Source organism: Cololabis saira, chromosome 3 (genome assembly GCF_033807715.1).
Source record: "Cololabis saira isolate AMF1-May2022 chromosome 3, fColSai1.1, whole genome shotgun sequence".
Lineage (NCBI taxonomy): Eukaryota > Metazoa > Chordata > Actinopteri > Beloniformes > Belonidae > Cololabis > Cololabis saira.
Genome location: NC_084589.1, coordinates 49,685,586 through 49,829,764, shown reverse-complemented (window position 1 = coordinate 49,829,764; position 144,179 = coordinate 49,685,586). Strand labels below are relative to the sequence as shown.

Below are 144,179 nucleotides of genomic sequence, written 5' to 3'. Positions count from 1 at the left end.
TCCATATGTAGAAAGAGCAGAGGTGCCCCCTGGTGGTAAGTTATAAAAGCTCAACAGAATCAGAAAAAGGTTTATTGCCAAGTTTGTTAAACATATACAAGGAATTTGTTGTGGTGATTGGTGCGATACAATACAAATATAAAATATAAAAGCAAATATATAAGAGAGAAAATGTAAAAGCAAAACTGTACAATATGAGGTTTTTAAAGTGCCGGATATGAGTCTGTACAAAAGTGATTTAGGATGTGCGTTAATGTAACGCATATGTCAGGATTGGAATCTTTACGTTAATGTAACGTAGAGTGGGATTGGGGGGCAGTCCATGGTAGACGGGGGGAAGGGGGGACCGGGGCCTTGTTGATGAGGACAGCTGCAGTCGGGAAAAAACTCTTTTTGTGGCGTGAGGTTTTGGTCCTGATGGAGCGCAGCCTCCTGCCAGAGGGAAGAGTCTGGAACAGTTTGTGTCCGGGGTGGGAGGGTCTGCTGCAATCTTTCCTGCACGCTTCAGGGTCCTGGAGGCTGCAGGTTCTGGAGAGATGGAAGATTGCAGCCAATCACCTTCTCTGCAGAGTGAATGATACGCTGCAGCTGCTCCTGTCCTTCACAGTGGCAGCAGCTACCAGACGGTGATGGAGGAGGTGAGGATGGACTCAATGATGGCTGTGTAGAACTGCACCATCATTTTCTTTGGCAGGTTGAACTTCTTCAGCTGCTGCAAGAACTACATCCTCTGCTGTGCTTTTTTGGTGAGGGAGGTGATGTTCAGCTCCCACTTGAGGTCCTGGGTTATGATGGTCCCCAGGAAGCGGTAAGACTCCACCGTGTCTGCTGGGGAGTCACACAGGGTGAGGGGGGCAGGTGGGGCTGCGTTCCTCCTGTAGTCCACTATCATCTCCACTGTCTTTAGAGCGTTGAGCTCTAGGTTGTTCCGACCGCACCAGGGGCCTCATGTACTAAGAGTGCGTGGATTTCAACGTGAAACCGTGTGTGGAATTTACACCAATGCAAAAATTCAGATGTACAAAACTGTGCGTACGCCCAAATCCACGCAGGTTGCTCTGTACAAACCAATCGGCATGGATTTGAGCGCACATGCGGGAGCACAACACTCGCCCTGTCTCCTCCATCAAATACATATGTTTGAATATGATAATGAAGATAATTGTCCATTAAAAACCGCTCATCCTATCAAGAAATGTGCAAAATCAGGTAAAACAAATTAAAAAAAAAACAGCTGTGAGCTGGAATAAATAATTTATTTGGGGGCACGTCTTCCGATTTCAGCTGCATTGCATTATGGGTAATGCTGTTCTTTGCTTTGCGTTCCGTGGAGAGTTGTAGTTTTATTATGATCGTAAGGGTTTGTGAATGTTTATGAGCAGCGTTAGTGCGTTACACTCTGCTTTTCTTGTTTGTATTTTAAGAACCGACACCAGAACTTAAGTTGGTGGATGAAAAACGGCTCTTCGTTCAGCTTTATTGTCACGCGTATTATATACTGACGGATTAAGACCAATGTACACGTTTATTGAGTCTTACACATTGTGGATGTCCGCGATGACCTCTCTCATAAGTATAACAATGTGAACAATATACATTTATATTTAAAACATGAAGCATCACGATCTGATTCCTCTGCTGCAGAAATAAAGACAACTTGTGCCGACGGGATATTTGAGGTGCAAACGTGAGAAATAAAGAGCAAAGTTGCTGTAACTCGGAGTGTTGCATCTTCAGGAGGAGAGACCGGTCTGGGTCCCGGTCCATCACCGGAGAAACACTTTCTGGATCCTGCAGGACCTGCAGCCAACTCTATATCAGACTCTGAAAGTTGCCTAAACATTCAATAAAAACTGTATTCATTATTAATGAATCACATCAGTTCGTACCAACCAACCTTTCCGTGACATCTTAGTTTTATTTTAAAAGACAACTTTACAGAACCGGTTTTTCGCTGCAAAATGTATTTGAATGTTTTTCTGTCCAGACACAGTTATGGGATGTTTTAGGATCTGGCTTTAATCTCCAGTAGTCGTCCCATACAGTCGTCATGGTGACAGAGATGTCGGACCTGTCAGCAGCTCCAGCTGAAAGATCATGTTGGTCTGAACCGGAGCAGCTGGTCCAGTTCAGGACAGAGATCCAGAAGATCCTCTTGGTACCTGAACCAGCTGATGGTCCAGTCTTAGTCCTGGACCAGCAGATCCAGACTAAACCAGCTGATGGTCCAGTCTTAGTCCTGGACCAGCAGGTCCAGACTAAACCAGCTGATGGTCCAGTCTTAGTCCTGGACCAGCAGGTCGGTGTGATCTGATCATCAGCAGGTTCCTCTAACGGAGCCAAAGCTCCATCAGGATTTGCAGGTTCCATCGTTGAGCTCCTTTAGTTGTGTCATGAACTGACTTCATCATGACAAAAATGGGAGACCACACACAGGGATAAATGCTCAAAACCATGTATTTATTTATAATTAAATCAATCAAAATATATGCAACAGGTAAAGTAGGGTGTGAGTCATCAGTTTGATCAGTGGTGTATGGCAGGTGTGGATGTGTGTAAGTGTAGTGTATGTGCAAGTGCAGAAAACTAAAGACAAACAAACTCAAAACAACCAAAAGAAAGCCATGCTTACTGAGCAGGGTAGAGAGACCAAATGGCCCTGACCAGCCTGCTTAAATACTGGGCCTGATTGGAGTCAGGTGTGCCTCCTCATCTAGGCACACCCATGCAGGCTGGTCCCCTCCTCCTGCACATGAACAGAACACCCTGTTAAGACAGGGTGGGTCGTCACACCTCCCCCCTTAAGAGAGGAGACCAACAGGTACTCCGGAACTTTAGCTCACACATCCTTTGAGACTCTACGGCCCAATCCCAAACTCCACCCTAAACCCTCAAGCCCTGAGCCCTCACAGACTTTCAGTGACGTCAGCGTCACGTGATCAAGTGTGCGAGGGTGTGAGGGCTCCAAATGGTATAAATAGGAATGGGACACACTTAGCAGAAACCGGAAACAAGTCAGATAAAAACGTCTGTTTTTTTGGGGGTTTTTTTTCAATAAACTTTATTTAAAATTTCAATTTACAAAATTCCTAGTCAGATCAAAATGTTCCGTACCGGTATTATAAGTTTGGGAATGATCATCCGGATGTTTGAAAACAAAGTGGTAGCCTATATAAAGGAGCATAAAATTCAACAAAGAACACAATTTAAACATGCAATACAATATGTATTTCCTTGTTAACATTGTCTTTCTTTCAATCTACCCAGACCAGCAAATCCAGTATGCCAGGCTCAATCGCCGAGTAATTTCTTTTTTGTAAGCGCGTGTAAACTGAGTTAAATATTCCAGCTGTGTTATGACCATCTAATATTACTTTCCATTTTTCAGCATGATGTCATTTCATTTTTGTAAGAGAGCGTATAAATTGATGGTAACATGAGCTAAATATTACGGTTATCTTATTACTATTTACTGCAACGTTTTTGTTCAACTTGCTGAAATTGTTTATATTTTGTGGTCATAAATAAATGAATAACCAAATTACTGCCTGACTTGTTTGTGTTGGATCTAAAACTATCTTGCTAGTATTTACATGTATGCATTTCTGTTAACATAGGGAATCTTAATTCAAACACTGTACTCAGATCAAAGAAAAGCAAGTCTTGTTTATTCAACACCAGCAGGTCAACTGAGGATTTGTCTAATACAGTGCTTCTCAATCCTGGTCCTCGTGTTCCCTGTCCTGCATGTTTTAGATGTTTCCCTGCACCAACACAGCTGATTCTAATTAAAGGTCCTCATTAGCTTGTCACCAAGGTCTGCACAGCTCTGTTGATGACACAGGTACTTTTATCACGGTGTGCTGAAGCAGGGAAACATCTAAAACATGCAGGACAGGGGCCCACGAGGAACAGGATTGAAAAACACTGGTCTAATATAAAATGAAAACAAATGAAATTGAACCTCAAATTATGAATGAAAAAATGATGAAGAAAACAACATTTTGTCCTACATCTTCCCACAAATGTCAATTAACTGGTCATCCCTCTTCCTTTCCCTCTCCTCCTCCTTTTCATCCAGCTCCCTCAGCCTCTTTTCCTGTCTTTAGTGTTGAAGAAAGTCCAAAACGTCATTTGTCCTTTTTTTGGATTTCTTTCCTCCGTTTGAATGAATGAATGAGTGAATGAAAAACTTTATTTCGAACATGCTCAAAAAAAAGAAAAGAAAAAAAAATATATATATATATTTTTTTTTTAATTATTTTTTATATATATATATATATATATATATATATATATATATATATATATATATATATATATATATATATATATATATATATATATATATATATATATATATTTAAACCAAAGAACAATAGTTAAATAATATGTTTGTTGGTCGCTCCCTGTTTGTAAAGGAAATAATAGGGCCGTTGAAAAATCATCACGGGACAACAGTTTCTGAATTTAAATCACCAGTGGGCTATGTATTTATACTTACAGGTGAACTTTCTTCTCGCAGTTGCACATGGTTCCTTTTCCTCCGCCCCCTGTTTTGTTTACATTCTCCCTGGTAACCTCCTTTCATGTCACAACGCAATGAACTGTGGGTAATTCCCTTTCCCAGAGTGTGCTGGGATGCTGACTTGCGGGAAGGGGGCAGTAAGGGCTGAAAATGGCTGTCGGGAGCCCTCGCTCACTTAACCACTTGAGGAATGGGACAGCCCTAAGCCCTTACGCAAGGTGCGGGAGCGCGCACGTAAGTCTACGAGTCTGCGAGGGTGGAGATTGGGATTGGGCCCCAGGCTTCCTTTAGCAGAAAGTCTTTCTCTCTCTCGTGCCGCTCCTCCGACTCCTTCAGCAGCTCCTGTGCCTGATGCAGCTTTGCATCCACCAGCTGTTGCTGCAGGTTTTTATGCTTCACCACTTTGTCGATGTGCTCCTCGCGCAGTTTGTACTGTTCGTAGAGTTTCTTAAGTTTTTCTGCCAGGTCTGCGTTCTCTTGTCGAAGGCTGGCGTTTCTCTCGTTGTGCTGCTCCATCTGAGTCTGGATGTCGTTCAGCGTCACCTGGAAACGAGAAGTCACCTCCTTCCTCTTTTCCTCCTCCAGCCGCGTTCTTTGGATTCCTTCCTCCTTGAGTGTCCGGTTGTGTCTTTGCAGCTCCCTGCAGAGGCTTTCCAGCTTGCTGCGGGCCAGGATGGCCTTGCTGTGCTCGTTCCTCAGGTTGTCTTTCTCCTGGACCAGCTGGTTCTGCTTCTTCTGCAGCACCTTCATCTGCTTCTGAGTGTTACGGTTCTCTTCCAACAATTCGGCGTATGTCGTGCAAAGGCCTCCAAGCTTTTCCTCGGGGGTGCTCAGTGTGTTGAGGGTCTGCATGAGGAGGGTGATTTCTTTACCCAGACCTTTCACTTTTTTCTTCTTAGCATGGGTTACTGCGCATGCCGGAAAGACCTCTGTTTTTCCCTCTTGTTTACTTGGGTAAGACGAGACAGGGACCTGGGTAACCACATTTGGAGCTATAGCCTCAGCCCACACTTTATCCCCCGCCAAATCATTTCCAAGTATTACATCGACCCCTTCCACTGGTAACTCAGGCCGCACTCCCACCACCACCTCTCCACTAACCAACCCACAGACAATGCTCATTCTATGTAGGGGCACCGGAATTAACTGCATACCCATACCTCGCATCAAAATGAAATCGCCCGTGTCTGACGTGGAGGAAAATGGAACTATGTTGCGACAGACATAAGTATGTAACGCACCCGTATCCCTCAAGATGTTAACCTTAATTGCCTTTCCACCAGACAGTGATACAAAACCCTCTGAAAGGAATGCTGAATACTCAGCCTTAGGGTCACCCCCAGCAGAAAACATGTCAGGAACACCTTCCATTTTAACAATTAGCTGAGGTGAGGGGACTACAGGTGCAGCCAACGCGGACGGTTTGATTTGTGCACCACTCAATGTCGTCTCTTTAGCTTTATGAGCAAAACAAGAATTTTTCCAGTGTCCAGTTTTATGGCAAAAATGACAAACATTAGGGTCACTCCGTTTCCCGGAACCCTGCTCCGAATGTAGTACCCCTGAATCCCCCTGCTTTCCTGTACGAATGGACCCACCAGTTTGAAGCGTGTAGTCACCAAATACACTTTTGTGTGTTAGACAGTACTCATCAGCCAAGATAGCCGCTTCTTGGGGGGTCTTCACTTTCCTCTCAGTTATGTAAGTGGCAATATCAACGGGCACACAGTTTTTGAATTGTTCCAGAGTCATTAAATCACGAAGCCCATTAAAGGTTTTAACCTCTGATGCTACACACCATCGGTTAAACTGGACCAACATATCCCTCCCAAAATCCACATAAGTTTGATGTTCCTCTTTCCTCCAACTCCTAAAACGTTGTCTGTAGGCTTCTGGTACCAACTCATACGCAAGTAGCACTGCCTCCTTAACAACCCCATATTTCTGACTATCAATCACTGATAAGGAAGCATAGGCCTCCTGGGCCTTACCTGTAAGGACACATTGGAGCAGTAGGGTGCGCTCACCATCTGACCAACCTCTGGCGCCTGCCACTCGCTCAAACAGGGCAAAGAACAAATCTGGATCTTTTTCTGTAAACTTGGGAAGTAATTGCAGATTAGAACCAACATTAAACTGTTTTGCTTCATGAACACTCAACTGGAACTTATCATGCTCCAATTCCAATTTTTTTAACTCAGTCATTTGTCTTATCTGTTCCATTTCTTTCTCATGTTCAAGTTTAATTTTAAGCAATTCCTTTTGTTGTTCAAAGGTTAATTGGCTCGAAGAAAATGAAAAAGTTCCACCAGCACTTGGGTTCTCATCATCCTCTGGGACCACCTCCTCTGACAACACACCCTTTGTCACCAAACTGTCGATCAGAAAAATCTTCACCCTAACCTTTGACAGTTTTGAATGGACAGCAATTTTGTAGTGCTCTGCTATTTGTACCAGCTGGTCCTTTGTGCATCTGTCCAGTCTATCCACAGATGGATCCTGCAGAAAGTCCTCCACAGAACTCATTTTTTATTTATTTATTTCTTTTTAAATTAAAAAAAAAAAAAAACCACTGCAACGGTTTAAACTAACAAGTAGCAAAAGACCCCAGGGCCCAACTCCCCTATGTAACCTGCCTAACCAAAACCTGACTGACTGGCTCAACCCTAGTCTTCAGTGGCCCTCCCGAGTCCCCCCCTCCGACAAGGGCCTCTCAGTGGTACCACCACACTCCAGCTTTCGTGGAATGCAATCTAAACCAGACAAAAAAAAAAAGACAGTGGGTCCCATATGGAGACCCACTGTTAAAAGCTACCAGGAGTTGGAGCCCCAAGGACTAAAGCACTTTATAAACTTTATAAACCTGCAGTGAAAGAATTAGTTCCTAATGCTCTCCCCCCTCCCATACATACAAAACCTATGTGTGTCTCCCAAACCAGTTTGTTCCACAGAACACAAACAAAGCTTAAGTTTACCAAACAATTGATAGAAAAACAAGCAAGTAACAACCAAATCTACCAGTAAACTTAACTAAAGTGACGAGCCCCCATCTTGTCATGAACTGACTTCATCGTGACAAAAATGGGAGACCACACACAGGGATAAATGCTCAAAACCATGTATTTATTTATAATTAAATCAATTAAAATATATGCAACAGGTAAAGTAGGGTGTGAGTCATCAGTTTGATCAGTGGTGTATGGCAGGTGTGGATGTGTGTAAGTGTAGTGTATGTGCAAGTGCAGAAAACTAAAGACAAACAAACTCAAAACAACCAAAAGAAAGCCATGCTTGCTGAGCAGGGGAGAGAGGCCAAATGGCCCTGACCAGCCTGCTTAAATACTGGGCCTGATTGGAGTCAGGTGTGCCTCCTCATCTAGGCACACCCATGCAGGCTGGTCCCCTCCTCCTGCACATGAACAGAACACCCTGTTAAGACAGGGTGGGTCGTCACAGTTGTTTGTTCAGATCATGTGGTTGATTGTGAGATTGTTGCAGCTCCACTCGTGTGTAACTTATCTGGTGATGTGGGGACTGTCGTGTCCTTCACGTGGTCGTGAACTTATTGTTGACGTCATGTTTCCTCATATTTCTGCCCTTCACTGCATCACCAGTGAGAGTCACCAACGGACAAAACCTCAGAAAAGTGCGTACGCCAGCCTTGGTGTTTGCGTGAAAGACTGCAACTTTCTACGTTCAAATCAATTTTTGTATATCCGACCGTGAGCGTAGAAAGTGGCGTACGCACGTTTTTTGTGCGCCGCACGTTTTGTACATGAGGCCCCCGGCCCTCACACAGGCTCAGAGGCCTGGGTGGAGAGTACTGTATAAACCACCATTAACCAGGAGGGTTGGGGATTTACAGTGGAGGCTCCTGCACGGGGTGCTCGCTGTGAATGCCTTTGTTTCTGTTATTAATCCAAATGTTCAGCCTGTTTGTTCCTTCTGTGCACAGAGAGAGACGGTGTTTCGTTGTTTCTAAGAGTGTGCTCGTCTTTCTGCTCTGTTTCACCTGCTGAGTCGAATGTTCTCGATGTTTGGTGAGACTTTTTCACACCTGGGGCCTTATGTACTAAGAGTGCGGCGCACAAAAAACGTGCGTACGCCACTTTGAACGCTCACGGTCGGATGTACAAAGAATGACGTGAACGTAAAAAGCTGCGGTCCTTCACTCACACATTAAGGCAGGGGTCCTCAACCCTGGTCCTCGAGGGCCGGTGTCCCTGCAGGTTTTAGATGTTTCCCTGCTTCATTGCACCATGATACAAGTGACTGTGTCATTAACAGAATTGTGCAGCTCTGGATGAAAAGCTGATGACGATGATTAATTAGAATCAGGTGTGTTAAAGCAGGGAAACATCTAAAACATGCAGGACACCGGCCCTCGAGGACCAGGGTTGAGGACCCCTGCATTAAGGCTTTTGTACGCACTTTTCTGAGGTTTTGTCCGTTGGCGACACTGACTGGTGATGCAGTGAAGTGCAGAATATGAGGAAACATGACGTCAACAATAAGTTCAGGACCACGTGAAGGACATGACAGTCCCCACATCACCAGATAAGTTACACAAGAGTGGAGCTGCAACAATCTCACAATCAACCACATGATCTGAACAAACAACTAAAGGCAGGAGCTCAACGATGGAACCTGCAAATCCTGATGGAGCTTTGGCTCCGTTAGAGGAACCTGCTGATGGCAGGATCAGGAGCGAGTCCTCAGGCACCACACTGATCTGCTGGTCCAGGACTAAGACTGGACCATCAGCTGGTTTAGTCCTGGACCTGCTGGTCCAGGACTAAGACTGGACCATCAGCTGGTTCAGGTACCAAGAGGATCTTCTGGAACTGAACTGGACCAGCTGCTCCGGTTCAGACCAACATGATGCTTCAGCTGGAGCTGCTGACAGGTCGAACATCTGTCTGTCGGCATGACGACCGTATGGGAGGACTACTGGAGATTAAAGCCAGACCCTAAACATCCCATAACTGTGTCTGGACAGAAATACATTAAAATATATTTTGAAGCAAAAACCGGTGTTGTGCCAAAAAGTGATTGCCTGCCAGAATCTGATTTCTTCTGATTTGTGGCCGCGGGAGCGCGCACAGCAGCCCGTTGAGCGAGAGCGCTAAACCGTCAGATTTCAGATTATGAAGCTCAAGAATGAGATCAAGTCATATTTAGGCAGAAACAACCTTTCATTAACTGTATTTGGCCTTCAATCAATATTTGGCAGGTAAAAAGACCCATTTTCAGGAGAGAAATCAGATTCTGGCAGGCAATCACTTTTTGGCACGACACTGGGATCTAGACCGGTCTCTCCTCCTGCGGATGAAACACTCCGAGTTACAGCAACTTTGCTCTTTATTTCTCACGTTTGCACCTCGATAATCCCGTCGGCACAAATTGTCTTTATTTCTGCAGCAGAGGAATCAGATCGTGATGCTTCATGTTTTAAATATAAATGTATTTTGTTCACATTGTTATACTTATGAGAGAGTTGATCGCGGACATCCATAATGTGTAAGACTCAATAAACGTGTACATTGGTCTTAATGCGTTAGTATATAATATGCATGACCAGGGGTCCTCAACCCTGGTCCTCGAGGGCCGGTGTCCTGCATGTTTTAGATGTTTCCCTGCTTTAACACACCTGATTCTAATTAATCATCGTCATCAGCTTTTCATCCAGAGCTGCACAATTCTGTTAATGACACAGTCACTTGTATCATGGTGCAATGAAGCAGGGAAACATCTAAAACCTGCAGGGACACCGGCCCTCGAGGACCAGGGTTGAGGACCCCTGTGCATGACAATAAAGCTGAACGAGGAGCCGTTTTTCATGCACCAAAAATTCTGGTGTCGGTTCTTAAAATACAAACAAGAAAAGCAGAGTGTAATGATGCACTAACGCTGCCCATAAACATTAACAAACCCTTACAATCATAATAAAACCACAACTCTTCACTGAACGCAACGCAAAGCAAAGAACACCATAATGTAGGTGTCAAAGTGAATCCCAGAAGGGCCGGTGTCCTGCATGTTTTAGATGTTTCCCTGCTTTAACACACACCTGATTCTAATTAATCATCGTCACCAACTTGTCATCAAAGTCTGGATAGTTGTGTTGATGACACAGTCACTTGTATCATGGTGCAATGAAGCAGGGAAACATCTAAAACCTGCAGGGAACCCGGCCCTCGAGGACCGGAGTCCGACACCCCTAAATGCCCCAAAATGAATTATTTATTCCAGCTCAGAGCTGATGTTTTTTTTTATTGGTTTTACCTGTTTTTGCACATTTCTTGTTAGGATGAGCTGTTTTTAATGGATAATTATCTTCATTATCATATTCAAACATATATTTGAGGGAGGAGACAAGACGGAGTGTTGTGCTCTCGCATGTGCGCTCAAATCCACGCTGATTGGGATGTACAGAGAAACCTGCGTGGATTTGGGCGAACGCACAGTTTTGTACATATGAATTTTTGCGGTCTTGTTAATTCCACGCACGGATTCACGTTGAAATCCACGCTCTCTTAGTACATGAGGCCCCAGGTCTTCATTTTATGTGTCAGGCACAGTAAAACGAAAAAATCTAAATGTCAATTGTTAAATTTTGTCATTGGTCAAGCCAAATTGGTAATTTATGTCAGCAGGAGAAGCAGACTGGAGGGTTCTGTGGATACTGATGTTGGATTAATTTTTTTGTCGGATGTTAAAAGTCAGACTCAGGACTGTTTTTAGTTTCTACTGTCTGACTAACAACATAAAGGAGTTTAATGACATGTGGTGTGTTGACAAGGTGCTGTGTTCAGTGGAGGGCAGTATGCTGCTCTTTGGAAATATTCTGAGTTTAAATTTATTGGTTTTGTATTGTTTTTGTTTGTACTGAAAGTTTTTGTCTGTGTGTTTGGTTGGACACGTTTTTGAGTAAATAAAAGTGGTTTGAAAAACCGAGAAAGAATTTCCCCATTGTGGGAGTACTAAGGGAATCTTTCATTTCATTTGACACACACACACACACACACACACACACACACACACACACACACACACACACACACACACACACACACACACACACACACACACACACACACACACACACACACAACCACCACACACACACACACACACACACACACACACACACACACACATACACACACACACACACACACACACACACACACACACACACACACACACACACACACACACACACACACACACACACACAGTCATTAATATTCATTCATTAAACCACAGTATTTTTTCTTCATCTTATTAATGTAATGTATGGAAGCCCATAGGGGACTTTATTCAAATGCAAATGTAATTCCACAATAGCATTATAATTTTCCACATATGCATGAGTTATTTGGGACACAAATGAAATTAAAATGCAATAATTCAATTTGAATTTTCATTTTCACATACTTGTATAGGCATTCTATGACAATATTAAAATGAAAATGGAAAAGCTGTTTCACATTTCATTTTGAAAGATTTAACTTGATTTACAGAGGACAATATTCAAATGCAATAAGAGAAACAGCGCCCCCAGGCTAATGCACCACTTTTGCTTATATCCACTCGTGTAATTGCAGACAGTTGAATGTGTTAATTGTTCATCAGTGTGTCTCTGATGTGCACATCACTCTGAGGGCTAATTGTTTTCACATTATTAACAGTTTCCCAGCATCACCACTAAGTGTCGCCAACGGACCAATAGCTGTGGAAACGTGCGTACGCCAGCCATGAAGTTGGCGTCGGGAACCGCACATTTCCACGGTCATTTCACTCTTGATTCATCTGAACGTTTGCGTGGAAAAGGGCGTACGCCATGTTTTTGTGCGTACGCACCCTTTGTACATGAGGCCCCTGGTGTCCTCTCCTCCGGTAGGAGTCGGCCTCTCATGTGGATGCTGCAGCAGTGGAGACTGAACTGGTTAAACATGAGACGTCAGATGGACCACTACTGTCCATCTGACGTCTCATGTCCATCACCATCAGCTGCAGCCTCCGGTTCTCTTGTATTTGCTGCAGCACATACATCATTGCAGGTGGGCCCTGATACGGCTGTGGCCTACACACATACACAGGTGCTCTAATGTGACTGGGAGATGTCTCTACGAGCTCAGCACGGTGATTCTGACCTGGGCGCCGGGTGAGGGGTGTCATCTCTGCAAATCCCTCTCTATACCTCCATTCAGTCTCCTCTATCACAGCGGGGGTTCCTGCAGGGTAACTGACAGCCTGTGGGAGGGTGTACCCTTCATAATCTTCCATCAGTCTTGGTTGTTGCATTCGTCGGTGTGGACATACATTTTCACTTGGGGAACATAAGCCATTATCACTTCGTAATGACCTTATCCGGCTCCAAGGACTATATGTTTTGGAGGCTTAATGATTAACAGTTGTACACTGGCTTTCTCTGTATTTTAATCATGAAGTGCGTGTCAAGACTTAAATGAAGAGGCAGGAAGCGGCCAATTTCCTTTACAGTGCTTTAATCCAGTCTAGAGAGTGCACTTAAAGATGTGGTGTGTGTGTATGTGGTTCTGGAATAAACCATAGAATAATAGAAATCAATAAACAGCAATAAACATATGTTTAACCATAGCACACAATCCAAATAATTTTATAAGCATGAACATCAACATGAGATAATATCACATTTAACTTGCAACAAAGAAACAATCAGTTACATTCAAATAACATAACTAATGACTTTTGAACGATTAGTGAAGTAAATAACACTCCTGAAAATACTCACCAGCAGAATTATAAAATATAACCCATATGGAAGTTCTTAAATCAACCACTCTGTCAGGCAAACCGTAAGACCAGAGCTACATATTTGATTATTAGTACAAATGGATTTTGAATATCCGATTATTTTTATACCTGATCATTTCTACAGATGTGGGACTTCATGATTAGCTAGAAGTGTTATGCTGCTTAATTTCATATAAATGGGACTTAATTTGAAGAGGTTCATGATTTTCTACTAAAATGTTACAGAAGTGATCATTTGAAAATTGGAACATTTTAAATTGATTAAGAATAAAAAATGTTTTATTCTGAAATATGTTTCCTAGCATGATAAATCAATTGGATAATTATTTTGAGGAAATGTTGAGGTAGCGCTTCTAATGAGTGGATATCAAATATTGTCATCAAAGAAGAATTCTGTTAAAAAAGTAGCCCTTCTTAGTACAGTGTAAAATCAACAAGGCCGACCCCCGGGACCCTGAACATGAAGAGGCAGTTCTAGATAATGGATGGATGGATCATCTTATGCATCTTGGTGAGAGCTCACACATAAACAAACCCTTTACCATGACAGAAACCTGACAGTCCAGTAGTGACGTCCTGGTTGGAACAGGAAGTGTGTGAGAATAAAGACCAGGATGAATCCTGGCTGCACAGCAACCTTGTGCTCAGATCTGTCAGCAGGTTGTAACTTCATCTAGGCTGATTGCAGCTCAGTGATTCCTCTCTGACATCACAGTTGGTCACATGTGCAGCAAACTAACTGCAGCTGACATGAAGTGAATGATCTCAGCTGTGAGCTGCAGAGAAACAACATGCTGCTGTTCACCGTGAAGCTCTGACTGGAAACAGACAGAAGAACAACATGTGGATCCTGGAATAACAGCAGCTTCCACCTTTAAAGGACTGGAAGAGGAAGAAGTTTCCAAGGAATCATTCAGAACAGTTTCACCAACATGTGATTCCGGTGTTCTGATGGAAACAGAGACAGACATGTACAGACTCAACTATCTGTCCAACAGAGATGGTTTCTCTGACAGGAGGAGACTCTTGAGACTGAACTCAACACAGAGTCACTGAAGAGCCAGACTTGGACCAGATCATGAACCCAGGAGAGAGAGGTTCAGTGAATGTGGTGTTGACGGTGTGGAGGTGGATCAGTCTGTCAGAGGAGACGCTGTAGAAGGACAGAGTTCCAGCAGGAACGGCCACATACACTGCTACTCTGTCAGAGACTGAGGAAGAGGAGGAGGAAGATGTTACTCTGTTATTGTGCCAGACAGAGTACCGACCACCATCAAAACATTCCAGACTCCAGGAATGATCGTTTCTTCCAAACACACAGTCTTTAGAGTCTCCTTTCCTTCTGATTCTTCTGTAACTCACTGATATATAAACTCTTCCTCTCCACTGGACCTCCCAGTAACAGCGACCCGTCAGAACTTCTCTACACAGCAGCTGACAACAGTAATTAAACCTGTCTGGATGATCAGGATATGACTGATATTCATCCACATACATCATCTTCCTGTTGTTGTCAGACAGTTTGATGCGTTTGTGGACTGTGTTTGTGTCGATGATGAGTTGACAGGAATCTGAAGGAGAGAACAAACAACCCAGCTGCAGTTATTATTGATCTGTCATTGATCATTGATGGACTCATGAATGAGTGATGTGTCAGTGTGAAGATGGTTGAATGTGTGAGTGAAATAAAAACACACTTACACTTCCTCAGACCTGGTGTCATCCATCGTTGTCCAGCAGGCTCCACCCTGAAAGGAGGAGGGGGGTCAGACCAGCTCAGTCTCTTTCAGCAAACATGAACATTACATGGCTCTCACACACTGATGAAAGAACAGTCCAACACTTGGACAGATGCACTTGAATGCAGCATCTCTGAAGTCCTGTCCTATGGTCGTCACGTTCCAGCACAGTTTGAACACATTTTTTTCATCTGATTTCATCTTTGCTGAATCAGGAGCAGGAGGAGACCGTGTCATGGATGAGTGAAGGTGCAGCTGTTATTGTGCTGTGATGGGCCTGAAAACCACACTGCTGTGGTTCTGGGATGTTTACTGGGTCAAGACCGGCTCAGAGTTGTGAAATGCATCTATCAGCTCTGCTGCAGTACCAGATGAGCTGCAGCAGCTCCGTCTGCTCAAAGATCTCTGCTCAAAGTGTCATGGAAAAATGCAGGATAAAAATAGGTGATATACAACATGTAAATGCAGATGAAAGGTTCACATCTCTTTTGTAATATATACATCCCTCTAAGAGGACTAGCATCCACATGTCAGGTGCAGGTATCTGTATTTTACTAAAAATTTCCACAACAAAATCCAGAGAGCCACAAAGATGATGTCCACAACAACACGATGAAGAGTCCAGCACACTGATGTCCTTCTGTCTTCCTACCTGAGAGTGTCCAGTCTCCAGCGGAGATCCTTCAGTCCAGCAGACAAAAGCTTCACTGCTGACTCTCCTGGATGGTTGTAGCTCAGGTCCAGCTCTCTCAGATGGGAGGGGTTGGAGCTCAGAGCTGAGACCAGAGAAGCACAGCCTTCCTCTGAGATCATACAGCCTGACAGCCTGCAGACACACAACACACATGCAGAGACTCTGAGAGAACTGCTCTGAGACTAAAGCTGACTCTGTCCTCATGTTCACCTGATGATGGCGCTGAAGGAAAAGTCAGAGGATCAGCAGAAACACATCAACAATCTTTCAATATCAACCACAGTTCTAACGGTCAACAATTGAACACTTGGGGCCTGATTTACTAAAGGTTTGCATGCGTAAAAACGTGTGCAAACTTGACATCACCCGCAAACCAATGTGCAAGCTGATCTACTAACAGCGTGCAAAGAGGACTGCGCCTCTCAAATGAGCAAAATAGCACACGCTGTTCATTTAGTACTTTTGCCCTGATGAATAATCAATATGGGGCGTACCCGCCAGAAAGCGCTAAATACTGGGAGGGGAAAATGCAAATAGGTCCATTTACCATGCGCAATGAGATTTACCAAGCCTGAAAGTTTTTGCGGGGATTGTGATTGCGTCTGTATTTAATACGTTCGAAAGGAAGGTGCTAATCTGCCCAGCATTACGCAGGGATGCTTGTTGGTGCTTGATTTGAGGACTGGGGTGGGGATGGCTCAACTTGTGGTGAGGATTCTCCACATGCAAAAGGAGAAATATTTTATTTGAATGTTAAATCAAGTATTATTCAGCAAAAGGTTGCCACAGGAGGCACATTCATTTTTTTATTTGTGATAATAAGTAAATCACGTGTTTTCATGGAGAAAAAAGTGTTTCTTATTGTGCGCCTACCTTGTTCTGCAATTTGCTCTAGCGTGTCATACCCCGGTATCCCAGTTATCTGCTCCTCGCAGAAGGTGAGCTGCACCTGCTGCTCAATGCTGGTTAGAGGCATCTCTTCCGCAGGCCCTCCACCTGTCTTGTTTGCCGAAGTTTTATTAAAGGCCACTTTTTCTTTAGTTCTTCGCCTTACATCTTGCCACCTTCTTTTAACCTCATCTGCCGTTCTTTTTGTCTTACCAACTGCATTTATTCTATCGCAGATTTTCTCCCATATTGCGTTTCTTTTGGTAATGTTTACATTTCTTTGCTGTAGTTCATGAATGTGTTTATTTGCCTCTTCCACTAATATCTCTAACTCCAACTCGTCAAATTTCATTTGGCGCTTGCGACCAGCCTGCTTTCCATCCAGACTCTCCATGGCGCAAACCGCAAGACACGCAACACCTCATTTAAATACTGCGGTTTGCGCCTGTTATCAATTGCGCAAGCATTCTTAGTTGATCACCCGCAAAACACACAACAACAGCACGTGCAAACTTTTTCAGTGCACACGCAATTTAGTACTCTTTATTTAGGATCTTAGTAAATCAGGCCCTTGGTGTATTCAGACCTGAGAGACTCCAGGTGACAGTGTGGACTCTCCAGTCCAGGACAAAGCTTCTTCAGTCCTGAATCCTGCAGGTGGTTGTTACTCAGGTCCAGTTCTGTCAGACTGGAGGACTGAGAGCTGAGAACTGAGGACAGATCTGCACAGATGTCCTCTGAGAGGTGACAACCACTCAACCTGCAGAGGAGATTAAAGAGAAATGATGAGGTAATTTAAAATCTAACAAAGAAATAAATGAAATAGTATCAATGAATACTGATTATTTCAACTAATTATCAATAAGTATTGATGAATAGTGATCGCTGCATTTCTCTTCTCTACATGTAAAGTTTCCTGAATGATGAATCATTGATGAGAACTGGAACTTAGTTGAACAGTGAATTTAACTGGTTTCCTCCATGAACACAACATGTGATTGTAATTAAAACTGATGTGTCCATGTTCGTCCTTACACAACTTTCTTGGAGGCTTTGACCACCGGCAGCAGCCTCCGGAGAACCTCCTCTGAAGCTGAGTATTTCTTCAGGTCAAACACCTCCAGATCTTCTTCTGATGACAGTAAGATGAAGACCAGAGCCGACCACTGAGCAGGAGACAGTTTATCTGTGGAGAGAAGTCCTGACCTCAGGGACCGTTGGACCTCCTCCACCAGAGAACCAACGTTCAGTTCATTCAGACAGTGGAACAGGTTGATGCTTTTCTCTGCAGACAGATCCTCACTGATCTTCTTCTTGATGTATTCAACTGTTTCCTTATTGTTCTGTGATCTTCTTTGTTCTGGTTCCAACAGACCTCGTAGGAGAGTCTGATTGGTCTCCAGTGAAAGACCCAGGAGGAAGCGGAGGAACAAGTCCAGGTGTCCGTTTGGACTCTGTAAGGCCTTGTCCACAGCACTCCGATAGAGCTGAGTCACTGCTCTTGTTTTAAACCACCAGGAGGTGTTTCTTTGTTCCTCCAGCAGGTTGACTCCAGACTTGATGAAGGTCCGATGGACATGAAGAGCAGCCAGAAATTCCTGAACACTCAGATGGATGAAGCAGAAGACCTGGTCCTGGTACAGGCTGCTCTCCTCTCTAAAGATCTGGGTGAACACTCCTGAGTACACTGAAGCCTCTCTGACATTGATGCCACACTCTCTCATGTCTGGTTCATAGAAGATCAGGTTTCCTTTCTGCAGCTGCTCAAAAGCCAGTTTTCCCAGAGACTCCACCATCTTCCTGCTCTCTGGACTCCAGTGTGGATCTGTCTCAGCTCCTCCATCATACTCGACCTTCTTCAGTTTGGCCTGGACCACCAGGAAGTGGATGTACATCTCAGTCAGGGTCTTGGGCAGCTCCCCTCCCTCTCTGGTTTCCAGGACTTTCTCCAGGACCGTAGCAGTGATGTGGACGCTTCGTGATATCTTGATGTGGGAGATGATCCTGCTGGTCTTCTCCTCTTCTCTGAACCTCTTCTTGAAGTATTCCTCCTTTTGTGGGTTAGTGAACCCTCTGACCTCTGTCACCATGGAAACACACTCAGGAGGGATCTGATTGGCTGCTGCGGGTCGTGTGGTGATCCAGAGACGAGCAGAAGGAAGCAGGTTCCCCCTGATAAGGTTTGTCAGCAGCACATCCACTGAGGTGGACTCTGTAACATCAGTCAGGACCTCATTGTTGTGGAAGTCCAGAGGAAGCCGACTCTCATCCAGACCATCAAAGATGAACACGACCTGGAACTCTTCAAAGCTGCAGATTTCTCTGGTTTCAGTGAAGAAGTGATGAACAAGTTCCACCAAGCTGAACTTTCTCTCTTTCAGCACATTCAGCTCTCTGAAGGTGAATGGAAGCAGGAACTGGATGTCCTGGTTGGCTTTGCCTTCAGCCCAGTCCAGAGTGAACTTCTGTGTTAGGACTGTTTTCCCGATGCCGGCCACTCCCTTCGTCATCACTGTTCTGATTGGTTCATCTCTTCCAGGTGGGGGTTTAAAGATGTCTTCCTGTCTAATGGTTGTTTCTGCTCTGTCTGGTTTCCTGGAAGCTGCTTCAATCTGTCTGACTTCATGTTCATCGTTGACCTCTCCAGTCCCTCCCTTTGTGATGTAGAGCTCGGTGTAGATCTGGTTCAGAAGGGTTGGGTTTCCTGCTTTAACAATCCCTTGAAACACACACTGGCACTTCTTCTTCAGCTTAGACTTCAGCCGCTTTTTACAAACTGCAGCAAAAGAAACTTAATAAAAGTGGAAAACAGAAAGCAATTAGTTTTTATACAGTTCAACTTATTTCTCATAAAGAATCAGAGCCTACACTGAACCTACTCTAACGTTACGATGAGCGGTCCAATATTGAGTAGAATCACTTTTACCACCAAAACACTTCTGAACATTCAGGATGTGGAAGTGACAAGAAAATCTGTGGGTCCTGGAGTTTCTACTACCAGGATGTTAGCAGTACAGCCCTGATGGGTTGTGGGTTTGTGGGTTGTTGTGTTCTTGTTATTGTTGTGGTGTCTGTGAAGTGGATTTTCCAGGTTTAGGACTTGAAAACACCAGAAGATGATCTGATCAAATAATCTGTAGAACCATCAAGACAATCTGGAGTTTAGCAGGGTTCCTGGAAGAAGAAAACCAGGATTACAATCTTCCAGTTATCTTGTGTTGTTGGTTGGTTTAACATATTTATGCTGTCCTGCACAGTGAGGGTGCTACTCTAGGGGGGTTGGTAACATGTGGGGGCGAATGTTGTGGCTTATCTGTGAATGTTGTTCATCTCCTGAGGCATTCTGGGGGATTTATCCAGCAGCTTAAATGTTCATAGAAATCCTCTTACTTCTCTGCAGACGCTCAGCCAGCTCCTCCTGCTTCATTCTCCTCAGGACGTTCACTGTGATCTTCACAAACGCCTCTCTGCTGCTCCTCTGCTCTTCATCCTCACCCTCCAACAGATGATCTAGGGATTCTGGGTAATTTGGACGCAGACCACTTTGGATCTTCTTCAGCTCGTTCTTCACAAACAGGACAATGTTGTCCTCCAGCAGCTGGAACAGAAGACCACATGAAGAACACAATCAGACTGAAACCCCTGAGACAAACATCAGGTCCATGTTGGACAGACTGACAGTCCACTGGTCTCCAGAGACCAGCATGGAGACAAACATCAGACCCATGTTGGACAGACTGACAGTCCACTGGTCTCCAGAGACCAGCATGGAGACAAACATCAGACCCATGTTGGACAGACTGACAGTCCACTGGTCTCCAGAGACCAGCATGGAGACAAACATCAGACCCATGTTGGACAGACTGACAGTCCTCTGGTCTCCAGAGACCAGCATGGAGACAAACATCAGACCCATGTTGGACAGACTGACAGTCCACTGGTCTCCAGAGACCAGCATGGAGACAAACATCAGACCCATGTTGGACAGACTGACAGTCCACTGGTCTCCAGAGACCAGCATGGAGACAAACATCAGACCCATGTTGGACAGACTGACAGTCCACTGGTCTCCAGAGACCAGCATGGAGACAAACATCAACAGAACAGATGGAGAAGCAGTTGTTGTTCATGTACAGACCAGAAATATGGAGTCCAGCTGTGTCTGATGCTGCTGGACAGACGAACCGCTGGGAGGCTCTGAGTTCTGCTGGTCCACTCTGTGGAGGAACCAAGAAGAATTAGCTCACATCATGTCTGTCCTCACAGAGACAAACACCAGCTGGAGGTCCATGAAGTCCTGTTTGGATGAGGACAGTCCATCAGAGGACTGGTGGTGGTGAATGTTTACTAGTCCTGCTGATCCACGAGAACGTACACATGACCTCAGTGAGAGCTCTGCTCATTCACATATTCACAAGATCCAGTTCTGCTCCAAGAAAAGTTACGAGATCAAGAAGACGGACAACTGATGGAGACATAAAGCAGTGATTAACTCTGGATCATCATCAGGATCAGTCCTCTGGAAAGTAAGACATCCAGATGTGTCAACCAGAGGAAAAAGCTCCTGACAGGAGATGAAGATCTATGAGGAGGAAGCTCAGATCACCATCAGGTGATGGAGGACCACAGGGGTCCAGGACTACATGGATCTACTCAGGAAGAAACAAGGACATTTCCTAACATGAGGACTGATTTAAATACATTTAATGTGTTTAAATACATCTCACCTCTCTGAAGGAGAACGTTGGTCCCCTTTAAAGTTAATTACCCAGTCCCTTGACCGGTCGCTCTTCAAGGACAAACAGCTGGGTTCATGTTCAAGAGAGTCTCTTTTCTGATGGACCCTGATTGAAGACAAAAGTTCAAAATGTAAATATTATATTTATATGAAAAAGAAGTTACACAGATAAGAATATTTAGTCTGTTTAAAAAGTATTAAACATAAATCAATTGCAGCGTTTGGATACACTCACCTATTTAAAGCAGAACGTTGGTCTTTTTTAAAGTGAATTAACTTGTCCATTGATCGGTCGCTCTTCAAGGACACCCAGCTGGGTTCAGGTTCAGGTTCATGTCCAGGTCCAGGTTTAGGTTCAGCTCCAGATCGATTCCTGTAATAATGAGGTTTGGTGATGTGAGTCTTGAGCTCTGACATGCAGAAGAGTCAGGGACAGTTAGAAATGCTCAACTCACCTCTGAGCTTTGCTCCGACTCTCATGTTCCCCACACAGAGAGGTTTTGGAGGGAGGGACTCCGTCCTCTCCGTCCTCACACTGATCCATTCTGCTGAATTCACGTCCACATCAGCTCACACACACACCTTCATCTGCAGAGGAAACACACATCACTGATATTGCACACAGATCAGCTGATCCTGCTCTGGTTTGTTCCTGTCTTGTTTTTTTTTTTGCTTCTACTGAGTAGTAGAGGTCACTTGGTCCTATTTTTTTTTCTTTTTTTGTATCCTTGAAATGTTGTAAAGGGTCCCAAAGTAATCAGTCTGTCCTCCACCAAGTCAGTCCACAAGGACTAACCAGCTCTAACTAACTGGAACAAGTGTGAAATAACAATGAGGTGATTCTGTGAACAGTTTTCACTTTAGAAACTCGAAAATCGTGTTACTATAAAGTCGAGGAAGCTCAGAGGTTGATCTGCAGAGACAAAGGTTCAATGTGCAAATATAAGGAGATACAAACATGCTGTATCCAGTGCAAACTAGTAATAAATGTGATATGAGGTGTGATGATTGACAGAGTCAGAGTCCAGAGTACTGGGTTTGTCTTGATTAAGAAGTCTTATGACCTGGGAGAAGAAACTTATTTTATGTCTCTCAGTAAAAATGTTTCAGTTAATCAGCCTGTTTTTTCTGACCCCCGTCTGCATGAACCTCTGGGGAACTTCGGTGTCAACAGTGAGGCTATTGGAAGTTCAGTCAGGAAGTCTTCTGGACGAAGATACGCTATGCTAAGTGTACTGCTGACAACAAAAATAAGTTTCCCCACTGAGGGAGAAAATAAAGGATATATTATCTTATCTTAAAGAACAACTTCTTCCAGGAACCAAACTGACTTTAAAGCAGCACAACGTAACTTTCAGCTTTTGTTGAGTTTGGCGTCTCCTTTGGACAAAAGCGGTAGTGCTTTACCAGTAGTGCTGAAGGGTTCCTACCATGCTCCTCAAAGTTACATAGTGCCAGTGAAGGCGATACAGACCCCCTCAGGCCATGACAGAGGTGTCATTAAACCTGTTGGAAGTTGATGTACCATCACAATGATGATGATGAAATATTAGATTAAGGTGGAAAAGTTACGTAGTGTCGCTTTAATGCTGCAGACGACAGCTTAATTCTAAGAAATAAAAAAACCTCACAGTTTGATTGATGAATAAAACTAAATCAAGGCAAGGCAAGGCAAATTTATTTATATAGCACAATTCAACACAAGGTAATTCAAAGTGCTTTACATTGACATTAAAAGCGGCAAGACATAATAACAAATTCAATAACAATAACAATCAGCTGATCACCACTGTGTTTCTGATCTGTGGTTGCAGCAGCAGCTGCCTCACCAGCTTTGGACCATAAAGTGTTTTGCACCCACCACTCCAATGACGTAAAGGAAAGGTCTTAACACAAAGTTCTTCCTTTGTATCTTTACTCCAAAAACTGAAAAATCATACAAAATAAAGAACCAAATCCTTAACTTTTGTAAATAAAAAAAAGTATGCTGGTCAAAAGCCTGTGTTGCTCAAAGGTCTAGTGACTTGTAAACTTACCGTATATTTATTCTACATACAGCAGCCAATAGAAATGCAATATTCTGTTTTGTGAGTAGTCACTGGTTAGAATAAATATAAAACCAAAGTCTTACAAAAGGTATTATCTTAAACATATATCACATTTATGCAAAACGGCTCCAACAGATCCAATAAAAATATTGTCATCTAACCATCATGTAGATTTGTTTTCATACACAAGAATGATCAAAGTCTGCAGTGAATACTTTCTCCAACCATGGAAAAGCGGAAACAAACAGGAATGATCCTGAAGACAAATTTCAAACTTACAGTTTCTTCAAACAGTCCAAATAGTTGAAGATGAAGATTCTGCAGTCTGAACAAAACCCACTGAGACGCAAATGAACTGATCCTGGAATGAGTCAGAGCTGCACCTGTGGAGGAGGAGGAGGAGGAGGAGGAGGAGGAGGAGGAGGAGGAGGAGGAGGAGGAGGAGGAGAATGGATAGATAGGAGGAGGGACAGGTGGAAGGATGAAGAGTCTAATAAATAATCTTTCTTAACTGAAAAATTAAGTTGACAATTTATATTGAAGGTTGTTAATGAATTTCAACTGAATTATTAAGTAAATGAACTGAGATTTTTTTTAGGTGTATTAATGTATTTTGGGTCACCATTGTTTGGTTCACCACAGAATAAATCCCATGATTTACTGGGCTCCTGTGTGTTTCTACCAACAATGTCCATCCAGCGGTCAGCTGTTGGGACATAGTTTGTGTGATTTCATCAGAAATGCCACTTGTGGAGTGATTCATCGAGGGCGTGACACCTGCTTCCATCATGAAGACATCCCTTACTTGTCATTCTTGAATATCTCTGAGTTGTTGACTCCAATAAAGAATCAGGGGTTAGGGTGAGATGTATATATATATGTATATATATATGTATATATATATGTATATATATATGTATATATATATATATATATATATATATATATATATATATATATATATATATATATATATATATATATATATATATATATATATATATATATATATATATATATATATATATATATGTATATATGTGTATATATATATATATATATATATATATATATATATATATATATATATATATATATATATATATATATATATATATATATATATATATATATATATATATATATATATATCAAGCAGCCCTGTCTCATGGAGATGGGGTACCTTGAGACGGAGTCAGGTCTGGTTCTTCTAAACTTTTTATCAATTTTAAGACTCTTAACACTATGCTACCCCACTGGTGGTAGGCACTGCAGATATCTTTCAAATACTCCTTTGTTTGGTTGGATTTTGATAAGATGTGTATCTTGAGGGCCGTTCTTCCCAAGGTGTGACCTCACTTAAAAATGTCATGTGTCTTTCACTCTCCTTGGTTTAGGCGAGTCTCACTGAATTCCAATCTCCCCCCTCACAGATTCACAGACTTACGTGCGCGCTCCCGCAACTTGCGTAAGGGTTCAGGGCTGTCCCATTCCTAAAGTCGTTAAGGGTTCAGGGCTGTCCCATTCCTAAAGTCGTTAAGGGTTCAGGGCTGTCCCGTTCCTAAAGTTGTTAAGGGTTCAGGGCTGTCCCATTCCTAAAGTCGTTAAGGGTTCAGGGCTGTCCCATTCCTAAAGTCGTTAAGGGTTCAGGACTGTCCCATTCCTAAAGTCGTTAAGGGTTCAGGACTGTCCCATTCCTAAAGTCGTTAAAGGTTCAGGGCTGTCCCATTCCTAATGTCGTTAAGGGTTCAGGGCTGTCCCATTCCTAAATTTGTTAAGGGTTTAGGGCTGTCCCATTCCTAAAGTCGTTAAGGGTTCAGGGCTGTCCCATTCCTGAAGTCATTAAGTGCACGAGGGCTCCCAGCAGATATTTTGAGCCCTTACTGCTCACTTACCGTAAGTCCGCATCTCCGCAGACTTTTGGAAAGGGAATTATCCACAGTTCATTGCGTTGTGACATAAAAGGAGGTTACCAGGGAGAATGTAAACAAAACAGGGGGCGGAGGAAAATAATTTATGTGCGACTGCGACACAAAAGAAGTTCACCTGTAAGTATAAATACATAGCCCACTGGTGATTTAAATTCAGAAACTGTTGTCCCGTGATGATTTTTCAACGGCCCTATTATTTCCTTTACAAACAGGGAGCGACCAACAAACGGAGGGAAGAAAACCAAAAGAAGGACAAATGAAATTTTGGACTTTCTTCAAGACTAAAGACAAGAAAAGAGGCTGAGCGAGCTGGATGAAAAGGAGGAGGAGAGGGAAAAGAAGAGGGATGACCAGTTATCTAAGTTAATTGACATTTTTGGGAAGATGGTGGAAAAAATGTAGTTTTCCTCATCATTTTTTGATTCATAATTTGAGGTTCAATTTCTTTTGTTTTCATTTTATATTAGACAAATCCTCAGTTGACCTGGGGCCTGTACTACGAAGCAAGTTCAACATATCCAGGATATCTTTTCCTTATCCAGATTCACTAAGCGGGACAATTGCAATCACGCTAAGCGGTCACACGACGGCGGTTATCAACTCGGTATATCGACCCAGGTTTTTCCAATCTGGATATGAGCGCGTGCACATAAAAGGGGCAGTGTTTTCAGCGCATGACCAATCGCAAGCATGGAGAAGTCCGCTGTCAGAGCCGCTTATTTCAGTAGCGAAGAGCAAACAATAATTTTACGGAAATATGATGAGTATAGGCATAGAATACAGGCAAAAAGCAACACAGTTGCAGCTGCAAAATGCAGGAAAGACAGCTGGCAAAAGATCGCTGACTGTATAAATGCGTAAATTCATAGGGATATAAACATATATTTGAATATTCTGGGAATCTTAATCTTAAACTGTAAACCATGATCAGCAATATTAAAATAATAAAAGGCTTGCAATATTTCAGTTGATTTGTAATGAATCCAGAATGTATGACATTTTTTTAGGGCCCGAGCACCTTCAGTGCGAAGGCCCTATTGTATCTGTAGGAATTCTTCGCGTTATTATTAGGGCCCGAGCACCTTCAGAGCGAAGGCCCTATTGTATTTGCAGGAATTTTTATTATTATTATTTTCCTGACAAAGTGAAGGCCTTTTTGCCCCCCTTAACATGCCCAAAAAGTCACCAAATTTTGCACCCTAGTCAGGCCTGGCGAAAAATTTGATATTTAAAGGTTTGCATTAATGGGCGTGGCAAAATGGCTCAACGGCGCCCCCTTGAAAACTTTGTGCTTCAAGCCCCACGATACGGTTTGACGTACATGCACGAAAATCGGTACACACCTGTATCATGGGACAACTTAAACAAAAGTCTCTTGGGGTCATGCCCGAAACCGAACAGGATGTCGGCCATTTTGAATTAGTCGTGTCATTTTGGCGAAATTTATGCCATTCCTTCGAAAGTTAATTCAGCCCGAACCGTAACGTGCCCCCAAGTGTGTTATACATCAAAATGTGCGTCTCCATCCTGCGACAACACGCATTACTTTTCTCTTTCAAAAGCGTTACCGTGGCGGCGCTAGACGCCAAAAAGCGCGCCCACCCTTCATCTGATTGGTTCGACAGAAAAAACTTTGTGCCTCAAGCCCCATAATACGGTTTGACGTACATGAACGAAAATCGGTACACACCTGTATCATGTCGCAACTAAAAGAAAAGTCTCTTGGCGCCATGGCCGAAACCGAACAGAAAGTCGGCCATTTTGAACATTCTGAATTAATCGCGTAATTTTGGAGCAATATATGCCATTCCATCGAGAGTTAATTCAGCCCGAACCGTATCGTGAACCCAGATGTGTTATACATCAAAATGTGCGTCTCCATCCTGCGACTACACGCATTACTTTTGTCTTTCAAAAGTGTTACCGTGGCGACGCTAGACGCCAACAAGCGCACCCCCCCTTCATCTGATTGGTCCATATTTGATAGTTCCCCAAAAGGCACCAAATTTGGCATGCAAGCCAGGCCTGGCGATAAATTTGATATTTCATGGTTTGCATTAATGGGCGTGGCAAAATGGCTCAACAGCGCCCCCTAGAAAACTTTGTGCCTCAAGCCCCACAATACGGTTTGACGTACATGCACGAAAATCGCTACACACCTGTATCATGGCACAACTTAAAGAAAAGTCTCTTGGAGCCATGGCCGAAACCGAACAGGATGTCGGCCATTTTGAATACATTGTGTCATTTTGGCGAAATTTATGCCATTCCTTCGGCAGTTAATTCAGCCCGAACCGTAACGTGCCCCCAGGTGTGTTATACATCAAAATGTGCGTCTACATCCTGCGACACCACGCATTACTTTTCTCTTTCAAAAGTGTTACCGTGGCGACGCTAGACGCCAAAAGGCGCGCCCCCCCCCCTTCATGTGATTGGTCCATTTTTGATAGTTCTCCAAAAGTCACCAAATTTTGCATGCAAGCCAGACTTGGCGATACATTTGATATTTCATGGTTTGCATTAATGGGCGTGGCCTAACGGCTCAACAGCGCCCCCTAGAATACTTTTCTCTGCCATAACTTTTGAATGGTTTGACATAGAGAGTTGTGGGTGGTGTCATGGGACTCTGTAATGAGTCCTTAAGCTTCGTTGGCCTTAATTAGCCCCGCCCCTTCTTCTGATTGGTTGTCCCTTTTTTCTGCTATAACTTTTGAATGGTTTGACATAGGAAGTCATGGGTGGTATCATGGGACTCTGTAATGAGTTCTTAAGCTTCGTTGGGCTTAATTAGCCCCGCTCCTTCTTCTGATTGGTTGTCCCGATTTTCTGCTATAACTTTGGAATGGTTTGACATAGAGAGTCCTGGGTGGTGTCATAAGATTCTGTATGGAGTCCTTGACCTTCATTGGCCTGAATTAGCCCCGCCCCTTCTTGTCATTGGTTGTCCCTTTTTTCTGCTATAACATTTTAATTGTTTAACATAGAGAGTCGTGGGTGGTGTCATCAGATTCTTTATGGAGCCCTTGACCTTCATTGGCTTAAATTAGCCCCGCCCCTTCTTCTGATTGGTTGTCCCTTTTTTCTGCTATAACTTTTGAATGGTTTGACATAGGAAGTCGTGGGTGGTGTCATGGGACTCTGTAATGAGTCCTTAAGCTTCGTTGGCCTTAATTAGCCCCGCCCCTTCTTCTGATTGGTTGTCCCGATTTTCTGGTATAACTTTTCAATGGTTTGACATAGGAAGTCGTGGGTGGTGTCATTTCTGATACTTATGGGGGGCGGTGGCCGTGAGTGCGAGGGCCCGTTCATCGCTGCTTGCAGCTTTAATTATTATTATTATTTTTCTGACGAAAGGAGGGCCTTTTTGCCCCCCTAAACGTGCCCAAAAAGTCACCAAATTTTGCACGCAAACCAGGCCTGGCGAAAAATTTGATATTTTATGGTTTGCATTAATGGGCGTGGCAAAATGGCTCAACAGCGCCCCCCGGAAAACTTTGTGCCTCAAGCCCCACGATACGGTTTGACCTACATGCACGAAAATCAGTACACACCTGTATCATTGCACAACTTAAAGAAAAGTCTCTTGGAGTCATGCCCGAAACCGAACAGGATGCCGGCCATTTTGAATTAATCGTGTCATTTTGGCGAAATTTATGCCATTCCTTCGGCAGTTAATACGGCCCGAACCGTAACGAGCCCCCATGTGTGTTATACATCAAAATGTGCGTCTCCATCCTCCGACACCACGCATTACTTTTCTCTTTCAAAAGCGTTACCGTGGCGACGCTAGACGCCAAAAAGCGCGCCCACCCATCATCTGATTGGTTCAGACAGAAAAAACTTTGCGCCTCAAGCCCCAGAATACGGTTTGACGTACATGAACGAAAATCGGTACACATCTTTACCATGTCGCTACTTAAAGAAAAGTCTCTTGGCGCCATGGCCTAAACCGAACAGGAAGTCGGCCATTTTGAACATTCTTAATTAATCACGTAATTTTGGCGCAATATATGCCATTCCTTCGAGAATTAATACGGCCCGAACCGTATCGTGAACCCAGATGTGTTATACATCAAAATGTGCGTCTCCATCCTGCGACTATGCGCATTACTTTTCTCTTTCAAAAGTGTTACCGTGGCGACGCTAGACGCCAAAAAGCGCACCCCCCCTTCATCTGATTGGTCCATATTTGATAGTTTCCCAAAAGTCACCAAATTTTGCATGCAAGCCAGACTTGGCGATACATTTGATATTTCATCGTTTGCATTAATGGGCGTGGCCTAACGGCTCAACAGCGCCCCCTAGAAAACTTTTCTCTGCCATAACTTTTGAATGGTTTGACATAGGAAGTCGTGGGTGGTGTCATCAGATTCTTTATGGAGTCCTTGACCTTCATTGGCCTGAATTAGCCCCGCCCCTTCTTCTGATTGGTTGTCCCTTTTTTCTGCTATAACTTTTTAATGGTTTGACATAGGAAGTCGTGGGTGGTGTCATGGGACTCTGTAATGAGTTCTTAAGCTTCGTTGGCCTGAATTAGCCCCGCCCCTTCTTCTGATTGGTTGTCCATATTTTCTGACTATAACTTTTGAATGGTTTGACATATTTGAAATATGCTGGTAATGTGTCAGCCAACCACAAAAATCTCTGGAATTTTGGTCGAATCATTTATTTTTTGTCCTTGCCCGGTGCAAATGACATAAATAAAGTGCGTGGTTTGGTTGTGAAAAAATAAAAGTAATGTTACGTGAACAATAAATCAAACGCTCCCTTCCATGCAGTGTGTGTGTCTAGGAAGTAAAGACTGGAACATGCTATTCACAAAAGAACAAATAGTGGGGTTTTACTAATATTTATATCTTACAAATATTTAAAAAAAATACGAAAAAACAATTCGAAACTCAGATTACATCGCTATGTTGGTATCTCCTAATTCAGTCAGTCAGAAAATGGCCAAGCTGATTCGTGGCTCAGCGGTAATGTCACCGTCTTTCGTATGGGAGATCGTGGGATCGATCCCAGCTCAATGCAAAGATTATTGTCAGCAATTCGTGTGTTTTTTTTTTACATCAACATGTGCGTCTCCTTCCTGCGACGACGCGCATTACTTTTCTCATTCAAAAGCGTTAACGTGGCAACACTCAACGCCAAAAAGTGCGCCCCCTTCATCTGATTGGTCCATATTTGATAGTTCTCCAAAAGTCACCAAATTTTGCACCAAGCCAGGCCTGGGGATAAATTTGATATTTCATGGTTTGCATGAATGGGCGTGGCCTAATGGCTCAACAGCGCCCCCTAGAATACTTTTTTCTGCTATAACTTTTGAATGGTTTGACATAGAGAGTCGTGGGTGGTGTCATCGGACTCGGTATTGAGTCCTTGACCATAATTGGTGCCAATTAGCCCCGCCCCTTCTTCTGATTGGTTGTCCCGATTTTCTGCTATAACTTTGGAATGGTTTGACATAGAGAGTCGTGGGTGGTGTCATCAGATTCTGTATGGAGTCCTTGACCTTCATTAGCCTGAATTAGCCCCACCCCTTCTTCTGATTGGTTGTCCCTTTTTTCTGCTATAACTTTTGAATGGTTTGACATAGGAAGTCGTGGGTGGTGTCGTTTCTGATATGCTTATGGGGGGCGGTGGCCGTGAGTGCGAGGGCCCGTTCATCGCTGCTTGCAGCTTTAATTGTTTTTGTGTTTGCATTACAGAAAATCACAATATTCTAATTTTCTGAGACAGTCCTGTATATATTGGTTCTATAACTATTGTTGTTGGCCGATAACTTGTGCTGATGCTGTACCAAAGAATTGGGTTTATTTATTTATTTTATTTAATTTTTTATTTTTTCAGGAGGGGGGTATTTAGTATTTTAAAGTGACTTGAATGTTCGAGGGACGAAATTGAAAATCCCTTTTTTCCTATCCCCTTACAAATGCATCTTCTTTTTGATTTCTTCTTGATTTATTTATTTAATTGGTATTAGTTTTGGATTGACTGTACATCGGATTTTGGGTGATGATTTGTTTTATTTATTCATTGATTGATTTATTTTTTATTTTCTCCTCCACCTCTTTTTTCTTTTTTTCCTTTTTTTTTGGATCGTTCAGTACTCATCAGGGAAAGCAAAGGGGTTTTGGTGGCCCTGAATACGCGTTCTCTTCGGAGGGATCCTCTCACGATCCGCGCACCAAGCTCCACTGGATTCTCTTCGAAAGGGCATGCCATTTTCCAAGAGAGCTGATTGGTCAGTGGGCGGTGCTTTTATACCCGGCGATCTGTATCTCGAACATAACCTGCTCCGGAGCAGGTTAGCGGTTCAGCATAAGTTACCATGGCGATGTGCCCCGATAAGAAGTGAACCACCGTCGTAGTCCTGAAAACCCAGGGTTAAACCTGAAGTTACCTCGCTAACCCCAAATCCCGCTTCGTAGTACAGGCCCCTGGTCTGCCACAAGATTTATTATAAAGCTGATGTTTAGATCTGTGTTGAAGCTGCAGATCTGCAGGTTGGAGAGCAGGAAGAAGAGGGAGGATCATCGGGATCAGATTCCAGGAAGAGGACACACTTTGGATTTAACCCTTTTATATCAGACATCCGTTTAGGAGTAAATGTGTTTTTACCTCAACTCATATTTAGTCAGAAATAATCATGAAAAGTGTAATTACGTTTTCATTTTAGATGAATTATTTTATTGTTTATAATTCTGGAATATTACACTCTCCATATGTAGAAAGAGCAGCAGTGCCCCCTGGTGGTGAGTTATAAAAGCTCAACATAAACCCAAGATTGAACAATCTATAAGCAACCAACATATTAACCATAAGCTCCTTTATTAATGACACATCTGTGCATTATATCAGCAAAACAAAATAATCACGAATTATAGGAGGCTTAGAAGTCCTCACTTATTCAAATGAAAAAAAATTCAGGCCAATCCTAGAAGCCTAATGATGTAAACAAGTCCTCTATACAATGGAGGTTAATAATAATGTGACAAACATTAACACTGTGCAACACTGGCAAAAAATCTGAAGTAAAAAACATCTCCAACAGAGATTAACATGTACGAACACTATGCATCGTTAACCAACTAAAAAAAGGCTCCCAAGCTTCTTAAACTTAAATGCAATATGTTCTAGTGGTTAAATGCTTTAAATGTGTCTTGTGTATCTATATATTTCACACCAAAATCAGTTTGATAGTTTGATAGTTTGATATTTAAATGTTTTGATGTCTCAAAGACTTACCGTGTGTATTATTTTGAACCCCATTGCAATAAAAGTTTCTTAACAACATAAATGTTTTATAACAAATAAAGAACACATGAATTAAAAAATATTTTTCTTTTATTTATTGATATTAACAATCAGAATCTTATCATATAAATTGCGTCAGCTCTCGTTGTGTCGGAAAAAATAAAACTCTTTCTAAACCTTCTTGCTTGTGTTGTTTTCTCAGATGTAAATCACTTTGGATAAAAGCGTCTGCTAAATGACAGAAGTCGTAGTAAACCAGTGATGAAAAGAATGTTGTATGCATTTTGTTCTAAATACTTTCGTTGGTAAATGAAATACTGACTGTAACTGCGAGAAGGAACTATGTCATTTGTTCAGACTCCACTGCAGCCCTTCAGAGTTTGACTTCAAATAAAACAACAAGAGAAGATCTAGTGTTGGAAATATTAATGGTATTGTGGAGGTTCTGCAGAACTGGAATTACTGTGCAGTTTTGTTGGGTTCCTGCCCACATGGGTGTTGATGGCAATGAGAAAGCAGACAATATTGCTAAAAGAGCATTGAAATTGAGTAGTGAGGTAATTATGGAAATTCCTTTTGGTAAAGGTGAAGCAAAATCATGAATTAGAAAGGCAGTGAGGGATTCATGGCAGAAGGTGTGGGACAACGGTGTAAAAGGGAGACATTTTTATAACATACACAAGTCAATTAACGTGAAGGTTTTCAAAGGAAAGTGTAGGAGAGAGGAAGTCATCATTTCTAGATTAAGATTAGGTCATACTAGTTTAAAATCAACTCTGTATTTAATGTCAAAGTCCGTGTCTGATAAATGTGATGAGTGTGATGTCACAGAGAATGTAGAGCATGTGATTCTTAAATGTGGCAAGTATGAGGTAGAAAGGAACGCTTTAAGAGACAGGATGTACGAGCTGGGACGGGAATGGAGTTTAGTAGGTTATTAGGGAGGAGTGAGGTGATGAGGGATTGTTATAAGGAAATCCTTGTCTTTCTTAAAGATGCAGGGATAGATAATAAGATTTAAATGTGGTTATCTTATTTTATTTAGGTATTTCCTTTTTTCCCCCTTTAAGTTAGACTGTAACCTGGTGTAATAATGATCCTGATGTTACACACTCCGGTACAGCAGGTGGCGGTAGAACCTAATAACGTTGGTTGTGATCCGCCATTAAACCTAGAGAAGAAGAAGGAGAGGACGGTTCTGTTGTTTCCTTTCTTTTTCCTCTTCAACAATGTCTAAGGTGAATCATCTGAGAGAGTTTATCGGTCAGCGACTAACAGCAGCTGCTGTAGAAATATTGTCAGTGTTTGAAAAAAGCATCTTGGAGTATGAAGAAGAGCTCGACCGTCAGCGCAGACTGTTGGACCTCGCCTGGAAACCTGAAATCAGACTCCACAGAGTCGGTACGTAACCCTGGAAAGTTGAATGAATGAACACATGAGTATGACTCCTACAAGATCCCTTTGTTTCCAGTTAAAAGCCGTGGTGATGAAGCAAACCAACTAAATGGGAAACTCCCCAGCTCAAGCAGCTGCTGATGTGGGATTCGGAAACATCCCGAACTAACTTGTTGTTCTGTTTACTTGGTGCTGCCTTTCATGCTCCATTCACACTCTGGACCAGACTCATATTTCACACTTTACACTTAATCCTTATTTAGTAGAAAAGATGCAGATCACAGTGGCTCCGTGTAGATTTTCTCTTTTTTTTAAAAAAAGCAAATCCACATTGGAAGAAGAATATCAAAATTAACTGTGTCAAAAGCTTTGGATAAATCAAGAAAGATTCCCAAAGTGTATTCATTATTATTGATTGCAGTGTGAATTTTATCAACCAGTTGAAGTAAAGCCATTTCTGCAGAATGATTTTTCCTAAATCCATATTGGTGTTTATACAGTATATTACAGTCCTGCTAATGTTTCATCATTCTGTTATAGACCAATTTCTCCAGGATCTTTGAGAAACATGGGAGAACAGAAATGGGCCGGTAGTTACTAAATACACTATGGTCTCCAGATTTGTAAACAGGGACTACTTTGGTGATTTTGAGGTCATTGGGTATTATTCCAGTTTCTAGAGATTTGGTGAAAATATGGCGCCTAATGGTCACACAGAGTAATGCACTTGTTTTCAAATATACTACATAGATGAAGGGGAAGACCGAAGGTTCAGGACAAACTTTAAACCTCACAAATACAACCAAACAATCAACACTGGGAAGCACTTTTGACTTGTTAAAATCCTATCTTTTTGTCCCTTTTTTTAATTCCAGAACTCCCACAAGAAAATGTTTGTAAGGTGGAGGAGGACGGGGTTTTCAGTGACCAGCACCTGGATAACCTGGAGAGGAGCTGCAGCCCGGACCAGGAGGAACCAGGGCATCCACAGACTACAGAACTGGAGGAAGACTCCAGCGGTCAGGAGATGAAGCACGAGGACGTAGAGGTGGATGTCTCATTGGTCAATGTCGCTGAGGTGAAAGTTGAAAATGGTGAACCAGGACCAAACTGTGGCCAGCTGCTGTTGCACACTTCTCCTGAAGCTCAAAACAAAGATGAGGAAGGGACTGAAAGTTTACGCTCAGACTCCAGTAAAACTGCAGATCCGGAGCCAATGAGACGACACGGTGACCACGAAGATGCTGCTGTCCCGTCAGACAGCAACTGTAAATCAAAGCTGACCAGGACCCACACGGGGAAGAAGGTATTTTCTTGCAGCACTTGCAGGAAAGAGTTCAGTAAAAGTAGTAATTTAATGGATCACATGAAGATCCACACTGGTGAAAGGCCGGAAAAATCTTTACTGAATCATCAGATCTTAAGCGGCACATAACCACACACACAAACATTATTTTGGGAAGATTCTAGGTTTCAAAGACTGTAATAATTTTCCTTGTTGACTAATTAAGAAACATTTTGAGTGGATTTCTTTCCCTCAAAACACTCAGAAACACAGCCATGAAACCTTTTACATAATGTTACACAGGGAACAACCTGCCATCAAGACATTTATGAAAATATCTATATTTTTCCGTTTTGCAGGTTTCTACTGAGGAAATGCCTCCAGAAGATTCTGGTGTTACAAAGTCTTCCTCCACAATTGAAGATTTGGAACAGGTATATATTGATACTTTTAATAAACATTGTACATTATCTGAGTATGAAATACTATTTTCTGAATGAATAGCAGCGGGGTGCAAAAAAGATTACTGTAGGTTTTAATCTTAACTCGCACACTGTGCTCGTAAATTGTTTCTTCCAGTTCACACATTTCCATTTTTAGGGGCAAGTGAAATTCTCGCTCTATATATATATATATATATATATATATATATATATATATATATATATATATATATATATATATATACATACATAATTCAAAAAGGTGTACTTGAAAACAGGGTTTTGTTTCTGTAAATCATATTTGTTTGTATCTGTAACCGTAGTTTTGTAAACTTGTACATAGTAGTAGCAATTAAATATTTAGCTGTATGAAAGTGAGCTTGCAAGTGTCTGAATGCACAGACTTGTAAAACGGAGTTTGCACACATGTAGAAGTTTACGAAACTAAGCTTACAGATAAATGCTTGTACTTAAATGTACAAGTTTGCAAGACTATAGTTACTGGTACAAACATAAATGCACAGCTTTACAAAACTATAGTTACAGATACAAAACCCTGTTTTCAAGCACTCCTTTCTGACTGATACAATATTCCATAAAAAAGGTGCAACGAAATCATGTGCTGGTGCAACCAACTTTCTCAGTTGTCGCACCAGTGGACAAGTTAGTCTGGAGCCTGTGCAAGACATTTTTGACCTTCTAAAGCTGTATTTCCACACTTATTTTGATCCTGTCACTTAACTTAAACTTAAACAAATGAACACAGACAGACCACGGTGTTAATTTTGAACACGTCTGCTCTTGTTCTCTATCTTAGATGGACACGGAGAATCAGTTCTGCAGTCCAACTGAAATGGAGACAGTTGTCAACAGTGAGAGGGTAAGTTGAATGTAATGTAGCCATTTGATGGACATTTGTTTTTTTTAGATACTTTTAAGATAAATACATATGATTCTGAAATGTCTTGCTGCTCAAACTGTCTGGTAACAATAAATGTTACAATAAAAACATTCCAACAGTGTCAGAAACATAGCCTGGTGTGTGCAACTGTCTCCCCCTTGGACAAGTGTCTCCAGTGTGTGGGACCTGTGTCCTCCCTCAAGTGGCTTGGCTATAAATGCAGAGGTGAGATATTAAATGAATTGGCTCTGTCTGGTGAAAGGTAGTAGGTGTATGTGCTGTGTTCTGTGGTACGATTAACCCCTCTATTAACAACTATGGAAAATGATCCTGGTAGAGCATAGGCTACTGTACCTACTATTGTTTCAGTTTAACTATGGTGTCATTATCAAATTACAGACGGCTACCTTACTTTATTAGAGTGAGATTGATTGCAGTGCGTGTCATATATGTCATCTAATTCAGATTACATAAAGATGTTTCATTCTGCCTTATTGGCACTGACCAGTTCTGCGAGGGTCGTACTGTAGGTTTTCCTCAATCCACCTTGTTCTCCACTTGGATGTCAAGGTCAAGGTCAAGGTTTACTTTATTAATCTCCCATGGGAGAAATTGGTCTCGGAGTAGAGGCCACAAAGCTGCAGTACAGACAGACACAGACGGCACATTAACAACATCAACAACACCATCAACATTAACAAAGGCATGTGCAGCACTTGCAACAGCACTGTATAAATCAACAAACACTTGCAAATTGTTAAAAGATGATGCTAGCATCATCAGTCTTTTTAGCTTTGCTGCACAAGATCACATAATCAGTTGTTAATCAATCCACATGGGCCGGCTTCTCTCAGCCTCCTATCTTCCCCCCCAACCATTCGGGGGAGCTTATTAATAAGTTTGACTGATTGTGGAATGAAGGAGTGCTTGTACCTGTTGTATTTACACAGGGGGAGCCTGTATCTCCTACCAGAGTTCATCAGCTCATACTCAGGTTCAGCACATGGGATGGTTCAGAAAGGATCTTGTTGGCCTGCTGAATGGTGGATTGTTCAAAGATTTCTTGGAGGGTCATGGGGGGGGGGGGGGGGGGGGGGGGGGGGGGTCATTCCCATGATCTTCCCTGCCGTTTTGACCAGGCCAACAATCTGGGATTTAGATTTGACCGTTAGGTTCCCAAACCAGCTGGTGATGCCATAGCGTACGATGGACTCTATCGTCGCTCTATAAAAAATCAGCATGATGTTTTTGCAGACCCCAAACACTCTGAGCCTGCGTAAAAAATTGAGGCGCTGGTGGATCCTAACACAGACATTTGTCACATGCGTGCTCCAATTAAGATCCTTGTCAATATGGACGCCCAGGTATTTATAGGACGTGACCTGCTTGATGTTATGACCATGTATGATAGTTGTGCTGTGATCCCCAACTGGCTTTGGGTCCACCACAATCTCCTCGGTTTTCTTAACATTGATCTGCAGGTGGTGTTCATCACACCAGTCCACAAACCTGTCCACTCCAGCTGTATGGCTGCTGATGTCGGAGCTTCTTGTAAGTAAGCTGAGGATCAGTATCATCAGAGAATTTGACCACATACTGGTCGGGTTGGGAGCTGACACAGTCATTTGTGTACAGAGTAAACAGAAAGGAGGAACTGACAGATCCCTGGGGGGCCCCAGTGCTGCTTACTGTTGTGTCTGAAAGTGCAGAGTTGAATCTCACCTGTTGCAGCCTGTCTGATAAAAATGAGAAATACCACTTAGTTAAATAGGGATTTGCGTTCAACTTAACTAATTTTCTAAAAAGGATGTCTGGATGGATTGTGTTAAAAGCAGAGCTAAAATTAATGAAGAGCAGTCTGGCATATGCAGCTGGACTCTCAAGATGCTTCAACATAAAGTGCAGTAAGGTAGAGGCCGCGTCACTGGTGCTGCGGTCTCTAGTATACGCAAACTGAAACTGATCTAGAGATGGCTCCACCTCCCTTCGGAGCTCCTCTGTTACAATCCTCTCTAGTGACTTGACTACATTTGAGGTTAGGGCCACTGGCCTGTAATCATTATTCTCTAGGGGATGGGCTTTCTTGGGGACTGGGATTATGATCGACTTTTTCCAGAGCTCTGGCACAGTGTGTGTATCCATAGAGAGCTGGAAAAGGCGATGCCAGGCTGGTGTGAGCTCCTCAGCAAAGGATTTTAAAAGAAAAGCAGACATGCCGTCTGGTCCTGTCGCTTTATTAGTGCGTATGGTTTTAAAAACCTTGGTCACAGAGTCTTGGTCTATAACCATTCTGTCATCACCCCCATTAAAAGTTATTGCATTTAAAATATCACTGCATTCTTTAGAGGTGTCTGTCTCAAAGCGCATAAAGAAGTCATTCCGTTCATTTGCCCTCTCACTTTCGTTGGGGGCAGCCATGGGCTTCTTTTTGGGGTTCATGTTAGTCATCTTGCGAATTGAGTCCCACAGACTCCTAGTGTTCGAGTTGGACATGTCCTGCTCTGCTCGCTCCTGATGCTGCTTCCGAGCTGCCCTCAGTTGCTGATTGAGCTCTTTCTGTGCAGCCCTCACCGCTGCAGTGTCGCCTGATCTATAGGCTATCTTCTTCCGTCGGATACAGTCCTTGATTTCTTTCGTGATGTATGGTTTATTGTTGGGATATTGTTTAACAGACTTCTTTGGTATGATTGAATCCACACAAAAGGAGATGTAGGAAGTTACTGATTCTGTGGCTGTGTTGATGTCTGCCTCCTGAAAGAAGACGTCCCAATCTGTGCAAAGGAAGCAACCTTTCAGCTCCTCCATTGCATCGCTGGACCACACGTTCACAGTTTTTGTTACTGGTTTGCTCGATTTGAACACTGACCGGTATGTGGGGAGCAGATGGACAGAGTTATGGTCAGAGTTGCCCAGGGGGGGCTTAGCTCTGGCAGTGTATGCCTCCTTGATGTTGCCATAACACTTGTCCAGAATATTATTGTTCCTCGTACCACATTTTACATACTGCCACCAGCAGCCACTCCAATCTCCTCCAGTTCAGCACATTTGGACGCAGCTTGCAGTTCAGACCAGCACTCTTGTCAAGTGCATGTTGTGCCAGCCGATTCAAAACAATAAACAGAACAATAAACGGAGACGCCACAGACATCCATACAAAATGCAGCAGGAGCCCTCCTCCATGTCGCCAGCAGAGCAGCGCCATCAGCTGATCGACTGACAGCTGATCAGTCGATCAGCTCAAATGTGCGAACATTTACATCAATAAGTTTCAGTGAGGTGCTCAAACTCGTAGTCTTTCACTTTATTTTTTTAAATCAGTCACATATGCATCAACAGTCTCTGATTTTCCTTGCACTTGAATAAAGAACAGGAGCCTCAAATACGTCACATTTTTCCTTGGCTCACAATGTTGGCGGAAAAGGTCTTTCAATGTATCATAGTCATCTACGTCTTCATCAAAGTCAAAAGTGTTATATACCGTTTAATTGCTTCGTCCCCGGCCACATGTAGAAACGTGGCTCTTTTCACTGAATCAGACTTTTCGTCGATTCCGCTGGCGACAAGAAACAGTTCAAATCTCTGGATCCGGACTCCAATTTTCTGCTAGATTTCCTACAGTCACAGTGCCCCCTAATGGTCACACAGAGTAATGCACTTGTTTTCAAATATACTACATAGCTGAAGGGGAAGACCGAAGGTTCAGGACAAACTTTAAACCTCACAAATACAACCAAACAATCAACACTGGGAAGCACTTTTGACTTGTTAAAATCCTGTCTTTTTGTCCCTTTTTGTAATTCCAGAACTCCCACAAGAGAATGTTTGTAAGGTGGAGGAGGATGGGGTTTTCAGTGACCAACACCTGGATAACCTGGAGAGGAGCTGCAGCCCGGACCAGGAGGAACCAGGGCATCCACAGACTACAAAACTGGAGGAAGACTCCAGCGGTCAGGAGATGAAGCATGAGGACGTAGAGATGGATGTCTCATTGGTCAATGTCGCTGATGTGAAAGTTGAAAATGGTGAACCAGGACCAAACTGTGGCCAGCTGCTGTTGCACACTTCTCCTGAAGCTCAAAACAAAGATGAGGAAGGGACTGAAAGTTTACGCTCAGACTCCAGTAAAACTGCAGATCCGGAGCCAATGACACGACATGGTGACCACGAAGATGCTGCTGTCCCGTCAGACAGCAACTGTAAATCAAAGCTGACCAGGACCCACACGGGGAAGAAGGCGTTTTCTTGCAGCACTTGCAGGAAACAGTTCAGTAAAGGTTGTAATTTAATGGATCACGTGAAGATCCACACTGGCGAAAGGCCATACCTGTGCAACACCTGCGGAAAAACCTTTACTACATTATCAAATCTTAAACGGCACATAACCACACACACGGGTGAGAAGCCCTACATGTGCAAAACATGTGGAAAAAGTTACACAGATCGTTCCGGCCTGCTGGTTCACTCGAGGACCCACACCGGCGAAAAGCCATACCTGTGCAACACTTGCAGCAAAACCTTTACTAAATCATCACATCTTAAAAGCCACATATACACGCACACGGGCGAGAAGCCCTACATCTGCAAAACATGTGGAAAAAGGTACACAGAACGTTCAACCCTGGTGATTCACTCGAGGATCCACACGGGCGAAAGGCCGTACCTGTGCAACACCTGCAGCAAAACCTTTACTCAATTATCATCTCTTAAACAGCACATAACCACGCACATGGACGAGAAGCCGTATTTGTGCAAGACGTGCAACAAAGGTTTTAGCCGCAGAATTGATTTGCTGAGTCACATGAAAATTCACCCGGAGGAGAAGTCTGGTGACTCGTGACAAATGAAGCTCATGTGGGAGTGAAGGGGGCAGGGTAACGGCCCCTTTTGGGCGGGGGAGAAGGTTCGTCCCTCAAGACTCCTCTCCCTGGCCCTCCCCCTTTTCAACCTTTCCCCGACCCTGCACCCCAACCTGGGACTTGATGATTGGGCCGGAGCTTCGGGAGCTGCGTGCTGGCCTGCGGTCCCCACCCCTGGTCATCCCGTTGCTGCTTCCACCTGCCTGCTGTGCTGTTGCCGTCCCTGACCCACCAGTCTGGCCCTCGGCAGGAGGGTCCCCCCTTACGAGCCTGGTCCTGCTCAAGGTTTCTTCCCTCCTAAAGGGGAGTTTTTCCTTGCCACTGTTTGGCTTAAGGTTTTTCTCCCACTAGGGGAGTTTTTACCTGCCATTGTTTATGTAATAACTGCTCGGGGGTCATGTTCTGGGTATGGGTCTCTGGAAAGCGTCTAGAGACAACTTTTGTTGTATTAGACGCTATATAGATCAAATTGAATTGAATTGAAATTGAATGTTGTCGTCCTCCGGGGGCAGCTGTCCACTCCTGTCTGACCCACAGAAGAAGAACTAGCAGAAGTCCAACCACCACCTCCTGTGGCTGATGAGCCTAATCCCCTCCCCACAAGGGTTGCAGGTTCAACCCGGATTTATGCTTCTCCGTCAACTTGACGTAGAGTGAACGATGTGGTCATGTACTTTTTTTTAAAGTTCTTTATTGAGGTTGTTTGAATCCCTGTTCCTTCCTAAAATCGTTATTTATTGCTGTTGGTAACTTACCGTCTCCACGGTGCAAATAAAGAGCTGTTAGTATTTGCTGAAGTTTCTTTAAACATGACAGTTTATTTCGTTCATCTACAAAGCCTCTCTCACACGTCCTTTTTCCCGTCTGTTTCTTCTTCACTCACATTCTCTTTGTAAAGTTAATCTGCAGCTCCATGTTGTTAAACTCTCTCCATCTACTCCGTTCAGAGGTTATATATTGTGATGTTATACATAGTTCGCTGAAAACTGTAAAAGGCTTTATGCATTTTAAAATCTGAGCTGCGCGTACATCAGATTATCGTGATAATTCATGGGACAAACTAAGTCAAAACTTGTAATTCAAATGATCCATGCTGTGTTATTGTAACTATAAGTTACAACATATTTGTGTACGTTTTTCATATTATTTAAATAATATGAAATTAACAATATTATTTAATCACATGTATAAAATCAAGTTGTACTAGATTTACAACTCGTCTGACACATGATTTATTATAAAGCTGATGTTGAGATCCGTGTTGAAGCTCTTTGTAAAGTTAATCTGCAGCTCCATGTTGTTAAACTCTCTCCATCTACTCCGTTCAGAGGTTAGTCCAAGTTTGATATATTTACGTGTTCAGTTTTTATAACGTTCCTCTGAAAAACATGAAGAATCTTCAGAGAAACGAGGACAAACAGGGAAACAAATAACGATACTTGAGTCACGATACAATACGATATTGCGGTATCCAAATTTTGCAATATATTGTGATGTTATACATAGTTCGCTGAAAACTGTAAAAGGCTTTAAGAATTTTAAATCTGAGCTGCGCGTACATAGGATTATGGTGATAATTCATGGGACAAACTAAGTCAAAACAATGCAATTCAAATGATCCATGCTGTTTTATTGTAACTATATAAGCTAAGGTTACAACATATCTGTGTACGTTTTTCATATTATTTAAATAATATGAAATAAACTATTACTGAATCACATGTATAAAATCAAGGTGTACTAGATTTACAACTCGTCTGACTCATTATTTATTATAAAGCTGATGTTTAGATCCGTGTTGAAGCTGCAGATCTGCAGGTTGGAGAGCAGGAAGAAGAGGGAGGATCATCGGGATCAGATTCCAGGAAGAGGACAGACTTTGGATTTAACCCTTTTATATCAGACATCCGTTTAGGAGTAAATGTCTTTTTACCTCAACTCATATTTAGTCAGAAATAATCATGAAAATGTCATTAAGTTTTCATTTTAGATGGATGACTTATTTTATTGTTTATAATTCTGGAATATTACACTCCCCATATGTAGAAAGAGCAGTGCCCCCTGGTGGTGAGTTATAAAATCTCTACATAAACCCAAGAGTGAACAATCTATCGTAATAATAATAATAATAATAAAAACAAAAAAGACTTTACACTGCAAAAACTCAAAATCTTAACAAGAATATTTCCAGTTAAAATGTCTCATTACACTTAAAACAAGACTCATCATTGGAAAAAACAACAATTTCCATCTGTTTCAAGTAGATTTTCACTTAAAATAAGTACAAAAAACTGCCAGTGGAACAAGATTTTTTTGCTTGTAATGAGAAGATAAATCTTGTCCCACTGGCAGATTTTTCTACTTATTTCAAGTGAAAATTTACTTGAAGCAGGTGAAAATTGTCAAATAAGTTATTTTTCTGGTAATGACTCTTGTTTTAAGTGTTATACGATTTTCTGACTAAAAATGAGACATTTTAACTAGAAATAAGACAAATATTCTTATTAAGATATTGAGTTTTTGCAGTGTAGTGCAGCAACAAGAGGAAAGTTATCAGTGACGCAGATTATTGGTACAGGCTGATCAGTACAACCAGCATTTAGCTCAGAAAACAATGTAGGAGCTCTCCAGGGTTCTGATGGAGCTCTCCATGGTTCTGATGGAGCTCTCCAGGGTTCTGATGGAGCTCTCCAGGGTTCTGATGGAGCTCTCCGGGGTTCTGATGGAGCTCTCCGGGGTCCTGATGGAGCTCTCCAGGGTTCTGATGGAGCTCTCCAGGGTTCTGATGGAGCTCTCCGGGGTTCTGATGGAGCTCTCCAGGGTTCTGATGGAGCTCTCCAGGGTTCTGATGGAGTTCTCCAGGGCTCTGATGGAGTTCTCCAGGGTTCTGATGGAGCTCTCCATGGTTCTGATGGAGCTCTCCATGGTTCTGATGGATCTCTCCAGGGTTCTGATGGAGCTCTCCAGGGTTCTGACAGTCTCATGAAGGGGGTGGGAGACATTGTCCATGATGGAGGACAGCTTAGCCACCATCCTCCTCTCCCCCACCACCTCCACCGGGTCCAGACTGCAGCCCAGGACAGAGCCGGCTTTCCTCACCACCTTGTCCAGTCTCTTCCTCTCTGCTGCAGTGATGCTGCTGCTCCAGCAGACACACCATAAAAGATGGCCGGAACACGTGAGCAGTGATTCCCATCCTGCTAAAGCCATCCTGGAGGACTGTTGGGAACATAATAAATCAAATATTATGAGTTTTGGGTGGGTAGGAAACATAAAAGCAGTACAAGCAGGTTTAGGTCATATACACTTCAGTCCGACAGTCCCATATTCATGTACTCCTCCCTGGGTTTTCATAGAACTGTCAGTAAACTTTGACATACAGCAACAATTGAAGAAAAGGAACAGGCAGATTTCCGAGGGAAGGGTAGCTGAAAGTTATCTGGAACAACACTTTTCAGACAAAATATTAATTTTCACTGATGGGTCAAAGGACCCTGATACTGGAAGAACAGGAGCTGCACTTTTCATTCCACACTACAAAACACATATCAAGAAAAGAACCACAGACCATTTATCAGTATATACAGTTGAACTTGCAGCTATCATTTTAGGCTTGGAATGGATAGAAGAAAAAAACCATAACAAAACAGCAATAGCATCAGACAGTTGGGCAGCTCTTACAAGTTTTAAAACCATGAAGTCATGTAGGCAAGATCTCATATATAAAATACATAATCTACTTCACAGAATGCACAAGAGGGGGTTGACAGTTTGCTTCATTTGGGTTCCTGCCCATGTAGGGATAGAAGGGAATGAAGGAGTGGATATTCTGGCCAAACAAACACTCAAATCACACACTGTAGATACAGAAATTCCATTATGTAGGGCAGAGGGTAAATCAATAATCAAGAAACATGTGGGGAAAGTGCGGCAAGAATACTGGGACATCCAAGACACGGGAAGACACATTTACAATATACAGAAAACAGTTGGGTTGGGAAGAAGGAGGGGCAGGAACCGGAGGGAAGAGGCAATCATTACGCGACTCAGGATAGGGCACACAGGACTGAACAATACACTGCACAAAACAGGAAAACACCCTGATGGCAGATGTGAGCAATGTGGGCAGGCTGAATGTGTTCAGCATGTGTTGTTGGATTGTGGAGGATCTGAGGTGAAAGAAGGACATTAGCACCAACAGCAGAGGAAGCCAGGATGGCTTTAAATGTGGGGAACTTGCTAGGAGCAGAGTCAGGAGTTATGCTCAAGCATTTGAAGGCATATCTGAAAGATACAGGGCTACTGGAGAGGATTTGATTTCCTTATTTAGTTTTTGTTTTATTTTATTTATTTATTTTATTAGTATTTTTCTTTTCTTATTTATTTTTTATTATTTTGTCTGCTAGTCTAGTGTTCCACACTCCAGTCCAGTAGGTGGCGGTAATGCACCTTCAAGTTGGTTTGCCAACCGCCAATAAACAAGAAGAAGAAGAAGAAGAAGAAGAAGAAGAAGAAGAAGAAGAAGAAGAGCAGTGATTCCTTTGAGGAGGACGGTTCTGTTGTTTCCTTTCTTTTTCCTCTTCAACAATGTCTAAGGTGAGTCATCTGAGAGAGTTTATCGGTCAGCGACTAACAGCAGCTGCTGTAGAAATATTGTCAGTGTTTGAAAAAAGCATCTTGGAGTATGAAGAAGAGCTCGACCGTCAGCGCAGACTGTTGGACCTCGCCTGGAAACCTGAAATCAGACTCCACAGAGTCGGTACGTAACCCTGGAAAGTTGAATGAATGAACACATGAGTATGACTCCTACAAGATCCCTTTGTTTCCAGTTAAAAGCCGTGGTGATGAAGCAAACCAACTAAATGGGAAACTCCCCAGCTCAAGCAGCTGCTGATGTGGGATTCGGAAACATCCCGAACTAACTTGTTGTTCTGTTTACTTGGTGCTGCCTTTCATGCTCCATTCAGACTCTGGACCAGACTGATATTTCACACTTTATGAATGAATGAATGAATGAATGAATGAATGAATGAATGAATGAATGTTTATTTCGAACATGTAAAAAATTAAAATAAAAAATAAACAGTAACATCTTCATATTCACATATGTTGGAAAAAAGGAGTAGGAAGAAGTCTACACTTTTTCCTAGTTCCTACCCCTTTATAACTCTATGAATTTACATTATTGCTATTATTATATCTACACAATATCCATATAAATATAGTCTATATAAATACTATGTAAAACATGCCTATTACCACATAATTATCCATATAAGTATATAGCTAAACATTTATATTACATGAATATTATATCAATGTATAGAAAATACAAATATTTTATAAATCTATATAAATATATACTATATAACTACATAAATATCCCTATAAATATATATATGCTACATACCTAATAAATATATAACATATATTACATAATTATAACTATCCCTCTCAACATATACTATACTATTCCGTCCTCGCGGTGGTGTACCCGGACAACAGCTTGACAGATAGCTAACAACAAACTCCAGCAAACCGTTTTCTTCAAAAGAGTATGGCTTTACTGTCGTTTCTGTAAAACTGAAATACAGTACAATACAAAATGTATGTTAATATACTGCATAAATTATACAAATGAAATATCATAATATTATAAATAGGTGGCATCTTATCAGCAATATTTTCCATATCTACTTACAGATATATCCACTTCAAGGCTTATATGAGGAGAAAAACGTCTTGACATCTACAATGTTTGGTGTCCACTGCACTAATGAGCACCTGGTGTATAACTAGTTGAACACCACTGAGTGGAAAAGTACTTGCAGAAATAACGCAATACTAGCACTGACCACCAGGGGTCAGTAATAGTTAAACTGAACAGGTAACAACTGAAGTAGATGACAGGTTCTGAACAGGTGACAAGACACTCCCCGTCTGGTATACTAAAGTATGCCACTATAACATAAACTAAGAAATATTCAGTCTTTAGGAGACATGATAAGCACCGTCTCAGATATGGGTCTCAAGAATGTCTTAGCTGTCCCATGCTTGGTGATCTTCACTTCGATTCTTCTTGTCTTCCCATCTTTGTCCGGGAATGTCTTGCTGACGAGCCCCATAGGCCAGTCATTGCGCTTGGCTTGTGCATCTTTGAGCAACACCAAATCGCCTATTTTGAGGTCAGGGCGTTCGTTTTGCCACTTGCTGCGACTTTGTAGTGTTTGGAGATATTCGCGTCTCCAACGACTCCAAAAGGTGTTTGCCAGATGCTGAACCTGTTTCCACTGCTGTCTGTGGAGATCTGCATCAGTGAAGCTTCCTGGAGGAGGAAGTGGAGTGCACACCTTCTGGGTTAGAAGCATAGCCGGCGTCAGGAGAAATGGAGAGTCTGGATCCATTGAAATAGGGGTGAGGGGTCTGGCATTGATTATGGCGGTAACTTCTGCCATCAGGGTGGAGAGCACTTCGTGAGTCAGGCGAGAAGGGCTAATCTGGAGCAGCATGGAGTCGAGGATACGCCTTGATATGCCTATCATCCTTTCCCAGGATCCTCCCATATGGGATGAATGAGGCGGGTTTAGGATCCATGAGCATCCTTCTTCTCCCAAATACCTTCTGATGCTAGGCATGTTGGGGTCGGATAGCAGAAAACCCAACTCTCTGATGGCGCCCACGAAATTAGTTCCACAATCTGATCGAATCTGCTTGGCAGGTCCTCGCAGACTAAAGAACCTGCGCAGTGCATTAATAAAGCTTGACGTGTCCATTGACTCGATCAATTCAATGTGAACGGCGCGTGTACTTAGGCAAGTAAAGAGAACAGCCCATCTTTTACTGTTCGCTTGTCCTCCTCTTGTCCGTCTTGTGATCACATGCCAGGGGCCGAAGACGTCCAGTCCCACGTAGCTGAACGGAGGGTCACTACTCAGGCGATCATGGGGTAGGTCGGCCATCCTCTGCTCTGTAACTCTTCCTCTGAGTTTGTTGCATGTAATGCAGTTGTGAAGGATGCTTTTGATCAACCTCGTTGCTCCCATGATCCAATATCCTGCAGTGCACAGTGCACCTTCAGTGAAAACTCTGCCTTGGTGCATCACCCGTTGGTGATAGTGTTCCACAAGCAGCTTTGCAATGTGGGTCCGTCCCGGGATAATAAGAGGATGCTTTTCTTTGTAGGCAAGTTCTGATTGTCTGAGCCGTCCTCCTATCCTCAGGAGTCCATCTTCATCGCAGTAGGGGTTGAGTTTCCTCAGAGGACTACTTCTTGAGAGATCCCTTCCAGCTGCTATGCAGTCAAGCTCGTTCTTGTAAGCTTCTCTCTGCACGCATTTGATGATGACGAGTTCAGCTTTCTTCAGTTCTTCAACTGTACGAGGCTGCTTGCAGTAATGCCATGAACCGCAAGTTTGATCCTGGGCTCTGTTTTTCGCCTTGTAGGATTCTACAATGTGGATGAGTCCGCTGATGGCTCGCACAAGCCTCTTCCATGAGGAGAAACGCTCAAATCTGTGAGATTCAAGGTAGGTTCGATCCTTGGACACATCGGTGATGTGTGCCCGTACCTCTTTGTCTGAATCAGGCTCGATTAGATCAAAGGCTTCAGGTGTAGACTGTTCTGATGCTTGTAGCAGAAACTCGGGTCCTTTGAGCCAGGTTGTATTGCCCAACATGGCTGCAGGCACAGAACGTGTAGCAATGTCAGCAGAGTTATGACTTGTGGAGATGTAGTGCCACTGGGTTGGTTCAGAAGACCTCCGTATACGCTGCACTCTGTTGCTCACATAGACGTAGAACCTTCTTGTTTGGTTGTTAATGTAACCCAGGACAACTCGGCTATCAGTGTAGAACTTGACATCGTCCAGAGCCACGTCTAGTTTGCTTGTGACTAGCTCGGCAACCTCCACAGCCAGGACGGCAGCTCCCAGTTCCAATCTTGGAATAGTGTGGGCTGACTGAGGAGCTAACTTTGCTTTTCCAATGACGAATCCTAGTTGACGATTTTGATCAGCATCAGTAACTTGGAGATAGGCGACAGCTGCGATAGCTTTTTCGGAAGCATCAGAGAACACGTGCAGCTCCCTTCTTGTTGCTGTTGAAATTGTCGAAGCAGAATAGGGTCTTGGAATCTCTAACTGCCTGAGGTCTTGAAGAGAACTTCTCCAAGAATTCCACTTATCTTCCCTTTCTGGAGGAAGAGGAGAGTCCCAATCTGAGGCTTCATTAGTGAGTTCTCGTAGCAAGATCTTTCCCTGTATGGTAACAGGTGAAACAAATCCCAGTGGATCGAAGAGTCCGTTGACAGTAGCTAGGACACCCCGACGTGTGAAGGGCTTCGTTGATTCTGCTACTTGAAATGTGAAGACATCTTTCTTCAGATCCCAGCTTACCCCAAGGCTCCGTTGAATGGGAGTGGGATCGACATCCAAGTTCAGGTCTTTTAGTCCCTTTGCTCGTTCCTCGGCAGGGAAAGCTTCCATAACTTCTTGCCTATTAGAAGCTACTTTGTGAAGTTGCAGGTTCGACACTGCAAGCATCTCCTGTGTCCGCCTCAGCAAGTCAACGACTTCACGTGTTGTGGGCCGGGACAAGAGTCCATCGTCCACATAGAACTCTCTTTCAATGAACTCCTTGGCATCAGATCCATATTCACTTTCACCGTGAGCTGCAGCACGCCGAAGACCATAGATTGCAACCGCAGGCGAGGGACTGTTGCCGAATACGTGAACCTTCATGCGGTACTCACATATGTTCTTGCTGGGGTCGTTGTCCTTGTACCAGAGGAAACGTAGAAAATCCCTGTGATCTTCTCTCACAACAAAGCTGTGGAACATTTGCTCAATGTCCACAGTGACAGCAATCGGTTCCCGTCTGAATCGCATCAGTACGCCTATGAGACTGTTATTCAAGTCCGGACCAGTCAAGAGAACGTCATTCAATGACACGCCTTTCCACTTTGCACTGGAATCGAAGACGACACGAATCTGGCCTGGTTTCTGCGGGTGGTAAACCCCAAACGTAGGTAAGTACCAGCATTCTTGTCCATCCTTCAATGTAGGAGCCAGCTCAGCGTGGTCACGGTCGAAAATATTCTGCATGAATGTGATGAAGTGACTGTTCATTTCGGGCCTTTTCTCCAGCATGCGCTGAAGAGAGTTAAGTCGCATAAGGGCCTGCTCTCGGTTGTTCGGGAGTCGCTGACGTAGTCTTCTGAATGGCAGTGGTGCCACCCAGCTGTTACTGTCATCCATATACATCTCTTTGTCCATGACTTCCAAGAACTGTCTGTCTTCAATAGAGAGTCCAATCTTGTTGTCATCTGCAGATGTATTGAAGATAGAGCTTCCCACGTTGTCCTCTTGGATATTGCAGGTGCCTTGTGCTGCGGCAACTTGATGTGCTGGCTTTGGGACGTACTGCTCCTTCACCTGGATCTTGTTCGGACATGGTCTGAAGAATGAAGGGCGTTGGTTCTCCAGCACATTGGTGTGGTAGCTTTTGATGTCTGTAGGTTTATGGGCTGCCTCAAGGCAGACTTCTCCTATGATGACCCATCCAAGGTCGAGTCGCTGTGCGTAGGGGGCATCATTTGGACCGTTCCGCTGCTCCCGCACCTTATGCACTCTAAGGATGTCGCGGCCTAGTAGGAGGAGGATCTGTGCTTTAGAATCCAAAGGTGGTATGCTGTGTGCTATTGCTTTGAGATGGGAATGATGCAACGCCGCCTCTGGCGTAGGTATTTCAGCTCTGTCGGTAGGAATGTTATTACACTCTATCAGCGTGGGTAGAGACACTCTTGTGGTTCCATCGACAGATCCCACTACAAATCCTTTAGCTCTTCTTCCGGTCATCGGAGTCGTACCTGCACAAGTACGAAGTGTGAACGGAGAATCTGACCCTTTGATGTGGAACATATCAAAAAGCTCAGACCGTGCAAGTGACCGATTGCTTTGGTCATCAAGCACAACGTATGCTCTTATGGCGCTCTCTGGGTGTGTTTCTGGGAATATATTAACCAGGCAAATCTTTGAACAGGATCTGCCGCTTTGACCCTTTCCACAAACATCAGTACATTTTGAGGTGACTGTAGATTGGGCTGGCTCTCCATCTCCCTCCCCGCCATGCTCAGACGGGGCTGAAGGGGCAGGTCCTGGATGAAGTGCAGCGATGTGGCGATCACATTCACATTCCTTGCATTTGATGGCTGCGGTGCAGTTCTTGGCTTGGTGAGTTGTTGTGGAACAACATCTAAAGCAAATACCGTTGTCTCTGAGAAAAGCCTTGCGCTCTTCGAGAGGCTTGCTTCGGAATCCTCTGCAGCGAGCTAAAGGGTGCGGCTTTTTATGGAGAGGGCATAGCTTTTTAACATCACCAGTCGTGGAGCCTGAATCATCTTTCTCTTGTGCGACATCTGTCTTATGTACAGTTATCATGCTCTTGCCTTGTCTTTTGAATGGCTGCTCTGGCTTAATATAGGATGAAAAAGTCGTCGAGAGCCTAAAACTTGGGTCATTGCGAGCTCTTACCTCTCGGCTGATGAAATCACAGAAGAATTCAAAAGGGGGAAAGGCAACTAGATTCTCATCTTTGTATCTGGAACCCTGTGAGATCCACTTCTCTTGAATGTTGTAGGGCAATTTCTCCACAATAGGTGCGATACCACGTGGAGTGTCTAGATACCCCAAACCAGTCAGGTAACCCTCGAACTTGGCCGATTCCAACTCTTGGAGTAGGTCGCTGAGCTCCCTCAGTTGCATAGGGTCTTTATTAGTGATTTTAGGAAATTTGTCCAGCCTGTCGAAGAGGGACTTTTCGATTACTTCTGCAGACCCGAAGCATTCTTCCAAGCGTTGCCAAGCTTTGTGCAGGCCGAGATCTGGATCACTTATATGCACTGCACGCATTCTCTTCACATGTTTTGCAGACTCACTTCCCAACCACTTAACCAGAAGGTCAAGTTCTTCATTGGCACTGAGTAGTAGACCATCAATGACGTTCTTAAAAGGACGTCCTCCAAGCCCGATAATTTTCAGGTGAATCATCGAACTTGGTAAGACCGGAAGTGACAATGTCTCTGCGTGCTAGATACCTAGCCATGTCACTGATGTTGCTTGTATCACCGGTTTCAGTGGGTTTGTGTGGTGGTGAGCTTTGAAACCTGCTGGGTTTGCGGTGCTCTGGCGAAGGCCGGTTAAGTTTTGTCATTGGCCTACCATGTCGTTGTGATGCAGGAATGTCTTCATGCTGTATAGTAGAGAAGCGCTGTGTATCATATGAGACATTCAGGCGCTGCCTTGGTGGTGTTGGTGATCTCAGTACATGGACTGTAGGCTCTATGTGGGTCATAGCTTGCTTATGGCCATCAGCAGACCGCTTATCGCCTTCAGCAGAGTGAAAATTCTCTTCACCAGACAGCCGTAGCTCTGACTGTTGTTCTACGTACTGCCGTGTGCGTTCGGTGATCACATGAGTGATAGGTTCTCCAGCACTGCTTTTATCATCCCCAGCTGACTCAAGGACATTCACTACAGCCATGGCTTCTGCCACTTCTTTATCATGTTGCAAGTTCTTTAATTTAGCATCCAACTGGGCTTTCTCAATCAAAATCTGTGATTCCTTCCTGGCATACTCAGCACGTGCACGTGCAACGACAGCTGCTGAACTGATAGCAGAAGTATTCGATTTCCTGGTACTGCAAGAGGCTTCTGACCTTGTCTTCAATTGGCTCGATTGGCTCATCTCAAGTTGACTTTTACTTTCCTCTTCTGTAGACTCCATTGTCACCTCTTGTTTTATCGACATCAGGCAGTATTGCTGTATACCTGGTGTGAGCAGGGGTGGTGATGAGGATGATGATGTTGGCACTCTGTATGAAGATTCCTCTCCTTGTGATGATCTGCCCGCTGAGTAGATATCTTTTTACTATTCCGTCCTCGCGGTGGTGTACCCGGACAACAGCTTGACAGATAGCTAACAACAAACTCCAGCAAACCGTTTTCTTCAAAAGAGTATGGCTTTACTGTCGTTTCTGTAAAACTGAAATACAGTACAATACAAAATGTATGTTAATATACTGCATAAATTATACAAATGAAATATCATAATATTATAAATAGGTGGCATCTTATCAGCAATATTTTCCATATCTACTTACAGATATATCCACTTCAAGGCTTATATGAGGAGAAAAACGTCTTGACATCTACAATGTTTGGTGTCCACTGCACTAATGAGCACCTGGTGTATAACTAGTTGAACACCACTGAGTGGAAAAGTACTTGCAGAAATAACGCAATACTAGCACTGACCACCAGGGGTCAGTAATAGTTAAACTGAACAGGTAACAACTGAAGTAGATGACAGGTTCTGAACAGGTGACAAGACAATATATATTACATAAATATTCACATAAATATCTAAACATATCTTGAGCAAGTATAATATACCATTTTTCCCTATTTTATTTGTTTCTCACACTCGTTACCCCATTTCCTCTTCCATGCTAATGTTAAGTGTTTTATTTTTTTAAATGACTGTTTAATAGATATTTCACTTCACCAACTTAGACTATTTTGTGATCCATCACATACAATTCAGATTCAAAAAATATTTCAATTACAGGTGTGAATACTTTTGCAACCCCCTCTACCTGTTTATAAATAATTGTTTGTATCTCTTTTTAAACAGATTTATGTTAGTACCTTTTCATTTCCAGCTCCAAACTGTTCCACAGAGTCTCCACAGTTCCATATGCACATGCTGCACATTGTTGTTCCTACTTTATGTTTTCTAAAATTAGATGGTAGTAGATTATTCTTTGCTTTAAACATTATTTGCGCTGTTTTGTATTTAACCAGATCCATACATTTCTTTAGACTTAATCGTTTATTTTGTAGAAAAGATGCAGATCACAGTGGCTCCGTGTAAGATGTGAGATGACACTGGCAAAAAACCTGATTGAGCTCATTGTAATAAGCAACAAAAGAATGTTTTCTATGTGTAAATTTACATTTGTGAATGTGAAATTTTGCCAACAGTATGACGAGGTTAATAATGAATGTTTCATTGGGTTTTGCCTTAATCCTGTCAAAGTCATAGAGTCCAAACAGCACATCCCTCAAAAACAACTTAAATTCTTGTTGAATATTGTTAACAATAAAATTACATATATCAATCCAGAGGTTTTGGACAATGGGGCAGAGCCAAAATAAATGAGTAATTGTTTCAATATTTAAAGAACAGAAAGCACATTTCACATCAACGTCTATTTCAAACCTTTTGACAATATGATCATTAGAAGGATAAAATCTATGAATTATTTTAAACAATATTTCTGTAACTTTGTAGGTCAACAGGTATCGGTTGGGTAAGAGCCAGACCGTTTTCCAGCCAATATGATTCATGTACCTATTCCAGTGTGAGACCACATAAGAAACTGTGGTGACATCCTGTCTAAACAAGAATCTAATCAACTTATTGTTCTTACCACGGTTACAGGACAAACAGATTTGGCCAATTGGAGTATCAGTCAATAATAACAGGGATAATTGTTGGGTTTCCACTCTTGGTTGAGATCTAAAAAACATGCAAACACCAGAAGGGATTGCTCCAAATACTTTTGCAAAGTCGCCAGATGACACAGGAATATTGTATTCTGCTAGAAACTCATTATAGGAGTAGAGAAGACCGTCCCTGTTAAACAACTGAGCTACATATACAATGTTGTTATTAAACCAGTACTCAATAAATAGGGATTTATGTTTAAACAATATGTCTTTGTTGTTCCATATGAGGTATTTGTGGGGTGAAAAGATGTGTTTTAAAATAAGAGACCATGACAGGAAGGCCTGACGGTGAAAGGAAGACATTTCTATCGGGATTTTCTCAATATTGTAGTTACAGGTAAAGAAAAAGTTTAATCCACCCAGTTTTGACAGAATATGGAAGGGTAGACATTCCAGATAGAGTTAGGATTTTTGAAGAATTGTTTCAACCAATTTTATCTTAAATGTGTTATTTAGGGTGCAGAAATTTAGAAAATGAAGTCCACCATTTTCATAGTCATTCATTAAAACAGATTTTTTTCAGATAATGAGTTCTATTTTTCCACAAGAAGTTGAGAAGCAGCCTGTCAATCTGAGCAATACGTTTGTTGTCCACGAACAGAGACAGAGATGCATATGTTAACGTGATATTCCTTCCGCCTTGGTGAGTAGAACTCTACCTCTAAGAGAGAGATCCCATAATAGCCACTGGTTTAGCTTTTTTTTTAGTTCTTTGGATAATAGGATTGAAATTCAGTGAAATTCTTGGTAACACTTTACAATAAGGGTCCCTTAATTAACGTTAGTTAATGCATTATTAAGCATTAATTAACAGTTTAATAATAGTTAAATAACCATTATTATGTATTACTTAACATTAATTAGCATATTAGTTAATGCATTAATAAACAGTTAGTTAATGCATTATTAAGCATTAATTAACAGTGTAATAATAGTTAAATAACCATTATTATGTATTACTTAACATTAATTAGCATATTAGTTAATGCATTAATAAACAGTTAATGAATGCCTACTGCTCAGAGTTAATTAATACATTAGTAAGCATTAATAAACGTTACATGATGTAATTATTTATCCTTATGTATGCATTACTTAGTATTAAGTAATACATTAGTTAATACATAAGCAAAACGTTAATAATGTCCCTAGTAATCATTTACTAATGGTGTTTATTTGGAGTGAATATGCATTAAGTAACAGCTACCTAATACATCTACTAATCATTCGCTAATGGTGTACATGTTTACTGGATGGGCATTATTAAACAACTATTTAGAGTCTTAAGTAATCATTTCCTAATGGTGCTGTGTATGTTATCAGGTAGCTTACCTAACCTTATGAACAGTAACCTGACATAAACCTTGATAAATGTATAGGAGTGGCTCATAACCATTACTTAACCATTAGTAAAGGCTTGCTGGACCCTTATTGTAAAGTGTAACATATTTATCCCTTAGGTAACACATTATTAATGCTTAACTGCCTCATAAGCATTACTTAACCATAATTAACCATTAGTAAATACTATTCTGGACCCTTATTGTAAAGTGTAACACATGTATCCCTTAGGTAACACATTATTGATGCTTAACTGCCTCATAAGCATTACTTGACCATAGTTAACCATTAGTAAATTAAGCAATCACATATAAAGAAGTTTACACTTTTTATTTAAAACAAAATAAAACAGATAACAGATAACAGATAACATTTGTTATATGTATACATCTTATACATACATACATACATACATACATATATATATATATATATATATATATATATATATATATATATATATATATATATATATATATATATATATATATATATATATATATATATATACATATACACACACATCTGTGATAACAGATACGTAACAACAATTCGCACAGAGGAGATCTTTGAACAAACATTATTTAGTATAATACAATAACACAGTATGATAGGCCACCCTCTGTTTAGCCTCCCTGGAAATGTCTGCTCCCTTTTGACATGATGAGCTATGAGTGGCACCAGTTCTCTCCTCCCCCTCTTCTCCACCAAGCAAAGCACCGGCTTCCCTGGATGTCTTCGCCCTGGCCGCCTCCGCGTGCTTTGCACCCCCAGCATCCCGAACACCCACTTCCTCCGCTTCCAGCCCCCAGCCATCCTGCCCCTTCCATACTGTGTTTTGGGGAAAATGACAGAACAAGAAACAAGATTATTAACCTTGTGTCAGATGCATTTATAATGTTAGCAGGAATAAAGTTGACAAATCTGATTAGACAAAGTAAAATGCAAGATTTCCATGGAATGGATGATTACTATAGCCACATTTAAGAGTTTCTATAGGAATGATTCTGTCCCATTCTGTTTTTCATCACTATAAGCATGAACATTATAAATGATGGGCTGCTGTTTCAACTTATCTTCTGTCGATCGGCAATCCAATCGTTTCACTGCGATTGAGAAGACAATCAACAATGTTTTTTTTTCTTGCCGATGTTATAAAACATACACATATGCTGCTACAGCTGTGTAGTGACCCACCCATTGTGCTCTGGCTCAGCTGATCGACGCTCAGACAGCAGTTAGATCTCGCAGTTTTTAACTCTTTTTATACACACAAAGTACAGCCAAATACCAGGCTAAAAAATACAGTATAGATCTCCACATTAGGATGGTGGACCAGAGCATGTGAGGGAAACAGAGCAGGTGAGAATTTTCTTGCTCCTTGCTCACAGACCTGTCCAAAAAAGCAGCGTTGTACACTTAAACCCAAACCTGGCATCGTCAGATTCCAGTATGAGTTCTGTTTCAGATCTCTTCCCTCCCACAGTTTGAATAATAATTTAATCAATTACATACTTTTCGATAACAAACAGATCCAGCTAGAAAACAAGCTGGTTGTAGGTCAGGTATGGGTGGCCCTGGAGCTAAATTGGAGCGGGATGGAGCAGGAGCGCTGGTACAACTTTTAAAATAAAAATCCGCACCCTGCTGGAGGCCGCATATTTGCACTTTGCCACCAACTTTTACTGTTGCGGTTGTATTTGGTGCCTTTTGCATCTTCAATTGGTAAATGTCTTTGACATAACATTTAAACTCTTCTTTCTAAACATATTTCTGATAATTGCACATGATTTTGTAATGTTTTACCTCAAAATTCTGATCAAAATTTACATATTGAATCTTTGAATATACTAATTAATTTTTCCCACATTGGTGATGTGGTTATAACTAGTCTCGTTTCCAAACTCTAATATTTCAAAATGATTGTCTGGGGAAGTTCCACCTCAATTTTGTAAAAATAAGCGGGTGTCTGGGTGGAAACGTTTTGTGAGTTTAAAAAAAAACAGTGTTGCAAAACCAACCAACAGTCTTTTAGGGTGGGCCTTTCGTTGCTAACATTGCTGACGTTTCTGGTAAGGTGTGTGCAAAGCAGAGCTAACCAATCATTGGTTGAGGATGGAAGACTAACACAGATTTTCATTTAATTTCATTTACTTGTTCTGCCCATGGAAACATTCAAATTGTACCAAAGGAAATAGCAAACAGTTGCATCTTTATCCATGTTCAGAAAGGAGCAGGAAAAAGAAAACTCTTATTTAACCTGCCTATTTTACCTATTTTACCTTTTCAAGGAAGCTGGTTGCAACCAGCGGTAGCACTATTACAAAATCCTGCACTAACTTCCCCAGACATTCAAGTCTTGTCCAGTCTCGACCTGAACGTTGGGCATCACAAGACTAAGTCATAATTAGCAGCCTAACAATTTGTAGCAGTTAATATAAAAAGTTACCTTTCTTTTATGTCTGAAGTGACTCATCTATCACCACGAAATGCTCCTTCCCCCAATTCTCTGTCCTTCTCTATGATGCAGCCTCTCCATCGCTGTCACGCAGACCTCCCGTTGCTTTGCCATTCTTGAAAGGGTTCTTGAGGATGCAGCAATGTTGTCCATCATGAAATCAAGCTGGCGAATAATAATAATAATAATAATAATACTGACCAAAAAAGTTATCCCACAATGTTAGCCAAAGTTACCTACCATTCAAATCGGTCCACAGATCCACCATCTGCACTTGACTTTCCATCTCAGTATTTTTTTCTTTTGGAGCCATTCAATTAGTTTGAGGTGTTTTTTTTTTTGCCTTCTGTCAGCTCACTCAACTTGTTTGCTAACTTTATCCCACTAAAATGAAACCCACTAAAGTGCTCCTAAAATGAAACTTGCAGCTTGGTAAGTGGCTATCCTATTAAAATTACTGTCCGTCCTGCCAGAAAATTCTACTCCTCCTACAAGGCAGTTCCACCCAGGTTTCACCGCGATAACTCCTGAGTTCTGGTGTGCGCCAATGCTGCGTTCATGACGCCTCAGAACTCTGGGTTTCCCCATTGAAAACTCCCATTTCTGTCTTCAAAGCGTTCCAGACATTGACATTAGACATTGTTATGTGATGTCAGAAAACTGATTCTCCAAGAAGACTCTGAATTTCCCGATTAGGAGCACCAATATTAGGCCTTAGTTAAAAGCCTTAGTTCCGAATTGGCCTGAACGCCGCACGCCGCACTTTTTTCTTTGCGCGCACTGACCGCGGCCCCATCTACAGAAGCGTCTCAGGATGGATGAGCTTGGAGTCTCACCTCGAAGGACCAGGCTAACCACGCAGAAGGAAAAAGCGGAAGAGGGAAATTCATCTGGAAAACATGGTAAGATTAATCTAACTACGTTAAACTGTTAGCTCTTAATGTTAACTTTATGACACTTTTTTTTGAAAAGTTCACAATTCAAGTTGTCATAACAAATACATCATTCTGACAAAATGTAAACTTTTCAAAAAGATGCTGCATATTTGACTCAGTAACACTTGAATAATGGAGAAGAAGAAGTTTACGTCGTGAAGGCTGACACTTTTTTAAACTGAAGACCCCAACTAAACACGGAGCGGGATGGATGAGACGTCACTGAAACTTGATGTGATGAAGCTCTGCTGCCCCTGCTAGTTTTGGGGGGGTCACCAGACATAAAACCTGTTTTCTCTGTATTTTGAAGGTAGAGGCTTAGATTTATTAGGAATTCGTCTGAAAAAAATTATAATAGGTAAGAATTACAGTACATAAAAAATATGTGGTTATAATGGGAGTCAATGGGGCAAATTTGGACATGAAGGTAAAGAGTGTAAGTTTTTTTAAATGAACAATCATTGTTCCAAAAATAATAATGCATCAAAATAAATGTTATCAATTATTGACATAGTCAATGCTGTAATATATTTCACTTTGAACCTAATTTTTGAAAATATTGCATATTTTGTGATTTTTCTATTGAAAAAATCAGGAGTTGTAAAAATAATGTTTAAAGATTATAATTAACTTTATATCTATGGCTAGGTCTGAAGTTGTTGAAAAGATTTTATGTGGTGAAAGTGAAAATAAATATGTATTACATTTTCATTGCACTTTTATGAGATGGTAGTCAATGAGGCAAATTTGGACTATGGGTAAAAAGTGTATATTAATTTTAAGGGATGCTCGAGGGTTAAAAAATGATGGGTGTGTACGCTGTGGGTGCGAAAGTTGTGTCATAGCTGTGTTTGTTGTTGTAGGTGTTTGTATACAATAAGCAATCAAACTGATGTAATCAACTATCAATCCTTGCATCCATAGCTTTGACATGTCTCAAGGAGGCTCAACAGTCCACAAGAGAAGACAGTGATGATGAAGCGATGAGGGGATCTGAGATGCAGCATGACAGTGAAGACGACAGTGAGGATGACTCTGAATCCAGCTCTGAATCCAGCTCTGACAGGATAAGGAGAAAAAGGCGAAGAAAAGCAAACATCGCTCTTGCCTGCGGGGTATGTGAAACGTATTTCTTGGCTGGCTTGAGCTGTATGTGTCTGTTGTCCCTACAAGTAGATCAATCTCTCATGACAAGCTGACAGGGCTTGAAATTAACTTTTTGACTTACTAGCCAAGTGGCTAGTAGATGAAAAAAGTTATTAGCCAACCAGATTTTTTACTAGCCAAAACCAAAACTTTGCTTTACTTTTGTATTTCGACATCACTTGTATATAGCAGTCATCGTAGTACCATATTACATCAATCCTGTTTTTCTATACGCTACAATTATCATTCAGTAGTGTACTACTATACTATTGGTGGAAAATGAGATTGCATGATGTGTTCTTGTATAATTTAATTTCAGTAGTTGCCTACTTAATTGTAAATCTAACATTTATGGAGGAATATATAGCATTACACCTTCAAAGTAACACTTTGATCCTGTCCTGTCTGTATATTCTATAATGCAGCAGGTGTATTGTATAAATAATGTGTTTATTCTGGGCTGGATAAAAATGTCCAAATGAGAACGAACAAGTGAATTTAAAAACAAGCAGCCTTTTTATTATTAGCTCAAAAGTGTCTTATAAAGACTACAACAACCAACCTAGCCTGTCTTAAGACAACCACAAGACAACAGCTAAACCATTTAAGGAACTATACAGTGTGTCCCCTGCTGGTCAAACTGAGACATTGCATTGGTCCATTTTCTCCAGTTGTTCTTCAGAGTGTTTACTATTCATTCTTCAGAGTCAGACTCAGACGGTTCACCCGGAGTTGACATCAAGAATAAAAAATAAAAAGGTGCAATGGTGCGCACAGTATTGGGAATCTCAATTTGACTTATAAATGGCACAAAAGTTGGGAATCTCGATTTTTCTAACTAGCCAAGTGGCAAGAAAATCTGTCTCGCCACTTGAGGAATTTGGGTCGCAAATGGCAAGTGGCGAGTGCTAAATTCAAGCCCTGCACGCTGATAGAGGGATGTACCAGAAGGACCAGTACGGTCCAAATGAATGTTCATTTCCAAAAATGATTCACCCCAAATGTGTCCATTTTTATTTAGCATTTGCCCCTCTTTTTCTCCCAATTTAGCCTTGATAATTCCCTGTGTGTGTCATGGTGTTTCCATGTACCTTGGTGAAGTTGTGCCAGAAAATCCTTCTACACTGTGTTGAGGTGTCACATATGGGATTAGTGTGTCTCGCGGCACATTGAACATTAACAGTAAAATACAATGATTTGTTTTTTTCTTCTCATCAATCTCATGATTCAAATGATACATTCCTTCTTGTTCTTGTGTGTTTATATTAGTTGGAGGACCAGGTGATGTGGTGAAGCGGTACAAGGAAGTCCTTGCCATTTTCCAGACGGGGAAGAATATGGCCAAATCCTTCGAGAAGTATGGAGTAGACAGACTTACTATTGTGAGGACTGCAGCGATTGCCGAGCTCGCAATAGCTGCTCCAGAAGAATATGATCAGGTGGAGAAGGGGGAGACGGTGGCAGACTTTGCTAAAAGATGCAAGGAAGTTATAAAGGCCACTGAAGTCATTTCTGCTACAATACATAGAATGAAGGATGATAAAATTATGCCAGCCTATCATACTGTGTTATTGTATTATGTTACTAAATAATGCTTGTTCAAAGCTCTCCTCTGTGAATTGTTGTTACGTATCTGTTATCACAGATGTGTGTGTGTGTGTGTATATATATATATATATATATATATATATATATATATATATATATATATATATATATATATATATATATATATATATATATATATATATATATATATGTGTATAAGATGTATACATATAACAAATGTTATCTGTTATCTGTTATCTGTTTTATTTTGTTTTAAATAAAAAGTGTAAACTTCTTTATATGTGATTGCTTAATTTACTAATGGTTAACTATGGTCAAGTAATGCTTATGAGGCAGTTAAGCATTAATAATGTGTTACCTAAGGGATAAATGTGTTACACTTTACAATAAGGGTCCAGAATAGTATTTACTAATGGTTAATTATGGTTAAGTAATGCTTATGAGGCAGTTAAGCATTAATAATGTGTTACCTAAGGGATAAATGTGTTACACTTTACAATAAGGGTCCAGAATAGTATTTACTAATGGTTAATTATGGTTTAGTAATGCTTATGAGGCAGTTAAGCATTAATAATGTGTTACCTAAGGGATAAATGTGTTACACTTTACAATAAGGGTCCAGCAAGCCTTTACTAATGGTTAAGTAATGGTTATGAGCCACTCCTATACATTTATTAAGGTTTATGTCAGGTTACCGTTCATAAGATCAGGTAAGCTACCTGATAACATACACAGCACCATTAGGAAATGATTACTTAAGACTCTAAATAGTTGTTTAATAATGCCCATCCAGTAAACATGTACACCATTAGCGAATGATTAGTAGATGTATTAGGTAGCTGTTACTTAATGCATATTCACTCCAAATAAACACCATTAGTAAATGATTACTAGGGACATTATTAATGTTTTACTTATGTATTAACTAATGTATTACTTAATACTAAGTAATGCATACGTAAAGATAAATAATTACATCATGTAACATTTATTAATGCTTACTAATGTATTAATTAACTCTGAGCAGTAGGCATTCATTAACTGTTTATTAATGCATTAACTAATATGCTAATTAATGTTAAGTAATACATAATAATGGTTATTTAACTATTATTACACTGTTAATTAATGCTTAATAATGCATTAACTAACTGTTTATTAATGCATTAACTAATATGCTAATTAATGTTAAGTAATACATAATAATGGTTATTTAACTATTATTAAACTGTTAATTAATGCTTAATAATGCATTAACTAACGTTAATTAAGGGACCCTTATTGTAAAGTGTTACCAAATTCTTTTTTGTTGGTCCTTAGTTATTGTAATACCCAAGTAAACAACTTCATTTTTGACTGGAATACTACAAATTGATGTTTTATCAGAATCCTTAATGGATATAATTTCGCATTTATTAAGATTCAGATTTAGGCCAGAGGCCTTGGAAAACTCATTTATGGTGCTTATTGCAATAGAAACTTTATTTTCATCCCCGAGAAAGAATGTGGCGTCATCTGCTAGTAGATCAGACTTGTTCCCGGTGCATGTTGGACTCCGGCAGGGCTGCCCTTTGTCACCGGTCCTGTTCATAATTTTTATGGACAGGATTTCTAGGCGCAGCCAGGGGCCGGAGGGGATCCAGTTTGGGAACCTCAGGATTTCATCTCTGCTTTTTGCGGATGATGTTGTCCTGTTGGCTTCATCGGACCGGGATCTTCAGCATGTGCTGGGGCGGTTTGAGGCTGAGTGCGACGCGGCAGGGATGGGAATCAGCACCTCCAAAACCGAGGCCATGGTTCTCCACCGGGAAAGGGTGGCGTGTCTTCTCCGGGTGGGGGAAGAAGTCCTGCCTCAGGTGGAGGAGTTCAAGTATCTCGGGGTCTTGTTCACGAGTGAGGGAACGATGGAGCGGGAGATTGACAGACGGATCAGTGCAGCGTCCGCAGTTATGTGGTCGATGTACCGGACCGTCGTGGGGAAGAAGGAGCTGAATCGAAAGGCGAAGCTGTTGGTTTACCGGTCAATCTACGCACCTACCCTGACCCATGCTCATGAACTTTGGGTAGTGACCGAAAGGACAAGATCGCGGATAAAAGCGGCCGAGATGAGTTTCCTCCGCAGGGTGGTTGGACGCTCCCTTAGAGATAGGGTGAGGAGTTCGGTCACCCGGGGGGAGCTCGGAGTCGAGCCACTGCTCCTTCACATTGAGAGGAATCAGCTGAGATGGCTTGGGCATCTGTACTGGATCCTCCTGGACGCCTCCCTAGGGAGGTGTTCCAGGCATGTCCCTCCTATCGAGGGAGGGGTTCCAGGCATGTCCCACCGGGAGGAGACCCCGGGGAAGACCCAGGACACGCTGGAGAGACTATGTGTCTCGGCTGGCCTGGGAACGCCTCGGACTCCCCCCGGAGGAGCTGGAGGAAGTGTCTGGGGTGAAGGAAGTCTGGGCATCCCTGCTGAGGCTGCTGCCCCCGCGACCCGCGAACGGATAAGCGTCGGACGATGGATGGATGGATGGATGGATGGATGGATGGATGGATGGATGGATGGATGGATGGATGGATGGATGGATGGTTAACCAGTCAGCAAAAATGTTTTCAATGGATAACAGAAGGTTTACATTTTCTTTATTTGCGTTGTAACCATAAATGTTGAAGTTATGTAGATTAAGGGTGCGTCCCAATACTCCCCCTCGCCCTCCTTTTCTTCCCTAACCCTAACTTTTGCGCGTTCCCGTGAAGGTAGTGGTGTCCCAATTCCTCTTTTCACCTAGGGGGAGGGGGCATAACGAGGGCTAGGGGCTGAGAATGGCCCCTTCAAATCGAGGGATTTCAGATGCTGACTTGGCGAGCGAGGGGGTATGAAGATTTCCCAGAATGCTTTTCGTCGTCATTTGCGGACTGAATCAAAAAAAAAAACATGGAGGACATTTCTGGTTTTTTTGGGAGTAAAATCAATATTTTGAGTTAGTTTCTGCATAAAAATGCATTTTGATTACATTTCTCGGCGCAAACCGATATTTTACTTTCATAATATTCACTCAGTGAATGTACATCATCCCTTTTTTGTCCGTTGTTCGCTAAGATCGCGCCGGAATATGGTTACGTAAGCTACGTAAGCTACGCCGTAGGGTCCGTAAGCTACGCCGTAGGCTGCGTCTATTTATAGCTCGCCGACCGAGGAAAACATGCTTTACAGACTCGTCTCGATTTTGAGCAAGCAAGCATTTTTTCATTTTTTTGAGTCAAATGGCGAAGCGCAAAGAGCAGGAGGATATTGAACCCACAAATGTAAGTATAATGTCCCATGGAATTAAAAAAATCACAGTGCTTTTGTATGTTTTAACAGTTTGAACAGTACATAGAAATACCACATTGTTTATTGTTTATTTTTAATACCAAAGAGTGAAATTACCGGAGTCAAATTACTTGTTGGACAATGTTAGAACCTGGCCAATAAAGCTGGTTCTGGTTCTGATTCTGAGTTAACGTAAGATAATGCAATGTGTGGCTGTTCATGACGAGTCGGGTAGATAACATGCCGTGTCCTGTTAACTACTCGTTAACTCATATTTTCTACAAATTTGTTGTATATTTCACATTACTATAAGGCAGCAACGTTATTTGGAGGGGGTTACGAAGTAATAACGTCGCTTGCTGCCTTGTTATCATAGTTCAAACTTTTTTTTGTTGTTGTTTGTTTGTTTTTTTTACGAGGACGTTTGTGCATTGCAGTAATCACATTTCATTCCAGGGACTCCGGATCAGGTCCGACACCTAATAAGCTTTAGGGCTACCAACGAGGAGAATTTTACTAAGAAGAAATATGCTGCTAAACCACTGTGGGAGTGAGTGATCTAGCTATCTGCTTGCAGAATATCTGTGATGGGGTCCTTAACCATGGTATAACTACTATTCATCACTGTTTTCTGTTACAGGAAACTCATCAAAGAGCTGGAACTGGAGGGGAAGGTGACCACAGCACAAATTGGCAAAAAATGGGAAAATCTTAAAAAAAAATATAAGGTAAGCAATGGTTATTTATACAGTGATAATGAACCTGGTATGATGTTGTGGGTGTGTATGATAGTCCAGTCATGTTTGTAATCAACATGTGTATCCATCTTTTTTTTTTATCTCAGAACACTTTGGAAGACGCCAGCACATCGGCCTCAAGCTCTGCCTCACCAGCTGGAAGAGGAAGCTGGAAGCATCAGGTCCACTTTCCCCCCGAATTTTTTTTTTGTACATATTTCTGTGCAAATTTTTTTATATGGAACAGCACCTTTCTTTGTTCTGCGTGCAATGTTTACTTTTTTTCTTTTTAAAAATGTTATTTGAATATAGCAAATAAAGCCTTTTTTACTGCAGATTCTCTCACTATCCTTATTTTACTATTGATCTTGTTGTACAGTTTATAATTTGAGACATTACCTTACTTTGAGAAACCCCAGAAGAGAAAACTGTTGTGAAACAAGTTTTATTAGACAATTTAAAAGTATTTCCAAGTGAGTAAAACCACACAAGTACAAAACTATATGAAGAACACATGGACAGGTTCCTGAACCTTTTAGAGAAAATGGTGGACAGGACACCTCATCAGCAGTAGCAGCACATACACTGCAAACTTTTTTTTTTGTAAATATTTCTGTGCACATTTTTTTATATGGAATATAAGTGGCATATTAACAGCGCTACAGCTGAAATTAAAACAGCTTTTGGCTCTCAGCTTCCTGATCAGGCTAGGGATGGAAACGAGGGGTAGGGGGAGAATTGGGACAGGCACCTGGGCCAAGTGCCCTAGATTTCAAGTGCCCTAAAATCTCCCCCTTCTTTTTTAGGGCTTAGGGAAGAAAAGAAGTGCGAGTGGAGAAAAGAAGGGCGAGTGAAGGAGAATTGGGATTGGCCCTAACTCATTATATTCAATAACCTGGCAAATTAAGTGACCATCTGGATCGCATTTTGTGATCAAGACATTTCCTTTAAATCTTTTATTCAAGATGGCAACCCCTGCTGGGCGCTCTGTCCCATGGGACAGCCATATAGTTTCACCCCATTGAGATCTCCAGAAGTTAGTATTGTCCATAGTAGAGTGAGATTCTTGAAAATAGAAAATATCTGATTTGAATTGTTTTGCAAAAAGAAATCATGGTTATCAACCCCAACTCTTCCATTCTATTCAGCTCTGTTTCAATTTTATCTTTTAGCGCGACAGGTACTTTCCTGGGAGCGTGTACTACTGGAGTGACATCTGGATTCGTCTTAATGTGATATACTCCTGGTATGCAGCCTAATCCAGTGAATAAATCCTCATATTCACTTAGGATGTCACTCTTTTTTAAGCGCATGCAATCTTTTGACAAGCCCCATTTTCTCACATGACTCTCCTCCTAGAATTGCAGGTGTGTTGTTTTTCATGACCTCAAACTCCATGTCATACTTTTTTATCTTTGTACTGACATGTCAACATGACTTTACCTTTGGCTGGAATGTGGTGTCCTGCATAAGCAACAAGCTTGGAGTGAGATTTGCTCACCTTTTTTATCCAGTCTCAGCTTTCTGCATCCAGACTCTCCAATTTTCCGCTAGATTTCCTTCAAGACTTAACGAGGTCAGGTCGGAGGTTTCATCTGCTCCATTTTGTCTTCCTATTTTTGTTTTACTTCAAGTTTTTACTCTGACACCATGTTATATATGACACGGAAGAAGCCATTTCTAGAACAACAACTTTATTCTTCAACTGTCTCGTTACCAACGCAGTAACACAAGAGTACAGTCACAGTGCCGCCTAATGGTCACACAGAGTAATGCACTTGTTTTCAAATGTAATACATAGATGAAGGGGAAGACCGAAGGTTCAGGACAAACTTTAAAACTGACAAATACAACCAAGCAATCAACACTGGGAAGCACTTTTGTCTTGTTAAAATATTTTTGTCCCTTTTTGTAATTTCAGACCCCCCACAAGAAAATGTTTGTAAGGTGGAGGAGGACGGGGTTTTCAGTGACCAGCACCTCAATAAACTGGAGAGGAGCTGCAGCCCGGAACAGGAGGAACCAGAGCATCCACAGACTACAGAACTGGAGGATGACTCCAGCGGTCAGGAGATGAAGCACGAGGACGTAGAGGTGGCTGTCTCATTGGTCAATGTCGCTGATGTGAAAGTTGAAAATGGTGAACCAGGACCAAACTTTGGCCAGCTGCTGTTGCACACTTCTCCTGAAGCTCAAAACAAAGATGAGGAAGGGGCTGAAAGTTTACGCTCAGACTCCAGTGAAACTGCAGATCCGGAGGCAATGAGACGACACGGTGACCACGAAGATGCTGCTGTCCCGTCAGACAGCAACTGTAAATCAAAGCTGACCAGGACCCACACAAGGAAGAAGGCATTTTCTTCAAGCACTTGCAGGAAAGAGTTCAGTAGTAGTATTTTAATGGATCACATGAAGATCCACACTGGCGAAAGGCCGTACCTGTGCAGCACCTGCGGAAAAACCTTTACTAAATCATCACATCTTAAACACCACATAACCACGCACACGGGCGAGAAGCCCTACATCTGCAAAACATGTGGAAAAAGTTACAGGCTACGTTCCAGCCTGGTGATTCACTCGAGGACCCACACTGGTGAAAGGCCGTACCTGTGCAACACCTGCGGAAAAACCTTCACTGAATCATCGCATCTTAAACGCCACATAACTACGCACACGGGCGAGAAGCCCTACATCTGCAAAACATGTGGAAAAAGTTACACAGAACGTTCCAACCTGGTGATTCACTCGAGGATCCACACGGGCGAAAGGCCGTACCTGTGCAACACCTGCGGAAAAAACTTTACTAAATCATCACATCTTAAAAGCCACATAACCATGCACACGGGCGAGAAGCCCTACATCTGCGAAACATGTGGAAAAAGTTACAGGCTACGTTACCACCTGATGTATCACTCGAAGACCCACACTGGCGAAAGGCCGTTCGTGTGCAACACCTGTGGAAAGACCTTTATTCAATCATCAAATCTTAAAAGCCACATAACCATGCACACGGGCGAGAAGTCCTACATCTGCAAAACATGTGGAAAAAGTTACAGCCTACGTTCCCACCTGGTGGATCACTCGAGGACCCACACCGGTGAAAAGCCGTACCTGTGCAACACCTGTGGAAAAACCTTTACTCAATCATCAAATCTTAAAAGCCACATAACCACGCACACGGGCGAGAAGCCCTACATCTGCAAAACATGTGGAAAAAGTTACAGGCTACGTTCCACCCTGGTGGTTCACTCGAGGATCCACACCGGTGAAAAGCCGTACCTGTGCAACACCTGTGGAAAAACCTTTACTCAATCATCAGCTCTTAAAAGCCACATAACCACGCACACGGGTGAAAAGTGATATTTGTGCAAGACGTGCTACAAAGGTTTTCGCCGCAGAATTGATTTGCTGAGTCAAATGAAAAATCACCCGGAGGAGAAGTCTGGTGACTCGTGACAAATGAAGCTCATGTTGTCGTCCTCCGGGGGCAGCTGTCCACTCCTGTCTGACCCACAGAAGAAGAACCCGCAGAAGTCCAACCAACACCTCCTGTGGCTGATGAGCCTAATCCCCTCCCCACAAGGGTTGCAGGTTCAACCCGGATTTATGCTTCTCCGTCAACTTGACTTTTCTTTTACTTTTTTTTATTTTTTTTTATTCTGCATTGAGTTTGTTTGAATCCTTGTTCCTTATTAAAATTATATGATTTGTTGCTGTTGGTAACTTGCAGTCTCTACGGTGCAAATAAAGAGCTGTTAGTATTTGCTGCAGTTGAACATTATTTGCGCTGTTTGATAGCCCACAATATCCATAAATTTGAGTATTTTGGACTTCAGGAATAATGGGTTTGTGTGTTCCTTGTAGTCAGCATTGTGGATTATTCTTATTGCTCTTTTTTGCATAATGGTTAATGGCTGTAGAGATGTTTTGTAATTGTTGCCCCAGATTTCTGCACAGTATTGAAAATATGGTGAGACCAGGGAACAATAAAGAGTGTGGAGTGATTTCTGATCCAAGACCTTTTTAACTTTATTTATAATGGCAATGGTTCTTGATACTTTACTTTGTACATGTTTGATGTGTGATTTCCAGTTGATTTTATCATCTATGATTACTCCCAAAAATTTTATTTCATTAACTCTTTCTATTTCAACTCCATCTATTTTTTATTATTACCTTAGTATTTAATGTATAATTGCCAAACAACATTATTTTAGTCTTACTCAAATTTAATGATAATCTGTTTCTGTCGAACCATTCTTTCAGTTTGTTCATTTCTATGGTAATATCCTCTTGTAGCTTTTGTAAATTATCCCCGGAACAAAAAATATTAGTGTCGTCTGCAAATAGAGAGATCTGACATATATCATTGATGTACAAAATGAAAAATTTAGGGCCCAAAACTGACCCCTGGGGTACCCCACATGCAATGTCCAAGCATGGAGAAACACAGTCACCCAATTTCACAAATTGCTGTCTCCCGCTTAAATAACTTTTCCCCCAATCCAACACTATTCCCCTGATGCCATATTTTTCCAGTTTCTTGATTAGTATTTCATGATTGATCGTATCGAAAGCCTTTTTTAAATCAATGAATATCCCAACGGCATACTGTTTGCGATCTATTGCATTTGTTATTTCTTCTATTGCCTCTATTAGTGCCAATGATGTAGATCTGTTTGATCGAAACCCATACTGATTCTCTACAAGTATTCTGTTCTTCTCTAAAAATGAATCCAGTCTGTTGTTAAAGAGTTTTTCCAGAATTTTTGAGAATTGTGGTAACAAGGAGACAGGTCTGTAGTTTTTGAATTGATGCTTGTTTCCAGCTTTGTACAGAGGTATGACTTTAGCTATTTTAATTTTTTGAGGGAATGAACCAGTTTGAAATGATAAGTTACAGATGTATGTTAATGGCTTTGAAATTCCCCCAATGACCCTTTTAACTAGTGACATATTAATATCATTTAAGTCAGTGGACTCTTTATTCTTACACTTCTTAACAACACTCAAAATTTCATTTTCATCCACTGCTTGTAGGAATAATGAGTTATGATTCCTCTCTACCACGGATTCATCATATGTACCTGAGTCAGGGATTTCTTTTGCAAGGTCAGGTCCCACACTTACAAAAAACTCATTGAGGCTGTGTGCCACCTCTTTCATGTTATAGTTTTTAATATCCTTATCCGTTATTTTATAAACTTTGATGTCTGCAGCATTAAACAAAAAATCTTGAAGATTTCAGAACTCAGTGCAGTCAGATACGGTTTGCTTTTATTTCCCTTTTAAAATGTTTTTATTGATTTAGAAAACAAGAACATTTGGTTTAAAGATGAATGAAGAAATGAGTGTGATGTGGGATACACATCACGATACTTGAGTCAAGATACAATACGATATTGCAGTATTCAAATTTTGCGATATATTGTGATTTTATACATAGTTCGCTGAAAACTGTAAAAGGCTTTAAGCATTTTAAACCTGAGCTGCGCGTACATCGGATTATCGTGATAATTCATGGGACAAACTAAGTCAAAACAATGTAATTCAAATGATCCATGCTGTGTTATTGTAACTATATAAGCTAAAGTTACAACATATTTGTGTACGTTTTTCATATTATTTAAATAATATGAAATTAACTATTATTGAATCACATGTATAAAATCAAATTGTACTAGATTTACAACTCGTCTGACACATGATTTATTATAAAGCTGATGTTGAGAACTGTCTTGAAGGACAGACTTTGGATTTAACCTTTTTTTTATCAGACATCCGTTTAAAAGTAAATGTCTTTTTACCTCAACTCATATTTAGTCAGAAATAATCATGAAAATGTAATTACGTTTTCATTTTAGATTGGATGACTTATTTTATTGTTTATAATTCTGGAATATTACACTCTCCATATATAGAAAGAGCAGCAGTGCCCCCTGGTGGTGAGTTATAAAAGCTCAACATGAACCCAAGAATGAACAATCTATTTTAATGATAATAAAAACAAATAAAAAAAGACTTCAGTGCATCAACAAGAGGAAGTTTTCAGTGACGCAGATTATTGGTACAGCGTGATCAGTACAACCAGCATTTAGCTCAGAAAACAATGTTGAAAGAGAAATGTCATCAAATGAAGTTGAAAAGTGGAGATGCACTTTTGTCCTTTATCCTCAACTTCCTCAATCACGTCATATTGATCCAGTTTGTTATTTCACTGGTCTTGGCTTCATCAAATGACACATCCAGGGACAGCTGCAGTTCCTCAAAACCTTGTGCAACAAGCCTGGCTTTTGGTACCAGTCCATTTTCCATCTCTTTCAAAGTGCAAACTCAATGAGTGGAGATGCACTTTTGTAATAATAATTACAATAATAATAATAATAATAGTAATAATATGATAATAGAGGGAGGACTTTGCTGTTTCACTGCCGAGACCACTTGCCTTCATGGAGAGGGACATGAATTCCTTCATGAATAAGGACTAAAAATAATGTTAAAGGTATTTGGAATATATTGAACGATGCCATTAGGAAAAGTTCAAGACGGACTAATTATCCACAATATTTAACCAATAACAATGAAGTCATTAATGATATGAATGAGGTGGTTAATCATTTTAACAGGTATTTTGTGAGTGTTGGACCAAAGCTGGCAGAAAAATGTGTGATCCTGGATCAGCTGATGGATGGAAGGAAACATTAATAAGTAGAAATCCAGATTCAATGTTTCTCACAGCTGTGGAGGAGAGAGAAATCATAGATATTGTAAGTAAATGTAAAAACAATGTGTCAACTGACTGTGGTGATATGACAATAGTCAAAAAGGTTATTGATGGATTGTTAACTGACATACAGCTGTAATCAGTCACTCAGAACTGGGACATTTACAAAAAAAAAAATGAAAACTGCAAAAGTCATCCCACTGTACAGAACTGGAGACAGACACCAATTCACTAATTACAGGCCTGATTCTTTACTCCCAACATTTTCTAAGATCTTAGAAAAAGTATTTATTTACAGGTTGGACAAATTAATGCCAATCAAAAGGCCACGCCACTAATTACGCATTAAACTTCTTGCTTTATATAATTCCAACCTGCCACAATACGAGGAAAAAGAGGCTTCAAACCCCTGCAGAAAACCTGTGGGTGATTCATGCATGAATGAACCGTCATTCTGAGTTTGGGGGTTAGTTTGGGATCTTTATTCCCTCTAGTGGTTAAATGTTGGAAACTGCAGCTTTAAATGTGTCTTGTATATCTATATATTTCACACCAAAATCATGTTAATTGATCCTCATCTCCTTCCCTGTGTTCCCTCTGGTCGTACCATCCGAAGTTTACCTTCCCTCTGACTTAACTTACTTTTTTATTTTAATGCCAAACGGTGACTCATGAGTCCTGCATGTGCACGTCAATAATAAATCCACCGACTGGAAGCGCTGAACTAAACTAAGTTGGATGTTTAAATGTTTTGATGTCTCAAAGACTTACCATGTGTATTATTTTGAGGCCCATTGCAATAAAAGTTTCTTAACAACATAAATGTTTTATGACAAATAATAAAGTACACGTGAATTAAAAAATATTTTTCTTTTATATATTGATATTAACAATCAGAAGCTTATCATATAAATTGCGTCAGCTCTCATTGTGTCGGAAAAAATAAAACTCTTTCTAAACCTTCTTGCTTGTGTTGTTTTCTCAGATGTAAATCACTTTGGATAAAAGCGTCTGCTAAATGACAGAAGTCGTAGTAAACCAGTGATGAAAAGAATGTTGTATGCATTTTGTTCTAATTACTTTCGTTGGTAAATGAAATACTTACTGTAACTGCGAGAAGGAACTATGTCATTTGTTCAGACTCCACTGCAGCCCTTCAAAGTTTGACTTCAAATAAAACAATAAGAGAAGATCTAGTGTTGGAAATATTAATGGTGTTGTGGAGGTTATGCAGAACTGGAATTACTGTGCAGGTTTGTTGGGTTCCTGCCCACATGGGTGTTGATGGCAATGAGAAAGCAGACAATATTGTTAAAAGAGCATTGAAATTGACTAGTGAGGTAATTATGGAAATTCCTTTTGGTAAAGGTGAAGCAAAATCATGAATTAGAAAGGCAGTGAGGGATTCATGGCAGAAGGTGTGGGACAACGGTGTAAAAGGGAGACATTTTTATAACATACAGAAGTCAATTAACGTGAAGGTTTTCAAAGGAAAGTGTAGGAGAGAGGAAGTCATCATTTCTAGATTAAGATTAGGTCATACTAGTTTAAAATCAACTCTGTATTTAATGTCAAAGTCCGTGTCTGATAAATGTGATGAGTGTGATGTCACAGAGAATGTAGAGCATGTGATTCTTAAATGTGGCAAGTATGAGGTAGAAAGGAACGCTTTAAGAGACAGGATGTACGAGCTGGGACGGGAATGGAGTTTAGTAGGTTATTAGGGAGGAGTGAGGTGATGAGGGATTGTTATAAGGAAATCCTTGTCTTTCTTAAAGATGCAGGGATAGATAATAAGATTTAAATGTGATTATCTTATTTTATTTAGGTATTTCCTTTTTCCCCCCTTTAAGTTAGACTGTAACCTGGTGTAATAATGATCCTGATGTTACACACTCCGGTACAGCAGGTGGCGGTAGAACCTAATAACGTTGGTTGTGATCCGCCATTAAACCTAGAGAAGAAGAAGGAGAGGACGGTTCTGTTGTTTCCTTTCTTTTTCCTCTTCAACAATGTCTAAGGTGAATCATCTGAGAGAGTTTATCGGTCAGCGACTAACAGCAGCTGCTGTAGAAATATTGTCAGTGTTTGAAAAAAGCATCTTGGAGTATGAAGAAGAGCTCGACCGTCAGCGCAGACTGTTGGACCTCGCCTGGAAACCTGAAATCAGACTCCACAGAGTCGGTACGTAACCCTGGAAAGTTGAATGAATGAACACATGAGTATGACTCCTACAAGATTCCTTTGTTTCCAGTTAAAAGCCGTGGTGATGAAGCAAACCAACTCAATGGGAAACTCCCCAGCTCAAGCAGCTGCTGATGTGGGATTCGGAAACATCCCGAACTAACTTGTTGTTCTGTTTAGTTGGTGCTGCCTTTCATGCTCCATTCAGACTCTGGACCAGACTGGCATTTCACACTTTACACTTAATCCTTTATTCTGTAGAAAAGATGCAGATCACAGTGGTTCCGTGTAGATTTTTTTAGAGCAAATTCATAGTGTAATAATTTTTGAAGAAGAATATATAAAAAAAAAAAAAGCTTTGGATAAATCAAGAAAGATTCCCAAAGCGTATTCATTATTATTGATTGCAGTGTGAATTTTATCAACCAATGGAAATATAGCCATTTCTGTAGAATGATTTTTCCTAAATCCATATTGGTGTTTATACAGTATATTACAGTCCTGCAAATGTTTCATTATTCTGTTGTAGACCAATTTCTCCAGGATCTTTGAGAAACATGGGAGAACAGAAATGGGCCGGTAGTTTCTAAATACACTATGGTCTCCAGATTTGTAAGCAGGGACTACTTTGGCAATTTTGAGGTCATTGGGTATTATTCCAGTTTCTAGAGATTTGGTGAAAATATGGCCGCCTAATGGTCACACAGAGTAATGCACTTGTTTTCAAATAACTACATAGATGAAGGGGAAGACCGAAGGTTCAGGACAAACTTTAAACCTCACAAATACAACCAAACAATCAACACTGGGAAGCACTTTTCACTTGTTAAAATCCTGTCTTTTTGTCCCATTTTGTAATTCCAGAACTCCCACAAGAAAATGTTTGTAAGGTGGAGGAGGACGGGGTTTTCAGTGACCAGCACCTGGATAACCTGGAGAGGAGCTGCAGCCCGGACCAGGAGGAACCAGGGCATCCACAGACTCCAGAACTGGAGGAAGACTCCAGCGGTCAGGAGATGAAGCACGAGGACGTAGAGGTGGATGTCTCATTGGTCAATGTCGCTGATGTGAAAGTTGAAAATGGTGAACCAGGACCAAACTGTGGCCAGCTGCTGTTGCACACTTCTCCTGAAGCTCAAAACAAAGATGAGGAAGGAGCTGAAAGTTTACGCTCAGACTCCAGTAAAACTGCAGATCAGGAGCCAATGAGACGACACGGTGACCACGAAGATGCTGCTGTCCCGTCAGACAGCAACTGTAAACCAAAGCTGACCAGGACCCACACGGGGAAGAAGGCGTTTTCTTGCAGCACTTGCAGGAAAGAGTTCAGTAAAAGTCGTTATTTAATGGATCACATGAAGATCCACACTGGTGAAAGGCCGTACCTGTGCAACACCTGCGGAAAATCGTTTAGAAAACAATATACGCTCAAGAACCATAAAATGATCCACACGGGCGAGAAGCCGTACCTGTGCAACACCTGCGGAAAATCATTTAGAAACTCAGGAATGCTCAAGGACCATAAAATGATCCACATGGACGAGAAGCCCTACATCTGCAAAATATGTGGAAAAAGTTACAGGCAACGTACCACCCTGGTGGTTCACTCGAGGACCCACACCGGTGAAAGGCCGTACCTGTGCAACACCTGCGGAAAAACCTTTACTCTTTTATCGGATCTTAAACGGCACATAACCACGCACACGGGCGAGAAGCCCTACATCTGCAAAACATGTGGAAAAAGTTACAGGCTACGTTCTACCCTGGTGATTCACTTGAGGACCCACACCGGCGAAAGGCCGTACCTGTGCAACACCTGCAGCAAAACCTATACTAGATTATCAGATCTTAAACGCCACATAGACACCCACACGGGAGAGAAGCGTTATTTCTGCAAGACGTGCAACAAAGGTTTTAGCCGCAGAATTGATTTGCTGAGTCACATGAAAAATCACCCGGAGTAGAAGTCTGGTGACTCGTAACAAATGAAGCTCATGTTGTCGTCCTCCGGGGGCAGCTGTCCACTCCTGTCTGACCCACAGAAGAAGAACCCGCAGAAGTCCAACCACCACCTCCTGTGGCTGATGAGCCTAATCCCCTCCCCACAAGGGTTGCAGGTTCAACCCGGATTTATGCTTCTCCGTCAACTTGACGCAGAGGGAACGATGTGGTTGTGTACTTTTTTGCATTGAGTTTGTTTGAATCCTTGTTCCTTCTTAAAATTGTTATTTGTTGCTCTTGGTAACTTGCCGTCTCCACGGTGCAAATAAAGAGCTGTTAGTATGTGCTGAATTTTCTTTAAACGTTTATTTCGTTCATCTACAAAGTCTTTTTCTTCTTCACTTACATTCCCTTTGTAAAGTTAATCTGCAGCTCGATGTTGTTAAACTCTCTCCATCTACTCCGTTCTGAGGTTAGTCCAAGTTTTTACAACGTTCCTCTGAAAACATGAAGAAACTTCAGAGAAACGAGGACAAAAGAAGAAACGCAACCATCAACACGCCAGAAACAGAACAGCCAACCATCTGTCACCATTTTATAAACTTTAATATCTGCAGCATTAAACAAAAAACCTTGAAGATTTCAGAAGTCAGTGCAGTCAGATACGGTTTGCTTTTATTTCCCCTTTAAAATGTTTTTATTGATTTAGAAAACAAGAACATTTAGTTTGCAAATGAATGAGGAAATGAGTGTGATGTGGGATACACATCACGATACTTGAGTCACGATACAATACGATATTGCAGTATCCACATTTTGCGATATATTGTGATGTTATACATAGTTCCCTGAAAACTGTAAAAGGCTTTACGCTTTTTAAAATCTGAGCTGCGCGTACATCAAATTATCGTGTAATTCATCGGACAAACTAAATCAAAACAATGCAATTCAAATGATCCATGCTGTGTTATTGTAACTATATAAGCTAAAGTTACAAGATATTTATGTACGTTTTTCATATTATTTACATAATATGAAATTAACAATATTATTTAATCACATGTATAAAATAAAGTTATCTAAATTTACAACTCGTCTGACACATGATTTATTCTAAAGCTGATGTTGAGATCCGTGTTGAAGCTGCAGATCTGCAGGTTGGAGAGCAGGAAGAAGAGGGAGGATCATCGGGATCAGATTCCAGGAAGAGGACAGACTTTGGATTTAACCCTTTTATATCAGACATCCGTTTAGGAGTAAATGTCTTTTTACCTCAACTCATATTTAGTCAGAAATAATCATGAAAATGTAATTAAGTTTTCCTTTTAGATGGATGAATTATTGTATTGTTTATAATTCTGGAATATTACACTCTCCATATGTAGAAAGAGCAGCAGTGCCCCCTGGTGGTGAGTTATAAAAGCTCAACATAAACCCAAGAGTGAACAATCTATCGTAATAATAATAAAAACACAAATAAAAAAAGACTTCAGTGCATCAACAAGAGGAAAGTTGTCAGTGATGCAGATTATTGGTACAGCGTGATCAGAACAACCAGCATTTAGCTCAGAAAACAATGTGGAAAGAGAAATGTCATCAAATGAAGTTGAAAAGTGGAGATGCACTTTTGTCCTTTATCCTCAACTTCCTCAATCACGTCATTTTGATCCAGTTTGTTATTTCACTGGTCTTGGCTTCATCAAATGACACATCCAGGGACAGAAGCCGTGCATAGATGTTCATCCTGTCCAGGTGTTGGAAGGTGAAGTGAAGCCGAAGCCATCGCTTCATCCACTGATCTGTTGGCACGGTAGGAAAACTGATAGGAATCCACTGTGTCAGGAACCATGGAGTTGATGTGGGTTAAAAAAAGATGATCTGCTCTGTTGGTCTCTGGAGAAGGTTTAATGAAAATGTCTCTCCATGAATAAGGACTAAAAATAACGTAAAAGTTCAAGACAGACTAATTATCCACAATATTTAACCAATAACGATGAAGTCATTAATAATATGAATGAGGTGGTTAATCATTTTAACAGGTATTTTGTGAGTGTTGGACCAAAGCTGGCAGAAAAATGTGTGATCCTGGATCAGCTGATGGATGGAAGGAAACATTAATAAGTAGAAATCCAGATTCAATGTTTCTCACAGCTGTGGAGGAGAGAGAAATCATAGATATTGTAAGTAAATGTAAAAACAAGGTGTCAACTGACTGTGGTGATATGACAATAGTCAAAAAGGTTATTGATGGATTGTTAACTGACATACAGCTGTAATCAGTCACTCAGAACTGAGACATTTACAAAAAAAAATGAAAACTGCAAAAGTCATCGCACTGTACAGAACTGGAGACAGACACCAATTCACTAATTACAGGCCTGATTCTTTACTCCCAACATTTTCTAAGATCTTAGAAAAAGTATTTATTTACAGGTTGGACAAATGAATGCCAATCAAAAGGCCACGCCCCTAATTACGCATTAAACTTCTTGCTTTATATAATTCCAACCTGCCACAATACGAGGAAAAAGAGGCTTCAAACCCCTGCAGAAAACCTGTGGGTGATTCATGCATGAATGAACCGTCATTCTGAGTTTGGGGGTTAGTTTGGGATCTTTATTCCCTCTAGTGGTTAAATGTTGGAAACTGCAGCTTTAAATGTGTCTTGTATATCTATATATTTCACACCAAAATCAGTTTGATAGTTTGATCAGTTTGATATTTAAATATTTTAATGTCTCAAAGACTTACCATGTTTATTATTTTGAAGCCCATTGCAATAAAAGTTTCTTAACAACATAATTTTTTTTATGACAAATAATAAAGAACACATGAATTAAAAAATTCTTCTCTTTGCCACCTCCAAAACAGACAAACAGTTGTTGCGTCTCTCTCATAGAAGGTGCGCTCCTAAACCCGAATCGCGCAAACCCGAAGCGCATGATGAGATGAGGCCTCTCCTCCTCCTCCATTTGCACACATTGATTAAACCAAAACAAACTAAGCAAACGTAATTCATTTGGTAGATATAGTCCAGTTACTACAGAATAGCCTACAGTTCAGTTGGCCTAACGTTACACTCCCCGAAAAAGTGTGGGGTCTGACACATCCACAGCATTAATTATGCAGGGCAGGCTGCGAGAGTGTGGATGGGTTTTATTATAATTTACACATTCACCGGCTAGTTTGCAAAATAGCCGTTTTTCTACATTAACCGTAACATATATATACATACCAACAACCATTATTCATTGCATTATTACATTTGTGGGAAGTTATTACAACATTGAAAGTTGAAGATTTTCACTTCCCCACAAACGTAATAAATCTCTACAAACGTAATAGTTATTACATTTGTGGGAAATCGCGTGTTACGTTTGTAGTAGGCAGGGCTATTACGTTTGTGGGAAATGTATTACATTTGCAGGATTATTACATTAAAAGCTGCATATTTTTATTACGTTTGTGGTTTATTACGTTTGCGGGCAATATTACATTGGCGGGCGTTACAAGGCTGTGCGCATTTACGCACAAGGCACAGCACCAGTAACTTCATTAACACTGGATCGGGATCATCAGGATCTGATGGTAATTCATGTTCTTTGTTTTGCTACACACACCTACAGGTCAGCTGTTAAACACACACATTCTAGATGTATATGTTTATATGGTGAAATTATTTGTAATAAAGCAGCCCCTTATGTATGGATGAATCCTGAACTCCGCCCTGTTACTTTTATTTTTAAATCCGATAAGTCCACAACCCCACTTGATCTGATTGTCTACAGTCATGTCTGAATGTAGATTTCACCCTTAATATCATTCAGTATCACACAGGATTGAAGTTTGCGCGCAGTTTAATACACGCTTCCAAAAGACGGTATTTGCTCCACTATTTTTGCGTGTGGCAAATAGCGCTTGCCTTTCTGAGGCTTATTTGCATAGAAAGGGGGCAATTTTGCGCGGAATGTATGAATATTACCTCATTTGCATGCATGCAAATGGCACCGGCGCACCATGACACTATTTGCTTGGCAGCGCAGTTTGTGGAGCAATTCGCCCTTTGCGGGTGCTTTGTGAATTAGACGCTCTCTTTTTGTCTCATTTGCACCGGTTTAGCGGCCGCAAAAGCCGCGCAATCCTTTTGTGGATTTGGCCCTTACTGTGACTGCGAGAAGGAGCTATTCTATATTTAATGTCAAAGTCCGTGTGTGATAAATGTGATGAGTGTGATGTCACAGAGAATGTAGAGCATGTGATTCTTAAATGTGGCAAGTATGAGGTAGAAAGGAACGCTTTAAGAGACAGGATGTACGAGCTGGGACGGGAATGGAGTTTAGTAGGTTATTAGGGAGGAGTGAGGTGACGAGGGATTGTTATAAGGAAATCCTTGTCTTTCTTAAAGATGCAGGGATAGATAATAAGATTTAAATGTGATTATCTTATTTTATTTAGGTATTTCCTTTTTTCCCCTTTAAGTTAGACTGTAACCTGGTGTAATAATGATCCTGATGTTACACACTCCGGTACAGCAGGTGGCGGTAGAACCTAATAACGTTGGTTGTGATCCGCCATTAAACCTAGAGAAGAAGAAGGAGAGGACGGTTCTGTTGTTTCCTTTCTTTTTCCTCTTCAACAATGTCTAAGGTGAATCATCTGAGAGAGTTTATCGGTCAGCGACTAACAGCAGCTGCTGTAGAAATATTGTCAGTGTTTGAAAAAAGCATCTTGGAGTATGAAGAAGAGCTCGACCGTCAGCGCAGACTGTTGGACCTCGCCTGGAAACCTGAAATCAGACTCCACAGAGTCGGTACGTAACCCTGGAAAGTTGAATGAATGAACACATGAGTATGACTCCTACAAGATCCCTTTGTTTCCAGTTAAAAGCCGTGGTGATGAAGCAAACCAACTAAATGGGAAACTCCCCAGCTCAAGCAGCTGCTGATGTGGGATTCGGAAACATCCCGAACTAACTTGTTGTTCTGTTTACTTGGTGCTGCCTTTCATGCTCCATTCAGACTCTGGACCAGACTGATATTTCACACTTTATCAATGAATGAATGAATTTTTATTTCGAACATGTATATAAAAAATAAAAAATAAACAGTAACATCTTCATATTCACATATGTTGGAAAAAAGGAGTAGGAAGAAGTCTACACTTTTTCCTAGTTCCTACCCCTTTATAACTCTATGAATTTACATTATTGCTATTATTATATCTACACAATATCCATATAAATATAGTCTATATAAATACTATGTAAAACATGCCTATTACCACATAATTATCCATATAAGTATATAGAAAATATAAATATTACATGAATATTATATCAATATATAGAAAATACAAATATTTTATAAATGTATATAAATATACACTATATAACTACATATCCCTATAAATATATATATGCTACATACCTAATAAATATATAACATATGTTACATAATTATAACTATCCCTCTCAACATATAATATATACTACATAAATATCCACATAAATATCTAAACATATCTTAAGCAAGTATAATTTACCATTTTTCCCTATTTTATTTGTTTCTCACTCGTTACCCCATTTCCTCTTCCATATACCTGTTTATAAATCATTTTTTGTATCTCTTTTTAAACAGATTTATGTTAGTATCTTTTCATTTCCAGCTCCAAACTGTTCCACAGAGTCTCCACAGTTCCATATGCACATGCTGCACATTGTTGTTCCTGCTTTGTTTTCTTTATGTTTACTTTATTTCACAAAAAACAAGTTTACATATTATATATCTGAAACAGAACATAGAAATCACATTTCATGCCAGGGGGGATAAGAGTGGTGCTGCCTTTCATGGTCCATTCAGACTCTGGACCAGACTGGTATTTCAGACTTTAAACTTAATCCTTTATTTAGTAGAAAAGATGCAGATCACACTGGCTCTGTGTAGATTTTTTTTATTTTTATTCATTAATTCAGCACAGTATAAAAACAGAACAAGTAACATCCAAATGTAAAAGAGAGATTGGTAATGTGCTAGGCTGAATACATGATTGCAGTCTAAAAACAAAGACAAAGCAAATAAACAGCAGCATGAATAGAATACATGTTATCTACATGATTAAAGAAAAATATAACACATCTAGAAATATCATTAGGTAATCTGATCAATTAAATGTGTCCTGAGCTTACGTTTAAAATGATTGAATGAAGTAGAGGTAGACGAGATTGCTGTAGGTGTTCCATAACTGTATCTGATGGAGAACTGACACAAACCAGTACGGAACTTCAGGAGATTTAAATGATTAGCCTGTCTTGTATTAAAATGGTGCATATCACTGTTGTACTGAAAAAATCTTTACATGGCAAAGAAAATGAAACTGGCAGGAACAATACTTTGAAAATAAAATTGCAGGTTTGATATGTATTTAACTTAAAGTTGGGTAAAATATTGAGTTGTTTGAAAAGAGAGGCAGAATGAGCAGACCAATTACTGTGTGTGGCAATCCTGCACAATCTTTTTTGTAACATATGAAGTTTATGAAGATGTGTGTTGTAGGTAGCTCCCCAAATAATATTACAGTAAATGAGATATGGATATATCAAGCTATAATAAAGAGTTGGGAGACAATTTTCATTCACCAAACTACGGAATTTGCCAATAATACCAATAGATTTAGATATTTTTTACAGACATGGTTGATGTGGTTTTTCCAGCTTAAACTTTCATGGATAATTACACCAAGGAAGGTTGTTGATGTAACCTGGGTAAGCGGGTCATCTCCTATAGACAGACCGGTGTTAGATTTACAATATATTTTATTTTTTGATGCAAATATAATAAAATTTGATTTTTTATATTCAGTGATAGTTTGTTAATTTTAATTCAATTTTTATTTATATAGCGTCTAATACAACAGATGATGTCTCTAGAAGCTTTCCAGAGATCCAGAACATGAACATAAACATAAATGCCTTTTAAACCATTTTGAAATGTTTTGTAAATCATGGTTGGCCTTTCCCATTACAGATGAAAAATCATTATGTGGAATAAATATGTTTGTATCATCGGCAAAAAGTACAGGAAACAAGGAGGACAAGGCTGCGGCCAAATCATTTATATGAATCAAAAATAACAGGGGCCCTAGTATAGACCCCTGCGGAACCCCGCATTTTAAGGCGGCCCTCTCTGATGATTTACGGTCAATGATGACAAATTACTAACGGTTATGAATATAATTGAAAACCCACACACGAATGATTCCAGCAAATTCATAGTGTAGTAATTTTTGAAGAAGAATATCAAAATTAACTGTGTCAAAAGCTTTGGATAAATCAAGAAAGATTCCCAAAGCGTATTCATTATTATTGATTGCAGTGTGAATTTTATCAACCAATTGAATTATAGCCATTTCTGTAGAATGATTTTTCCTAAATCCATATTGGTGTTTATACAGTATATTACAGTCCTGCAAATGTTTCATCATTCTGTTATAGACCAATTTCTCCAGGATCTTTGAGAAGCCATTTCATTTCTAGAACAACAACTTTATTCTTCAACTGTCTCGATACCAACGCAGTAACACAAGAGTACAGTCACAGTGCCGCCTAATGGTCACACAGAGTAATGCACTTGTTTTCAAATAACTACATAGATGAAGGGGAAGACCGAAGATTCAGGACAAAGTTTAAACCTCACAAATACAACCAAACAATCAACACTGGGAAGCACTTTTGACTTGTTAAAATCCTATCTTTTTGTCCCTTTTTGTAATTCCAGAACTCCCACAAGAAAATGTTTGTAAGGTGGAGGAGGACGGGGTTTTCAGTGACCAGCACCTGGATAACCTGGAGAGGAGCTGCAGCCCGGACCAGGAGGAACCAGGGCATCCACAGACTACAGAACTGGAGGAAGACTCCAGCGGTCAGGAGATGAAACACGAGGACGTAGAGGTGGATGTCTCATTGGTCAATGTCGCTGTTGTGAAAATTGAAAATGGTGAACCAGGACCAAACTGTGGCCAGCTGCTGTTGCACACTTCTCCTGAAGCTCAAAACAAAGATGAGGAAGGGACTGAAAGTTTATGCTCAGACTCCAGTAAAACTGCAGATCCGGAGCTAATGAGACGACACAGTGACCACGAAGATGCTGCTGTCCCTTCAGACAGCAACTGTAAATCAAAGCTGACCAGGACCCACACTGGGAAGAAGGCGTTTTCTTGCAGCACTGGCAGGAAGGAGTTTAATAAACGTAGTATTTTAATGGATCACATGAAGATCCACACTGCCGAAAGGCCGTACCTGTGCAACACCTGCGGAAAATCGTTTAGACAATCATCAACATTCAACAAGCATAAAATGATCCACATGGGTGAGAAGCTCTACGTCTGCAAAACATGTGGAAAAAGTTACAGGCAAAATTCCAGCCTGGTGGTTCACTCGAGAATCCACACTGGTGAAAAGCCGTACCTGTGCAACACCTGCGACAAAACCTTTACTAATTTATCAGCTCTTAAGCGCCACATGACCACGCACACGGGCGAAAAGCCCTACATCTGCAAAACATGTGGAAAAGGTTACACAAAACGTTCCAACCTGGTGATTCACTCGAGGACCCACACTGGCGAAAGGCCGCACCTGTGCAACACCTGCGGAAAAACCTTTACTCAATCATCAATTCTTAAACGCCACATGACCACGCACACGGGCGAGAAGCCCTACATCTGCAAAACATGTGGAAAGAGTTACATGCAACTTTCCACCTTGGTGGTTCACTCGAGGATCCACAACGGTGAAAGGCCGTACCTGTGCAACACCTGCAACAAAACCTTTACTAATTCATCACATCTTAAACGCCACATAACCACACACTCGGGCAAGAAGCCCTACATCTGCAAAACATGTGGAAAAGGTTTCACGCAACGTTCCTGCCTGGTGATTCACTCGAGGATCCACACCGGTGAAAGGCCGTACCTGTGCAACACCTGCAGCAAAACCTTTACTACATTATCGGATCTTAAACGCCACATAGACACGCACACGGGTGAGAAGCGATATTTGTGCGAGATGTGCAACAAAGGTTTTAGCCGCAAAAGTATATTGCTGAATCACATGAAAAATCACCCGGAGGAGAAGTCTGGTGACTCGTGACAAATGAAGTTCATGTTGTCGTCCTCCGGGGGCAGATGTCCACTACTGTCTGACCCACAGAAGAAGAACCCGCAGAAGTCCAACCACCACCTCCTGTGGCTGATGATCCTAATCCCCTCCCCACAAGGGTTGCAGGTTCAACACAGATTTATGCTTCTCCGTCAACTTGACGCAGAGGGAACGATGTGGTGGTGTACTTTTTTTTAAAGTTCTGCATTGAGTTTGTTTGAATCCCTGTTCCTTCTTAAAATCGTATTATTTGTTGCTGTTGGTAACTTGCCGTCTCCCCGGTGCAAATAAAGAGCTGTTAGTGTGTGCTGAAGTTTCTTTAAACGTCACAGTTTATTTCGATAATCTACAAAGCCTCTCTCACACGTCCTTTTTCCCGATTGTTTCTTCTTCACTCACATTCTCTTTGTAAAGTTAATCTGCAGCTCCATGTTGTTAAATTCTCTCCATCTACTCCGTTCAGAGGTTATATATTGTGATGTTATACATAGTTCACTGAAAACTGTAAAAGGCTTTATACAGTTTAAAATCTGAGCTGCACATACATCAGATTATCGTGATAATTCATGGGACAAACTAAGTCAAAACAATGTTATTCAAATTATCCATGCTGTTATTGTAACTATAAATTACAACATATTTGTGTACGTTTTTCATATTATTTAAATATAAAATTAACAATATTATTGAATCACATGTATAAAATCAAGTTGTACTAGATTTACAACTCGTCTGACACATGATTTATTCTAAAGCTGATGTTGAGATCCGTGTTGAAGCTGCAGATCTGCAGGTTGGAGAGCAGGAAGAAGAGGGAGGATCATCGGGATCAGATTCCAGGAAGAGGACACACTTTGGATTGAACCCTTTTATATCAGACATCCGTTTAGAAGTAAATGTCTTTTTACCTCAACTCATATTTAGTCAGAAATAATCATGAAAATGTAATTAAGTTTTCATTTTAGATGGATAAATTATTTTATTGTTTGTAATTCTGGGATATTACACTCTCCATATATAGAAAGAGCAGCAGTGCCCCCTGGTGGTGAGTTATAAAAGCTCAGCATAAACCCAAGAGTGAACAATCTATCGTAATAATAATAAAAACACAAATAAAAAAAGACTTTAGTGCATCAACAAGAGGAAAGTTGTCCTTACACGCCCAAGGCACGTGTAAGGACAAATGATCAATGATCTCCCTCATTATTTGCAATATTTATTGAACCTTTAGTGGCAGCTATTAGACAAAATCCAAATATTAAAGGTGTACAATGCAAAATATTAGAGCACAAAATAAGTCTTTATGCGGATGACGTACTCCTCTTCCTCCAGAACTCACGATCTTCACTATCACAGACAATTGCACTTATAGAGGGATTTTCATCTCTGTCTGACTATTCTATTAATTGGTCTAAATCCACTGTTTTGTGTGTTAACTGCAATTTTAGGAATATAACTAATACTCAATTACAATCAGGGAACATTAGATATTTAGGCATAAACATATCCCCTAGGCTGTCAGAGTTAATAAAATTAAATCATGTTCAGCTTATAAAGAAAATAGAAGATGATCTTTCCAGATGGAGCTCTCTCCCCATTTCACTCATGGGTAGAATAGCCACCATTAAAATGATGGTTTTACCAAAAGTAAATTATTTTTTCTCAATGATACCATGCAAACCCCCTCTTTCCTGGTTTAAATCGTTGGACTCAGGTGTTTCAAAATTTCTGTGGAAAGATAAAACTCCACGTATTAGTTTAAAGACATTGCAAAAATCTAAAGAATATGGAGGTTTAGAGTTACCTAATTTTCAGTATTACTTCCTTGCCAATAAATTACAGTATGTTGTAAAATGGTCAAAAGATCATCCTTTAGATAGTCAATGGCTGGACTCAGGGCAAGTGTTTTGCAACGAACTAGAAATCTCAGAGTTACCATTTATTAGTCAAAGTATCAAACATCATCAATGTTTTAAAAGCATTAATATCAGCACAACTTTATCAGCTTGGTGGGAATTTCTTAAAGTAGCTAAAATTTCACCTTTTCCATGTGACCGTACACCCATATGGAACAACCCAGACATCGTGAAAAATGATAAAAAGGTGGTTAACTTCGTTCAATCGAGAGATCAAGGAATACGGTATTTACAGCACGTAATTGTAGGAGGACAGTTTGTACCTTTCAATTCACTTATTGTTCAATACGGAGTTAGCAGGAATACATTTTTAGAGTATCAATAACTTAAGGCCATAATAAATAAAACATACAAAATTAGTCAATTAAACTTACAACTTCCTGCTAAAATAATAGATTTATTGAATCTAAGTACTTCAAAGTTGTTATCAAAACTCTACAGGTTAGTGTCTAAACTGGACGATTCAGTCTCTCTCCCGATCTCTAAGTGGGAGGCGGATCTCTCTCTTAATACCGACCAGTTTTCTTGGTCACAAATATGCTTAAATACGTTTACTATGACTAAAAACCCAAACTTACAACTTATACAGTACAAAGTTCTTCATAGAATACACTTTACTGGACAAAGGATGTTCCAGATGGGCTTTGTCACCTCTAATATTTGTTCACAGTCCACAGAGAACACTCCTGATAATTATATCCATGCTTTATGGTTCTGTACACCGGGACAGAGGTTCTGGAAGGAGACTTGTGAGGATTTATCCACATGGATCAACTACAGAATCCCAGTGTGCCCCAAGGTATGTATATTAGGTCACCTGGGAGACATTGAAATAGAACCTATTGGGTCCGGGGACCAGGCCTCCCCTGACCGGGGGGTGCACAGGCGGGCGTGGCGGCGGGGGGCACCATTCCCAGGTGCCTATGTCTTATGTTGTCAGTATGAATGGGGGGATGTTGGACCGTTTCCCCCTCCGTCTGGGGGCTCCGGCGGCGCCGGGGGCGCCCGTGGAGGTACGGTGGGGCCCTGGCCTGGCTCGGAGGGCCGGCCCCCGTCTACTGGATGGCCGGTGGGGGAGCACGGGTGTCTTACCAGGGCCGGCTTTACTGGTCCTGCCTCCTGGCCTCGCAGGTGGTGGGTTGCCTCCCTCCTACTTCTCCCCTTTGTGGGTTTGCCGGTGGCCTGGGTTCCGGGCTATTCCGTGTCGGCCTCTGGTCTCGCGGGTGGAGGGGTCGCTCCCCCCCCTCCCCCACTATAGATACACTTCAGGTAGAGCTTTGTTTGGTTTATTACACACACAAACACACACACACACACACACACACACACACACACACACACACACACACACACACACACACACATATAGCCACTTAGTCACATACATATACATAAACATACATAGCCACACAAACATATACATACACACACACACACAGCCACAAAGACATGTACACACACACACACACACACACACACACACACACACACACACACACACACACACACACACACACACACGCATGATCATACACACACACACACACACACACACACACACACACACACACACACACACACACACACACACATAGACATACACACTGGCTTGTTCACCTGCATGCTGGCTCTCTAGTTTTTGGGGTTATGTAGCGGTAGCTTAGCTCAGACTGCGATCAGATCTCAAGATTTGCGTCGATTGCTGTTCATGTTTTGGTCGGCTCCGTGCCGGTTTCGTGTCCTGTTTGTGTTTTTTTTGTTGCAGATTTCCAGTGCTTGACGTGTGTTTCTGTGTGTTCCTGCTTCCTGGGGTCCGTTTCACAAAGCAGGTTTAGTGAAAACTCTGAGTCTGTTGACCCTGAAATGAGGGAAACTCTGAGTTTTCCGTTTCACAAAGGGAGGTAACTCAAACCAGAGAAAGAGAGGTAACTCTAGCCTGTTTCACAAAGAGAGGTAACTTAAGCTCTCGGTCAGTTACCGTAGTAACAGACGCTCTGAATCTAACCTGGTCGGGACCAGGTTTATATGAATGAACCTGGAGTTTCTCTCTGTCTCCTCCCTCAGTGGCGTCAATTCAGCCAATGGGTCTTTACGCAATACACATCCGTTTTCTGCACCACGGACAGCAAGCGGCAGAGTTAGAGAGCAGAAAAGGCTTATCTAACAAACGCAATTTAACTCGTTCACTTTATTCATTATGTCAGTGCAAGAATATCACAGGGACATCAGATTTTAACTTCAAACAGTTAAAGTCCAAATGCAAAAAGGAGAGCGAGAAAAAGTCAAATATTTCCCTTAAACAGATGTATAGAGGATTTATCTTACTTTGAGATGAACTTGCATAATTAATCCATCAGTGGCTAACAGCCTCGTTAATATCTTCTGGACCCATCACTTGTCTTCTTTCTTTTTTAAATTGCGTGGTTGTCTGCTTCCTTTTCATTTTTGTAAGTTAGTAACACTGCAGAGCGCTGCGTTCCATTTGTCCTCGGAAGTGGGAATTTCCCAGTTCCCAGTCGGATTTTTCAACTGGAACGCCTCTCGAAGTGGGATTTCCTACTGGGAAAGTGGGAGAAGCTTCACCACCCCCGAGTTACCATTCAAAGATGGCTGCCATTCCCAGTTCCCAGTTCCGATATCCGAGGTAAATGGAACGCAGCATTAAAACGAGATTGATAGCGTCGCGACCACTGTCGTCAGGGATGCTGGGACATTTCAAGATATGAGGGGGGTACAAGTGTTGGGAAAGATAATACCTACTGAAATCCATCATGTTGTTCTGATATGCATTTGTAGTTATTTTATATGTATTAAGTAATAGAAAAAATCAATACAAATAGACACAGAGTAATTCCATAAATGTATTTAAAAAAATAAAACATTTACATTTTCCCCTGAAGCCGAGGTGTGGCAGCTGCCGTACCCAATTGACGGCCCTGATCTATTCTAAATGACAATAAAATTTCATTTTTTTTTTCCAAAATATGCTCTCATACTCACCATACGCACGTATTAACACTTCTAACTCCAGTGGCGTGAAGTATGTGGATCTTCAGACGCAAACTGATTGTAACGAAACAGCTTCGGTGATGATACGCTGGCTGTGTGTATACTGGCCTAATCCTCCTGTCAGAGAAGACGCAGCAACTTCTCTCATTTAGATGAATTTATTCTCCTTTTGTAAAGCGTGGTTTGTGATGTCTGCAATAGACAACAACAATAATAAACAACATACAGTGGCGCTGGCAGCAGAATGACATCAATTACAATATACATGAATGACATGTAATACTATAAATGACCAGCAGGGGTCAATGTCGGACCACTAAACGAAGCCACGGCTCGGCGCAACAGGCAGGTCACGTGACCGAGCTAAACTTAGACTGCCCCGTCGGCTACCAGTCCGGTGCATTTCACACTATCACTAACATAACAGCCTTCATGAAATAAATGATGGAAGAAGGAAATAAACGTATGGTAAATAACCAAGAGACAGGTCTGGTTGTCCATGTTTCATGGGGCTCGGTAAGAATGCTAAGCGTTAGCAACGAACGGGCTAACAAACAAACAGGCTTATTACTCAAATAATATTAACAGCTTTCGTCACATGAGATATAAATAATATCAGGTTATCAGGTAACTTACATCATCACCGACGCACACTGTTGAACAAAGAATAAAGATGCTGAAGAAACGCTCGGTAGAAGATTAATGAACTAATTGAAAATAGTTTCATTCAACACACTGCGCATGCGCAAACAGTCCACCGGTCTCTGCATGAAGCAACTCGCTGTGAAGTCTACTCCGCACAGCAGGGAATTCAGAACAGCCGCCCCCACATTCAGTCCTGAATGTGTAGAAGGAGCACAAGTCCCTGCTGTCGTTAAGAGTTCTTGGAGTCCTCGTTGTGCTCGGGCATCTTGGGAAGAGGTTCCAGCTTGGTAACTGGACGAGTGTAGACTGCCCCCTTGATGTTGACATCCACTGAACGAACTGTCCCATCATCACTGGGGTGAACTTTGATGACCTTTCCTATGGGCCAGAGTGCTCTAGGAAGCTGGGGATCCACTACCATGACTACTTGGTCTTCAGTGAGGTCAACAGTAGGTGTCCTCCACTTCTGGCGGCGCTGAAGATCGGGAAGGTACTGGCGGGTGAATTGACTCCAGAACCGGTCTGCCAGGACCTGACTATGTCTCCAATGGCGGCGGCCTAGAAGTTCACTGGAACCATATACAGCTTGGGGAAGCGATGCGTCATGCCGCCCCATCAGCAGCAAGTTAGGCGTTACAGGATCGGGATCGGCCAGGTCAGAAGAGGTGTATCCCAGAGGCTTTGAGTTAAGTATACCCTCTACCTCAACGAGGACGGTTGACAATACCTCCTCTGATACGACTTGATCTCGTAGCACAACTTGGAGGGAGGCTTTAACTGACCTCACCTCCCTCTCCCAAGCGCCACCGAAATGGGGTGAAAGAGGAGGATTGAATTTGAATGCGATGCTTTGGCCAGCCAATTGTTGCTTCAGTGATGGATTAAGACCTTCCAGTGATTCTCTGAGCTCTCGCTCTCCTCCCCGGAAGTTGGTGCCTCGGTCACATAAGATCTCGTAGGGTTTGCCTCGTCTTGAGATAAATCGGCGCAAGGCCAGTAAGAATGAGTCTGTGTCCATGTGTGGCAGAAGATCAAGATGGACACATCTTGAGGTAAGACATTTAAATATAACGCCCCACCGTTTCTCGTTTCGTCTTCCGATTTTCACTGTATAAGGCCCGAAACAATCGACCCCAGTAGACCAGAATGGGGGTTTGTTGATCCGGAGACGTGCAGCAGGCAGGTCGGCCATCTTTGGTGTCACAGGGGTGCTCCGCCACGAACAGCATTCTGGACAGTGTTTCTGGTGTTTCTTAATTACTTGTCGACCACGTGGGATCCAGTAATTCCTCCGGATCTCGGCAAAGACTCTCTCAGGACCGGCGTGATGCAGACGGTTGTCATAATCCTTCACTAAGAGTTGTGTGATCGGATGATCAGGACTGATGACAACAGGGTGAAGGTTATCCGCGATCAGACTCTCTGCTTTGCGTAGTCGACCACCAACTCGAATGAGGCCTAATAGTTGATCGTATTCAGGGCTGAGAGTACTTAAACGGCTGCCTGAACGGACTGGTTTACCCTGTTTAAGAGCCTTTAGTTCTTCTGGGAAGCTCTCGGATTGTATCCTTCTCAGCAGAGTAGTCTCCATCTCAATACGGTCGGCAGCAGACATAGCTGGAGCAGCCGCCCCATGAAGGGTCTGATATGTGGCTTCCAGTAGTTCAGTCCATGTATTGTATTTAGCAGCATCAGGCTTGTCACTTCCAGCAATAGAGATGTGACCACAGAAGGCTTGAGCTCTTAACTCATCAGATTCCTCTACGTACACTGAGGGGTTCACTGGCCAATGATCTGAAGACTGGTACAGGAACGAAGGTCCTTGACCCCAACGGTTTGGCTGGGACAATTCGAGGAGAGTCTTCCCACGAGTGAGGTCATCTGCGGGGTTCAAGTCTGTGTTGATGTATCTCCATGATCTGGGACTGGTAAGGTCCAGTATTTCGGTGACTCTTGTACCAACGAATACTTTGTACTGGTTGGACTCTGACTGTATCCAACTCAGCACGGTTGTTGAGTCAGACCACAGCACAACAGATTGGATGGACAAAGTCAGTTCAGTCTGTAACACTTTGGCCAGCTGGGCTCCTGTAAGTGCAGCACATAATTCCAGGCGGGGCATCGTCTGTTGTCGTTTGGGCGCGACCCGCGACCTAGCTATAAGAAATGACACGGTGATATGTCCCTTTGAATCCTCCACTCGTAGGTAGGCAACTGATCCGTACGCCTTCTCCGAGGCATCACAAAAGATGTGAATCTGCCTCACTGACAAATCGTTGTCGCTGGCTTCTGGGACATAACAACGGGGAAGAACTATGTTCTGCAACTGAGGGAGCTCACTTTCCCATGCCTGCCACACCGGAAGTAGTTCGTCTGCGATGGGCTCGTCCCACTGTCTTTCTGTAGCCCACAGAGCCTGGACCAAGACTTTGGCTCGGGTAGTGAAGGGGATTATATATCCGAGCGGGTCGTATTGAGAGGCGAGCACCCTATATACGTTCCGCATGGTGGGCTGTGTCGGTGACACAGGCTGACATTTATAACCCAGTGTGTCTGTCATACAATGCCAAACCAGGCCAAGAGTGGACTCCTTTGGTTCAGCTCCTTCAGCTGTTAGCCACAGTTCAGATGTCGTCGATCGCGCCTCAGTTGGGAGGTGAGAAATTACCTCTGTCCTGTTAGATGCCCACTGCCTTATCTCAAATCCACCTTCAGCTAGGAGGGCTCTTAGGCGATCGAGAAGATCCTTTGCCTGCTGTGATGAGCGGAAAGATTTCAGACAGTTATCCACATAGAATGAGGTAATTACCGTGTCTAGCAGGTCTTCATTCCCCCTCTGGTGATCACGAACATGGCGTTGCACAGCATATATGGCACAACATGGACTGCAAACTGCACCAAATGGCAGGACTCGCCATTCGTAAATGTCAGGTGATCTGTCTCTGTTCATGTCCCGCCAGAGGAAGCGGAGAAGTGGGCGGTCCTCAGGGAGGAGTCTGATCTGGTGGAACATAGCCTTTATATCTCCGCTCATAGCGACCACATGCTCTCGAAACCGGAGAAGAACACCCAGTAGCGACGGTCCGAGAGAAGGCCCTGGTAACAGGTCATCATTCAGGGCACTCTGCTGGAAACGAAAGGAGCAATTGAACACCACTCTTGCCTTTCCGTTGTGATGTACTAGATGATGTGGGATGTACCAGGATTCAGCAGAACGACTGGCCTCCTCACTGGTAATTCGCTCAGCATACCCCGCATCCACCAGCTTGTGTATTTCCTGGTTGTAAACTTTAGTAAGCTCAGGATTGGTGGACAGACGGCGCTCTGTAGAGCGGAGGAGGGGCATCACAGTGGCAGGTGATGCGTAAGGCAGAGCACCTTTCGTCTTCCGAATGAGGGGCGTTGCGTATCTTAAGATACCGTCCACTATTACAGTGGTACTCTTCTCTTCAAGCATGTTGAGGGCTGCTTGGTCTTGTTTGGATCGTGTCACCTCCCTTTCGCTTTTATATGGCAAAACGTCGAGCTGCCACAACCGCTGAACATCTCTGTGTAGATCAGAACAAGGTGCATCAACTGACAGGTGAAGGAAGGAACTCTCACCTGCTGGATGTTGAAGAAAGTTGGTGGGTCCCTGCACTGCCCAGCCGAGTCGGGTGCAGGCTGCTACTGGTGCTCCTATAGGTCCTGCACGTACTGGATGGATCGGAGTTATTAAATGAGGGTGGTCAGATCCAATCAGTAGCGTTGGCTGCACCTTAGTGAATGTGTGTAGGGGGACTCCTTTCAGGTGGTTGTATTTCCTCGCCAGCTTGTCTCCTGGACATGACTGCGTAGCCAGTTGGAGTTCAGTCGCAGTGAAAGCTTGGCTGATGGAGTGATAGGTGCGTGGCTGTGTATTAGCAGACACCTCAAATGACACTGCCATTCCCTCGAGCTTCAGCACATCCTGTCTAATGGTCTTTAGTTTGAGTGACTCTACTTCTCTGCATAACCCCAAGTGTTTGACCGCAGCAGTCAAAATCACAGTGCGCTCAGTAGTCCAGTCATTATATGAAAAAACCTAGGACAAATTGCAACAGTAGCAAACTCAACTGATTTTGTATCCTCATTATGTCCTTAGTGAGGGAAAAAAAGTCCCAAGGAATCCCATCATGGGAAAGTTTTGAAAACGACCTATATATATTCATATCAAAAAATGCCTGTTATAACATAGTTGTGAATGGGGTTCAAAATTTTACTTTTAGATATCACTATAAAAACTCACAGGCTGATTACACACACAAAGACAAGGAAAAAAGTCAATAACAACTTCATTGAATTATTCTGTTTACTCATGCAAATCACACATTATCTTATTTGATATGCACCAATTAGCATACACGCCAGAACTAATCAAAACATTTTTTTTTTTTTCCCTTGTCTGCACACATATTAATGATTGATACCATGACGGTAGAAACCAAAAGTATATATATGTGCATTATTACTATATTTAATATATATACATACGCATACATATGCGTACACATACATAAATATACACATACAAACCCAGTGATTTTTTTGTTTTTGTTTTTGGGGGGGGGGGGGGGGGGGGGTGGGTGACGACATCCACTGCCAATCCAGGAAGCAGGAACACACGGAGACACACGTCAAGCACTGGAAATCTGCAACAAAAAACCACAAACAAAGCACGAAACCGGCACGGAGCCAACCAAAACAATAACAGCAATCGACGTAAATCTTGAGATCTGATCGCAGTCTGAGCTAAGCTACCGCTACCGCTACCTAAACCCAAAAACTAGAGAGCCAGCATGCAGGTGAACAAGCCAGTGTGTATGTCTATGTATATGATCATGTGTGTGTGTGTGTGTGTGTGTGTGTGTGTGTGTGTGTGTGTGTGTGTGTGTGTGTGTGTGTGTGTGTGTGTGTGTGTGTGTAATAAACCAAACAAAGTTCCACCTGAAGTGTATCTATAGTGGGGGAGGGGGGGGAGCAACCCCGCCACCCGCGAGACCAGAGGCCGACACGGAAGAGCCCGGAACCCAGGCCACCGGCAGCCCCACAGAGGGGAGAAGCGGGAGGGAGGCAACCCACCGCCTGCGATGCCGCGGGCGGGGCCCCCACGGCGCGGGAAGAAGCAGCCAGGGATCCCGCGGCGGCGGGCCGCGACCCAGGCCACCCGGTCCGGGCCGGACACGCGGCCAGGAGGCCCTCACCTTTCAGGCCAACGACCCCCACCCGGCAGGGGGCCAGCCTGCCCGGAGAGACAGAGCCGCCCCGGCCGCCGACTCGGGCAGGCGCACCCGCCCCCCACGAAAGTGGCCCCCCAAGACCAGAGGGGCGCCCCGCCGCAGAGGCAGCGGGGGGGACCGGAGACGGGTCCGGAGAGAGGGAACCCCACAACAAGGCGACACCCGTGCAGGCCCGACAACGGAGGGCCCCAGACCCAGGCATCCCATTCATTCATCCATTCACCTATCCGATATCTATACTAATAATAATATGATATACTATACATAATAATAATACTAATAATAATAATAATAATAACCATCTTTGTATAATATAATATTGATAAATTATTCTAATCAAAACATTTGATAAAGACATTTTTTTCTTCTTGGAATATTAGTAGATAGGCTCTGTGGAGCTCAGTCCACGAGGATGGGGCTCAAGGGTTTATGTCCGTGGGGATAGGTCCATGGAGATGGGGGCTCTGGTGTCTTGGCAGGGCAGGAGATAAGGCTGAGGGATGAACAGGAGACGGTTAGTAAGGACAGAGAAAAAAATAAGGTAAAGTACAAAAATGGCTAGGTCAAATAATGAAATCACTTACACAATACAACACTACACAATCTAATCTTCATCCTCATCACAGGCCATCTGTTTTGAGTTCATGCAGCTGGATCCTCTGCAGTGTCCACAGGCCGGACTGCACTCCATGGTGTTTCTTTTGCAACTGCATTTTAGGGTGCTGCAGTCAGACTGGCAGTTGCATCTTATGACCCTCAAGAGCTTCTCAGGTGCAGGGGGTAGGGTGGTCTTGACTGGCACAAATCCCTCGCCAGACTTGAGCCAACCCCAGTCCGTCGGACTACGTTCGTCTGTAAGAAAAGATGCACTTTGTCATTCATCATGAGTATTTGGTACTGTCCGAGCAGGAATGAGACACAAGATTATTGTTATATTGACACACTTAAATGTAGGTATCTACATGATCAGTGCAAGAACAGTAAAAATGCAAATGTACCGGAGGCTGATGCCTTCCATTCCTGTACTTGTAGGTACACTCTCAGGCTGTGGTATTTTGCTGCCCCTGATGTAGGTGGTAAGGCCTGTGGCTCAAGATGAGTGGAGCTTGATGCCACTTTCTCACAGAACCGATGGTATCGGAGGGAGTCCAGGGTGTCTGCTGGCTTGCCATTGTACAGTATCACCAAGGCTTTCTCTCCTGCCCTTGCTACATCATCTTTAGAAGATGAACTGTCAAAGAAGACGTTGGCTTGCTCTCGAAACAGGGCACTCTCTTTGAATTTTTTTAAGGAGGTTCCCTTCCCGACCCCATGAAGACGAGATGTTGTGTCACATCCGAAAACTGCATGTAAGAACAAGATGTGCTTACATATATCTGGGCCGAGCAGTCGTTTTGTGGCCTTGATGTTCCACATGTGGGTCTTTTTTGTGTTCTGTCTTGTTTCAGAACAGAAGAATAGATCACAAGACTTCAGACTGGCATGGTGGCATAGAAGCACCAACAGGTCTGTGTCATCTCCTATGAGCACGGTCTTGTTGGTGGTAGCACACTGCACAGCTTTCTGCACAATCAGCAGGTCAGCATCTCCTGAGGCATGGTAGGTTTCACAGTTTGCCTTCTGTAGCTCTGCACTTAGCATGAAAATGAAATTCTGCTCGTTATCTCTGTTGGTCAAGAACTCGTCTTTCTTCATGGTAAGTGTCATATCAGCTGTAAATGTCACTATGGCTCCGATCCTTCCTTTAGAACGTCTCTGGTGTGTCATATCCTTTGTGTTGTTAGATCAATATCCATCAAACACCACTACGGCCTTTCCATACTTCTTTACCACATACTGTGTGTATTGGTGGAATATGTATGTGTAAGTGGATCCAATGGACCACGGGATACGTTGTAGGAGTGCTCCCCCATCCAGGACGTACTGGCTGCCATCAACCACATTGTCTGCTGGAACATCTGGCCCAACGTGTTTCCTGATGGCATCAGCAAGGGCAGGCTTTTTTGCTTCTCGAAGGAGCAGAGAGGAATCAAAAAGAGCTGGCGGATAGCTACAGAGCTCATACTTCAGGGCTGACTCCAGTTCATCACACTTCTGTGCCACTATCTTCTTCTTCTGTGCGCATCAGTCTCCGGAAGAGGAGCTGCGGATCAACTTGGATTTGATCTCCATCTATTTTTACAAATGACTTCATGCCGAGAGTGACAGCTTGATCTTTCCTCTTGAAAGTGTACTCTGCAGGTGTGTGACCATCCATAGAGCTCAGGATTGATGTGCCGACAGCCTGTGCAGTATCTACATTGACAATGGAAAGGGCATGCTCTCCAGTGGCTATATTGCGAAGACTTGGGTCCTTGTCAAAGGGATTTCGCTCCTGTAGATATGCGAGAACGCTCAGTGTATCCTTCCAGTCACGGGCTTGCCTTGCTTCGGTCATGTCTCAGTTCTGCTCTCCAGTATTAAAGTTGACCCCTGTGAGTGCTTCCATTGCCTGGTTGACTTCTGCACAGGCAGGCATGGAAAGCAGCCACAGCAGACGTTGTTGCTCAGTCACCCCTCGCCCCCGGGTAAGCCCACCACTGGTTTTCATACTTCTCATCAGAACCTGCTCGATGACAAGGTCAGCTGAGAGACCTGCCCACAAGCGATCACTCCGCCGGATGACATGGAACCCTTCTTCGAAGTGTTGATGTACATCTGGATGTTCAGTCCTGAGGTTGAGCATCTGCTGAAGATAAAGTCTGGCAGATTTGGTGTACAAGTTATGTCCTGATGCTGCCAGATAAGGGAGCATGTCCTGTATAGCCTGCAAATATAAAGATCAGTTTCCGGTGCATTCTGCACAGATGTACTTTCGCAGGATGTCTTGCATATCCATGTATTGACACCAGAGGGCTGAAGTTCTGGAGGTCATCTTGGTGGACGTGATGTGCTTCTTAAGGCAGTCTTTGATCCTGACTAGAACATCAGACTGAGAGGCCTCTTCAGAAGATATAGTCCCATCCATTACTTGCTCATAGATCTCCATAGCTTTGTCTAGGTCAGTAACACTGCTCACATCAGTCACCTGAGGATTTGTATCCATCGATGTGGCAGAGTCTCCCTCCACTCTGTTGTCTGGAACTCCAGTTTTCGTTGGTAGATGGACATTGAACATATCGGCCAGCATCAGTCCATTCAAGGCTGCATCAACGATTGAGTGTCCACGAACCGCTCGTGCAACAGCCTTGCCAGACATCATGTGGATCACAGCGTTTGGAGCGTAGATCAACTCCAGCACTTCTTGGAGGCCAGATGAGGCCATCAGGTGTCCGATGCAACCGAGGAAGCTCATCTCTGCATGGAAGCCACCCAAACGTAAGACTATTTGTCTCAGTTCACTGTCCTTGGGTTGGGAGTTGACAATCCCAAGGGCCTTCCACCAGAGTGGCTGATCAAAGGTGATTATCGGAGTGACGTTGTGACGTCTCGCATGGTCACAAATATAGGTCAGAGTGGAGAAGATGCATGTGCTATCCCCAGGATTCAGATCAATCATGGGCAGGAACATAACGCTCGACTTGCCGGGATGATCACCATTAGCTATTGTCAGTGGAAGCTTTCCCCACAATTACAGAAAACAGAAACAACACTAGCATTCAGCCCTGAGTCCGGTTACCCATATAGGGTTTAAGTGGTTAATGTAACATTTACTACAAGTCAAGAGAGTCAAGAGTCAAGAGTGATACTGACACAGTTCAGTACACACAGTCATCAACATTATTTAAGCTATTCTGTACATTGCAATAACTATCACAGTAATGTTAGCTAGCATGGTTAATAGCTAACTGACTAAATCTTATATTAAACAATACTTTGAAATGTTCACATCTATAATGCTTATTATATGTTACTTGATGTATATATATATATTTTTTTTTTACCTGCAAGGGTCTCTGACTTTAGAGGAAATGGATACATATTTTAAAGCTGTTGGGATGGTTTACATGTCAGCCATCTTGATCTTGTTATGTTGCAGTTGCAATGGCAAGAACGCTCAGTGTATCCTTCCAGTCACGGGCTTGCCTTGCTTCGGTCATGTCTCGGTTCTGCTCTCCAGTATTAAAGTTGACCCCTGTGAGTGCTTTCATTGCCTGGTTGACTTCTGCACAGGCAGGCATGGAAAGCAGCCACAGCCATAAAGTAATACAGTACTGTGTGAAACAAAGTATATAATTCCTGTGTATAGTAAATTTAAAATGAAAGGAAAATCTACATCTGATTATTATCTTTATTTTTGAGAGTTAATGTTACCTCACATCTATACCTCTGCAGCTTTTCCGATGGTGGTGAGAGTGAATGTAATAATTAACATTCCTATCATTAGTTTATATTGATGACCATTTTTGGGTTCATAAAATTTCCAGTAAAGCTGCACAAATGAATAGCTTACATCTGGGCTCATTGGATGCACAAGAGTCTCAGCTGTCAAGAAATACCAATTTATGCAATGACATTCCTGACTCCCAGTGTGCAGAAATGGGCAAATACACAGTTTTTGTAATTGGCGGAAATTACATATTTGTACAGCATGCAAAACACTACATGATTCTTGCACAAAACTACACGGGCTTAACATAAATTTGGTATGTCTGTATAGGGGAGGCTTGTAGGTACCCATGTAACCCATTTCCATTAACATATATTGAGGTAGAAGGCCAAGGGACCATTTGAAAAATGGTGATGGCCATATTTCCCTCCCCAAAAAAATCGTCTTAACTTTGAATAATTAGGTATGTAGCCCCCTTTCCAATGAGGTAACATGACATGGTTGGTCTCATTGGAAACCTGAGGTTGTCTAGAATCAAATGGTATCTTTACTTTTGAGCTACCTCAAAATTTGAACGCGTCACAATCTCTGAAAGACAGTGTCGTCAGTGATCCTGCCAGCAATCACGTAGGTGTCATAGGGGTAACAAAACATTGAAAAAAAACACATTTCCCATGATGGGATTCCTTGGGACTTTTTTTCTCTCACTAAAGACATATTGAGGATACAAAATCAGTTGAGTTTGCTACTGTTGCAATTTGTCCTAGGTTTAGCCTAATTCTGGCCTATAATGACTGGACTACAGATCCGTCATCTAGAACTGCATATGTATTTAACGTTCTCTTGCCATAGCGGAGCAGCACTGGTACCACCTTTAACATGACGCGCCCTGAATGGCTAGCATGGTCAAGATACACTGCATTAGTCGGGGTACTGACCGTGAGGATGTTTAGCTGCGGGTCTTGGGCCACAACTTCATGGAGTATCGGCAAGTGTTGTTTGTTACACATGGAGCAGAGTTTCTTCAGGGTGCAGCTCTCGGGTGAGTGGCCACGCCCACATCTCCAACATTTTCCTTTGTCTTTAATCCAGGCAGCTTTCTCCTCAGTTGTCATTCTTTCAAACTCAGGGCAGCCGTTGAGGTAATGATCCTGGGTAGTCCTGCAATATGGACAATAGGGCTTAAAGCGCTCCCTCCCTTTAACCGTGGGCTGATCTTTCTTTGCGCCTGGCTGGAGGTTGGTCCGTTGTTGCTGCAGAGAGGTCTGCTGATGCTTGACCGTTGTAGAGTCGCTGCTGAAGTAAACAGAGGCTGGTTTGACCCACTGTGATCTACCTGCTTTATTCTCTCTCTGTGCCATACGACTGGATTCAGCTGGGTTTGATTCCGCTGCACGTCGAGACACCTGGAACACCTGAACTTTCCTATCCAGCCATTCAGCGAGGTCAGGTAAGGTGTACGTCTGGTCGCTCCCACTGCAGATGATCCTCCTTTTAATACAGAATTCAGCAAAACTATCCCTGTAATTACCTGGCAGTTTACCGAGGAGGGTGTCTACGTGGGAGCCGCACCGCAGCTCAGACTGAGCGGGACCGTCCATGCGACTTAGCATCCCCACCAGTGTGTTTACAGCTGAGGAGAAATCTTCGAAAGCCTTTGTGTCACCAGGTTTCACGGGAGGAGAGTTCAATATAGTCTTTAATTCTCCCTGAACCAGCTGTCTTGGCTGCCCATATCGTTGCTGCAGAGCATCCATTGCAGTAGTATATGGTGTGGGGTCATATATGTATCTCTTTGCCATTTGATAGGCGCTAGGCAGTTTGAGATGATCAAGTAATACTTGGTATTTATAGTCCTCAGTTAAGTGTCTGTGTGGACCAAGTAAACTATCTAGTCCCCTTTTCAACATGATGAAATCACTCTCCCGTCCAGAACTGAAGAGAGGCAGCTTGGGCTTCGGAATGCCATACGACGCAGCAATAGCCATTTCTGTCATGGTGAGTGTTGCAGGATTGTTATAAGAAGAGATATATCCTGGTGCTGTAGGTGGGGCAACCATGGGTGTAAGCTGTGGGTGTTGTGCAGCTGACTGAAGACCAGACTGGTATGGCTGTGGTTGAGATACAGAGGGATATACAGTCTGTGGATGTGAATAGGCTGCTCCTGGATAAGTAGGTGACTGATAAGGAGGAACAGAACGAGAGTTTGGTCTTATCCCTTGTTGGTTTGATGAAGCAGGTTGAAATCCTAGCGATAGTCCAGGTTGAGGAGTAGTCTGATGCTGGACATATTGAGGATAACTCTGATGTTGTGCCGCTGTGGGGAAGGGCTGTGACGTGCCTGGAGATGGTGGAGGTGGAAGCTGGGCTTGCTGAGGTGTATACAAGGCAGGCGCAGGTGCAGGCTGATGTAGCAGAAATGCTGTTGGTGGTGCCAGTTGAGCTGGTTGGTGCCCTAGCTGGATATCTTGACCTACATGTTGGACAGGTGAATATGGTCGCTGGGCAACTGGGGTGTGGTGAGCAGACTGAACTGCAGGCAGCTGTGGAGACTCTGGCACAGGTCCAGTTAGGGTAGCTGAATGATGAGCAGACTCACTGAGATCTAGCGGTTGCGCTGCTACCTGGACGGATGGCTGTGGAGCTCTGGGGGCCTGAGTTGTTGAGCTGAGTTCTCCCTGCTGTATGGGCTGTGTTGTAGGTGGGTGAGGCTCACTGTTGTCGAAGAGCCGACAATATTCTCCATCAGCGGATCTCCAACTCATCTGATTATCCATAAAGGGGGGTGCTCTGGGTCCTATCACTTCGCTGTGATGAATATAAGGAAGGCTCGAGCTCCGGAGAGGATATGATAAGTTGGATAGAGGCTGCTGAGGGTGAGCTTTACCTTTAACACTGTCCATGGAAGACTGTAGCTGCTTCATCTGCCTAATCATGTCTTTCATGCGGGCTTCCATCCCTTCCAGTCTCAAATCTTCTGACCCAGGGAGGACAGTATGGTCTGGAGGTCCTTCCCGGTGCGCTTCTATTATTTGGTGTGTTGTATCCCGTCTATGTGGATAGCCCGGGTTATCAACGACAAAGTCATGTAGGTGCCTGGGGAGTTGGTGTGACCGACTTGGGCGGGACCCAACTGTAGGTTCTTCATCTGCATGGTTTCTGGAAGTTGCCATGGCGCAGTTATACACACAGATCCGGCTCGAAGGACCACTTGTAACGAAACAGCTTCGGTGATGATACGCTGGCTGTGTGTATACTGGCCTAATCCTCCTGTCAGAGAAGACGCAGCAACTTCTCTCATTTAGATGAATTTATTCTCCTTTTGTAAAGCGTGGTTTGTGATGTCTGCAATAGACAACAACAATAATAAACAACATACAGTGGCGCTGGCAGCAGAATGACATCAATTACAATATACATGAATGACATGTAATACTATAAATTGACCCCAGCAGGGGTCAATGTCGGACCACTAAACGAAGCCACGGCTCGGCGCAACAGGCAGGTCACGTGACCGAGCTAAACTTAGACTGCCCCGTCGGCTACCAGTCCGGTGCATTTCACACTATCACTAACATAACAGCCTTCATGAAATAAATGATGGAAGAAGGAAATAAACGTATGGTAAATAACCAAGAGACAGGTCTGGTTGTCCATGTTTCATGGGGCTCGGTAAGAATGCTAAGCGTTAGCAACGAACGGGCTAACAAACAAACAGGCTTATTACTCAAATAATATTAACAGCTTTCGTCACATGAGATATAAATAATATCAGGTTATCAGGTAACTTACATCATCACCGACGCACACTGTTGAACAAAGAATAAAGATGCTGAAGAAACGCTCGGTAGAAGATTAATGAACTAATTGAAAATAGTTTCATTCAACACACTGCGCATGCGCAAACAGTCCACCGGTCTCTGCATGAAGCAACTCGCTGTGAAGTCTACTCCGCACAGCAGGGAATTCAGAACACTGATGTTTCCTCAAAGGGATTTTGTAAATTGAAATGATAAATAAAGTTAAAAAGAAAAAAAAAGAAAATGTATGTCGCTCTTTTGTGTCGCCGGTTGCCATGGTGAATCCTTGTATCAGCGCTCTACTGATGATGGCTTTTGATTTCCCTCACGCACAAGCTTAACTCCAGCTGAAACTACTTAGAGTTGAGTAAATTACCTCAAATCCGCTGTTCTGGAACCGAAAACCCAGAGTTTCCGATCTCAGAGTAGATCAACTAAGAGTTCAGGATTAGACTCAGAGTTTGTTGAACCTGCTTTGTGAAACGGACCCCTGGATTGGCCGTGGATGTCGTCATGAAGAATCGTCATGAATTGACTGAAAAAAATGTTTAGTGAACTTATTATTATTTTGAGTTGTGGAGATTAATGATATGAGGAAATTTTTCTAAATGCCTAAAACTTAATTAGAATTTAAGATAAATGTATAAGAATTTGAATAAATGCGAGGTCAATTTTTTTAAGATCTTAAAATTGAAATAAGTATAATTTTGAAAAATAATTTAGATTTCTATAAAAGAAAATACAAAATCATGACCTCAGTTTTTATTTTCATTAATCCTTTTATGATTCTACACATTTACCATAATGTCAAATGTAAAATTTAGACCAGTATCTACTTTATCTACTACTTTGAGAGATGGTGCATCACAGCTGAAAAATTTTGTAATTGGAATTAAGTGATTATTTTTATTTATTTAAAAATAAAATACTGAATTATTTTATTTTTTAACCACACATTTGCAATAAATAATGGGGGAGGGACATGAATTCCTTCATGAATAAGGACTAAAAATAATGTTAAAGGTATTTGAAATATATTGAACGATGCCATTAGGAAAAGTTCAAGACAGACTAATTATCCACAATATTTAACCAATAATGAAGTCATTAATGATATGAATGAGGTGGTTAATAATTTTAACAGGTATTTTGTGAGTGTTGGACCAAAGCTGGCAGAAAAATGTGTGATCCTGGATCAGCTGATGGATGGAAGGAAACATTAATAAGTAGAAATCCAGATTCAATGTTTCTCACAGCTGTGGAGGAGAGAGAAATCATAGATATTGTAAGTAAATGTAAAAACAAGGTGTCAACTGACTGTGGTGATATGACAATAGTCAAAAAGGTTATTGATGGATTGTTAACTGACATACAGCTGTAATCAGTCACTCAGAACTGGGACATTTCCAAAAACAAATGAAAACTGCAAAAGTCATCCCACTGTACAGAACTGGAGACAGACACCAATTCACTAATTACAGGCCTGATTCTTTACTCCCAACATTTTCTAAGATCTTAGAAAAAGTATTTATTTACAGGTTGGACAAATTAATGCCAATCAAAAGGCCACGCCCCTAATTACGCATTAAACTTCTTGCTTTATATAATTCCAACCTGCCACAATACGAGGAAAAAGAGGCTTCAAACCCCTGCAGAAAACCTGTGGGTGATTCATGCATGAATGAACCGTCATTCTGAGTTTGGGGGTTAGTTTGGGATCTTTATTCCCTCTAGTGGTTAAATGTTGGAAACTGCAGCTTTAAATGTGTCTTGTATATCTATATATTTCACACCAAAATCATGTTAATTGATCCTCATTTCCTTCCCTGTGTTCCCTCTGGTCGTACCATCCGAAGTTTACCTTCCCTCTGACTTAACTTACTTTTTTATTTTAATGCCAAACGGTGACTCATGAGTCCTGCATGTGCACGTCAATAATAAATCCACCGACTGGAAGCGCTGAACTAAACTAAGTTGGATATTTAAATGTTTTAATGTCTCAAAGACTTACCATGTGTATTATTTTGAAGCCCATTGCAATAAAAGTTTCTTAACAACATAAATGTTTTATGACAAATAATAAAGAACACATGAATTAAAAAATGTTTTATTTTAAATATTGATATTAACAATCAGAAGCTTATCATATAAATTGCGTCAGCTCTCATTGTGTCGTAAAAAATAAAACTCTTTCTAAACCTTCTTGCTTGTGTTGTTTTCTCAGATGTAAATCACTTTGGATAAAAGCGTCTGCTAAATGACAGAAGTCGTAGTAAACCAGTGATGAAAAGAATGTTGTATGCATTTTGTTCTAATTACTTTGGTTGGTAAATGAAATACTGACTGTAACTGCGAGAAGGAACTATGTCATTTGTTCAGACTCCACTGCAGCCCTTCAGAGTTTGACTTCAAATAAAACAATAAGAGAAGATCTAGTGTTGGAAATATTAATGGTGTTGTGGAGGTTATACAGAACTGGAATTACTGTGCAGTTTTGTTGGGTTCCTGCCCACATGGGTGTTGATGGCAATGAGAAAGCAGACAATATTGCTAAAAGAGCATTGAAATTGAGTAGTGAGGTAATTATGGAAATTCCTTTTGGTAAAGGTGAAGCAAAATCATGAATTAGAAAGGCAGTGAGGGATTCATGGCAGAAGGTGTGGGACAACGGTGTAAAAGGGAGACATTTTTATAACATACAGAAGTCAATTAACGTGAAGGTTTTCAAAGGAAAGTGTAGGAGAGAGGAAGTCATCATTTCTAGATTAAGATTAGGTCATACTAGTTTAAAATCAACTCTGTATTTAATGTCAAAGTCCGTGTGTGATAAATGTGATGAGTGTGATGTCACAGAGAATGTAGAGCATGTGATTCTTAAATGTGGCAAGTATGAGGTAGAAAGGAACGCTTTAAGAGACAGGATGTACGAGCTGGGACGGGAATGGAGTTTAGTAGGTTATTAGGGAGGAGTGAGGTGATGAGGGATTGTTATAAGGAAATCCTTGTCTTTCTTAAAGATGCAGGGATAGATAATACGATTTAAATGGGGTTATCTTATTTTATTTAGGTATTTCCTTTTTCCCCCTTTAAGTTAGACTGTAACCTGGGCCCGGTTTTTCAAAAGGTTTAATCCGGATCAAATTGATCCGGATTTAGTAACCCTTTTTTTTGCTATCCAGGATCACGTAATCCAGTTTACTTTTGAGCCGGTTTTTCAAAGCAACATCGGATTGGATCAATCTGATCCGGATAGAAACTTTTCAGGATCACCAAATCTGGATAACCAGTGCTCAAATAGGGCAGGAAACACAATGTAGAACTATAGATATGTAAAGAGCAACAAGGGACACAATAGTTAGACACTATTTCTGATTTGGATTTGTTTTGGATTTCAAAAACCAGTAATGCCATTGCCATTGCTTTGTTATTCTGTTTTATCATTGCATGCATCACTAAAAAATCATTTAAAAACAAAACAAAAATATTTTTATTATTGTGATGAATTATAATATTATAATTAGTGACAGAATGATATATATTATTTGTGGTCAATATTGACAGCTGTTTAGGGGATTATTTTATGAGGCCAAACTCTTTCTACTTTGCTGTAGGCCTATACTGAAAGGCTGAATACGTTATAACCTACCTAATCACTGTAGCCTGACGGATGAACAAATCAAATTAAAACCTTATGAATAAATAGGATATCTTGTAGGCTATACTGCATGATCCAAATATAGTGTTATTTGATACAATTTTAAAGTTTCATTACATTTTGGGCCTGAAATCTACGCTGAATCCACCCTTCTGATGGGATCAGTTTAATCCCGATTTTTTGGATCAAAGTGATCCCAATCCTACTAAAAAGTTTTGAAAAACCCAAACTGAAGGTTTGATCTAGATCAAAACCAGGATTGGATTATGTGATCTAATCCGATTACGTAATCCGTTTTGTCTTTTGAAAAACCCATTTTCATGATTTGATCCAATCCCTTATCCAAAATCCGAGCGGATTACTTTTGAAAAACCGGGCCCTGGTGTAATAATGATCCTGATGTTACACACTCCGGTACAGCAGGTGGCGGTAGAACCTAATAACGTTGGTTGTGATCCGCCATTAAACCTAGAGAAGAAGAAGGAGAGGACGGTTCTGTTGTTTCCTTTCTTTTTCCTCTTCAACAATGTCTAAGGTGAATCATCTGAGAGAGTTTATCGGTCAGCGACTAACAGCAGCTGCTGTAGAAATATTGTCAGTGTTTGAAAAAAGCATCTTGGAGTATGAAGAAGAGCTCGACCGTCAGCGCAGACTGTTGGACCTCGCCTGGAAACCTGAAATCAGACTCCACAGAGTCGGTACGTAACCCTGGAAAGTTGAATGAATGAACACATGAGTATGACTCCTACAAGATCCCTTTGTTTCCAGTTAAAAGCCGTGGTGATGAAGCAAACCAACTAAATGGGAAACTCCCCAGCTCAAGCAGCTGCTGATGTGGGATTCGGAAACATCCCGAACTAACTTGTTGTTCTGTTTACTTGGTGCTGCCTTTCATGCTCCATTCACACTCTGGACCAGACTGAGATTTCACACTTTATGAATGAATGAATGAATCAATTTTTATTTTGAACATGTATATAAAAAATACACATTAACATCTTCATATTCACATATGTTGGAAAAAAGGAGTAGGAGGAAGTCTACACTTTTTCCTAGTTCCTACCCCTTTATAACTCTATGAATTTACATTATTGCTATTATTATATCTACACAATATCCATATAAATATAGTCTATATAAATACTATGTAAAACACGCCTATTACCACATAATTGTCCATATAAGTATATAGAAAATATAAATATTACATGAATATTATATCAATATATAGAAAATACAAATATTTTATAAATCTATATAAATATACACTATATAACTACATAAATATCCCTATAAATATATATATGCTACATACCTAATAAATATATAACATATATTACATAATTATAACTATCCCTCTCAACATATAATATATACTACATAAATATCCACATAAATATCTAAACATATCTTAAGCAAGTATAATATACCATTTTTCCCTATTTTATTTGTTTCTCACACTCGTTACCCCATTTCCTCTTCCATATACCTGTTTATAAATCATTTTTTGTATCTCTTTTTAAACAGATTTATGTTAGTACTTTTCATTTCCAGCTCCAAACTGTTCCACAGAGTCTCCACAGTTCCATATGCACATGCTGCACATTGTTGTTCCTACTTTATGTTTTCTAAAATTTAGTTCTCCCCTTAGATTATAGCCCCTTTCTCTCTCAGTGAACATTCCTCTGATATTTTTTGGTAGTAGATTATTCCTTGCTTTCAACATTATTTTCGCTGTTTTGTATTTAACCAGATCCAGACATTTCTTTAGACTTAATCGTTTATTTAGTAGAAAAGATGCAGATCACAGTGGCTCCGTGTAAGATGTGAGATGACACTGGCAAAAAACCCGATCGTTGGAGAATGTTCATTAGGGCTGAACGATATGGACAAAATTTCATATCTCGATATTCATGCCAGATATCTCGATATCGATACGATACGATACGATATGACTTCGGTTCGGTGAAAACCAAGCATTTTTCAGAAAAATAAAAACATCAGAAATCAAAAGAGTGCAGTTTTATTGATTAGAACTCACTGCCTGTCATCAACATTAACATAAAGTCACTCAATAATTAATAATAATCAAAATATTTTACTGTAGCTCCGCTTTAACGATAAATAACCAATGCAGCTAGAGTTAGAGTTCAGTACATGTTATTGATTGGACGCTGCAGCTGAACGGACTGTCACAACATCACTGCAGTTTCATGACGGAGTGAAGACAGATTACAGATTAAACCTATGTTTAACTCCCAGGTTTCATATTTGATTTATTTTCTGTTAAAACATTTAAATATCTAAAAATGTTAACTTTCAATCTGATCAACAAAAGAGCCAGAAACAACTTTCTTAATTTATTACTGCGCATGTGCAATCCCCCCATTTGTTCTATCCTTGTTTTTCAGTATCCTTGGAACCGAATAGGAAATAGAGAAAAGAGTTTTCCACTCGCTGTTTTGGTCAGTGTATCTTTTGGTCATTGGATTTTTCCATCATGAGTGGGAATCAAAAAACAAAAAACGATTGGTTTATTTGATTTTCCTTTTAAAACAAAAAACAAATATTGAATTACACTGCATTTTTTCTTTTTTTGTGTTAATATGATTTAACAAAGATTCAAAATACGCTTTTATTTTTGTTTTCTATTTCATATAAGAAAAATGAAATCACTAGTCAACAGGAACGAAAAAACGAACCAAAAACAACCGTTTATTCTTATTCGTGCACCGGAAGTTACCAAGAGTACCTGGCTGCAGGCAAGATGGCCGACAAGGGCGCAGCCATTTTTTCCATCCATACCGGAATTCCAGACCGGAAGTTGGTCTTCTTCGTGTATATTATTATTCGTCGCGCTGAACCAGACCGGGAGTTGGTCTTCTTTTTTTCTTTTTTTTTTTTAATAGAAACTTTATTGAAAGGTCAGACGTTACAATTAGTGAAACACATTCAGGTGTTCCCAATGCAGGTAGTAATGTACATGTCCCATTACAACAGTAATAATAAACAACAATTAAACAAATGTAGTACATATAATGGCATGACGTTATTGATAGAAAAGATTATAACAGCTGAGTGAATTGAGCATGACGAATAAAACAGCATTAGAAATCCAGAAAGAGTAACAAGGGAACATAAAACTGACCCTAATGTGACATATTTTAAAATGCTTTAACATAAAGTGCAACAGACTGAATAAAATAAATAATAAACAGACATAATGAAATAAAAGGAACTTATATAAATAAGTAATTAAATTAATAAAGTAATAAAACTAGTAAGGAAAAAAAGCAGCATTTATAAGGGGGAATTCAGACTGATTTTATCCAATTCAGTAGGGAAAATTCTTTAAGAGATCATATAAATTTCGTGCCTTAATTGTTGTTATACGTTTTAGAGATTTCAAATACATTTTAAATTCGTTCATAAATACACAAAATTTGGGGGATGATTTTAGGGTCCTATTCTTGTGGATAAAAAATTTGGCCAAGCAGAGGATTACATTGCAACAGAGTTCATCATTTTTGTTTTTCAAGATCATACCAAAAGTTACATTATCTCTAGAAATAGAGGATGGGAACGATGCAATTTTCCGTTTAATAAATTTGTGAAGGTTATTCCAGAATGTTTGTATTGCATCACAAGAGAAGAAAATATGGTCCGTAGTTTCAATTTCATTTTTTAAATGAAAATTTAATTTTTTTTTTTTAAATTAAATTAAAAAAAAAAAAAGGAAAATAACTCATATTCACTATTCACTCATAATTTTTCCCCTCATGGATCCGTTTTATGGAATAACAGAGTGATAATAGTAAATAGAAAATCGTTATTTAAAAGAGATTGGTATGAGGCAGGCATTTTATTTGTGAAGGATATGATGGATTCTGGTGGAGGTCTTCTGGACTACAGGACATGGTTAGGAAAATATAAAATAAATTGTACTCAGAGGGAATATAACAGGATCCTTAAAGCAATTCCTATTCCACTTCTGCATTTAATCCAGAATACTTTGTTATTTTCAAGTGTTGAATCAACACTACCAAGACTGATGATTAATGAATGCAACTTAAATGACAAAAAATGTAACAACAAAGTGATTAGTGCTGCGTGGAAATCAATATTTTTTTACGATTTCAACAGAGGACGTAAATTCCAAGGGCTTGAGAAAGTAACAGTATCTATGTTGGAAAAAGCTCACTCTAAATATATTAAATGGTCTATTTCCCCAAAGATGAAAGAAACTCACTTTAAGATACTGCATAAAGTCTACCCAGTTGCAGAATTTCTTAAAAAAAGATTTAAGTTTGAAGTTGACCTGTGTACTTTCTGTAATGCAGCAGATGAAACTTTAGATCATATGTTTTTCTTATGTCCTGTGTCCAGAAACTTCTGGAAAGAATTGAGAAGTTGGTTATTACTTAAAATAGATGACATACCAGTTTTTGATATTTCTCATATTTTTTTATATGTAGACAATTTGAAGGCTGTTATATCTGATATGATAAATATAATTATTATCATGGGTAAATATCATATTCACTGCTGTAAATGGAGAAATGGTAAACCCTCCTTTGATTGGTTTTTAAATGATTTTAAATTGTTCTTTTTGTCCCTCAAAAAAATTGATTCCAGCAAATTGGCTAAAAAGATTTGTGACGACATATCTTGTTTTTTGCTTTTGTGATTCATGCCTCAGACCTTGCTCCTATTTTGTTATGGTTTTTGTTTTGCCTGATTTTGAAAATATATGCAAATGGTTTTACTAGTATTTTAAAATAACAACCCCTGTTTGTTTTGTTTGTTTTGTTTTGATTCATTTCTACATATATATATATATATATATATATATATATATATATATATATATATATATATATATATATATATATTTTGTACATGGCTTATACTTGATGACAACATTCCACGTCATGTTTAAAATGTATTAATGTCCTTACGAGAAAATGTTATGATACTGTGTTATTGTATGTTCAATAAAAAAAACAAAAAAAAAACAAAAAAAAAAACGAGGAAAGACAAACCTCCGGATCAGCGCGACGAATAATATACACGAAGAAGACCAACTTCCGGTCTGGTTCAGCGCGACGAATAATAATATACACGAAGAAGACCAACTTCCGGTCTGGAATTCCGGTATGGATGGAAAAAATGGCCGGCCCTTGTCGGCCATCTTGCCTGCAGCCAGGTCCCTCTCGAAGTTACAGATGGAGGACAATAATTTTGATGTTTTATTTGATTAATTAAACTGCATTATTTTTCTGTTTCATATTTGTTTTGATCTTTTGTCTGCATTCTAATCACATATTTGTATGACACAGGCTAATCCAGATGCGTATGTCTCCTGACATTTCAGTGCACTAATTGTGGATTACACCTGCGTTTTTCCTTCCCTCCTCTTTTCTGTCAGTGTGCAGTTGAGGCAGTTATGCCGTCTTTCATTGATTAGTGCCTTGCAAACTTAGAAAAGTTCTATGACAATAGAGTTTATTATTTTCATTTTATCACCATCTTGTCATTTTGTGGGTAAAAAAGCCTAAGTTAATTTTATTTTACCTTTTGGTCTAATAGATGTATTATTATTGTTGTTTATTTTGTATGGATAGATATTTATCTCAGCGTTTTTCCTGTGTGTGTTTCTTGTTTCAAGTGGTAATTGATACGCGCTGCGTGACCGTTTACTATTTAGGCCACTCAGTGTCAGACCTGAGCCAGAATTTATGAATGAAGATTGAATGACACAATGAGTGACGTGTTTTTCCACCTACATGAACTGTCCTCTTCTGCTGTCTGACAGTTAACCTGATGAAGGTCACAGCCTACCCAAACGTTGTAACAATTATAGCACGACCTTCGGCATAATGGACTGTCGGCATATTGTAGCCTATTCTAGTTTGTTTTTTTTATTATTATTTTTCCGTGCTTTTCACGACCCTTCTCCCGGTAGAAACATGGAGGCTGCAGTGGAAATCATGAATGAGCGTCTTGACATTGTTGTAGCTGCAAATGCATGTAGTTCAAATCCATCAGAAGAGTGAACTTTCACATGATATTGAGATGCTAACATGCAGCAGCCTGTGGTAAAGAACATTTTTCTATCTTTTAACAAGCTCTAGAACTGACGTCAGCCCATTATCCCCACAACAAATGACCACAGTCCCGTTGCTGCTTTGACCTGGTGTTTACTGTTGCTATGACAACTGTAGCTACATCTGGGGGCGTAATGTCAGTAAATACGAGTAAAATACATGCCTCGCGTATAGTGTGAATGCACCGCAGAAAAAACAGGGGGGGGGAATAGTAGCCTAGAGTGGCTGGCTGGAGTGGGACGGGGTGGTACAGAACAACTTCCCCTGGAGAGAATTGTCACAGGAATGCCTTTCAAATATCCAGAACTAAGTTCATCGGTTGTAAATGCCAGATTCCGGTGCACGAATATGAATAAACGGTTGTTTTTGGTTCGTTTTTTCGTTCCTGTTGACTAGTGATTTCATTTTTCTTATATGAAATAGACCCCTTTCCAGCCTACGTCATCACCGGATGCGCGCGCATTGTTGCGGCGGAAGTGCTGAAGAAGTTGCATCAGTTTGAATAGAGCGAGGGAAGATTTTTTTCTTAAGTTGCGTTTTTGGAGTTGCAGTAACGTTTTAGAAGAACAACATGCCCACCAGCTGTTGTGTGTACGGGTGTACAAATAGAAATCCTGAGGAACATACATTTTTTGCAATTCCCAGAGGAAACAGGCCATTTCAAAAGCACCGTAGGAGCCTGTGGCTGCAAGCCATCAGGAGAACCGACTGGACCGAGGAAAACATCAAGAATGCCCGCGTTTGCAGTGCTCATTTCATATCTGGTGAGTTATCGTGGCTATCTGGTTTAGCTTTACTTGAATGCCTTTAATTGAGTAACTAAGAAGAGTAAGTGTATTGTAAGTGTTTGCTACCATAGACTGTAAGTTCACAACTGGTGCTAGCTAGTAGCTAACTCATGCAGCTGAGAGCTTCGTGTGGTGTACAGTAATAATAATAATAATGACTTGGATTTATTTAGCGCCCTTCTAGGCACCCAGAGCGCTTTACAGAGATCATTATTCATTCATACACATTCTCTCTGGTGGTGGTAAGCTACATTTGTAGCCACAGCTGCCCTGGGGCAGACTGAGGGAAGCGTGGCTGCCATATCGCGCCAAACCACCACCAAACATTCATAGACAATGAGCAGCTCCACGTAACTTAACAGCTTTAACGCTCTAGCATCATTGTTGTTTAGGATGTGTGCCCTGGTTGTCTTTATTCTGATGTGAGCATCTCAGAACACTTAAGAAACTTGAAAAGTGGTTATCTGGTGTGTTATTTTTAATTCTGATTCTGATTTGGCTAATGTGTATCTTTCTTTTTACAGGTAAGATGTCACTGGACCACGAGAGTCCTGATTTTGTGCCCTCTATTTTTTCATACACTCAACAAAACCAAAACCCCGATGCAAAGATCAAAAGGTAAAATACAATAAACAAGACCTAGCTGTTTGTGTTTTTAGCTTAACCTAATGACATGATTAACTCATGAATATTAAGGGTTTACTTATTTTGTTATTAAGCAAACCATAACCGATAATTAAGATGGGAATGTATTGTATTACAGCTTGAGATCAGTACTTTTGTTCATTTGAGTTTTTTTATGTGAAGGTACCAAAGAAAAAAGAAATGGAGTGAAAGACTTCTGGTTGCTCCACTAAACCAACCTGCTCCTGCTCCTGCTCCTGGAACTCCAGAGGAAGTCACCGGCATGGATCACAGTCCTAGTAAGTGTAGCCACTGTTGTGTCCTGTCATGTCTCATTGTATAATGGTTCAACCATGTTGAGTATTCTCCCCCTATGCTGATCTCCACATCCATTCTTTTCTTTACAACCCATATTTATGCACAGTGTAGACTAACACAGTTGCAATTCATCTTAGGTCTATGTGACAAATAAAATCTCCTTGTCCCTGTCCTTTTCTCCTCTCCTATTCACAACTGTCCTCTACTGATTCCAATGCCTCTCTTATGTTCTCTATACACCTCTCCATCCATCCATCCATCCATCCATCCATCCATCCATCCATCCATCCATCCATCCATCTCGTCTTCAATTCTCAACTGTTCTCTTTTCTGCTAAAGCTGAAGAGGACATCCCAGTCACGAGGACAGAATACAATGACCTGAACCTGAGGTACACCGAGCTGAAGAGTGACCACGTCAACCTGCAGGAAAAGTATCAACAGCTGCAAGATGAAAATGAGAGACTTAAAGAGGAGCTGAAGAAGTCTACATTTTCATACTCAAATATTAAGTGCAACATGGTACAACTGTTGTTTATCACTGGAATAACATCTGTGCTCTTTGACTGGTTGTGCACCAAAATTGCAGGAAGTGTAAAAATATTCAGCAAGAAGCTCTCTCTTCAGGATCATCTTTTGATAGTGTTAATGAAATTAAGGTTGGGCCTAACTAACACTGATTTAGCCTATAGGTTTAAGATCTCGACAGCTACCTTGTCTAAAATTTGTCGCAGCTGGATACCAGCTCTGGCCATAATACTCAAGCCACTTATTAAATGGCCAAGCAAGGAAGCTACACTAAGAAATATGCCTAAAATGTTCAAGCGAAAATTTAAGAAATGCCGCTGTATAATCGATTGCACCGAGATTTTCATTAATAGACCCAGTCATATGACCTCCAGGTCCCAGTCGTGGTCAAACTATAAACACAATAACACCTTGAAATATTTGATTGGCATCACTCCAGCTGGGGCTATTTCATTTCTCTCAAAGGGTTGGGGTGGGCGGGTTTCTGACAAGAGGATAACAAAAGAATCAGGGTTTTATGATCTTTTGGAATTTAATGATGAGATTTTGGCAGATAGGGGATTTCTTATCGCCGAAGAACTTGCAGCTCATGGTGCCACCCTTCGCATTCCAGCTTTCACCAAAGGCAAACGGCAACTTTCTGCACAGGAGGTCGACACATCAAGACAACTGTCACGTGTCAGGATACATGTCGAACGTGTTATAGGGAGATGGAAGAACTTCAGAATTTTGCAGACAAGAATTCCACTGTCACAGGCTGACCTTCTAGATGATATTGTTATTGTGTGTGCTAGTCTCACAAACCTTAGCAAAAGTGTTGTTCCGAAGAAATCTAAGAAATAAGGGTTCTGAATAATAACATCAAGTCTATGACATTTTTTTTATTTTCTCATCAGTGATTTGGAGCTGTGACTATGACTTGGAATATCAGCCATTAATTTACTTTGACTATTAAAGTTTTGCTAATAAACTACCGGAGTTGTTTGTTTTTTCTCACTGATTGTGTAAATGTATTGATTATTTTCTCTTTTTCAAGCTACAAACATCCAACTTCCACAGCTGTAAATATGCTGCACAAATATACATATATTCACTATATGTGTTGTATATCAAACTCAGGTATATTATAGATTATATTAATCCCCACAAACCCTTAAATAAAAATAATGAATTTACCTAAAAATAATGAACTAAGTTTTAAAAAACAGTATTTTGCATTATATGCCTTTTAATGTTTTTCTTTTTATCATATTAGTGGGAATAGGTTTCTGTAAATAATTAATTAATTTACAAACTTGAGCTGTGACAGCTGCTGACAGTGTCCGAAACAGGTGATGAACATTTACAGTATGAAATTGAGACCGTTGAAAAAAAAAACTATCAGAATCAGCTTTATTTTTAAACAAATGAACAATAGACAAATGTGGAATTTCTATGTACAAAAATTATAAACATTTTAAGTTGCAGAAGTTTGAGGTAGTGAGAATAAGTATGACCTATTTACAATTTCTACAGACAAGAATTATGCAAAAAATACAAGATAAAAAATTAAAATTGTACAAAAGAAATACAAAAAGGTGCAGCAGAGTGAGGCAGCATGAATGTTAAAGAGGGGGCTAGAATGATAGTTAACTAAGTTAACTGCAGTGTGATCAGGACAGAAAGAAGAAAAAATCCAAATTGTAGTCTAACCCTGTGAACCACTGGAGCACCTCCTCGCACGACATCCCTGGCACAACCACTTTGCAGGCTTCCGCCTGATCTGTGCACAGCTGTAATGAAAGTGGCTCTTGCATTTTTCACAGTTGACAGTTTTGCCAAAATCGGGCCTCCTGCAGGACTTGCAGGCTCTCCCCTTCTCCATGGCCGGATCGTGTCGTCTTGTCAGTAGCTCTGGCAACACACATGTGACAAAGACGTGTTCTGCTTTTGGCAAAGACTGCTGCAGGAAGTCTTCATCTCTTGAGATACGCTGCAGAACAAACTCCTTTTTTGTCCACACTACAAAGTCACAGTAGCTGACATCACACACGTGAATGTGAAGCTGGACTTGATAATAATATTGGTGTGAGGGTTTCAGCTTGTCTGTCTTGTCCAGACAAAACTGTGCGTCTTCCTCACACCCCTGTAGAGCTTCTCTGTATTTGTAGGGGCATTTGATCTCTAACACCCCTCTGCCACAGCATGCACATGTTATTATCCCATCTGGGGATGATCCCAGATGTGGTTCTGAGGGCTGCACCACTAAACCACTGGGGCTTACCTTGAAGTCATCATGGGCCTTTTCCATGTAGTCAGTGTATGCTTTTCTTGCTGATTCTTCCATTTGTTGACCCCATACAACAGATGGAATGTTTAATTGTGTTTGGTTGTATTGCATAATGTTCAGTAAGCAATTTGTGCTTATTTTGTCAGTAGTGGTCACATGATAAAACTTTGTACTGGTGATCCGACCAGCCCTATGCGCCTGCCAGTTGGTAGACTTCGATTGTTGCCGGGTAACTGACTCCAGCTTTTGACATTCATGAACTTTTACTTTGGTTTTTAGTTCAAGAAACACATCCTCACTTTTCACCAGTGTTTCTTGTGGTGATAGTGCTGTGTTTGCACTGCTGAATAAAGAAGTCAAGGGCTCGGGCATTCCCTGTTGTTCCTCATCATCGGTGTCCTCGGATGCAGTGTCTGTGTCACTGTCCTCAAAGCTTGTGAGCACCGCAGCATTTGGGGCAATAACTTTCAGCTCACGGATGTCATCATCTGTCAGTGCTGGCGACAGGACAAAAAAAAGAAATTATTATGTGGATTCTGAATATTTACGATCAATCAAATAGTCTACTGGTATATTGAAATTAATCATTGTTTAACTTACACTAACTTAATCTTCATACTTTTCATCTCTGTATTGTAAAGTAATGTCATTGTAGCTTACACTAACTACATCTTCACACTTTTCACCTCTGTGTGTAGTGTTGTAGTCTGTATATATATATATAATCGAAGATGCAGTAAAACATTTTTCAGATGAATCAAATGCACAGCAACAAAAGGAAACCTAGCCTCTGTTTAACTATTATTACCTTTAGGTCTGACACTGTCCCTCCTTGCACATTTGGAAGCTTTTGGAGGCCTGCCTAGCCTCTTTGGATTGTGGAAGCTGATGTCGGTAAGAGGTGCTGGCTCTACTTCTTTCCTGCTCGGAGGTATCCATGAACATGCTTCCTCTGTAACTGCAGGCCTTTCTGTTCTCCCCATCCTGACACAGAGCTCAACTTTAAATAAAATTGCTGCTGCATGGCTGCAACATGAAGCTAGTCTGAAATGTAAAAAAAGATAGAATAGATGATGGAATAGATGACACTTTACATTTTAAAACTCAGCTGACCAGGGAAAATTACCATGAACAACAAGCAACAGGACAATAGCAGACAGGACATAATCAGAGATGACAAGTTACGAAGTACAAATACTCTGTTAAACTGTCATTTTTTACATAGATATTTTATTTCTGCTCAAGTAAGTAATCTGGGTACTTTTGCCATCTCTGGACATAATAACATAGTAGCAGATATACAGTAGTAGCTAAGTTACTCACCCTGCCATGCAAGTACAATTGGCTGTGAGGATGTAGTTCTCCTTTCTGTTCACGATGACCCAAGCGTCATACAATTCTGTTTTGTGTCCTTGTCTTTGGCTTGGCAAAACTTTGGACCTTAAAACACAGAACTCCGGATCGATGTCATGGTGTTGTATGCTTTGTACATGGCCACACATAACATAATTGTACGCTTCCAACGACTTGTAGGCTCGCAGCTTCTCCTGAGTGTAAACACTAGGTTTCTCGATCAAATAAAGATGAATATCCGGCCATTGGACATCGGGCCACTTGGTGATATCTTCCTCCCACTCTGTAATCCCGTAAGGATCAGGAAGTTGCTTTCCATCCGCCAAAGTTAGTTTAAAAAGGTAATTTCCTCGATCTTTTTCCGTCAATTGGCTGGTGTAAACCGACATGATCTCCGTCTTTTTGCCGCAACAATGCGCGCGCAGCATGCCTACGTCATACTTGTTTACAAACACGGAAAGGGGTCTATAGAAAACGAAAATAAAAGCGTATTTTGAATCTTTGTTAAATCATATTAACACAAAAAAAGAAAAAATGCAGTGTAATTCAATATTTGTTTTTTGTTTTAAAAGGAAAATCAAATAAACCAATCGTTTTTTGTTTTTTGATTCCCACTCATGACGGAAAAATCCAATGACCAAAAGATACACTGACCTGTTTTGGTCCGTGTATCTTTTGGTCATTGGATTTTTCCATCATGAGTGGGAATCAAAAAACAAAAAACGATTGGTTTATTTGATTTTCCTTTTAAAACAAAAAACAAATATTGAATTACACTGCATTTTTTCTTTTTCTGTGTTAATATGATTTAACAAAGATTCAAAATACGCTTAATTTTCGTTTTCTATTTCATATAAGAAAAATGAAATTACTAGTCAACAGGAACGAAAAAACGAACCAAAAACAACCGTTTATTCATATTCAGTGCAGTGTTTGGCGGGTGTGCTTGTGAGAACTGGGGTCCCTGGAGGTCCTGGAGAGCCAATGTCCCCGTAGCGCGAGGTGTCCCCGGCGAGGTGCAGTGTTTGGCGGGCTGTCTGTGAGTGTCCTGGGGTCCCTGGAGGTCCTGGAGAGCACAAGTCCCCGTACCGGGAGCTGTCCCCGGTCCTGGCCGGGATCAGTGCAGTGTTTGGCCGGTGTGCTTGTGAGAACTGGGGTCCGTGGAGGTCCAGGAGGCAAAGGGAACGCCCAAGTAGCCTACCCCCCGTACCGGGACGTGGTCCCGGTCTTGGCCGGGTGCAGTGCAGCGTTTGGCGGGCTGGGTGTGAGTGTCTGGGGTCTCTGGGTGCCTGGGTCCTGGTCCCGGGACTCGTGGGTCCCTGGGTCGGGTCCCGGGACTCGTGGGTCCCTGGGTCGGGTCCCGGGACTCGTAGGTCCCTGGGTCGGGTCCCGGGACTCGTGGGTCCCTGGGTCGGGTCCCGGGACTCGTGGGTCCCTGGGTCGGGTCCCGGGACCCGTGGGTCCCTGGGTCGGGTCCGGGGACTCGTGGGTCCCTGGGTCCTGGCCACTTTCGCCCGATTTTCAGACACTTTGGCCGGCTTTCGGCTTCCTTCGGGCCCGCCTCTGCGGCGCTGCTCCCCCCGACCACCGGGGGGTTTGCAGCGCCTCCCTCCCGGTAGCGAGACCGAGTCGACCCGTCCGCCCCAGGTGTCCCCCCACGGAGCCCCGCCGCGGCCGGGCAGGCCGACCTCCGACGTCGGCTGCCGCTCTGGCGGTGGTGTTAGTCCTCCGGGAAAAACAATGTTTTTCAAACCCTACCACGCCGCATCCAGCTGAACCGGGGCCTGGATTGCCGGTCACCCCCAGCCCGAGCAGACCCATCCCGCCCGCCCAGAAAACGGTGCGTCGAGGCGGGGCGAGGTTCCGGCCGCTCCCGAGGTCTCCCCGCACGGGGATGCCGAGACCCGAGTCCCGTTGCTGGTGGATCGGAGGTCGGCCTGCCCGGCGGCGGCGGGGCTCCGTGGGGGGGACACCTGGGGCGGACGGGTCGACTCGGTCTCGCTACCGAGAGGGAGGCGCTGCGAACCCCCCGGGCCCGAAGGAAGCCGAAAGCCGGCCAAAGTGTCTGAAAATCGGGCGAAAGTGGCCAGGACCCAGGGACCCACGAGTCCCGGGACCCGACCCAGGGACCCACGAGTCCCGGGACCCGACCCAGGGACCCACGAGTCCCGGGACCCGACCCAGGGACCCACGAGTCCCGGGACCAGGACCCAGGCACCCAGAGACCCCAGACACTCACACCCAGCCCGCCAAACGCTGCACTGCACCCGGCCAAGACCGGGACCACGTCCCGGTACGGGGGGTAGGCTACTTGGGCGTTCCCTTTGCCTCCTGGACCTCCACGGACCCCAGTTCTCACAAGCACACCGGCCAAACACTGCACTGATCCCGGCCAGGACCGGGGACAGCTCCCGGTACGGGGACTTGTGCTCTCCAGGACCTCCAGGGACCCCAGGACACTCACAGACAGCCCGCCAAACACTGCAGCTCGCCGGGGACACCTCGCGCTACGGGGACACTGGCTCTCCAGGACCTCCAGGGACCCCAGTTCTCACAAGCACACCCGCCAAACACTGCACTGAATATGAATAAACGGTTGTTTTTGGTTCGTTTTTTCGTTCCTGTTGACTAGTAATTTCATTTTTCTTATATGAAATAGAAAACGAAAATAAAAGCGTATTTTGAATCTTTGTTAAATCATATTAACACAGAAAAAGAAAAAATGCAGTGTAATTCAATATTTGTTTTTTGTTTTAAAAGGAAAATCAAATAAACCAATCGTTTTTTGTTTTTTGATTCCCACTCATGATGGAAAAATCCAATGACCAAAAGATACACGGACCTGTTTTAATTCCCAATTTCGATTTTCAAACACATCAATGAAATCGGATAACGGATAATGGATGGTCCGTGTATCTTTTGGTCATTGGATTTTTCCGTCATGAGTGGGAATCAAAAAACAAAAAACGATTGGTTTATTTGATTTTCCTTTTAAAACAAAAAACAAATATTGAATTACACTGCATTTTTTCTTTTTCTGTGTTAATATGACTTAACAAAGATTCAAAATACGCTTTTATTTTCGTTTTCTATTTCATATAAGAAAAATGAAATTACTAGTCAACAGGAAGGAAAAAACGAACCAAAAACAACCGTTTATTCATATTCGTGCACCGGAAGCTGGCATTTACAACCGAGTGAACTTAGTTCTGGATATTTGACAGGCATTCCTGTGACAATTCTCTCCAGGGGAAGTTTGATTTTAATATTTAATTGGTCGGGTTTACGTGACTCGGAAATGGCTCTGTATGCGGCAGTTCGGGTAACCATGGTTACCATGGCGGCGCTGAAACAACAGATTAATGATTATTTTTTAAAGATTGATTAAGGACTTGTTCCACAGCGGTTTGACGCACAATGACATTTCCTGCACGTTGCAGCAGATGTGTCTCCTGCAATACTCAGAAATGAGCGTCAGAAGATTCTGAGCTCGGCATGATCTGAGGAGAAAAAGACGCAGAGCTGGAGAGCGCTTTGATTCAATCTATTTATGAGGTTTTTATTCAGATGTCCACAGTATATTGTAAATATACACACTGCATGCGACGCGAGCGAGAGTCAGCGTCAAAAACAGTTCCATTGCTTTATTTTTATTGCACTGTCTACACTGGTTGCGAGCGACGCAGCGTCGTTTTGAGCTGGACTTTTGTCGCACGCCCTGCTTCTATTTTCTTCCCGTCGGTCGCTTTGAAAGCCGGTTGAAAGTTGAAAAAAAAGTTGAAAGCGCTGTAGGAAACAGTCATTCCAATACAAGAACCTCAATAAAGTGTCAGCTGCTGGAGGGAGATCGCCAGGCTGGAAGGTTTGATAAGATAATAAGATATAATAAGAATCTTATCTTAGGGCTTAATTTGTGCCGGATCCTGCCGGATTTCTCGTGTCCTCTGCTTTTTCCCCACATCCCAGTAATGATCTGACATGCTGACATGTTTGCTGCTTTAACACCACACGCCGGTCACTCACGCTGTTCGCTGTTTCATTGCGTCACCGTTCGGTTTTTTCCCCACTTATTCCACCGAATAATAAGCTTGTTTTCTGTTTAGAAAGTACAAACTTAGGAAGATTACAAGTAATCACCATTTTTTTACTTGTCCCTTTACTCTTTCAGGAGTAATTTTAGGAGTTTCTTTCAGGAGCGCATAATTCAGGAGTGAATAAAGGCTGATTTATGGTTCCGCGTAAAATCGACGGCGTAGGGTACGCGGCGACGCGCACCGTTCGGTGACTGGGCCGCGTAACCTACGCCGTAAGGTCTGCGTTGGTGTAACGCGGTACCATAAATCAGCCTTTTAAAAGGCGAGTCTCAGCTGTCAATCAAAAGAACGTGGTAGAATGTGGGGCCGATGACGCGTTCAGTGTTTCAGGACAGAGCGGGTCCGATGCCACGCAGTGTGACGCGACGGTCGGACGCTCGCATGCAGTTAGGACAGGCTTTTAGGGAGCCGTAGCCTAATTTTTGTTGACCGCTTTGATCACTGATCACCCCGATCACGTTTGCAGTGTACACGTTTAAAACCCATTAAGCATGTCGGAAGGCCGTTGTGGCTGAGTTTTGTCATTAAACGCCATAAAACTTCTCTCGGACTCAGCGTGCTTCTCTGTCAGCAGCGCGTCATGCAAATATACAGGACCTAACAATAAACTCTCAAGCGGCTCTTTAAGGAAAGCCGCAATACCGGCTATCTTTGTTCACTGGGGGTGCATGCTGGAGAAGGTCGGGTTGGAAGAACCCTGAGAGAGCTCCATCAGCCATGAATTCCGGCGTCAGGTAAAGTTTGTGCTGCAGTGCAATTTATACATATAATGGTAATCACGTGGATACTAAACGCGTGGGACTAAATTAATACTTCCAACCCGACCTTCTCCAGCATGCACCCCCAGTGACACAGATAGCCGGTCATTCGGCCATGATGAATCAAAGCGCTCTCCAGCTCTGCGTCTTTTTCTCCTCAGATCATGCCGAGCACAGAATCTTCTGACGCTCATTTCTGAGCATTGCAGGAGACTCATCTGCTGCAACGTGCGGGAAATGTCATTGTGCGTCAAACCGCTGTGGAACAAGTCCTTAATCAATCTTTAAAAAATAATCCTAATTATAATATATATATATATATATATATATATATATATATATATATATATATATATATATATATATATATAATATATAATATATATATATAATATAAATAATCTGTTGTTTCAGCGCCGCCATGGTAACCATGGTTACCCGAACTGCCGCGTACAGAGCCATTTCCGAGTCACGTAAACCGACCAATTAAATATTAAAATCAAACTTCCCCTGGAGAGAATTGTCACAGGAATGCCTGTCAAATATCCAGAACTAAGTTCACTCGGTTGTAAATGCCAGCTTCCGGTGCACGAATATGAATAAACGGTTGTTTTTGGTTCGTTTTTTCCTTCCTGTTGACTAGTAATTTCATTTTTCTTATATGAAATAGAAAACGAAAATAAAAGCGTATTTTGAATCTTTGTTAAATCATATTAACACAGAAAAAGAAAAAATGCAGTGTAATTCAATATTTGTTTTTTGTTTTAAAAGGAAAATCAAATAAACCAATCGTTTTTTGTTTTTGATTCCCACTCATGACGGAAAAATCCAATGACCAAAAGATACACGGACCGGATAACGATCCGTTTTCCGTTTTTTATTATCAAAACAAAAGATGGGTAACGGATTACTTTGGTTTATTTCTCTATTTTTATTTTGTAATTTCAAAACAAAAAACGGATGGCTGCGAAATACACGTCGCAATTTTCACCAAGCACGACTTGCACAACACCTCGGTCAGTGGTCGACATCATCCTTTCTAAATCCAAAATACCTCCAAATAATGGAGGATGATTTATGTTTTTGCACAAAATTAGATTCTGCACTGCCACCGGCCGCATTATCCTCCGCACTCATGTCTCTTTTCTTCCGTTTCGATTTCTCCGCTCTTCTCCGCTCTCCTGTGTGTGTGGCTGTGTGCGTCTCAGTCACGTCTCCCTCCCACCCTCCTATGTTTGTCATTGGTTGGCTTCAGCTGTCGATCAACAGCAAGCATGAAATAAGCTTTGTGGTTGGCTGGCCGTAGTGGTGCGTTCAAGGGCAATCTTAAAAGTAATGTTTATGGAGACTGCTCGAGCTGTACAAGCAGGGCGAGCGGAAATATATCGTTTATATCGTTGCTTTTCTGTTATTAATGTCTTGAATATTCATATCTCGATATAGACACGATAACCGTATATCGTTCAGCCCTAGTTCATAGAGGACTTCATATGCAGTAATTGTAGTAGTGGTACTACCACTGGTACTATAATGGCGCTTTTGCACTAGTACCTCCTCAGCTCGGCACGGCTCGTCGCGGCTCCACCCGTTTTGTCCCCGTTTGTTTTTCCACATCCAGGTGAGAAGTGGGGGGGTTGGGGTGAAGCTGCTGTGACGTACTCAATTGCGCAATGAAAAATCAGCTGGAGCCGCGAGCGGCTGAGAAGAAAACAGCCCGTCTATATCCCTTTTTTAATTCTCTCGTCAGCCCCCAGGTTTATGAACATCTGCACCTCAGAGTTGGATCACCAAACAGACGTTTGTGCTGTATAATAAAATCGCTGCGAGCCACGAGTCGCCTCGCGCTGACTCCCGCTTCCTGATTCAAACATCTGACGGCCCCGCCCCCCGACCAATCAGCTGCCTGTAATGTGATGACGTCGGAAATAGTCCCGGCTCAGCCCGGTTAGAACCTGGCCAGAATGGTTACAGAAATAGTATCTGCTTGGCACTACTCAACCCGCCTCAGCCCGTAGTGGAAAAGCGCAAGACGGGGCCGTGGCGGGTAGAAGCGAGCTGAGTAGATACTAGTGCAAAAGGACCATAATAGCACTACAAATGGTACTACTGGAACTATAATGGCGCTTTTGCACTAGGACTTACTGAGCCCGACTCGGCTCGTCACGGCTCTACCCGCCTCTACTCGTTTGTTTTTCGACTGCGAGGGGAGAAGTGGGCAGGTTGGGGTGAAGCTGCTGTGACGTACTCGATTGCGCAACCGCTTTGTTCATGTCGGCGCTGATCAGAAATCAGCTGGAGCCGCGAGCGGCTGAGAAAAAAACAGGCCGTCTACATCCCTTTTTTAATTCTCTCGTCAGTCACCAGGTTTATGAACATCTGCACCTCAGAGTTGGATCACCAAACAGGCGTTTTGCGCTTTATAATAAAATCACCGCGAGCCGCGGGTCGCTCTCACACTGACTCCCGCTTCCTGATTCAAATGTTTGACGGCCCCGCCCCCGACCAATCAGTGGCGAGGAGGGTGGTGACGGCCCCGCCCCCCGACCAATCGGTGGCGAGGAGGGTGGTGGCCTCAGAAATAGTCCCGGCTCAGCCCGCTCAGAACCTCGTTCGAATGGTTACAGAAAAAAGTATCGACTTGGAGCGGCTTTACCCGTCTCAGCCCTAATGCAAAAGCGCAAAACGGGTAGAACCGAGCTGAGGTGATACTAGTGCAAAAGGGCTATAAGTGGTACTACAGGTACTACAACTGGTACTACTTGTGCTACAGCTGGTATTACAACTCGAACTATAACTGGTACAACAACTGGTACTTATACTGGTACTGTGACTGGTACTATGACTAGTACTGTAACTGGTACGATAACTGGTACTTCAACTGGTACTACTAGTACTATAACTGGTACTACAATTGGTACTATAACTGGTACTACTGGTACTACAACTGGTTCTACTGGAACTATAACTGGTACTACTGGTACTATAACTGGTACTACTGGTACTACAACTGGTACTTTTATCTTTTATGTTGTGGTCTGCTGGAGCAGCAGCATCACAGCAGTAGAAAGGAACAGACTGGAAAAGGTGAGGAAAGCGGGCTCTGTCCTGTACTGTAGTAGTAGTACTAGCTCTGTCCTGTACTGTAGTAGTAGTACTAGCTCTGTCCTGTACTGTAGTAGTAGTAGTACTAGCTCTGTCCTGTACTGTACTGTAGTAGTAGTACTAGTCATCCATCAGCACCATGGACAGCTCCATCAGTGACCAGCTTCGTCATCTGCCATGCATTACTGAGAGGCATCACCATCATCATCATCATCATCATCACCATCATCATCATCATCATCATCATCATCATTATCGTCATCATCATCATCATCATCGTCATCACCATCAGCTGCACCCACAATGCATCAGAATTCTCCCACACAGGGCCCTTTCCAAGTTGTCCCTGGCTAGTGAATAGTAGGGGGCCCGACAGACGGCTGACGTGCATTGTTCTTTATGACCTCAAACTCCATGTCATACTTTTTATCTTTGTACTAACATGTCAACATGACATTACCTTTGGCTGGAATGTGGTGTCCTGCATAAGCAACAAGCTTGGAGTGAGAATTGCTCACCTTTTTATCCAGTCTCAACTTTCTGAGATCTTTCATAGAAATTACGTTGCAATCAGCCCCAGTGTCCAGCCTGACTTTCAAGACTTTCGTGTTGACAATCAGATCTTCACGCCACTTTTCTTTCTTTGCATCCACTGCATCGATTTGTGAGACTTGTTTTTCTGCTTGGATTGTGCCAACAAAGAAGTCCTGATCATCTGCCTCGGCCTTGTTTATATGTTGCACTTTATGATTACTTGTGTGCTTGTGTGAGTTGCACATTTTGGCATAGTGATTTTTCCCGCGGCAGGCTTTGCACACTGTAGGCAGAGGCACTTCCTTGGCTCATGCCTGTAGCTGCATCATGTGCAGTTTCCTTGAGTTCTCATCTTTACATTCTGTGCTGTTGCCGTCCCTGACCCACCAGTCTGGCCCTCGGCAGGAGGGTCCCCCCTTATGATCCAGGTCCTGCTCAAGGTTTCTTCCCTCCTAAAGGGGAGTTTTTCCTTGCCACTGTTTGGCTTAAGGTTTTTCTCCCACTAGGGGAGTTTTTACCTGCCATTGTTTATGTAATAACTGCTCAGGGGTCATGTTCTGGGTATGGGTCTCTGGAAAGCGTCTAGAGACAACTCTGTTGTATTAGACGCTATATAAATAAAATTGAATTGAATTGAAAACATTCTGTGCTGTGGCACCACTGTCTTTCTGTTTGTCATGTTGTTTTATCTTAGTGACTTTATTGACAGGAATTTCAACCTCTTCATGTTGACTTTTTAGCTGACTCCGACTCAACCCACTGGCTCTGCAAATGTCTATTGCTTTATTTAGCGTGAGGTTCGGTTCTCTCAGTAGTCGTCCTCTCACTTGGTCATCTGTGATTCCACACACGATTCTATCTCGTGTCAGTGAGTCGGTGAGGTGTTCAAACTCGCAGTCTTTCACTTTCTTTTTTTAAATCAGTCACATATGCATCAACAGTCTCTGATTATCCTTGCACTCGAATAAAGAACAGGTGCCTTAAATGTGTCACATTTTTCCTTGGCTCACAATGTTGGCGGAAAAGATCTTTCAGTGTATCATAGTCATCTGCGTCTTCATTGAAGTCAAAAGTGTTATATACCTGAATTGCTTCGTCCCCGGCCACATGTAGGAACGTGGTTCTTTTCACTGAATCAGACTTTTCGTTGATTCCGCTGGCGACAAGAAATGGTTTGAATCTCTCGATCCAAACTCTCCAATTTTCTGCTAGATTTCCTTCTAGGCTTAATGAGGATGGAGGTTTCATCTGCTCCATTTTGTCTTTGTATCTTTGTTTTACTTCAAGTTTTCACTCTGACACCATGTTATATATGATGCGGAAGAAACCATTTCTAGAACAAAAACTTTATTCTTCAACTGTCTCGATACCAACGCAGTAACACAAGAGTACAGTCACAGTGCCGCCTAATGGTCACACAGAGTAATGCACTTGTTTTCAAATATACTACATAGATGAAGGGGAAGACCGAAGGTTCAGGACAAACTTTAAACCACACAAATACAACCAAACAATCAACACTGGGAAGCACTTTTGACTTGTTAAAATCCTATCTTTTTGTCCATTTTTGTAATTCCAGAACTCCCACAAGAAAATGTTTGTAAGGTGGAGGAGGACGGGGTTTTCAGTGACCAGCACCTGGATAACCTGGAGAGGAGCTGCAGCCCGGACCAGGAGGAATCAGGGCATCCACAGACTACAGAACTGGAGGAAGACTCCAGCGGTCAGGAGATGAAGCACGAGGACGTAGAGGTGGATGTCTCATTGGTCAATGTCGCTGATGTGAAAGTTGAAAATGGTGAACCAGGACCAAACTGTGTCCAGCTGCTGTTGCACACTTCTCCTGAAGCTCAAAACAAAGATGAGGAAGGAACTGAAAGTTTACGCTCAGACTCCAGTAAAACTGCAGATCCGGAGCCAATGAGACAACACGGTGACCACGAAGATGCTGCTGTCCCGTCAGACAGCAACTGTAAATCAAAGCTGACCAGGACCCACACGGGGAAGAAGGTGTTTTCTTGCAGCACTTGCAGGAAAGAGTTCAGTAAAAGTAGTAATTTAATGGATCACATGAAGATCCACACTGGTGAAAGGCCGTACCTGTGCAACACCTGCGGAAAAACCTTTACTGAATCATCAGATCTTAAACGGCACATAACCACGCACACAAACATTATTTTTGGAAGATTCTAGGTTTCAAAGTCGATAGACTGTAATAATTTTCCTTGTTGACTAATTAAGAAACATTTTGAGTGGATTTCTTTCCCTCAAAGCACTCAGAAACACAGCCATGAAACCTTTTGCATAATGTTACACAGAGAACAACCTGCCATCAAGACATTTATGAAAATATCTATATTTTTCTGTTTTGCAGGTTTCTACTGAGGAAATGCCTCCAGAAGATTCTGGTGTTACAAAGTCTTCCTCCACAATTGAAGATTTGGAACAGGTATATATTGATACTTTTAATAAACATTGTACATTATCTGACTATGAAATACTATTTTCTGAATGAATAGCAGCGGGGTGCAAAAAACATTACTGTAGGTTTTAATCTTATGAATGAATGAATGAATGAAAAACTTTATTTCGAACATGCTAAAAAATATATATTTAAACCAAAGAACAATAGTTAAATAATAATCATGATAAATACAGTATAATACAAATCATAACAATCATAAACAAAAACATGCCTCACTGGCTTTTTTTTTTTTTTTTTTCCTTTTTTTGCATGCTCGAAATGGAGCAGGGAGAAGTTAAAAAACTTATTTAGCCCTGCCCCGGTTATTTACAACACAAAATATAATTTGCCACCCTAAATTAAGCCGTATACATACATACATACATACATACATACATACATACATACATACATACATACATACATACATACATACATACATACACATATTCATATTCTCCATACATTATAATACTCAATATACACCATGGAGCAATACATTATACTTTATATATTATACATTTAAATAGAGCCTTCCTTTGGCATATATCATATACTGGTCAACATACATACATCATACAAATTAAATTATCTAACACGCTATTTTTTTAATGTAACTCTTCCTGTCTATATCTCATAATAATGCATTCTTTATATCTTTTTTTGAACTGGTTCATACTTGAGCATTGCTTGAGTTCTACATCTATACTGTTCCATAGCTTGACTCCGCATACTGAAATAGAGAAGGTTTTAAGTGTTGTCCGAGCCACTCTGGTTTTTAGATTTAATTCCCCCCTTAAATTATACCCCCTTCTCTATAAAATAACATCCCCTGAATATTCCTAGGGAGTTGATTATGTCTTGCTTTATACATTATCAAGGCAGTTTTATATTCAATAATATCTTTAAATTTTAAAAGATATGAATTTGAAAATAATCTATTAGTATGATCTCTATATCCAGAATTATGTATTATTCTTATAGCTCGTTTTTGGAGTATAGTTAATACATTCAGTGATGATTTATAAGTATTTCCCCAGACCTCTGTACAGTAGTTCAAGTATGGCAAAACCAGGGAACAGTATAGCATGCGCAGTGAGTTATAATTTAATAAGTGCTTAGCTTTATTTAAAACTGAGACACTTCTAGATAATTTATTATGTATATATTTTATATGAGATTTCCAGCTAATTTTATCATCAATTATTACCCCAAGAAATTTGTTTTCTGATACTCTCTCAATTTCAACACCATCTAACTGTATTTTTACCTGATTATCTATCTTATAATTACTAAATAACATTAGTTTAGTTTTAGCCAGATTTAACGTCAATTTATTTTTATCAAACCACCTTTTTAACTTATATAATTCAGATGTGACCTTGTCCAATAGCTCCTGTAAGTTTTTTCCAGAACAAAATATATTTGTGTCATCTGCAAAAACTACCATTTTGAAGATATTAGATACATCACACATATCATTTATATACAAAATAAACAATTTCGGACCCAGTACTGACCCCTGTGGGACCCCACAAGCAATGCTCAAGCATGTAGACACAGACTCACCCAACTTCACAAATTGTTTCCTATCACTTAATCTTTAACTCACACACTGTGCTCGTAAATAATTTTCTTCCAGTTCGCACATTTCCATTTTTAGGAGCAAGTGAAATTCTCGCTCTGTAGAGCCCTGCAGTAACGTCACATTGGACGACCAAAACAGCCAAATCACTGACCAAGTTCAACACTATTAAAATATGCTCCGTTATCTCCATAGTAAAGCAATACCAAAATAATATGGAATATATCATGTATATGTCATACATATATATATATATATATATATATATATATATATATATATATATATATATATATATATATATATATATATAATTCAAAAAGGTGTACTTGAAAACAGGGTTTTGTTTCTGTAAATCATATTTGTTTGTATCTGTAACCGTAGTTTTGTAAACTTGTACATAGTAGTAGCTATTAAATATTTAGCTGTATGAAAGTGAGCTTGCAAGTGTCTGAATGCACAGACTTGTAAAACGGAGTTTGCACACATGTAGAAGTTTACGAAACTAAGCTTACAGATAAATGCTTGTACTAAAATGTACAAGTTTGCAAAACCGGTGATGGACCGGGATCTAGACCGGTCTCTCCTCCTGCGGATGCAACACTCCGAGTTACAGCAACTTTGCTCTTTATTTCTCACGTTTACACCTCGATAATCCCGTTGGCACAAGTTGTCTTTATTTCTGCAGCAGAGGAATCAGATCGTGATGCTTCATGTTTTAAATATAAGTTTATATTGTTCACATTGTTATACTTATGAGAGAGGTGATCGCGGACATCCACTATGTGTAAGACTCAATAGGCTGCATTGGTCTTAATCCATCAGTAGGCTATATAATACGCATGACAATAAAGCAGAACGAGGAGCCGTTTTTCATCCACCAATTTAAGTTCTGGTGTCGGTTCTTAAATTTCAAACAAGAAAAGCAGAGTGTAATGATGCACTGACGCTGCTCATAAACATTCAAACCACTGCGGTCACGCCATCTCCGCTTCGGAGAGGCGCAGTCGCGCTATCTACGCTTGGAAATCAATTGCGCGTCTACATCGCGTTGTGCGGTAAAGCGTGTTGACGGCTTCAAAACGGCTAGTATTATTATTTTCATGTCTTGAAATAGATACATATGTCATTACTGTTTGTAGTTTTACTAAAGTCTAACAAAATGATAAAAAAAGCTAAGCCAACGGCCCATTCAGAATCCCATTCATTTCTATATAGGCAGATTTTAAATATTCATTAAAAAAACAAATCAAATTGTTTTCAGGAAACTGCACCATATTCTTGTTCATCATGTACTCAGTCCTCAGGTACCTCTGACATCATTTTCAAGTTCTTTCACTGCAGCATTTTCTAATAATTACATGCTAAATTCATACCCAATATAATACTAATAGTAATTAATTTTTTTAATCTGTTTATATACCTGTGTATTGGGTATGATTTTAGCATGTAATTATTAGAAAATGCTACAGTAAAAGAACTTGAAAATGATGCCAGAGGTACATGGGGACATGATACAAGAATACGTTGCAGTTTGCTGAAAACAATTTGATTTGTTTTTTTAATGAATATTTAAAATCTGCCTAAATGACTGGGATTCTCAATGGGCGATTGGTTTTGCTTTTTTTATCATTTTGTTAGACTTTAGTAAAACTACAAAAAGTAATGACATATGTAGGCTATCTATTTCAAGACATGAAAATAATAATAATAACCGTTTTGAAGCCGTCCACACGCTTTACCGTACAACGCGATGTAGACGGGCAATCGATTTCCAAGCGCAGATAGCGCGACTGCGCCTCTCCGAAGCGGAGATGGCGTGACCGCAGTCACAAACTCGTACGATCATTATAAAACCAAAACTCTTCACGGAACGCAACGCAAAGCAAAGAACAGCATTACCAATATGCAGCTGAAATCGGAAGAAATGCCCCCAAATAAATTATTTATTCCAGCTCAGAGCCGATGTTTTTTTTAATATGTTTTGTCTGTTTTTGTACATTTCTTGTTAGGATGAGCGGTTTTTAATGGATAATTATCTTCATTATCATATTCAAACTATTTGAGGGAAGAGACAGGGCGGAGTGTTGTGCTCCCGCATGTGCGCTCAAATCCACGCTGATTGGGATGTACAGAGAAACCTGCATGGATTTGGGCGTACGCAGGGTTTTGTACATCGGAATTTTTGCGTTCGTGTAAATTCAACGCACGGTTTCACGTTGAAATCCACGCACTCTTAGTACACAGTGTTGTGCAAGTTCATACTTCTCATGAACTAGTTCAAAGTTCAGTTCACATAGTTTAAAAATGAACTGTTCACGTTCATAGTTCACCATTTTCATTTTGAACTAGTTCAAATTCAGTTCATTTCAATATTTTTAGGTGAGAAGTACGAATGAAAAGCCCCCCTATCCTAAAACTGTTCACTGTATACCAGTGGTCTCCAACCCTGGTCCTCAGGACCCTAATGTCCTGCATGTTTTAGATGTTTCCCCTCAGAACCCTGATATAAATGACTGTCATTAACAGACTTGTGCAGACCTGGATGACAAGCTGATGACGGCCATTAATTAGAATCAGGTGTGATGATGCAAGAAAACATGTAAAACATGCAGGACAGGGTTGGAGACCCCTGCTGAATACAATCATGTATTGTCCGAGTGGCGTTTCAACTTTATTCAGAGGCTGTAAATCTCCAACATTGTAGTGCATTATCAATGTGTCTACCTGTTACTGGGAGATCAGACCTCTTGGTCTTTCTGGGAACTTTTTTGATTGTTAAGGACTCGCAGATATTTTCTCACTGGGCGGATGCTTTAACTCCACATGACGTTTCAAATGTGAAGTTGACGAGGCAGACGCTCTGACTTGTTTTCTCAGCGCAGGTGGACATGATTTGCACAGAAAGGTTAGTTTCCTACCGTCAGACTCTTTGGGAGACGATGTGTAAAATTCCCGCAGTTAATGATAAGCGGATCATCATCTGACGGCTCGCTGACGCTGCGACTGCAACGTCTCTCTTCACCCGTCAAGGCTGATTTATGGTCCGCGTTAAATCGACGGCGTAGGGTACGCGGCGACGCGAACATACGGTCCGCACGCCGCGTACCCTACGCCGTAGGCTCTGCGTTGGTGTAACGCGGAACCATAAATCAGCCTACATTCGTAAAGACTGCACCGGGCTCGTCGAGCCTTTTAAATGTGCCGCCCGCTGGTGAAATAAGGATTATTCCGTAATAATTGGACCTAAACTGTGAAGCTGAACATTATCTGAACAGTTCAAATTCCAGTTCATGATCTGCAGAATGAACAAGTTCACGTTCAAGTTCTTTATGTGTAAATATGTTGCGTTCAGTTCAACGTTCTCACAGAAATTAACGTGTTCAATGAACGCGTTCATTTGAACGCGTTCATGCACAACACTGTTAGTACATGAGGCCCCTGCTCTTGTTCTCTATCTTAGATGGACACGGAGAATCAGTTCTGCAGTCCAACTGAAATGGAGACAGTTGTCAACAGTGAGAGGGTAAGTTGAATGTAATGTAGACATTTGATGGAAAGTTGTTTGTTTTTCTTAATACTTTTAAGATAAACGCATGATTCTGAAATGTCTTGCTGCTCAAACTGTCTGGTAACAATAAATGTTACAATAAAAACATTCCAACAGTGTCAGAAACATAGCCTGGTGTGTGTAACTGTCTCCCCCTTGGACAAGTGTCTCCAGTGTGTGGGACCTGTGTCCTCCCTCAAGTGGCTTGGCTATAAATGCAGAGGTGAGATATTAAATTAATTGGCACTGTCTGGGGAAAGGTAGTAGGTGTATGTGCTGTGTTCTGTGGTACGATTAACCCCTCTATTAACACCTATGGAGAATGATCCTGGTACAGCATAGGCTACTGTACCTACTATTGTTTCAGTTTAACTATGGTGTCATTATGAAATTGAAGACAGCTACCTTACTTTATTAGAGTGAGATTGATTCCAGTGTGTGTCATATATGTCATCTAATTCAGATTACATAAAGATTACAAAAAAAAATGTTTCATTCTGCCTTATTGGCACTGACCAGTTCTGCGAGGGTCATACTGTAGGTTTTCCTCAAACCACCTTGTTCTCCACTTTGGATGTGCGAACATTTACATCAATAAGTGTCAGTGAGGTGCTCAAACTCAAAGTCTTTCACTTTCTTTTTTAAATCAGTCACATATGCATCAACAGTCTCTGATATTCCTTGCACTTGAATAAAGAACAGGAGCCTCAAATACAGCACATTTTTCCTTGGCTCACAATGTTGGCAGAAATGTTCTTTCAATGTATCATAGTCATCTACGTCTTCATCAAAGTCAAAAGTGTTATATACCTTTAATTGCTTCGTCCCCGGTCACATATAGGAACGTGGCTCTTTTCACTGAATCAGACTTTTCGTTGATTCTGCTGGCGACAAGAAACAGTTCAGATCTCTGGATCCAGACTCCAATTTTCTGCTAGATTTCCTACAGTCACAGTGCCACCTAGTGGTCACACAGAGTAATGCACTTGTTTTCAAATATACTACATAGCTGAAGGGGAAGACAGAAGATTCAGGACAAACTTTAAACCTCACAAATACGACCAAGCAATCAACAGTGGGAAACACTTTTGACTTGTTAAAATCCTGTCTTTTTGTAATTCCAGAACATCCACAAGAAAATGTTTGTAAGGTGGAGGAGGACGGGGTTTTCAGTGACCAGCACCTGGATAACCTGGAGAGGAGCTGCAGCCCGGACCAGGAGGAACCAGGGCATCCACAGACTACAGAACTAGAGGAAGACTCCAGCAGTCAGGAGATGAAGCACGAGGACGTAGAGGTGGATGTCTCATTGGTCAATGTCGCTCATGAGAAAGTTGAAAATGGTGAACCAGGACCAAACTGTGGCCAGCTACTGTTGCACATTTCTCCTGAAGCTCAAAACAAAGATGAGGAAGGAACTGAAAGTTTACGCTCAGACTCCAGTAAAACTGCAGATCCGGAGCCAATGAGACGACACGGTGACCACGAAAATGCTGCTGTCCCGTCAGACAGCAACTGTAAATCAAAGCTGACCAGGACCCACACGGGGAAGAAGGTGTTTTCTTGCAGCACTTGTAGGAAAGAGTTCAGTAAAAGTTGTAATTTAATGGATCACATGAAGATCCACACTGGCGAAAGGCCGTACCTGTGCAACACCTGCGGAAAATCGTTTACTAAATCATCAGATCTTAAACGCCACATAATCACGCACACTGATGAGAAGCCCTACAGCTGCGAAACATGTGGAAAAAGTTTCAGAGAACGTTCCAAACTGGTGGCTCACTCGAGGATCCACACCGGCGAAAAGCCATACCTGTGCAACACCTGTGGAAAAACCTTTATTAAATTATCAGCTCTTAACCGGCACATAACCACGCACACGGGCGAGAAGCCCTACATCTGCAAAACATGTGGAAAAAGTTACAGAGAACATTCCAAACTGGTGATTCACTCAAGGATCCACACGGGCGAGAAGCCCTACATCTGCAAAACATGTGGAAAAAGTTACACAGAACGTTCCAACCTGGTGATTCACTCAAGGATCCACACGGGCGAGAAGCCCTACATCTGCAAAACATGTGGAAAAAGTTACACAGAACGTTCCACCCTGGTGGTTCACTCGAGGACCCACACCGGCGAAAGGCCATACCTGTGCAACACCTGCGGAAAAACCTTTACTAAATCATCACATCTTAACCGCCACATAACCACACACACGGCTGAGAAGCTATATTTGTGCAAGACGTGCAACAAGGGTTTTAGCCGCAGAATTGATTTCCTGAGTCACATGAAAAATCACCCGGAGGAGAAGTCTGGTAACTTGTGACAAATGAAGTTCATGTTGTCGTCCTCCGGGGGCAGCTGTCCACTCCTGTCTGACCCACAGAAGGAGAACCCACAGAAGCCCAACCACCACCTCCTGTGGCTGATAAGCCTAATCCCCTCCCAACAAGGGTCGCAGGTTCAACCTGGATTTATGCTTCTCCATAAACTTGACGCAGAGGGTACAATGTGGTTGTGTACTTTCTTTTAAAGTTCTGCATTGATTTTGTTTGAATCCCTGTTCCTTCTTAAAATCGTTAGTATTTGTTGCTGTTGGTAACTTGCCGTCTCCACGGTGCAAATAAAGAGCTGTTAGTATTTGCTGAAGTTTCTTTAAACATGGCATTTTATTTTGTTAATCTACAAAGCCTCTCTCACGCGTCCTTTTTCCCGTCTGTTTCTTCTTCACTCACATTCTCTTTATAAGGTTAATCTGCAGCTCCATGTTTTTAAACTGAAAAACATGAAGAACCTTCAGAGAAATGAGGTTGTGGCAGGGTGCAGGATTGGGGCATGGTCTGCAGGGGAGAGAGGGAGTGCGGGCGAATTGTGCACAGGTGACGCGGCTGGAACAGCTGATGGTGCACAGGTGTGTCTAATCACTCTCTGTGTATTTCAGTAGTGTGCGAGCCCTGGAGACAGGAGAGGAAGGACGCAGAGCGGAGCTCTGCTGCGAGGATAGAGCTGAAAGTGCTGTGGGCAGATCTGTGGCTAAGTCCGAGTGCACGTCTGTGTGATTGAAAATAAAATAAGAATTTCTCCTCGAAACCCGGTGTCTGCTGTCCTGTCTGGTGACCCAGTAGCAGCGGGCCTTGCTACAGTGGCGCCCAACGTGGGGCACCATGACAGCGGAACGCGGGGACACGATGGAGCGGACGATGGCGTCCCTCGCCCAGATGGTGTCCGAGATGTCAACCCTGCTCCGGAGCCAGGCCGAGCGGCAGACCACCACGCTGGATGCGCTGGTGGCGCTGGTAACTAACACTAATGCTTCTCCTTTTCGCCCTCTCTCTCCCCGGAGCTCGCACACCGTACCGCCCGCGCCAACTGACCCTACAGGGGCCCCTCAAACGCCTGGGCAGGGTTGCTGGCGGTGCGGCCAGCCCGGACACTTCAAGCAGGAGTGCCCGCTGATGGAGGTGGGCCAGGTAATCCGGGTGGCCGGCTGGTCACATGGGGTGCGACAAGACACTGGCTCGCATAATGGACCGATTTTGTTGGCCGGGCATTTTGGGGGGAGGTGCGCCGCTGGTGCGCCTCCTGTCCCGAATGCCAGCTAGTTAATCCCCCAGCTGTGCCCAAAGCACCTTTGCAGCCATTGCCATTAATGGAGGTTCCATTTGAGCGGGTAGCCATGGACTTCATCGGTCCATTTCAGCGGAGCGCACGGGGATATCGCTTTGTACTAGTCCTGACGGATTATGCAACACGTTATCCAGAGGCAGTGCCGCTGCGCACAATTTCGGCAACGAGTGTGGCACGGGCGCTGCTTCAGGTCATCTCCCGCGTCGGGATCCCGAAAGAGATTCTGACGGACCAGGGCACCCAGTTTATGTCACGAACACTGAGGGAACTTTATGGATTGCTGGGCATTACGTCGGTTAGGACCTCCGTTTATCATCCCCAGACGGATGGTTTATGTGAGCATTTTAACTGGACGCTTAAGGCCATGATCCGTAAGTTCATTCACGAGGACGCTCGGAATTGGGATAGATGGCTTGATCCTCTGCTGTTTGCAGTGCGTGAGGTTCCCCAGGCCTCTACAGGGTTTTCCCCCTTTGAGCTGCTGTTTGGCAAAACACCGCGAGGGGTTTTGGACCTGGTTAAGGAAAACTGGGAGGATGGTCCAAGCCCCAGTAAAAATTAGGTTCAGCACGTCTTGGAGCTGAGAGCTAAACTCCATACACTGAGGAGGCTATCACGGGAGAATTTGCTCTCAGCCTAGGAGCGGCAACTATGGTTGTACAACAGGAAGCAGCAGAACGCGGAAGCAGCAGCGTTTGACAGCGTGGGAAAACGCTGAGAAATTCTCACCTCTACCGCCGAGCTTACCGGATTGCTTACCGGATACCTTCTCATCTCACCGGGCCCTTTACTGGGCCCGCGCCGGTAAGTGCCTGTACCTCAGGCTGTCCTTAAAGGATACAATCTACCTCTCCTGAACATCAAACGCTGTGGACCACACACCTTGCTGCCGGAGCTCTTTTTTCTGTTCTCCCCAGCTACACAATGCCAGCCCTGCCGTGTGAGGAAAACAAACTCCTCACACGAGCAAACAAAAGAATCACCGACCTGGAGGAGGATGTCAGACGACTCTCCGAGGACTTGAAGAAGAAGGACTCCCTGCTCTCCAGCGTCATGGAGGTGGCGGCCGGGCGGTCCAGGAAGATCTCAGAACTGAGCGCGGCCCTCCTGGATACAGCCGTGTGGGATCCTTCCACCTGTCCACGGCCCTCCTCCTGCTCCACACCGAACCGCGAACCAACCTGGTCTGAAGTGGTGATTCGCGGCCGCAAGAAGCACTCAGGCGGGGCCGCCTCTCCTCCTCCTCCGCTGAGCCTCTCCAACCGCTATGCGGCTTTGTCACCGGATGAAAATCCGGTCCATCCGGCTGATGTCCCGTCACCTGCGGTACCAGCTCTGCACCCGACAACAGCGCCGGCCGACACCACAGCCCCTCCACCGTCAGCTGGCGACATCCAGGAGCCCCAGCGACGCTCAACCTCATCCCGGCCGACGACCTCCTCTGCCCGGCGGGAAATCCTGAGGGAGGCCGTGCTCCGGCGCTCCGGGGGCCCTCCTCGTCCTCGTCCGGAGCCGGCAGGAAATCCCCGTTCCTCGTCTGATGCCGCGGCCACAGCCTCACCACCTCACCCGTCTACCCGGGCACCCAGCGGGGACCTTGCATCCCCCAACCGTGAGTCCCCACAACCTTCTTCTCCTCGCCCCCTCTTCTCCCCAACCACACTGATCGTGGGAGACTCAATATCCCGGAACATTAGGTTCTTCAACGCAGCCACACATTGCTTCCCTGGAGCCACAGTCCTGGTGATTCTGGATAAACTCCCCGCTCTGCTACAGTCTGTTCCATCCACCATCACTCGCGTCATTGTCCATGTGGGATCCAATGATTGCTCCAAACCGCGCTCTGAGCTTTTAAAAAAGGATTTTAATGAACTGTTCACCTTCCTTAAAAACTGTGGGAAGTCCATTTTTATTAGCAGCCCGCTTCCAACGCTGTCCCGAGGAGCATGGCGCTTCAGCAGGCTGCTCTATCTGAGCTCTTGGCTACAGAACACCTGCAGAGCTCTTAACATTGGTTTTATCGACAATTTTAATCTTTTCTGGAATCGTCCCTCCTTCTATAGGCCCGACGGACTTCACCCAAACAGGCTCGGGGGCCGCGTGTTGGCTGCAAACATTCAGCACGCGGTTCTGTCGGCTCCACGGGAGTGACTATTTTCTGGCCACACCCACACTCCCAGCTCGGGCCCGGAGTCTTCTTCTCCACCTGTGGAGCCAGCCGCTCACAGCACTGCCCCCCTCTCCAGCTTCCCCCACAGGTCACAGTCATCATTGCCACCCCCACCAGATAATTCCTCCATAAAACCAGCTACATCTGGCGCCACCCACACACCAGATCCTCAACCAATTCATCCCCTGGTCACCACCCGTTTTCCCCGTCAGATCCACAGACCCACTGGTTTTAACAGAGACAATCTTGTTTTTATCAACCCGGTACGTTGTGGTCGTGAGCGCACGTTCAACACAGACATTAACTTGGCTGTGTTGAACGTGCGCTCTCTTTTAAACAAAACCTTTATTTTAAATGATCTTATTGTACATCATAAACTTGATGGTATTCTTTTAACAGAGACATGGCTTGGCATGGACGCTGCATTTTCCCTCATCCAGGCCTCCCCACCAAATTTTAATTTTTTATCTACTACACGGGGTGTTAGAAAGGGAGGCGGCACAGCTTCAATTTTTAAAAACATATTAGCTACAAAGGAGGTCTCTTTTAACAACTACTCCTCATTTGAACACCTTGCCTTTGTTTTTAGCAGTCCTCCTATTCTTTGTTTAACTGTTTATAGACCACCCCATCACTCCACTGTTTTTATCAGTGAATTTTCAGAGCTTTTATCAATTGTACATACCACTTACAACAGAATTTTAATAACTGGTGATTTTAATCTACACATTGACAATACCTCCGACCCACTGTCGAGAGAATTTTTAAACCTTTTAAACTGCATGGATTTTACCCAACATGTCACACAGCCGACTCACAACAGAGGACACACCCTGGACCTGGTCATAACCTATGGCCTGTCCACCAGTGTGTCCTCTGTTGTCGACCTGGCTGTGTCTGACCATTACTGCGTGTTTTTTAACATCACCAGTCTTAATCATCAGGAAGCCTCGATGAGAACGGTGAGGAAACGCTACCTAACTTCTGAATTGGCTGCAAATTTTATTGAGATTTTACAGAGCACTCCTGCTGATGTTTTACCTGCATCATGTGATTTTATTGTTGATAATTTTAACAGGAAACTGGAATCCACGCTGAACTCAGTTGCTCCACTTTTAACAAAAACCATAAAAACTAAGCCTACACCCCCATGGAGAACTGAG

The 144,179-nt window shown here is 42.0% G+C and overlaps 4 protein-coding genes across 4 annotated transcripts; 1 reads left to right on the top strand and 3 right to left on the bottom strand.

Moving 5' to 3' along the window:
• Positions 1 to 2,672: 2,672 nt before the first annotated feature.
• Positions 2,673 to 5,419, bottom strand: LOC133440752 (alpha-taxilin-like). The gene is made up of 2 exons (XM_061718068.1): positions 4,804 to 5,419; positions 2,673 to 2,746 (listed from the first exon to the last, which is right to left on the bottom strand). The coding sequence occupies exons 1-2, from the start codon at positions 5,378 to 5,380 to the stop codon at positions 2,673 to 2,675; spliced, it is 651 nt and encodes a 216-aa protein (XP_061574052.1). The 5' UTR covers positions 5,381 to 5,419.
• An 8,949-nt stretch (positions 5,420 to 14,368) lies between these two features.
• LOC133440751 (stonustoxin subunit beta-like) lies at positions 14,369 to 20,078 on the bottom strand. The gene is made up of 6 exons (XM_061718067.1): positions 20,042 to 20,078; positions 18,683 to 18,731; positions 17,238 to 17,405; positions 15,722 to 15,895; positions 15,032 to 15,078; positions 14,369 to 14,901 (listed from the first exon to the last, which is right to left on the bottom strand). Exons 1-6 carry the CDS (start codon positions 20,076 to 20,078, stop codon positions 14,369 to 14,371), a joined length of 1,008 nt encoding a protein of 335 aa, XP_061574051.1.
• Positions 20,079 to 40,622: 20,544 nt separating this feature from the next.
• Positions 40,623 to 139,716, top strand: LOC133440750 (zinc finger protein 585A-like). The gene is made up of 5 exons (XM_061718066.1): positions 40,623 to 41,299; positions 68,987 to 69,910; positions 76,841 to 77,260; positions 85,690 to 86,361; positions 138,858 to 139,716. Exons 1-5 carry the CDS (start codon positions 40,623 to 40,625, stop codon positions 139,543 to 139,545), a joined length of 3,381 nt encoding a protein of 1,126 aa, XP_061574050.1. The 3' UTR covers positions 139,546 to 139,716.
• LOC133440442 (uncharacterized) lies at positions 91,558 to 103,393 on the bottom strand. The gene is made up of 2 exons (XM_061717701.1): positions 102,630 to 103,393; positions 91,558 to 91,671 (listed from the first exon to the last, which is right to left on the bottom strand). The coding sequence occupies exons 1-2, from the start codon at positions 103,302 to 103,304 to the stop codon at positions 91,624 to 91,626; spliced, it is 723 nt and encodes a 240-aa protein (XP_061573685.1). The 5' UTR covers positions 103,305 to 103,393; the 3' UTR covers positions 91,558 to 91,623.
• Positions 139,717 to 144,179: the final 4,463 nt, after the last annotated feature.

Coding starts and splice junctions, on each gene's coding strand:
- LOC133440752 (XM_061718068.1), bottom strand. CDS start 5,380: ATGCAGACCCTCAACACACTGAGCACCCCCGAGGAAAAGCTTGGAGGC. Junction 2,747..4,803: donor TCTGCTAAAGGAAGCCTGGG/GCCCAATCCCAA, acceptor GTTCATGTGCAG/GAGGAGGGGACCAGCCTGCA.
- LOC133440751 (XM_061718067.1), bottom strand. CDS start 20,078: ATGAAGCAGGAGGAGCTGGCTGAGCGTCTGCAGAGAA. Junction 15,079..15,721: donor TGGAGACTGGACACTCTCAG/GTAGGAAGACAG, acceptor TCCTCCTTTCAG/GGTGGAGCCTGCTGGACAAC. Junction 14,902..15,031: donor GACACCAGGTCTGAGGAAGT/GTAAGTGTGTTT, acceptor TCTCTCCTTCAG/ATTCCTGTCAACTCATCATC.
- LOC133440750 (XM_061718066.1), top strand. CDS start 40,623: ATGGATGTCTCATTGGTCAATGTCGCTGATGTGAAAGTTGAAAATGGT. Junction 69,911..76,840: donor ACCACGCACACGGGTGAAAA/GTGATATTTGTG, acceptor CACTGGTGAAAG/GCCGTACCTGTGCAACACCT. Junction 77,261..85,689: donor AGGACCCACACCGGCGAAAG/GCCGTACCTGTG, acceptor CACTGCCGAAAG/GCCGTACCTGTGCAACACCT.
- LOC133440442 (XM_061717701.1), bottom strand. CDS start 103,304: ATGCTAAGTCGCATGGACGGTCCCGCTCAGTCTGAGCTGCGGTGCGGC. Junction 91,672..102,629: donor CGCAGCTAAACATCCTCACG/GTCAGTACCCCG, acceptor TGTCTATTGCAG/ACATCACAAACCACGCTTTA.